This window comes from Leptodactylus fuscus, chromosome 6 (genome assembly GCF_031893055.1).
Source record: "Leptodactylus fuscus isolate aLepFus1 chromosome 6, aLepFus1.hap2, whole genome shotgun sequence".
Taxonomy (NCBI): domain Eukaryota; kingdom Metazoa; phylum Chordata; class Amphibia; order Anura; family Leptodactylidae; genus Leptodactylus; species Leptodactylus fuscus.
Window position 1 is genome coordinate 70420539 of NC_134270.1, and position 144179 is coordinate 70564717.

At 41.3% G+C, this 144179-nt stretch overlaps 2 protein-coding genes across 5 annotated transcripts in view; one reads left to right on the forward strand and one right to left on the reverse strand.

The window, feature by feature from the left end:
- Positions 1-21366: 21366 nt before the first annotated feature.
- On the reverse strand, positions 21367-98498 carry TEAD2 (TEA domain transcription factor 2). 4 transcript variants are annotated; one of them, XM_075280202.1, is made up of 12 exons: positions 98286-98379; positions 74942-75210; positions 53600-53664; positions 52001-52063; positions 46927-47061; positions 45928-45986; positions 45420-45484; positions 43076-43203; positions 42741-42914; positions 42051-42191; positions 40856-41008; positions 21367-24545 (listed from the first exon to the last, which is right to left on the reverse strand). In XM_075280202.1, the coding sequence occupies exons 2-12, from the start codon at positions 75141-75143 to the stop codon at positions 24432-24434; spliced, it is 1299 nt and encodes a 432-aa protein (XP_075136303.1). In that variant the 5' UTR covers positions 75144-75210; positions 98286-98379; the 3' UTR covers positions 21367-24431. The 4 variants fall into 4 exon arrangements, with proteins under 4 accessions (XP_075136303.1, XP_075136304.1, XP_075136305.1 ...); XM_075280203.1 differs by lacking the exon at positions 98286-98379 and adding an exon at positions 97807-97859; XM_075280204.1 differs by lacking the exon at positions 98286-98379 and adding an exon at positions 82308-82499.
- Positions 98499-135049: 36551 nt separating this feature from the next.
- LOC142209561 (dickkopf-related protein 3-like) overlaps positions 135050-144179 on the forward strand; it is a 25808-nt gene continuing 16678 nt past the window's right edge. The window contains exons 1-4 of the mRNA XM_075278571.1: positions 135050-135342; positions 138766-138834; positions 142310-142402; positions 143168-143312. Of these exons, the coding sequence (XP_075134672.1) occupies positions 135217-135342; positions 138766-138834; positions 142310-142402; positions 143168-143312 (433 nt within the window). The 5' untranslated portion in view covers positions 135050-135216. The remainder of the gene's footprint in view (positions 135343-138765; positions 138835-142309; positions 142403-143167; positions 143313-144179) is intronic.

Below are 144179 nucleotides of genomic sequence, written 5' to 3' on the forward strand. Positions count from 1 at the left end.
CAGTGGTTATATTAAGAGAGAGAGGCTTTCACCTGCATTTAAAAAAACTTATCGGACAATGAGCTGGGTGGTAAACTACGGCTAAGTTTGCATCTGTGTTGGAGTCTCTGTAGTAGACTCCATTGCAGATTCTGTCTAATATCAGTATAAAACTGGTGGAAACCCGTCAGACCCCATTAATTATAGGGTCTATGGGTAAAGGCTTAGATTTCTGACCATCTCTGCTATCTAACAGCAGTAGGCAGGCTGTGTTCTCTTCTCTTCACTATGATTGATGACCAATGGAGCCCTCTGTTAGGTCTTCAAAGTCTACTTAGTTGCTGAGCCATGATAAGAGACTGAACTGTGTGCTTCATTAGTGTTTCTGTTACATCTGTCTGTAAATTCAGATATATATAGATAACTGTCTGCAGATTAGAACAAGTCTTAAGAAGATGCTGCTGGCTTGAATTGTCCATCATATAGGCTAAGCACTCCTTCCAACTTGATACTGAAACTAGAAAGTAGAGGAGAGAGGAAAGAAGGTGAAACTCGTAGATGGGAAAAAAAAAACACTTTTTATGTCCCTTTGCCATCCTTTAATGGGATTCTATCATTAAAAAAAAACATGTCTTAAACTAAAAGCGCATAGAAATAGCCTTTATAAAAGCTATTCAACTCTTGAATGTCCACGCCGCTGTTTTTGAATTTTTCTTCATTCTTCTTTGTGCTCTGAGCACAACATTATAGTACGCAAAAGAGGCAAAGAATAATAAGGTAGTCTGTGGAAAAATACTAAAACACAAACCCAAAGAAAAGAAAACTACACATACAGTATAAGTGAATAAAACAATATAATTTATTGATATCCAAAATAAAATGGTAAGGATAACCAAAATGTATGAAAGACACAAAATATATGAACAAAAATTGTGGGACTACATGAGGGCATGGTACCAAGAATACCAAAGTGGTGTGGTAGGTAATAATGCAACACAGAAAATATATAGAAAGTGCAGTATATGTATAATATCATGCAGTGAAGAGAATAGCCTACACCAATACCACTAAAGAAACCACAGCCTAACATTATGTAAATCCATCAAAATATGGACCTACCAACACCATGAAGGGACCGCCCGACACCCATTTCACCCAGCGAGATGGGCTTCATCAAGGGAAAAAAAGCTGAAGGGCACCTAGGTATATATAGGGGGTAAACATGAGGACAAAAATACTGCAGGTGTGCAAAACCAAACAAACCGCTGCAATGACATCAGGATGGCCGCCACAACCTGTATTGCGCATGCGTGAGACTCAAAAATAATGCAACATCTCGCTGATGAATCACATAAAACATGGTCGAATTAGCATTCAATGCGCAGAATCAAAGAGGCGTCACAAGAGACCAAACAAACCGCACTCCCTCGATCTACAAAAACATGGCGCGCGTGCTCATAAATAATAAAGCCAAACAATACAGCGCAATGTGAGATAGCAGATGACAAATCAAAAGAAAAAACACACAATATATAAGCATATCGGGTGACAGTGTATATACATAGAACACACCAAAATATGAAGACAAGTTCATACAAGGTATATATCAATAAAAAGTGTAAAAAAGTGCAAGATTATGTAAAAACATTAATAAAGACCGCATGATAAAAACCACGATGAGTATATATTATATGATATACCACTAAAAGAGGGTGTAGTCAGCCACAAGCTAGAAACATTAAACAGATTGGTTGATTGTGTCTAAAAACAATTATGTAAATATTAAAAAAAATAACTTTTATTAATATACCCTAAAAGGCTGAGACTCAAGCCACACACAAACACGATAGTATGTAACTCATATAATAAACATGCCCAGAACAGATGACTCACATGTAACTGTTTACTTAAAGGCCACCTATTACAAAACTCACACTAAAGCAGCTAAAACTCTGATGATTTTTGGCCAGATGACTTCAATAAATTATTGGGTATTCCCTAGGCAAGCTTTTATGGTAAAATGATACCCCTAGGTTCCTTTCACACAATAACCCAAGTTCAGTGTCTGCGCTGAGCTCTTATGTCTTTACTATCTCAGCCCCAGCTTAAAGTGTGAGAAAAAATATGGTTACATGAAACTGAAGGTGAACAAACTACATAAATTCCCACTCCTATGATACAACAATAAAAATACAGTGCTAGGTACGGCCACACTAGTTAGCCAGTGACCTACTGCACAATGTGGGTAACTAGGCAGAACATGTGGTTGATTAGCTATGGTTACTGATGAATCTCACCGGCTACATCTACCCCTAAAGCCTGCACCACTTTGTGTTATACATCGTGTAGGGCTCAAGTGCAGATCTCTCCACAATAGTAGGTGGCATGATAACTATCCACTCCCCCTATCTCTCGGCATCGGACTATAGTCAAAGACCTTGCCACATCATCCGCACTAGAAACCCCCACATAGGGCATAGAAAAAGAAGATCCCGATACCGCCATGCAGACTATACTGGCTTAACAATCCACTATTATGATGGTATAAACAGCTCAACGCGTTTCACCTGCCTACAACAGGATCATCAGAAGCTAAGGTAAGGTCCATAATTAATCAATTGAATAGAAGACCGCTCTCCCTCCAGATTTTAATAAAATATAACTTTTAATTCATTATTTTAAAAATTACAAAAAGTAGTACAAAAGATTGTGAAAAAGTAGGAAAAGACAAAAAGGTGCCTAAAACCGCTAACACGTTTCAGGACAAGTATGTCCCTTAATCATAGCCATGGTAATATGCTCCAGTGTGCACAGGAAATACTGAGTATATACACTCACCGGCCACTTTATTAGGTACACCTGTCCAACTGCTCGTTAACACTTAATTTCTAATCAGCCAATCACATGGCGGCAACTCAGTGCATTTAGGCATGTAGACATGGTCAAGACAATCTCCTGCAGTTCAAACCGAGCATCAGTATGGGGAAGAAAGGTGATTTGAGTGCCTTTGAACGTGGCCTGGTTGTTGGTGCCAGAAGGGCTGGTCTTATTTCAGAAACTGCTGATCTACTGGGATTTTCACGCACAACCATCTCTAGGGTTTACAGAGAATGGTCCGAAAAAGAAAAAACATCCAGTGAGCGGCAGTTCTGTGGGCGGAAATGCGTTGTTGATGCCAGAGGTCAGAGGAGAATGGCCAGACTGGTTCGAGCTGATAGAAAGGCAACAGTGACTCAAATAGCCACCCGTTACAACCAAGGTAGCCAGAAGAGCATCTCTGAACGCACAGTACGTCGAACTTTGAGGCAGATGGGCTACAGCAGCAGAAGACCACACCGGGTGCCACTTCTTTCAGCTAAGAACAGGAAACTGAGGCTACAATTTGCACAAGCTCATCGAAATTGGACAATTGAAGATTGGAAAAACGTTGCCTGGTCTGATGAGTCTCGATTTCTGCTGCGACATTCGGATGGTAGGGTCAGAATTTGGCGTCAACAACATGAAAGCATGGATCCATCCTGCCTTGTATCAACGGTTCAGGCTGGTGGTGGTGGTGTCATGGTGTGGGGAATATTTTCTTGGCACTCTTTGGGCCCCTTGGTACCAATTGAGCATCGTTGCAACACCAAAGCCTATCTGAGTATTGTTACTGACCATGTCCATCCCTTTATGACCACAATGTACCCAACATCTGATGGCTACTTTCAGCAGGATAATGCGCCATGTCATAAAGCTGGAATCATCTCAGACTGGTTTCTTGAACATGACAATGAGTTCACTGTACTCCAATGGCCTCCACAGTCACCAGATCTCAATCCAATAGAGCATCTTTGGGATGTGGTGGAACGGGAGATTCGCATCATGGATGTGCAGCCGACAAATCTGCGGCAACTGTGTGATGCCATCATGTCAATATGGACCAAAATCTCTGAGGAATGCTTCCAGCACCTTGTTGAATCTATGCCACGAAGAATTGAGGCAGTTCTGAAGGCAAAAGGGGGTCCAACCCGTTACTAGCATGGTGTACCTAATAAAGTGGCCGGTGAGTGTATATGCTACCTTTCTACCCTTCTACCTCATGTGTTCACGGTTCATTAATTACACATTGTTCCCACACCTACACTTTTTCTTGGTGGGTTTAAATAAACTTTATTGAAAAATCTGGTCTGATTTTTTCTGTCTAATGCTACAGTATTTTCCTTTTATATATTTCCATATGTACCTAAACCTTCTTCAAAATAGCAAGGGATATGTTCCTATATTATTCGGATCAATAGAAATCGATTCACATAATCATAGTTATATTATATCTGACAGAATATATCACACCTTTCATGAACTACCTGTGACTTAATCCACTACCCTAGTGTAGTTTGTCTAAAACAGTGAAGTGTCCTTTGGTTACATAACATTATATAGAGGACTACAACTTATTCTTTTACTTGCAGAAAAAAGAACTTCTTTCTCCTGACATGTTTATACCACCTAACCGGACATGATCAGTCCGATATAACTGCTCCTAGTATCATCGAGAATAATATGGTTCCGGAGTCTAAATATTTAATCAAGGTTCACATTCATACATATACCCTGGCTGATTATTGAATGCCAGTAAATAGGGAAGTGTTCCTGCCGAACCTGCACCACTCCACAAACCAAAGCACATACTGTGGCCCTACAGATCATATTCACGGACTACAACAGGTAAGTGCCGCCCTCATGATGTGAAATAAATGACCAAATCACATCCAACCAAACATGGTCGATCCACTGCTACTAAACATCGACCAATAATATATGGTCTAGTCTCATAGTTTAAGTATTTTAGCCAGGCTTCCATTCACAAATGTTTATTTAGTCACATGTCAGGTATCAACCAATAAAAGACCTCCAAGGCTCCCATTCATAAATGTTTCCTTGGTCATGTGTTAAACATCAACCAATAGGAGACCTCAAAGGTATGCAGTAGTATTCTCATAAAACTATCGCTGTAATCTGGACACCGTATCACGGAGGGTCATTTCCACATATTGTAACAGATATATGAACATCTTTGGGCTCTTTTACTACAGTGTATATGCATCAGTGTCTAGATTGTATTTAATTCAATAGATTAGTGCCAGGTCCGTGCGTATATTCATACCCTGCGGTTGGCAGGATCCAAACTTCATTATCCATAACGCTTCTCTTTTTAGGAGCATTTTTCTTTCATTACCACCCCTAAGAGATTTTTCGATTTTTTTCAAGATCCCAAAACCGCAAGGTGTGTACGGAGCCTTTGTGGATAGTCTAAAAGTGACTTGATACACCTGACATATTTTCACTACCCGTTTGTACATATTCTAGTTTTTAAGGCCCTTGAAGTGCACCCAATATAGTCTAATTGACACTCTAGACATTTTATACAGTAGATTACATTACTAGAATTACAATCTATTGGTTTATTTATTTTTACTTTGTACCCTGATGCCTAACTCTGAATTTCAGTCCTGTTTTCTGTAAACCTACACACTTTACACTTAATATTGTTGCATTTTAGGAAACCCATACATGTTTCATTCACGTTCTTATCTGTAGGTGTTAATTTTAGCATGCTTGGGGAAAGTAAATTCCCTAAAGTAGCTCCCCTTTTTGGTACAAACCGAATGCCATCATTCAAAATCTCATTAGTTATAGAGTCTGTCATTAGTATGGGTATATTTTTCTTAATAATTTGTTTGATCACATTGAATTCCAAACTGTAAGGTGTTGTGAATGTTAACATGGCTTTATTATCCTTCTTTTTAATCCTTCCTTCCAATAGTGTGTCACGATCCCTCCCCTCTACAGTTACTCTCGCTTTTTTCAACATTCACTCTGGATATTGTCTATCCTTGAGTCTTTTAAGAACCAACTTACTTTTTTCCTCATAATCTGCAATTTAACTGCATGTTCCCCCACAGGGATGCCCCTAATAGTTGATTTAGGGTAGCAGCTGTTAGCCTTAAGTATAGTATTCCCTGCACTCTCCTTCCTATAGAGCAGTCTTTCTCAAAGTGGGCGATAACGCCCCCTTGTGGGCGCTGGAGGCCTATAAGGGGGCAGTAAAGGGCACAGAGAAGATTGGGGGGCGTTGAAGCGGTCTAGGGGGGCGATGGCTAATTTAAAGGGGTGGTATCATAACAATGATCCTATCTATACTGCTTGTTAATGTGGATGTAAGACTTTTCCTAAATACACTGCTTCAGCAAAACTGCTTTGTTTGTCCACTATCTTACTTTATTCACTTCATTATGGACACTAGCACCTGGCCCCCTGCTCATTGCTGAGGGAGCCACATGACGTAGCTCCCTGCCGTGTGGGGGGAGAGAGGGGGGGCTGAGTGTACGGAGCCAGCCTGTGTCTGCACCACACATACACATCACATACACATCACCTAGCTCCCTGCTGTGAGATAGAGGGGGGGGGGGGTGTGGGATAAGTGCTGCTTTCTTATATAAAGCAGTCTAAATCCTACTGGGCTAAAGGACCTGGTCTCTCTGTTCACTAAGATAAAGCTTTATTATATAGAGCAGGCTGCTAGTGGGCAGAGGAGCCAGGTCCTTTAGGAAACTCCGTACAAGGTAAATCCAAGTCTACAGGACCTTTTGAGGACATCACAGGCCCTTCAGTCATCCCATAGGATCACGCTATGTGGTGGGCGGAGCTACACGATAATTTGGAGGCGGGGCTAATTGACGCAAGCAAACAGGAAGAAAGAAGATTTTTAGGCAGCTTAGAAGGCAGATCAAGCTTCATGAGGCTACCCCTTTAAAATTGTTTTTTTGCTTTTAACACAAACTTTGCAGATTTGCAAATTGGTTGCAGATTACCGAACGCGGTGACTTGCGGCTGTTTTTGAGTAAATTCGAGCCTGATATTAACAAACTTGTTAAAAATCATCAAATTCATCCTTCACATTAGATTAGTTTTAAAATTAAAATTGAAATGTTTGTTTTAATAACATGAATAAAAGTTTTCCTAATATTACAAAATGGTGTTTTACATTACCCTCATCAGAAAGTCTTATTTTCACATGTCACACATAATTTAATTATTAACATAATGACTGCGATTGTGATTCTTAAGATGTAGTAAAGTAAAAAAAATTGGGGGGGGGGGGCGCTAGAAAATAATTAATTCTCAAAGTGGGCAGTAGACAAAATAAGTTTGAGAACCTCTGCTATAGAGTGATGTAATACTCTACCTTCCTCCAAAGATCCCTGTAAAGTAATATCCAAAAAAATAATTTTAAATAAATCATGCTGGTAAGTAAATTTCAATGCTATAGGGTTATTGTTTAAATAAAAAATAAATTCTGGTATGGGCGCTACATCTCTGGACCACATGATAAGTATGTCGTCGAAGTAGCGCCATACCAGAAATACCTTTCTGTTTTTTCCTACTTTTTCACAATCTTACTACTACTTTTTTGTAATTTTTAGCAAGATGAATTAAAAGTTATATTTAAGCAGTCTTCTATGCAATTGATTTGCTATATACGTATAGCCTTCTGAGTCCGAAGGCGAAAGATCGTGCACCCCGAAGACTCTGTGGAACAAGGTGAACCGTAAGTCAGGAGTTTTTTTCCTTATTTTTTGTTGTAAGGTCCATAATGTTTAAATGATATCCCCATATAGAGCACCGATAAAGATTGCGGTTAAAACCACATTTCCTAAAGCACTGGTGGTGTGCCCCAGTACTAGAGTATAGCCGGCGTCCAGCCCTACTACCCACACTTTATGCAGTTCCGTTCTCTCTTACACAAGACCACCAAAAAATAGCCGACGGACACGTGCCGTTGGCTGTTCCGTCAGCTGTTCCGTCGGCCATTTTGTGGTGGTCTCCTTTAAGAGGAGGAGGAAAATGGCTGATGAAGCAGAAGAAACAGCAGCGCGGACCTTCAAGATAAAGGTAAGAGATGAAGGCTTTATAAAGGATATTCCTACATGCTTTTAGTTTAAAACACGTTTTTTCATGATAGAATCCCTTTAAGGCTAAGGCCCCACGGGCTGTAATCGCAGCACTAAAGCGCTGAGGAAAGAACCGCTGCATGATCGCATTGCGGTTCTTTCCGCAGCGCTTTGAAGAGAAAGTTCACAGAGTTTTCCTCTGCGGAGTTTCTCTTCTCATTATATCTACCAGAAAGCTGCCGGCATTTCTGTAGATATAATTGACATGCTGTGAATTGCAAAGCCGCTATGGCTTTGCAAATCGCAGCGTGTCCGCACTGCGTTTTTTTCCGCAAAGTGGACATGGGATTCGCATGAATCCCATCCCCTTTGCTTGCACTGTAAAATGCTGCAATTTTTCCTGTAGCGTCTCCACTGCGGGCAAATCGCGGCGTTTACGTCCCGTGGGGCCCCGGCTAATGGTAGGGAAATTTGTTGCTTGACCCTGGTTTTCTAAGGTGTTTTCCACTCAAGATACTGAATGTATCAGACATAATGCAGGTGTTGAGCTTCCTAAAGCCCAAATACTGTAGAATTCCAAATGCCCATCCTACTTTTCCATGAGCATAATAGGGGATGCTGTGAATGATGATGCTACTGTTCACTATTCACTTTTACCTCTTGATAGAGTATCAGGGAGATATAGTAGTAACAGTTTCAAATAGGTTTGGTGTCATTTGTTGGTATTTCATGTTGCGGATTATGGGTAAATCCAAAATCAATAAAAACAGTTTGCTATTTCCCCAGTATTTCCATCCCATCAGCCAATTTACTTGGTGCTCCTTTAGCCCTATCCAAGCTTATCTACTTCTGCAGCTTTTCTTCTGTTCTTTCAGCAGGGCAAGGACACACATGGCACACTTTGATTTTGTCCTATTAGAGGGATTTTATGGGTTCACAATATCCATATGACGGGGAAGCTCACATTCAGAACCACCATTAACCAGTAGTTTGACAGGGAAACAACACTGGCAAACACTGTGGCAAATGATCTGCCGATTCCTTTTTGGCAGGACTCACTAGTATCTCTTGCAAGATAACTTTGGATTTTTTTGCTGCAAATTAGCTTTAATTCTATTTTTAAGAATCCTAATACAGGTCCAAAAGGCACCAAAAACGTGCATACAGTGACATAGACTGTCTTGCAAAAAAAACCATGCAGTATATTTTGTATTGAATTGCATTGAAAAGTGCTGATAGCGTTTCAATAAAGGTGTAATTGTGGAATCACGATAAGCCCTGGTTAAAAGAAAACATGTCAAGGAGGCCACATGATGGCTCAGTGGTTAGCACTGCAGGCTTGCAGCGCTGGAGTCCTGGTGTTCAAATCCCGCCAAAGGCAAAAAACAATCTGCAAGGAGTTTGCATTTTCTCCTTGTGTTTGCATGGATTTCTATCCCATATTCTAAAGACATACTGATAGGGAAAAATGTACATTGTGAGCCTTATTTGGACTCACAATCTACATGAAAAAAAAAAAAAGAAAACATGTCAGTATTTGCACATTAGTGTGCACATAAGGAGTAGTGTGAAAATAGTATAGTCACTACCTTTCAGTATTTATTGCGTTAAGAACTGCATACTGTAAACTTACCAGTAGATGTCGCCACTTAACAACCCATAATACTTCCTTACACCCTAAGATCAATCCAAAATTCGGAGCCCTGCTTCTCTTGTGTGGTTTGTAATGGAGAATAGTAGAACGATGTGTTGTATTTCCCCCGTTTCAAAGCTTATAAACTGCACTGTTAATGTGGTCCTGGCAACAAAGACAGATTTACTGTTATGGCTAAGGCTTTATGCATACAACTGTGAAAACCACCCACATGATGGACGCTTTATTAGAAGCCATTGTCATACAGACATTTTTAAAACAATGACAATGAATGGGGATATTCACAGGTCTTTTTTGTTTAAAGGACAGAAAAAACAGTCTATTAAATAAAAGCCTGATATGTCTTATTTTTGTCTGTTTTGGTGGACACACAGATCAATGGGTCTGCCAGAAAACCATATTGATGTCTGAGTTACATCAATTAAAAATAAATCTGTTTTGATGAATGGGATCCAATGAGCATCAATCTGTACAAACCACAGAAGGAAAAAGGGTTTGTTTCTTTTGTGGCACACCTTGTATAATACGTTTGTGATAGCATAAGCTATGTAGCATTGTGTATGTATTAGAGCATTTACTGCAACCTTTAGTGGATGTTGTGTTTATGTTTGTGTTATCATTCTACCTCATTGGTTCGAGTGTATAAGTGAGTGTAAGTGGGAAGGGAGTCAGAGGGCAGATTGTTTTTCTCTAGCTGTGCACAACCAGATGATGTTTATTGTTTTAATGTTTTAAGACATTTTGGTTGGACATAGAGAGGAAGGGGGTGCCACTGGTCTGACCTTCAGAGCAGGCAGAGGCACATAGCTCTCCCAAGGTAAGGAAACGGATTCCTCTTTCCCGGATAAGGATAAGTTGTTCATCTCTCATCTCAGGGAGTAAGTGGAGGAGGGCACCCTGGCATGGAGGTGTGGCTAAACACAAGTTTAAGAGATTATGAAACCTTACTACTGATGTCACATGTGTGCAAGCCTGCTAAGGCCTGGTTCACGTCTGCATTCGGTATTCTGTTCGGGGAGTCTGCTTGGGGACCCCCCGAACGGAATACCAAACACATTAAAAAAGCAGTGAGCAATGAAAGCATGTGGACCGCATAGACTATAATGGGGTCCGTGTGTTTTCCGCACAGTATCCACACGAATCATGTGGAGAGGAAAGTAGTTCATGACTCCTGTTCATTTTAGTGGGAGTCAGCAGCAGATTTTGGGTTGCATGTGTCACCTCAGGTAATGTCGCTCTGCTGGTAAATTGACCTGACGTGATGCATGCTGAGGTCTCCTTGTCACTGCTCATGCAACGGATACGCCTCCCCCTAGGGTCTTCTATGGCACTCTTCACAAGTGTAGGAGTGGCAAGTGGTATGTTGCGGCCCCATATAATCCTTACTGTGTGTCATGGTGCTCTTATCTTGATACGGCTAGACCCCTGGGCTCTGGCTCTGATGCAATAAATAGGAAGGATAATTGAGGGATTGAGGAATAACTTTAGTCCAGACCTTGAGGTGAAGTTGAACAGCAGCTTTACTGAAATAAACAGTTTTCCAACAAATTCAGGTTTGGTCTTGGTTCCAGCAGGCTTTTAGAATCTAAGTGGCAGGCAAACTGCTTCATCCAAACTCAACCCTGCTGTGCTGGCAAGCTGACCATATATTTGTTCCTTTGGTAAGCTGTTTCTGTTTGTGTTCTGACTCTCAGTTGTGCCAGGGAACTTGACTTCTAGTAACTCCAAGATGGATTCTCAATCCACTACCACCAGAATTCAACTCTTCCAACTAACCAACTAACTGATGGTTCTATCTGCTCCCCAGTCTATCTACAGGGGACAGGATTACTCTACTATCCTCTAGTGGTGAAGTGAACCAGGCACATTACATGTAATACAACTTTAAATTGAATGCACATTGATGGAGGACCTGGGAAAAATACATAAGATGACATTGAGTTAGAAGATAAAGATAGCAACAGGACCCACTCTGGGGTGTTACACTCAGAAAGGATTTTAGCACTGCTGGCCTGGCTGCTGCCTTCTTGTTATATTAATGTAATAATGAAATAATGTTCTGAAAAGTATTTAGCCCCTATCCATAAGATAGAGGATAAATACCTGACTGATGGGGAGGGGGGAGGGGTGCTGTCTGCTGATACCCCCACTGGGAATTCACCCAGTAAATCTGAATATAGGTGTGTCGCTTGGGGGACACACAAACCCACTTTTCCATACTCAGCTATCTGTGATGTTCCTATTAAAGAGAATGAGAGCTTGCTTTTGTCTATTCACCAAGCGACATGCCTATATTCAGCCTAGTTGCAGTCAGAATTCACAATGGGAGAAAAATAACCCAATTCTCAGACTCAGTGGGGACTTGGAGAACCTCTTTGTTGTTAAGTTTGTCTTGCTGACAGCTATTGATTTGAATTACCAAGGTGGACTCTGTGTTCGTTTGCATGTCAGGAGCTGCTCGACAAATCTTATGTGTTAAAAAAAAAAAGACTTAGGGCACCCTTTTAAGAATTTTGCTTGTGGTCACAACATGATCAGTAGAGAACCAGCTCTGCTTTCAACGCCTCAACATTACACAGAGTTAAGTTGCAGATAAAGTTTAGATTTCAGGATGGCTGAGGTGTGACAAAGCAGATTGTACTGTATGCTGTATGTCTGTGGGCTCAGACAAAAAGTCACATATTTTATGGATTTATCATTAATAAAAATTGTTAAAATTATTCTTAAGGAGCCTCTACCTACCATTTATTCTGTTATTGGTACCCACATGGACCATGACAGCTTCCCTATCCCCTCCCAACAATTTATCCACCTGTTCCAACACATGCCAAACCCTGAGAGATAGCAAACCATTATTCTATCTGTTTTACCCTCCTGGCTATTAGGGAGAGCAATATCCGCTAGGGCTGCCATTTCTGACAAGGATATCCTCAAATCATCACCCATCCTGACAATTTTATTTGGCCGAACAAAAACAGGAGTAGCCTTCCTTTTCTTGAATCCCCTTCCACCCAATCTATCTTTATTCCCTCTGCTCCTTGCCTGGTCTTCCGGATGTCCCTCCAGCTCAAGATTCTGCTCTTCCAGATCTCTAATTTGAGCTTCCAGATGGATAACATGCTCACATCTGCCACAGCGGTATTCTCCCTGGAACTGTTGCTCCAGTAGTGCATACATTTAGTCAACAGCCACTAAGTGAATCAACACAATAACTATTCTGATATCAGTAGAAAAGCTATATAAACACACAGAAACAATACTGTGACATCATCATTTTACATGAAAGCTTTACCACACTGTGATATCATCATAGTCTCACATAAGGTTAAATGCAACGGTTGTGACATCACATACTGAATATAGTCGGAAAACGATTCTTGGATGAATTCACAATTCAATGTAGTCACCATCTATTGTGGCAACATCATAACAGAATACAGTTTTTGTCTTTATTCCTAAGCTATTATGTAAATCAGACAACATGTTACATGCAAGGCCTTGGGCAGGAAAAGTAACCAGGAATGAACATACTTAGGAGCACTAGTTCCTAATTATTGCCCGTTCATTAGATATACCATTCATCTCCACGCAGCTTAAATTTACTGGCATCACATTTCCCTGATGTACTGTCGGCACTCTATACCACCCAACATATTAGTGTTCGCTGTGGCACCTTTATAGATAAATTATCTGGAATGACCTTCCTAGAAATAGTAGTTCCAGAAAACTGACCTAATTCACCCAGGGCCGCTTTAACCATATGGCCAACGGTGCCCTATGGTTGTGGGGGGTCCCCTCAGACGCATTTCCGGTGCTGACAGCTGTTTCGGGATGCAGGCACTGATTTCAACTCTGTGTCATTTGGCTGATAATGTCTGCAGAAGGGAATTGCAATGAGCTACAGAGATCATTACAGCCAGAGCCTGCAGGTCCATGAGAACGAGGTTAGGCAAGTATTCTCTGGGGGGGGGGGGGGGGGGGGGGGGGGGGTTAAGGGGACAGGGGTCCTAATAAGGGGGCTGGTTATGGGGAAATTCAATTATGGGGGAGCCCACTTTAAAAAGTTTGAACAGGGCCCCCAATATATTAAAATGGCCCTGGATTCAATGCTGTGTAAAGGGGCCTTAAAGTGTAAAGATGGATGGCAGTTGGTTCATGTGCATGATTCAGAGCTGTAATACTAGACACGGTCTAAGGACAAGAGTAATGCTGTTATTAAAAACAAACCCTTTTTATTAACCCTTTTAAAGGTTTGTTTAATTTGACTCATTTGTCTAAAGGAGTTTCTATGTTCTACCTGTGGAGCCAGGAGCATTAGGGGGCTCATAAAGTGTATCTTCCCAATATATGGAGATCAGCACTGTAAATGTTACATTATATTTGAAGCACAGGAGCCATAGTGGCCATAATGGATAGAGTTCCTGGGAGACTGATGGGGTCATTGTGGAAGAGATGTTCTTTTTGTGGCCCATATATGCCTCTATATATGTATAATCTAAGCCAACAATTAAGAATATTTTAGCTTATATTTTTGAGCGTAGTTTATTATACATATCTCTATGTTGTTGTGTGAGGTACTGCCTTGCTGTGTTTGTGTGGCTTTCCTCCCACACTCCCAAATACTAGAAGAATTTCTGTCTTTCTGATGTCTGTTCTTTATGCACCACCAATCTGCACCAAACAGAAGCTCTCAGGTCCTTAACTCTTAATAGCCTCACTGACATACACCATTATCAAAGGACTGCACCACTCACTGTTGTTCTTTGTTGTCAGCCATTATCACTCATGTAAACCAATATTAGCCAACAGAAGCTTGCAGGTACTTCATTGATAATAGAATTACTGACATACATTGTCAGAAAATTGCAGCACTATAGCTACTGTTCTTTGCTATCAGAGGATTGTATCCACAGGAGATAAATACAGCATAGATTGTATCCACAGGAGATAAATACAGCATAGAGTTACTTCAGGTCATTACACCATGGGAATTGTAGCCATAATATTACTATAAATATGACCTGTATTATACCAGCAGAAAATCAAACTTCATCTGACGCAGTCTCCAGGAGTGACCAGTTTTTACTTTTTACCTATTTATTAGAGATGAGCGAACACTGTTCGGATCAGCCGATCCGAACAGCACGCTCCCATAGAAATGAATGGAAGCACCTGTGACGCCGGCCGGCTGCCGGCAAGGTCAGTGTCACAGGTGCTTCCATTCATTTCTATGGGAGCGTGCTGTTCGGATCAGCTGATCCGAACAGTGTTCGCTCATCTCTACTATTTATCTGTCAGTAGCAAGTTGTGTACTTTAATCCTACATGGGCAGCACCAGGTAGTTGCTCTAGTCTTGTATTAAAGGATATAAAAGGATATACAGTCATACTCACACATGATATTTCCCTGCAGGGGTTAATGTCTGTTAATATCTGGCACTCAGCCTGAATAACTGGATTAGAGTAAATGAAGCATTTACACAATCTGGGGCGGGAAAGGTTTTTTCCCCTCTGCCTTTGTGTTCAGTTATGGCCCATTATCTTGTTATCATCACTTCCAATGTGTGACACTTTAGAGGATTATCCAGAAATCAGAGAGGTCCCTGTTTACACCAGTAAGTGACTTTGTTGTGTCTGACTGTAGTCTTGGCAGATTAGCAGCTGCGTGTAGTTTCCACCATGCTAGAAGGTAGTAGACCAGTCACATCTGCCAAGACATTCACTAGCAAATTGAATAAATCACTTATTAATAAAAGCTTGTAAGCAATATAAAATTACTCTGTTAAATCCTAGGGCTCATGCACATGACAACTCCATATATACTGCAACATAATTGTGATATAATCATGTCCTGACTGTGTAATACAACAACAGTGCCTTCAGCATGACAGCATACTATTACAGCGCTGAGCGTTAATTATATTCTTATTATGATATAACAGTATGGTGCTGAGTAGGAAATGGTTACTGTCTATGACTAGAAATCTCATCTTTAACACAAGCATCTCTTACACAGTACACTCGTGTGAGCGGCCACTAGAAAATGGCCGCAGGCATGCGCAGTTGGCTCTGCGCATGCGTCCCATTTAAAGCCAGAAGAAGCCATCCAAAGAACACGTCGCAGAGAGGGCGTTCCAGAGAAAGAAGAGGCTGTCGCTGGAGAGTTTTCTCACTGGAGACCACCCCAAGTGCTGCGAGAAAACTCATTTGCATACCGATGAAAACTGGGATATCTGCAGAACAGTGGCGCAGAGAAAACATCTAGAGGTAGGAAAAGAATAACCTTTCTTAAGGCTATTCCTACGTGTTAAGCTGGTCTTACACGACCGATCGGCAACATAGACTCCACACATGTCCATGTCCTGCTGCACTCGCCCATAGTTTTATAGGCGAGTCCTTGCAGTGCCACAATTCACGGCCATTACGGATATGACCTATAAATTGCGGACCATGGTTGCAGCCCGGCCACACCAAAGATAAAATATCCGGTGGTGTAAGAAGCCACATTGAATATAATGTGTCTGCAAATGGTCCGCAATTGAAAACCCTTAATTGCGGACCATTTGCGGACTTACATTACGGCCGTGTAAGACCAGCCTTAGGGAGCAAAAATTCAGTTTTAATGATTGAATCCCTTTAAACTGTCACTAACTTTCCAACCATATTTGCATATATCAATAGTACAAGGGAGTATCAGAAACATTTTAATATACACTCACCGGCCACTTTATTAGGTACACCATGCTAGTAACGGGTTGGACCCCCTTTTGCCTTTAGAACTGCCTCAATTCTTCGTGGCATAGATTCAACAAGGTGCTGGAAGCATTCCTCAGAGATTTTGGTCCATATTGACATGATGGCATCACACAATTGCCGCAGATTTGTCGGCTGCACATCCATGATGCGAATCTCCCGTTCCACCACATCCCAAAGATGATCTATTGGATTGAGATCTGGTGACTGTGGAGGCCATTGGAGTACAGTGAACTCATTGTCATGTTCAAGAAACCAGTCTGAGATGATTCCAGCTTTATGACATGGCGCATTATCCTGCTGAAAGTAGCCATCAGATGTTGGGTACATTGTGGTCATAAAGGGATGGACATGGTCAGCAACAATACTCAGGTAGGCTTTGGCATTGCAACGATGCTCAATTGGTACCAAGGGGCCCAAAGAGTGCCAAGAAAATATTCCCCACACCATGACACCACCACCACCAGCCTGAACCGTTGATACAAGGCAGGATGGATCCATGCTTTCATGTTGTTGACGCCAAATTCTGACCCTACCATCCGAATGTCGCAGCAGAAATCGAGACTCATCAGACCAGGCAACGTTTTTCCAATCTTCAATTGTCCAATTTCGATGAGCTTGTGCAAATTGTAGCCTCAGTTTCCTGTTCTTAGCTGAAAGGAGTGGCACCCGGTGTGGTCTTCTGCTGCTGTAGCCCATCTGCCTCAAAGTTTGATGTACTGTGCGTTCAGAGATGCTCTTCTGGCTACCTTGGTTGTAACGGGTGGCTATTTGAGTCACTGTTGCCTTTCTATCAGCTCGAACCAGTCTGGCCATTCTCCTCTGACCTCTGGCATCAACAACGCATTTCCGCCCACAGAACTGCCGCTCACTGGATCTTTTTTCTTTTTCGGACCATTCTCTGTAAACCCTAGAGATGGTTGTGCGTGAAAATCCCAGTAGATCAGCAGTTTCTGAAATACTCAGACCAGCCCTTCTGGCACCAACAACCAGGCCACGTTCAAAGGCACTCAAATCACCTTTCTTCCCCATACTGATGCTCGGTTTGAACTGCAGGAGATTGTCTTGACCATGTCTACATGCCTAAATGCACTGAGTTGCTGCCATGTGATTGGCTGATTAGAAATTAAGTGTTAACGAGCAGTTGGACAGGTGTACCTAATAAAGTGGCCGGTGAGTGTATATTATCAGTTAAAAGTGCTTTTTTTCCTCCAATCACTCTCTTCCTAAATTAACCTTCAGGATGAATTGCAGCTTCCAAAGGTATCATATACAACTTTGCATAGAAGTCTATGGAGTAGGAAGAAATAATCCAAAGCTGAAGGAGATACATACAGAGACAGCATCATATGGGGCTAAATAGTACAGTATGTTTCTGTCTCACACCAAATGCTTTATTTACATTCACATGTATGTACCTGCTGATATTTCTGAATGAGAGTATGTTAGAGATCAGATTCTCCTCCTATTTTCTGTGTTGTGTCTGTGGGTGACATAGCAGCTAGTCTTCAACCACAAGCTCTGCGATTACTAAGAATCAGTGCTGAAGCCTGTAGAGAGTGAAACTACTACAAAGTGCACACAACTATATAATGAAATAGTATTATTTCTCTTGTACTATTCCTCTTCCTCTGTATTATTAATTAATGAGAACTTTCTTGAGAAGCTAAGCAAGCTGTAAATAACAGTGTCATGGGTAAGTGGTTGATAACTGTGAGCAGTAGAGGCAGACGTCTTCACCAGAACTTGCCACATGAAGAGATGGACTTGTGCTGGATCTGGAAATCTGAATTGTCATCAAACAGATAAATGTACTGCTGTGGGAACCAACACATAGTTCACTAAAACTTACAAAGAGACCAGAAAGGTCCTACCAGCAGGGTCAAAACACCAGGAGAGAACGTGATAAGTAGAAAAAAAAGCAATATCTGGGAAACAAACGAAGGAACACAAATCCAAATCAGAATCAGGAGGCAAAAAGGGAATCCAAGGAGCAAGCGAGAAGTCAGTAATCAATCAGGTATTCACAGTTGAGGAACCAAGCTAGTAAGCAAATTAAAATTAGTCAGCCCCTGTATCAGAAAGGAGGGGTCTTATATAGGCCGCCTTTGCTGCTATTTGGACCAAGTCAGGAAGCCTATGAAATTGCAAAGGCTTCCCAAGTTGGCATGGTAACGTTAAAGGTGCAGCAGCCACATATGGGGGGGAGGGGGGCAAAGCCTGTAGGCTAGGTAGATTGCTAGTCTCACCTACCTAGCCATTTAGAGGCCACTTTCCCTTTGTTGGGACCTGAAAAGAGAACAATAAGGGAAGTAGATTTCTTCCAGGAGGAAGTAGAGAATAAATATCAGATTAAGCAACGTCTTACGTCCAAACAGTGGTATTCCAATTGCTGCATTACTCAGATTAGCACAGAGGGAGGGGAGTACTATCTCCTGAGATCTATGAAATATTGAGGCTACTTTAGTCAAAAAAAGTTGGGTCTGGTTTAATTATTACTGTCATTTCTAATGACAGTAAGGGCTCGTTCACACGGAGTAAACGCGCCGCGCATTGTGGCGCGTTTACGGCGCGTGTACGCCACGTTTTTTTACGGTGTGCGATTACGCCACGTTAACGCCGCATAAACGCGGCGTAATTGCGCACCGTAAAAAAACGCGGCATACACGCGCCGTAAACGCGCCACAATGCGCGCCGCGTTTACTCCATGTGAACGAGCCCTAAAGGGTGTATTAACAAATAAAGCCTGTAATTCTCCTAATGCAAAGTGCCAAGGAAAAGGCCACGAAAAGAATGACTTTCAGGGATACATTTTTAATATGGATAGAATCCAGTGGTTCAAATGGAGGTTTAGTAGTTAAGGTAGACAGAACTAGATTCAAGTCACAGGAAGGAATTCTGGATATAAAAGGTTGACTTCTAGAGGCCGTCTTGATGAAGTTAATCACCCAGGGATCGTTAGCCAATTTAACATTTAGTAAAGCACTAAGGCCTGAAACCTGGACTCTTAAAGTGCTGGTAGAAAGCCCCTTTTCTAGCCTCTTCCAAAGGAACTCTAGAATCTGATTTCTAGGTATATCCTTAAGCTCCGCTTAGAAATTCAAAAAAAACGGAACCAAGTGATAGCATATATTTTATTAGTGACTGGTTTTCTGCTTTTTAGAAGAGTGGTAATGAGATTTTGAGAAAACCTTTTTGAGGCTAGTAATCTCCGCTCAAATTCTAGGCCATCAAATGTAAGTAGCTAGACTCTGGTTTGAGAATGGCACCCTGACATAGAAGGTCTTGGCTGACTGGTAGAATCCAAGGGTCCAAAATAGAAAGGATCCTTAGCCTGGTAAACCAGGCTCTCCTTGGCCAAAAGGGGACAATTTGAATGACGCTTGATCTATCCACCCTGATCTTCCTCAGAACTGCTGAAATGAGAAAGAAGGGAGAAAAATGTAAGCTGGATTGAAATCCCACTTATATGACAGTGTCCACCCCAAAGGAGAATTTCTCTGGGCTTAGGGAAAAAAAATATGTCCACTTTCTTGCTTGACTGACTAGCAAAGAGATCATACCCTGGTGATCTCTGAAAAGATGGACGGGTTCAATTCCCACCTGCTCTGACTGAGACTGTGACAGCTCAAGAAATTTGCTCTGAAATTATCTTAACCCCTGATATTGCACAAGAAAAGAACCAGAAGCTCTGACAGATGTAGAATCCGGGCCATTATTTTCATATGGGGAAGGGACCTCATCCCCCTTGCCTGTTTATATATAAAACTATAGTCATATTGTCGGACATGTTCCTGACATGGCAATTCCGAATATCCCAACCTACGGCTTTCAAGGTCTCCAGAACTGCCACTAGTTCCTACTGATTTGAGGTGGCCTGAGAAAGACTCCTTGACCAGCAACCCTGGAATACCTGATCTCCCATGTAGGCAGCCCACCCCCAAGGGCTGACATCCTCAAAATCTCCAAAGATAATGTTCTGCATAGAACAGGAGGGTCTAGAGTCCTCAATCCCCACAGTCGCTTGAATGGCTCTGAGCAACCCTTCTGTGTCGTCTACTGGAAAATATGACTGTGCCTAGAATACCAAGGAAGGCGGAGGTACTCCTTCTTGGGGTCTTCCTTTTGCCAGTAGCTGCTGAGACTGGGACTGTAGCTGTAGCTGCTGTTCTTCCATACTGTAGAGAAGTCTTCTCAATCCAGGGAGGGCCAGGAAACTGCTCAGTAGCAGCTCCACCATCCCCCAACTTGCATTATATGGGCATTCAGCCAGTAGGCCACGCCCTTTCCACCAGAAGCCACGCTCTCAATTGTCAAGTCACACCCCTCAAAGCCAGTACCTCCATGTGTACCCCTGCAGGCCCAGAACTCCTGGGGCCTAAAGCAGCGGCAATGCATTCCCTCTGCCTGGATATCAGAACCCTCATGCCTGGAACACCAGCAGCGCATAGCTGGGAGGACAGCACTGATTCCAGACAGCTAACAGCCACCTGTGGAAGAATAGAGGCAACCCCTACCAGGACCAACTCTTTCCTATGCCATTAGGTAAGCCTGCCCCACACCACACACATAGGTCTCCCTCCAGGGACAGGGAACAACTAAGGGGTAGGAGGGGTGCCACCTTTTTGTACCATAGGCTTCCTGTCCATGGAGGGGGGGCAGATCCTCTCTGTGGGTGCTGTCATGGCTCAACTAGTCAGAAATCCATGAGAGATAGTATTGTAGTGGCCATGAGGACCCTCAAATGTGCAGAGTAGCATGAATTTAAGTGGCTGGTGCAATTCCTTGAGTGGCATCTAAGTGGGGCAAGCTGTGATATGGAGTAGTCTCCCAGACAGCTATAGTGGCACCATTGGAGTATCCCACAGTACCTAACGTCAGTCAAGGACCAGTCAGAAAACACTATGCTAACAAGCTTCTTGAAGAAAGCAGTCTTATGAACCCACTTTAACATAGAAAATAATAAAACTAATTAATCTGCGGGGAAATAAAACAATCTGCAACCAATTTTTGTAAAATAATTTTATATACTAAGAAAGTTTTGTTCACAATACAAACATAGGCATACATTAGAGTCCACCGTATTCTTTTCTCCTGTGTACAATGGTTTTCCTTAAAAATGAGAGCAATAAGGATGATATTTGAAAATTCATCTGTACTTCAATGAAGGAAATAAAGAATCATGCTAAATGGGGTCACTAAACACTTTCTTCCTTTCATCCTGTTACCATTCATTATTTTCTGTCCATTAATAGGTTTACACTTATATAGGAACTTCAGTGACTACATTTCCACTATGGCAGTAAAACTGTGCTTAAAACTTTGTTCCCTCGAACATCTGTGATGAATGTAAAATTTATGGAATTGAAACTACCCACTGAAGACAAGCGCCTCATCAGTGCGGTGACCAAAGCTTCACCAAACCACCCATATCATAGACAATGTTTGACACACTAAGGGAAACCAGTAACAGCAATAACCATATATTTTGGTAAATAAGCTACAAATATGCATGTAAAGTAGTCCAGAACCAGTCAAAACTTAAGATACTTGAGGTAGGTTATGTTCCAATAGAAGACATTAGTTTTCTTGGCACACAAAACTTCATATTGGCAAAAATTAGGAAGCTCCATTGAAGAACTACTGAAAACCACAATAAGAAGTTCCCCCAATGTTTTTGAGCATCGCACTTGGCTAAATAACAGAGTGCAATGCAATTCAAATATCTTAAATTTAGACACAATACACAATTCATACACAGTATATATTGTAAAAACAGTATATAATAGTGAATGCCACATTAAAGTTATATTGCTGGATTCCCTTCATTGTTTAGGGGTAGAAAAAAAGAGACGCTTGGGTGCACATAGGTATAACATTTAGCTGAAATCTCTGTTTAGGAAGATACAGCTATGTAATACAACACATAGACCAATTAGGTTCTCAGATAACATATCTTTGCTTACTGCTAAGCATGGAGCTTGACTAATTTTGTGGTTAACCCTACCCAGTGTCTAGGATATCAAATACCCTTATAAATATCTTCTTCTGCGTACATGTCCAGATTCCCCATTAACCTTCTCACAAGTCACATATATTCCTTCCTGTAAACTTCCCACATGGTTTAAACACAATAAATACAAGGATTCTTAAGGAAGAACCATGACCTATTCTAGAAGAATCAATGACACAGGATGAAAAGTGATTCCATTTTTCAACTGTATGTCAGCGCACATCTCCGTACATGAAGTTCTTCAGCAATGCACTATCAATCTAAACTCAGGTGGCTTAGGTTTGGTTTCAACCAAACCTCACTGCTAAAAACATAAAATAGTGCCCACGAAATGTTAAAAATAAAAAACACAAAAAACAAGAACTGAACCCATGATCAGTAGATTCACATAGTATATCTTTGGTTTGACCAATTTGCTGCATGGGGTCTTCACATTGCCTTTTAGCTTACTCCCAACAGCGAAATAATTGAAGACCTAAAGCTGTTCACAATGTTTTTTCTTTCTTAAAAGGTTTGTTCAGTCCATGCAGTAGTGGCATACAAGAGCACATTCAATTACAATGACCATTTTGAGGTCTCTAAAGCTCCAATAAACAGTCTTGTGGACCATTAAATGCCCCAATTTTATTTTTGTTTATGTGGAAGGTTTCAAGCACTCAGATCTGCACACTCATCATTGTAGAATATACTAGAAATACCAATCCCGTCATCATTCCAATTCCATAAAATCCACTTACTGCTTTGGAAAGATAAGAATCACCCTTAAATACTCATTCACCTGACATTCTGGCCTTCTTCGGGAGTGCTGAGAAGAATACACTGGATGTAAGCTGTGATTTAAGTACAATTTGTCATTTACATGGCACAAATAAAATCCACTTAGGGAAAAAGTTGACTTTTCAATACAAAAAATATATATGTCTTTTTCATTTTTGTTTTAGGCACTGAATTTGTGACACCAGTGTGAGAGTCACTATACATTTCTTTCAATACTTTACAATAGTCCAACTGGTCAATATAAAACATCTTCAGTAAGTTGTCTTCATAGCAGGCAAGTCTCTCTTCAGATTGAGGTGGCAGAATGACACTTTTGGGAATCCACTATCTTCTGTATTTTACACTACTTGAAAATAAAAGCCGAACTTCAATTGGTCTTTCACATCTACTTAACTAGACATTACCAGGCCCAGATGGCAAAGCTTAATCATGTCTTGGCTACTTGTTGAAAAATATACATGTTCTTGGCAAGTAGAACTGCTTTAGAGTTATTAAGTCACATTATATACCACCTTCTGACTTCCATATAACTTCACAAGTCCATGATGGAGATTAAGTGCACACACTTAAGTTTGGATGGGGCACCAAACCTCCGACACAGTAGAATTTGCTTTCCGGTACTCCCTGATATGTTAAATATGACATTTTAGTCTTAGTAGCTGGCCACACAACACAAGGTTGAAAAGTGAACCAGATTAAAATACTGTGCAAGCCTACTATTAACAAAAAAAAAAAAAAATCTTTAGTGGGCTAAAAAAAATTGGTGGCTATAGCTACAAGGTTTCGACCACGGAAAGTGCAGAAGTTACATTTCAGTGGGGTCAAAGAAGCTGGATTAAAAAAAAAAAAAAAAAATAAGAGAGAGGAGGAGTGTTCATACAAGTCTCCGATCCCACTCAGTCTTCCACACCTTACTCATAAATTGGTGCCGTACCGTGAACTGATGCACTTGGCAGCAACACAATGTAAAAAATAAAAATAACATTAAAAATTAAACAAAAACACCTTATGACAGCTGCGGCTTCTACATGGTTTCCCCAGTATGGAAACTGTATCACACACAAACATATATTTATATTTATATATATAGATATTTATATATATTCCTTTTGGCTCAAAACATAACACAGAAGGTTCTGTTAGGGTGAGGTCTTTGTGGTTTTGTGGCCCTTCCCCCTCATGTCCATGCATCCACTTAAGGGTCCCATACCCATTTTCTAAGTCTCCTTTCCCAAGAAGATTGTGGAGAATACGAGATGCCATCAAAATTGCCTATAACAGCCAAGTCCTACACAATCAAGTCACGGGGAAGGGTTCTTTACATCTCAGTCTTTGACCAGCCTATAGATGTGATGCTGAGCTCCGTGTTCACTGGTAGACACTTCAAAAACATAAGCTATGCAGAGAAGTAGTTCTTGGGTGTCCCGATTTGTAACCACCTAAATAAGATAAAAGGCAATAAGAAAATTTAGATGTAAATCACAAAACTATCTACAATTATAGACTCTACACAAAATGAATGATAAGAGATTCATTTTTCATGAACCTACCCCCCCTCCCAAAAAAAAAAAAAATATATATATATATAGCATATATGGAACTACACAAGTATATCATTACATTTCACAATAGTTTCATTAAAACTATTTCATAACACAATGTATTATTTCTACTACTTCAGTACTGAAAAATGAAGGGGGTGTTCACACATAGGAATACGCATCAGAATCTGCTTAACCCCTTCCCGCTACAGGCATTTTTCGATTTACGTTTTTGACTCCCCCCCCCCCCTTCCAAACCTCATAACTTTTTTATTATTCTGCTTTCAAACCCATATGAGGTCTTAACGTTTACAGGACAAATTGTTCTTCGTGATTAGAGATGAGCGAACACTAAAATGTTCGAGGTTCGAAATTCGATTCGAACAGCCGCTCAATGTTCGTGTGTTCGAACGGGTTTCGAACCCCATTATAGTCTATGGGGAACAGATACTCGTTAAGGGGGAAACCCAAATCCGTGTCTGGAGGGTCACCAAGTCCACTATGACACCCCAGGAAATGATACCAACACCTCTGGAATGACACTGGGACAGCAGGGGAAGCATGTCTGGGGGCATCTAACACACCAAAGACCCTCTATTACCCCAACATCACAGCCTAACAACTACACACTTTACACACTCAATACCACCTCTCTGACAGTAGGAAAACACCTTGAAACATGTGTATTTGGCACTTGCAGTGAGGAGAGCTTGTCACCAGCAGTGAATTTGGCCCTTGTAGTAAGTTGAGGTTGGCACCAACATTTGTTTTGAAAATCAGGGTGGATTGAGCCTCTAACCAGCAGAGTTTGGGCAAATTCATGGTGGAGGGAGCCTCTAAACACCCCAGTTTGGGCAAATTCATGGTGGAGGGAGCCTCTAAAAACCCCAGTTTGGACCAATTCATGGTGGAGGGAGCCTCTAACCAGCCCAGTTTGGGCAAATTCATGGTGGAGGGAGCCTCTAACCAGCCCAGTTTGGACCAATTAATGGTGGAGGGAGCCTCTAACCAGCCCAGTTTGGACCAATTAATGGTGGAGGGAGCCTCTAACCAGCCCAGTTTGGACCAATTAATGGTGGAGGGAGCCTCTAACCAGCCCAGTTTGGACCAATTAATGGTGGAGGGAGCCTCTAACCACCCCAGTTTGGACCAATTCATGGTGGAGGGAGCCTCTAAACAGCCAAGTTTGGACCAATTCATGGTGGAGGGAGCCTCTAAAAACCCCAGTTTGGACCAATTCATGGTGGAGGGAGCCTCTAACCAGCCCAGTTTGGGCAAATTCATGGTGGAGGGAGCCTCTAAACAGCCCAGTTTGGGCAAATTCATGGTGGAGGGAGCCTCTAACCAGCCCAGTTTGGACCAATTAATGGTGGAGGGAGCCGCTAAACAGCCCAGTTTGGGCAAATTCATGGTGGAGGGAGCCTCTAAACAGCCCAGTTTGGACCAATTCATGGTGGAGGGAGCCTCTAAAAAAACCCAGTTTGGACCAATTCATGGTGGAAGGAGCCTCTAAACAGCCCAGTTTGGGCAAATTCATGGTGGAGGGAGCCTCTAAACAGCCCAGTTTGGGCAAATTCATGGTGGAGGGAGCCTCTAACCAGCCCAGTTTGGACCAATTAATGGTGGAGGGAGCCTCTAAACAGCCAAGTTTTGGGAAATTCATGGTGGAGGGAGCCTCTAACCAGCCCAGTTTGGACCAATTCATGGTGGAGGGAGCCTCTAAACAGCCCAGTTTGGGCAAATTCATGGTGGAGGGAGCCTCTAAAAAACCCAGTTTGGACCAATTCATGGTGGAGGGAGCCTCTAACCAGCCCAGTTTGGACCAATTAATGGTGGAGGGAGCCTCTAAACAGCCAAGTTTGGACCAATTCATGGTGGAGGGAGCCTCTAAAAACCCCAGTTTGGACCAATTCATGGTGGAGGGAGCCTCTAACCAGCCCAGTTTGGACCAATTAATGGTGGAGGGAGCCTCTAACCACCCCAGTTTGGACCAATTCATGGTGGAGGGAGCCTCTAAACAGCCAAGTTTGGACCAATTCATGGTGGAGGGAGCCTCTAAAAACCCCAGTTTGGACCAATTCATGGTGGAGGGAGCCTCTAACCAGCCCAGTTTGGGCAAATTCATGGTGGAGGGAGCCTCTAAACAGCCCAGTTTGGGCAAATTCATGGTGGAGGGAGCCTCTAACCAGCCCAGTTTGGACCAATTAATGGTGGAGGGAGCCGCTAAACAGCCCAGTTTGGGCAAATTCATGGTGGAGGGAGCCTCTAAACAGCCCAGTTTGGACCAATTCATGGTGGAGGGAGCCTCTAAAAAACCCAGTTTGGACCAATTCATGGTGGAGGGAGCCTCTAAACAGCCCAGTTTGGACCAATTCATGGTGGAGGGAGCCTCTAAAAACCCCAGTTTGGACCAATTCATGGTGGAGGGAGCCTCTAACCAGCCCAGTTTGGACCAATTAATGGTGGAGGGAGCCTCTAACCAGCCCAGTTTGGACCAATTAATGGTGGAGGGAGCCTCTAACCACCCCAGTTTGGACCAATTCATGGTGGAGGGAGCCTCTAAACAGCCAAGTTTGGACCAATTCATGGTGGAGGGAGCCTCTAAAAACCCCAGTTTGGACCAATTCATGGTGGAGGGAGCCTCTAACCAGCCCAGTTTGGGCAAATTCATGGTGGAGGGAGCCTCTAAACAGCCCAGTTTGGGCAAATTCATGGTGGAGGGAGCCTCTAACCAGCCCAGTTTGGACCAATTAATGGTGGAGGGAGCCGCTAAACAGCCCAGTTTGGGCAAATTCATGGTGGAGGGAGCCTCTAAACAGCCCAGTTTGGACCAATTCATGGTGGAGGGAGCCTCTAAAAAACCCAGTTTGGACCAATTCATGGTGGAGGGAGCCTCTAAACAGCCCAGTTTGGGCAAATTCATGGTGGAGGGAGCCTCTAACCAGCCCAGTTTGGACCAATTAATGGTGGAGGGAGCCTCTAAACAGCCAAGTTTTGGGAAATTCATGGTGGAGGGAGCCTCTAACCAGCCCAGTTTGGACCAATTAATGGTGGAGGGAGCCTCTAAACAGCCCAGTTTGGACCAATTCATGGTGGAGGGAGCCTCTAAACAGCCCAGTTTGGGCAAATTCATGGTGGAGGGAGCCTCTAAAAAACCCAGTTTGGACCAATTCATGGTGGAGGGAGCCTCTAACCAGCCCAGTTTGGGCAAATTCATGGTGGAGGGAGCCTCTAAACAGCCCAGTTTGGGCAAATTCATGGTGGAGGGAGCCTCTAACCAGCCCAGTTTGGACCAATTAATGGTGGAGGGAGCCGCTAAACAGCCCAGTTTGGGCAAATTCATGGTGGAGGGAGCCTCTAAACAGCCCAGTTTGGACCAATTCATGGTGGAGGGAGCCTCTAAAAAACCCAGTTTGGACCAATTCATGGTGGAGGGAGCCTCTAAACAGCCCAGTTTGGGCAAATTCATGGTGGAGGGAGCCTCTAACCAGCAGAGTTGTGGGAAAGCAGGGTGGAGGGAGCCTCTAACCAGCAGAGTTGGTGGAAATCAGGGTGGAGGGAGCCTCTAACCAGCAGAGTTGGGGGAAATCATGTTGGAGGGAGCCTAGTATTAGCAGAATTGTGCAATGCTTATGGTGGATGAGTATGAGGATGCGGAGGAATTGGAGAGGTTGAGTACAGACATGGAGTTTCATGTTGGGGTGCTTTACACAGGTGGGCACAAAAATGAAGGCTCTATCCAGTGGTGGTTCATTTTTATCAAAGTGAGCCGGTCGGCACTCTCAGCTGACAGACGGGTGCGCTTGTCAGTGATGATGCCACCGGCTGCACTGAACACCCTCTCAGATAGGACGCTGGCGGCAGGACAGGACAGCACCTCCAAGGCATATAGGGCAAGTTCAAGCCACAGGTCCAACTTCGACACCCAATACGTGTAGGGCGCAGAGGGGTCGGAGAGGACAGGGCTGTGGTCGGAAAGGTATTCCCGCAACATGCGCCTATACTTCTCACGCCTGGTGACACTAGGACCCTCCGTGGCGGCACTTTGGCGAGGGGGTGCCATCAAGGTGTCCCAGACCTTAGACAGTGTGCCCCTCGTTTGTGTGGACCGGTGAGAACTTGGTTGCCTACTGGAGGAACTGCCCTCCCTGCCGCCAACGTCACATGCTGGAAACATCTCCATCATATTCTGCACCAATTGCCTGTGGCAAGCATTGATGCGATTGGCCCTCCCCTCTACCGGAATAAAAGACGAGATGTTGTTTTTATACCGGGGGTCAAGGATAGCAAAGATCCAGTACTGGTTGTCCTCCATGATTTTGACAATACGCTTGTCGGTTGTAAAGCACCCCAACATGAACTCAGCCATGTCTGCCACAGTGTTAGTTGGCATGACTCCTCTGGCCCCACCGGAAAGTTCAATCTCCATTTCCTCCTCATCCTCCATGTCTACCCATCCGCACTGCAACAATGGGACGATTCGAAGTTGCCCGGAAGCCTCCTGTATCACCATCACATCATCGGACAACTCTTCTTCCTCCTCCTCCTCCTCCTCCTCCTCCTCCATTAAACACAGTGAAGCGGACAGATGTGTGGACCTACTCTCCAGCTGTGACGGATCGGATGCTATCCCTAACTCCTCTGTGTGATCTGAGTTATCCCTGATGTCAATCAGGGATTCTCTCAGAACACACAAGAGCGGGATTGTAAGGCTCACCATCGCATCCTCAGAGCTCACCCTCCTTGTGGACTCCTCAAAGACCCGTAGGATGTCACAAAGGTCTCTCATCCATGGCCACTCATGGATGTGAAACTGAGGCAGCTGACTTTGTGGCACCCTAGGGTTTTGTAGCTGGTATTCCATCAAAGGTCTCTGCTGCTCAACCACTCTATTCAACATCTGAAACGTTGAGTTCCAGCGTGTGGGGACGTCGCACAAAAGCCGGTGTTGTGGCACATGCAGGCGTTGCTGGAGAGATTTTAAGCTAGCAGCGGCTACTGTCGACTTGCGAAAGTGGGCGCACATGCGCCGCACTTTCACCAGTAGCTCTGGAACATTGGGGTAGCTCTTTAGGAAACGTTGCACCACTAGGTTGAAGACGTGGGCCAGGCATGGAACATGTTGGAGTCCGGCAAGCTCCAGAGCTGCTACCAGGTTCCGGCCGTTATCACAAACGACCATGCCTGGGCCCAGGTGCAGCGGCTCAAACCATATTGCCGTCTCATCGAGGAGGGCATCCCTCACCTCGGAGGCAGTGTGCTGTCTGTCCCCCAAGCTGATCAGCTTCAGCACAGCCTGCTGACGTCTACCAACGCCAGTGCTGCAACGTTTCCAACTCGTAGCTGGGGTCAATCTAACAGCGGAGGAGGAGGCGGTGGCGGAGGAGGAGGCGGTGGCGGAGGAGGAGGCGGTAGAGGAGGAGGAGGAGGGGGGTGTTCTTCTCGTGTCCCTGCCAGGAATGTTAGGCGGGGAGACGAGGTACACCGGGCCAGTTTGGGAAGCAGTCCCAGCCTCAACTACATTCACCCAGTGTGCCGTCAGTGAAATGTAGCGTCCCTGTCCGCATGCACTTGTCCACGCGTCGGTGGTCAAGTGGACCTTTGTGCAAAGCGCGGAACTAAGGGCCCGCCTGATGTTGAGTGACACGTGCTGGTGCAAGGCGGGGACGGCACACCGGGAGAAGTAGTGACGGCTAGGGACGGCATAGCGAGGTGCCGCAGTTGCCATCAGGTCCAGGAAGGCGGGAGTTTCAACAAGCCGGAACGCCAACATCTCCTGGGCCAGCAGTTTAGCGATGTTGGCGTTCAAGGCTTGCGCGTGTGGGTGGTTAGCAGTGTATTTCTGCCGCCGCTCCAATGTCTGAGAGATGGTGGGTTGTTGTAAAGAAACGCCTGATGGTGCCTTTGATGGTGCAGGAGAAGGAGATAAGACAGGACCAGGGGAGGATGAGGTAGAAGTCAACAAAGTGGCGGAGGCAGATGAAGTGGTGTCCTGGCTCGTCCTCTGGAGTGCATCGCCAGCACAGTCAGCAGTGGCAGTGGCAGAGGCAGAGGCAGTGGCAGTGGCGTGAACGGCAGGCGGCCTTTGTCCTGCCGTTGCTGCCTGCCACTGATTCCAGTGCTTGGATTCCAAATGACGGCGCATTGAAGTGGTGGACAGGTTGCTCTTCTCAGAGCCCCTAATCAATTTCGAGAGGCAAATTGTGCAGACAACACTATATCTGTCCTCGGCGCATTCCTTGAAAAAACTCCACACCTTCGAGAAACGTGCCCTCGAGGTGGGAGTTTTTCGGGGCTGGGTACGAACTGGAACATCTTGGGAGATTCCGGGTGTGGCCTGGCTTCGCCTAAGCTGCTGACCTCTGCCTCTGCCTCTAGCTACCCTTTTTGGTGCTGCACCTGCCTCAACATCCACACTACTTTCCCCGCTTGACATCCCCCCTGTCCAGGTCGGGTCAGTGTCCTCATCATCCACCACTTCCTCTTCCAACTCCTGTCTCATCTCCTCCTCCCGCACAATGCGCCGGTCAACTGGATGCCCTGACGGCAACTGCGTCACATCATCGTCGATGAGGGTGGGTTGCTGGTCATCCACCACCAAATCGAACGGAGATGGAGGAGACTCTAGTGTTTGAGCATCTGGACACAGATGCTCCTCTGTTAGGTTCGTGGAATCGTGACGTGGAGAGGCAGGTTGAGGGACAATGAAAGGAGCGGAGAACAGCTCTGGGGAGCAGGGACAGTTTGGGTTATTGTTCTGTAAAGCTTCGGAATTTTGGGAGGAAGGAAGACAAGACTGTTGGGTAATAGGAGGAGAGGAGGCAGAGTCTGACTGGCTGCTGGACAATGTGCTGTAAGCGTTCTCTGACAGCCATTGCAAGACCTGTTCCTGGTTCTCGGGCCTACTAAGGTTTGTACCCTGCAGTTTAGTTAATGTGGCAAGCAACCCTGGCACTGTGGAGTGGCGCAATGCTTGCTGCCCCACAGGAGTAGGCACGGGACGCCCTGTGGCTTCACTGCTACCTTGCTCCCCAGAACCATTCCCCCGACCTCGCCCACGGCCTCGTCCACGTCCCTTTCCGGGAGCCTTGCGCATTTTGAATTCCTAGTTAGAAATTGGCACTGTATACCAGTAGTAAAAATTGTGGGTGCACGTAACCCCAATATATTCTTTGAATTCCCAGTCAGAAACTGGCACTATATGGCAGTAGCAAGAAATGAGGGTATTTGTATTCCCAATATACTCTTTGAATTCCCAGTCAGACAATGGCACTGTATACCAGTAGTAAAAATTGTGGGTGCACGTAACCCCAATATATTCTTTGAATTCCCAGTCAGAAACTGGCACTATATGGCAGTAGCAAGAAATGAGGGTATTTGTATTCCCAATATACTCTTTGAATTCCCAGTCAGACAATGGCACTGTATACCAGTAGTAAAAATTGTGGGTGCACGTAACCCCAATATATTCTTTGAATTCCCAGTCAGAAACTGGCACTATATGGCAGTAGCAAGAAATGAGGGTATTTGTATTCCCAATATACTCTTTGAATTCCCAGTCAGACAATGGCACTGTATACCAGTAGTAAAAATTGTGGGTGCACGTAACCCCAATATATTCTTTGAATTCCCAGTCAGAAACTGGCACTATATGGCAGTAGCAAGAAATGAGGGTATTTGTATTCCCAATATACTCTTTGAATTCCCAGTCAGACAATGGCACTGTATACCAGTAGTAAAAATTGTGGGTGCACGTAACCCCAATATATTCTTTGAATTCCCAGTCAGAAACTGGCACTATATGGCAGTAGCAAGAAATGAGGGTATTTGTATTCCCAATATACTCTTTGAATTCCCAGTCAGACAATGGCACTGTATACCAGTAGTAAAAATTGTGGGTGCACGTAACCCCAATATATTCTTTGAATTCCCAGTCAGAAACTGGCACTATATGGCAGTAGCAAGAAATGAGGGTATTTGTATTCCCAATATACTCTTTGAATTCCCAGTCAGACAATGGCACTGTATACCAGTAGTAAAAATTGTGGGTGCACGTAACCCCAATATATTCTTTGAATTCCCAGTCAGAAACTGGCACTATATGGCAGTAGCAAGAAATGAGGGTATTTGTATTCCCAATATACTCTTTGAATTCCCAGTCAGACAATGGCACTGTATACCAGTAGTAAAAATTGTGGGTGCACGTAACCCCAATATATTCTTTGAATTCCCAGTCAGAAACTGGCACTATATGGCAGTAGCAAGAAATGAGGGTATTTGTATTCCCAATATAATCTTTGAATTCCCAGTCAGACAATGGCACTGTATACCAGTAGTAAAAATTGTGGGTGCACGTAACCCCAATATATTCTTTGAATTCCCAGTCAGAAACTGGCACTATATGGCAGTAGCAAGAAATGAGGGTATTTGTATTCCCAATATACTCTTTGAATTCCCAGTCAGACAATGGCACTGTATACCAGTAGTAAAAATTGTGGGTGCACGTAACCCCAATATATTCTTTGAATTCCCAGTCAGAAACTGGCACTATATGGCAGTAGCAAGAAATGAGGGTATTTGTATTCCCAATATACTCTTTGAATTCCCAGTCAGACAATGGCACTGTATACCAGTAGTAAAAATTGTGGGTGCACGTAACCCCAATATATTCTTTGAATTACCAGTCAGAAACTGGCACTATATGGCAGTAGCAAGAAATGAGGGTATTTATAACCCCAATATATTCTTTGAATTCCCAGTCAGACAATGGCACTGTATACCAGTAGTAAAAATTCTGGGTGCACGTAACCCCAATATATTCTTTGAATTCCCAGTCAGAAACTGGCACTATATGGCAGTAGCAAGAAATGAGGGTATTTGTATTCCCAATATACTCTTTGAATTCCCAGTCAGACAATGGCACTGTATACCAGTAGTAAAAATTGTGGGTGCACGTAACCCCAATATATTCTTTGAATTCCCAGTCAGAAACTGGCACTATATGGCAGTAGCAAGAAATGAGGGTATTTGTATTCCCAATATACTCTTTGAATTCCCAGTCAGACAATGGCACTGTATACCAGTAGTAAAAATTGTGGGTGCACGTAACCCCAATATATTCTTTGAATTCCCAGTCAGAAACTGGCACTATATGGCAGTAGCAAGAAATGAGGGTATTTGTATTCCCAATATACTCTTTGAATTCCCAGTCAGACAATGGCACTGTATACCAGTAGTAAAAATTGTGGGTGCACGTAACCCCAATATATTCTTTGAATTCCCAGTCAGAAACTGGCACTATATGGCAGTAGCAAGAAATGAGGGTATTTGTATTCCCAATATACTCTTTGAATTCCCAGTCAGACAATGGCACTGTATACCAGTAGTAAAAATTGTGGGTGCACGTAACCCCAATATATTCTTTGAATTCCCAGTCAGAAACTGGCACTATATGGCAGTAGCAAGAAATGAGGGTATTTGTATTCCCAATATACTCTTTGAATTCCCAGTCAGACAATGGCACTGTATACCAGTAGTAAAAATTGTGGGTGCACGTAACCCCAATATATTCTTTGAATTCCCAGTCAGAAACTGGCACTATATGGCAGTAGCAAGAAATGAGGGTATTTGTATTCCCAATATACTCTTTGAATTCCCAGTCAGACAATGGCACTGTATACCAGTAGTAAAAATTGTGGGTGCACGTAACCCCAATATATTCTTTGAATTCCCAGTCAGAAACTGGCACTATATGGCAGTAGCAAGAAATGAGGGTATTTGTATTCCCAATATACTCTTTGAATTCCCAGTCAGACAATGGCACTGTATACCAGTAGTAAAAATTGTGGGTGCACGTAACCCCAATATATTCTTTGAATTCCCAGTCAGAAACTGGCACTATATGGCAGTAGCAAGAAATGAGGGTATTTGTATTCCCAATATACTCTTTGAATTCCCAGTCAGACAATGGCACTGTATACCAGTAGTAAAAATTGTGGGTGCACGTAACCCCAATATATTCTTTGAATTCCCAGTCAGAAACTGGCACTATATGGCAGTAGCAAGAAATGAGGGTATTTGTATTCCCAATATACTCTTTGAATTCCCAGTCAGACAATGGCACTGTATACCAGTAGTAAAAATTGTGGGTGCACGTAACCCCAATATATTCTTTGAATTCCCAGTCAGAAACTGGCACTATATGGCAGTAGCAAGAAATGAGGGTATTTGTATTCCCAATATACTCTTTGAATTCCCAGTCAGACAATGGCACTGTATACCAGTAGTAAAAATTGTGGGTGCACGTAACCCCAATATATTCTTTGAATTCCCAGTCAGAAACTGGCACTATATGGCAGTAGCAAGAAATGAGGGTATTTGTATTCCCAATATACTCTTTGAATTCCCAGTCAGACAATGGCACTGTATACCAGTAGTAAAAATTGTGGGTGCACGTAACCCCAATATATTCTTTGAATTACCAGTCAGAAACTGGCACTATATGGCAGTAGCAAGAAATGAGGGTATTTATAACCCCAATATATTCTTTGAATTCCCAGTCAGACAATGGCACTGTATACCAGTAGTAAAAATTGTGGGTGCACGTAACCCCAATATATTCTTTGAATTACCAGTCAGAAACTGGCACTATATGGCAGTAGCAAGAAATGAGGGTATTTGTATTCCCAATATATTCTTTGAATTCCCAGTCAGACACTGGCACTATATGGCAGTAGCAAGAAATGAGGGTATTTGTATTCCCAATATATTCTTTGAATTCCCAGTCAGACAATGGCACTGTATACCAGTAGTAAAAATTGTGGGTGCACGTAACCCCAATATATTCTTTGAATTACCAGTCAGAAACTGGCACTATATGGCAGTAGGAAGAAATGAGGGTATTTATAACCCCAATATATTCTTTGAATTCCCAGTCAGACAATGGCACTGTATACCAGTAGTAAAAATTGTGGGTGCACGTAACCCCAATATATTCTTTGAATTCCCAGTCAGACACTGGCACTATATGGCAGTAGCAAGAAATGAGGGTATTTGTATTCCCAATATATTCTTTGAATTCCCAGTCAGACAATGGCACTGTATACCAGTAGTAAAAATTGTGGGTGCACGTAACCCCAATATATTCTTTGAATTACCAGTCAGACACTGGCACTATATGGCAGTAGCAAGAAATGAGGGTATTTGTATTCCCAATATATTCTTTGAATTCCCAGTCAGACAATGGCACTGTATACCAGTAGTAAAAATTGTGGGTGCACGTAACCCCAATATATTCTTTGAATTCCCAGTCAGACACTGGCACTATATGGCAGTAGCAAGAAATGAGGGTATTTGTATTCCCAATATATTCTTTGAATTCCCAGTCAGACAATGGCACTGTATACCAGTAGTAAAAATTGTGGGTGCACGTAACCCCAATATATTCTTTGAATTACCAGTCAGAAACTGGCACTATATGGCAGTAGCAAGAAATGAGGGTATTTATAACCCCAATATATTCTTTGAATTCCCAGTCAGACAATGGCACTGTATACCAGTAGTAAAAATTGTGGGTGCATGTAACCCCAATATATTCTTTGAATTCCCAGTCAGACACTGGCACTATATGGCAGTAGCAAGAAATGAGGGTATTTGTATTCCCAATATACTCTTTGAATTCCCAGTCAGACAATGGCACTGTATACCAGTAGTAAAAATTGTGGGTGCACGTAACCCCAATATATTCTTTGAATTACCAGTCAGAAACTGGCACTATATGGCAGTATCAAGAAATGAGGGTATTTATAACCCCAATATATTCTTTGAATTCCCAGTCAGACAATGGCACTGTATACCAGTAGTAAAAATTGTGGGTGCACGTAACCCCAATATATTCTTTGAATTACCAGTCAGAAACTGGCACTATATGGCAGTAGCAAGAAATGAGGGTATTTGTATTCCCAATATATTCTTTGAATTCCCAGTCAGACACTGGCACTATATGGCAGTAGCAAGAAATGAGGGTATTTGTATTCCCAATATATTCTTTGAATTCCCAGTCAGACAATGGCACTGTATACCAGTAGTAAAAATTGTGGGTGCACGTAACCCCAATATATTCTTTGAATTACCAGTCAGAAACTGGCACTATATGGCAGTAGCAAGAAATGAGGGTATTTATAACCCCAATATATTCTTTGAATTCCCAGTCAGACAATGGCACTGTATACCAGTAGTAAAAATTGTGGGTGCACGTAACCCCAATATATTCTTTGAATTCCCAGTCAGACACTGGCACTATATGGCAGTAGCAAGAAATGAGGGTATTTGTATTCCCAATATATTCTTTGAATTCCCAGTCAGACAATGGCACTGTATACCAGTAGTAAAAATTGTGGGTGCACGTAACCACAATATATTCTTTGAATTCCCAGTCAGACACTGGCACTATATGGCAGTAGCAAGAAATGAGGGTATTTGTATTCCCAATATATTCTTTGAATTCCCAGTCAGACAATGGCACTGTATACCAGTAGTAAAAATTGTGGGTGCACGTAACCCCAATATATTCTTTGAATTCCCAGTCAGAAACTGGCACTATATGGCAGTAGCAAGAAATGAGGGTATTTGTATTCCCAATATACTCTTTGAATTCCCAGTCAGACAATGGCACTGTATACCAGTAGTAAAAATTGTGGGTGCACGTAACCCCAATATATTCTTTGAATTCCCAGTCAGACACTGGCACTATATGGCAGTAGCAAGAAATGAGGGTATTTGTATTCCCAATATATTCTTTGAATTCCCAGTCAGACAATGGCACTGTATACCAGTAGTAAAAATTGTGGGTGCACGTAACCCCAATATATTCTTTGAATTCCCAGTCAGACACTGGCACTATATGGCAGTAGCAAGAAATGAGGGTATTTGTATTCCCAATATATTCTTTGAATTCCCAGTCAGACAATGGCACTGTATACCAGTAGTAAAAATTGTGGGTGCACGTAACCCCAATATATTCTTTGAATTACCAGTCAGACACTGGCACTATATGGCAGTAGCAAGAAATGAGGGTATTTGTATTCCCAATATATTCTTTGAATTCCCAGTCAGACAATGGCACTGTATACCAGTAGTAAAAATTGTGGGTGTATATAGCCCCAATTCTATTGCTAGGGGACTTGCAGGGTATTTCTGGGGTGAAGGTGGGGGGGCACACCGTTGGAACGGGTATCGGGGTATATATCGGGTATACGGGAATACACTGACAGTGTATTCCATTCAGGATCCTGGGAAAGCTGGGTTGCGGCGATTGAGCCCGTCAGTGCCACGTTACACTGACAAGCTTCTTCCTGGAATTTAGCTCTTACAAGAGCTGTTGGTTGTCTTCTCCTTCCTATCCTAGCCTGTCCCTGCCTACCCAGAATCTAAGCCCTAGCTAGCTGGACGGAAACCTCCGTCCTCAGTGAATTGCAAGCTCAGAATGACGCGAACCTGGGCGGCGCTGTTCTTTTAAATTAGAGGTCACATGTTTTCGGCAGCCAATGGGTTTTGCCTACTTTTCTCAACGTCACCGGTGTCGTAGTTCCTGTCCCACCTACCCTGCGCTGTTATTGGAGCAAAAAAGGCGCCAGGGAAGGTGGGAGGGGAATCGAGTAATGGCGCACTTTACCACGCGGTGTTCGATTCGATTCGAACATGCCGAACAGCCTAATATCCGATCGAACATGAGTTCGATAGAACACTGTTCGCTCATCTCTATTCGTGATGCTACCGTTAATAATTCTGTACAATGCACTGGGAAGCTGGAAAAAAATTCAGAATGGGGTGGATTTGAAGAAAAAATGTTTTTGTGTGATTTTCTTACAGGATTCGTTCTTACAGCATTTACTCTGCAGCCAAAATGACATGTCACCTGTATTCTATGTTTCGGTACTATTCTGGAGATACCAAATTTATATGGTTTATTTACATTTTAACCCCTTAACAAAAATCCAAAACTATGCCCCAATTTTGTTTTCTAGAAGTCGCCATATTCTGACACCTGTAACTTTTTTATACTTCTGTCTACGGGGATGCATACGGTGTCTTTCTTGCGGGACCAGGTGTACTTTTTAGTTCCACCATTTTGGGGAATTACTATTGCTTTGAGTAAGGGCTAGTCCACGTGGGCTATTTGGGCCGGATTTTGACACGGAATCCGCATAAAAAAACCCCGCCTCCCGTTGAATTCAGTGGGAGCCAGTCATTTCCTTTTTCCACGAGCAGTATTTTACCGCTCACGGAAAAAAGAAGCAACCATCGCAGCGTCCACATCAAGACAATCCCTCCAGACTAGGCCCCTTCATTTGTGCCTAATCTGGAGCGGGAAGCCGCGACTGTCGGAAGCCGCAACAATTGCGGCTAGCCGCGGCAAGTGCATTTTGGTCTGGATTCTGACGCGACCTCCCGCGTCAAAATCCAGACCAAAAAACTACGTGTGAAATAGCCCTAAAAAATGCTCCAGCATTTTCATCGGTATAAATGACATACTGCAATTTTCAAAAATGTTAGCGTCTTTGAAAACGCAGAATTTCCAGATTTGCAGATTTTTTTCTGCAATGTGCGGATGGGATTAGCCAAAATCCCATCCGCTTTGCATCTAATGTAAACATAGCATTTTTGGGGGGGGGATTTGCTGCGGCGTTTTCACCATAGCCCAAACTCTGCATTTTCAGACCATATGGCTCCAGCTGAAAACAGACAATCTCTTTGATTATTTATTTGTGAATATTTAGGGGTGGTTCACTCATCGGATTTTGATGCTTATATTTGTCAAATGAAAAATTAAGATTTTAGGAATTTGAAATAGATTTTTTTTCTGGTTGACAAAAACCGATTCAGCTTTTCTTGCAGAATTCACAGGCGGAATGCACCTAAAGAACGAGCAGGACGCTTATTTTTTCCACTAGCTGAACAGGTCAGCTACTGCCTCCCATTAAAATCAATGGGAGGCTGATTTGAACCCCTTCTCGACATCCTCCGTACTTGTATGGTGGATGTCGGTGTTTAAACATGGCAGCTGTTTGGGAGCTGGGCGGCCGCCATAGCCGCCAAGTGTCTTCTGTCTTGTGCACCGTTCGTAGGCAAAAAATAAAAAGCAATCAAAGCAATAGCAATTTCCCAAACTGATACAAAGATACCCTAAACATCCCCGTACAAGGAAGTGTAAAAAAGTTACAGGTCAGAATATGGCAACTTTTAGAAAAAAACATTTTGCACAGTTTTGGATTTTTGTTAAGGGGTTAAAATGTAAATAAAACCATATAAATTTGGTATTCTCAGAATGGTACCGAAACATAGAATACAGGTGACATGTCAATTTGGCTGCACAATGAATGCCGTAAAAACGAAGCCCGTAAGAAAGGTCCACAAATGCATTTTTTCTTCAAATCCACCCCATTCTGAATTTTTTTCCAGCTTCCCAGTACATTGTACAGAATAATTAATGGTAGCATCATGAAGAAAAAATTGTCGCACAAGCATTAAGACCTCATATGGCTCTGAGAGCGTAGAAATGAAAAGGTTATGGGGTTGGAGGAAGGGGGGACTCAAAAACGAAAATCGAAAAATTCCTCCAGCGAGGAGGAGTTAGAAAGGGACATTTTTCACAGCGGTCTCGCACCCGAGGCACATTCATTTTAAAGGATCCCCCATATATTTGAGTGTATGAAAGGATCCTTGAAAATGAACAAAAATAAAGCATGACCTATATTTTGACAGTGCGGTACAACGGACCATCAAAAAAGGGTTGTGTGTATAGTTCCCATTCGCTGGCATTGACGTTAATGCTGCCATGTGACATTCATTAAAAAAAAACGGATGTCACATAGTGCCTGTGAATATAGCTTTACAAAAAGCAATTTTGCACACAGGAGGATCCAGTATTTTTGTACAATACAAAGACAGCCAATACAGTTCAGTGGGGACTGTGTAAAACCTTTGCTTTTGGCTTTTCCACATATCACAACTTGTGGTTTTGGGTTCCTGCAGTGAAAGGAACCTGTAAATTAATTAGGATTGGAGAACCCTTGTAATAAAAATGGATGGTCTTAAGAAAACAACCACTTTGTTTGAGCCACTGAATCTTTTTTTTTCATTTTATATGATCATCAATTCATTCCATATGTAATATATTGAGATGTTCCATGCCTTATTCCCTATATTACCTGTAGAATAGTGAAGTTTTCTAACACACTATTCATCATGTATTTTTCAGGAAGCTGCTTCAATTTGTGGATGAAGTTAATGAGATATTCACACATAGGTGAACGATGGATGCGATAAAGGAAACGTCCATTTTCAAACCTGGCATACTCTGTCTGCAGACCAAAGAAATATAACGGAAATTAGGAAAGGTGGTAGACATTGTTATCAATACTTAACAAGTGATCATAAAAGCACCATATTACTAATAAGACCTAAGTTATATTATTGTAGAGTAATAGAAGTCTAACAGGCTCTTTTAATGGGCTTATTTAAAGGGGTTTTCCAGGCAAAAAAATTCTTTTTTTTTTTTTTAATAAAAAAAAGGTTGTTAATGCTATTAATGGATTAACAAGTGCACCCAAATACCTTTAGCAGTGTTTTGAGTTATTTCTGGGTTTCTCTGGGAGTTCCTGGTATTCTCTGCATTTTCTTACATGGCGTAGTTTCCTGATGTCTTAGCTAATACATCATGGTAGATGTAGGCTTACTCACACTACCTCCTTCTCACCCCCTCCTTGTCTCCCTAGCTATCCCTCCCACTAGTAGCCCTTCCCAACTAACTAACTCAGCCCACCTCCCCACCCCATCATACTTACATGTCTTCCTGTCCGGACTTCCTTTATGCGGGGACGGCTCCTCTTCTTCTTTGACTTTGCCGATGCATGTGCAGGACGGAGGCGCCTCCAACACCTGAGCACTAGAGATGGAGTGCCCGGCTACAGCGCAAGACCAGGACTATGCATGAGTCAAAGAAGAGGAGGAGCCATCCCCACAGAGGGGAAGTCTGGACAGGAAGATAGGCAAGTATGGTGGGGGAAGTAGGGGGGGGGGTGTATTGGTGATGTTCTGTTTCTGGAAACAGGGAAAAGGAACATCACCAGAAAATCAGAAAATGTGCCGGGAACCTCCACAGGAATATGGGTAAATATACGTTTTTTCTAACGTATGCAATTTAGAAAGTAGGCGAGTGGAGGGTGTTTAGATTAGTATAGAAATTCTATTTTATCTCGGACAACCCCTTAAAGTAGATGTTGAACTACTCTTAGCCCTGCATTATTTTTTATTTTTTTAAATTCTACATACAATTAACCACATAAATGCAGCAACCATTTGCTATTAATGCAGAGACTGTGGGCAAGAATTACCAGTACTCACCTCTACTTTCTCCACTACTTGTTTCCCAAAGGAGCACACTTTGGAGGAACAGGTGATGGTCATATTCTCTGGGCTCTCATACTGGCTGCTGACACCATAGAAGACACCTGGTTCATCCTGAATGCTAGTATTGAGATCAGCCTGTCCAAACATCATAGAAAAAGTCAGTAGGAGAAAAAAACTTTGTTTTCTGTCGAACAATTTGATACCAGTACATAACTGCCTCACAAAAGTCTATGACATCTGAGTTTTTAAAATTCAAAAAATATTGTATTACATTTCATTAGGGTCCATGCAAGTAGAACTGTAAGTATACACTCAGCTCAGCAGTACAGAAAGTCTATATAGTATTTCGGTGCGATATGAATTCTATATGAATTCTGCAGTATGGTACCACTTCAGTTACCTTAACAACATTTCATCTAGGGGGGGGGAAATACCTCTGTGAGTCAGACAGACACACAAAACAACAGCATGGTCTCCCGGATTTTCCCTTTTTGTACAACATGGTCTGTAATATGTCCACGTGTACACAAGCCCTACTTCACACAGTTCCCACTTTCAATCAACCAACACCAAACCAATTATCAACATCACAAAATAAGTTTTAGAATAAAAAAAAAAGTTTACCCAAAATATAAAAATATCCCATGTTCTAACAATTGGCTATACATCAATTGATAATCGTACCCAAAATTTGACCAAAAAGAAGGCGTTTGGTGGACCCTTCTCATAAAGTTCTTTAAGTCCTCCCTTCTTCTCTGGAAACTTGTCGTAGATTTGGCGTACATCCACAGACTCCAATAATGCATCGCTATAGGAGGGGTTTGACTGGCTGATATGTACATACAGGTGCTTGTTGTACTGTTCAGAGAGTTCAAGGATACAAAAAAGTAGTTAGTACAAGTTACAATTTTAACACTGGTACAGAGATTATAACTTTTGTAGGTTGGCTAATTTTCTAAGTATACATTGTAATATAGATACTCTATCTACTATTAACTCTCCTTCTAATTTCTACTTACGGCGTCAGGTTCTCCTTGTTGTTCCATAAAAGCCATGAATTCAACAAGGCGCAGCTTCGGTGTTCCAATAGAACGGCCTTGCCACGCAGGCCCCGTTGGAGAGAGACTGGCAGGACTTGCATTATAACCTAAAATAATAATGAAAGTATGTTAAAAAAAAAAAAAACACTATATGCTATGCACCTAAATGTGTACATAAGGCCTCGTACACATCTGCGTCGGTAATCCATTCGGGGGATTCCACATGGGGACCCCCCAAATGGACTACCAAACACATTTACAAGTGGTGTGCAGTGAAAGCACATGGATCCCCATAGACTATAATGGGGATGTACTTTACAATCTACTTTCCTGTCTGCATGATTTGTGCGGGCAGTGCACGGCAAGCACACAGTCCCCATTATAGTCTATGGGGTCTGTGTACTTTCACTGCACACCGCTTGCAAATGCATTCGGAAGTCCATTCGGGGGTTCCCATACAGACAAATTACCAAATGCAGATGTGAACCAGGGGTAAGTCTATAACACTATAGGTTGGGCTTATGACTATATTTTCACAAGCCAAAGATAGATATTAAATCACCACCTAAAATTCTAAGTCTAAGGCCTCATGTTTGCAGAAAAGCTGCTTTTTTGCTGCATATTTTGTTTTTTTTTTGTTTTTTTTTGTTTTTGTTTTTTTAGCCAAAGCCAGGCGTGTCTACAAAACAAATTGTAAATATAAAATGGAGCTCTTATACTTCTCCCTTCTGCTCAATCCATATCAGGCTTTGGCTCAGAAAACCGCTGCAAAATCTGCAACAAAAAAGCAGCTTTTTTGCAATCTAATACATTGCATCCTTTAATGGCTACCACTTCACTGGATCTCCCTGTCTATCTGTTTCAGCCCAAGACCTGGCAGTTTTAGCATCCAATATGGTGATTAGCATTTATAACTTTATAACAGCCCATAGTCTGCTGACATATTTTGGCAACAATATCATTAGCAGGATAACTCAAGTAGAACATACATTTTGCGGCTGAGGTTGCAAATTTTGCTTACTTTTCGAGCCAAAGCCAAGAGTGGCTTCAAAAGGAATAGAAATATAAAGTAAGCTCTTAACTTTTTCCTTCTGTTAAATTCATTCTTGGTTTTGGCTCAAAAAAGCAGCAAATCCTGCAACATAAAGCACAGCTGTTCCAGAACATGTGTCCTCGGCCTCAGACTATTGTCTATATATGATCCATTCCTTTTGTAGCCACTACTAGATTTGGCTCAAAATAAACAGCAGCAAAATTTGCAAGGGAAAAAGCAATTTTACCACAACTTGGGACCTTAGCCCAAGGGTACATTTGCATGCAGGGACACCCTGCATTTTCTAGACAGATTTGCAGGAGGAATAAAAGTGTATGGAATCCATGTGGAAATTAACATGAGGTCTGGGTTTTAGGGATTGACTTGATGTTAACATGCGCCAAATATGAATATGAGTCACAAATTTTGCAGGGGCGTAACTTGGGGGGAGGGTGCAGAGAGTGCAGTATCACCGGGACTCAGGAAGCTTAGGGGCTCATAAGCACTGGCATTATTATTGAGATTGCAGCTTCCATCTGGTCCATAAGCCAAGGAAACCCTCAGATTTCCCTAACCACACTAAGGTGGATTAAACTCCTTAGCTCCCGTAACCATCACTATAAAGAATTCACTGTAGGGATGAGATAGGGGGCCCCAGACATAAGATTGCAATGGGGCCCATAAAACTTTAGTTATGCCACTGCTCTTTAGCATTTCTATGGTACAGTAAGTCACAAAATACAAGACCCATTGTCTTCTATAATAGAAGATAAAGTCGAAGCTGACTTGTATCCAGCACCGTTGTGCAACAGCCAGGCTTTATAAGGACCCATGCACACAGGGCATTCAGGACTGAAAAATCTGAGCAGTACATCACTTGGATTTTCCAGCCCGAACCCGAGCAGGAGAGATGGGACTGCTTGCATCATAGTGCCTGCCCATGGCTTCACTGTCCTGTACTGTATATAGTAGGCAGGCAAGAATTCCCAGCATCATAGATTACTACGATGCAAGGAGTCAAGTCTCCTGACTGGGCTTGGCTTGGCAAATCCAACCAATGTATGCATCCCATATTCAAGTCTGGATTGCATTGAGTGCATGGGGCATAACACTTGTAGGAAACACATTACTTGACACATATGACTTGAGATTATGAGAGAGACAATGGATAAATATTGTGATACCATAATTGACATGTATCCAGGCCTGAGGATTTATATATAAAATAATAAGATAACAGAAAGTAATACATATAAAATATAAGAATGAACTTATGAAACGCATTTATACCTGGTACAGGAGGAGGGGGGGCAGCAGGCTGCAGGGGATATGGAGGCTGGGAAAACGGCTTAACACTAAAGAAAATAATACAAATGATGAAATAAACATGAGTGTATGAAGGAGGTGGAAACCAATTCACCTTTGACTTCTTTCTCCATGAAGCAGTTTATGTGAAAGAAAGAAAGAGATAGTAAACACACCATTGTAGAAGGGGTAGCCTAGCTACATAGCAGCGTATAACCGGCAAGTCAAGTGACATATGGTGATGATAAGCTATACAACAACGCTATAAATGTTAGTAGATGTGGCTATAAAAAGGCTCCAAGGACACATTACTACACCAACTCAGGAAAAGCGTAATGGTGGAGGGGACTGCAAAGGAAAAGCCAACAAATTGCTTTCCAGCTTGACTTGACCTTGATGTACCAACAATGTCCTTGAGTGAGAGAAGTAAAGACAAAGCAAGGAATTTTACAAAGAGAGTGATAGCAGAACAGCGAAAAATCAGATCACTTACTCCTGTGTAGGCCGGGGCTGACCTGCTCCACCAGGCCAGAACTGGAAGAAGTCTGGAGACTAAAACATATAAGCAATATACAGTAGTTTAGAATCTATATCGTATGGTCATCTGATACAGATTCATTTCTGTCCACAGACTTTCCACATTTGCATTGGATTTACATGTTCTCCATGTATCATATATGCCACAGGGAATTAATGAAAGTGTGGATATATAGTATTTAAAAGGGTTTTCCAACTGCTCAGACCCTCACTTATCAGGGGAATGGAGGACTTCGGACCCCTGATCTGAATGGAATGGTGTTCAGGCAGTGCATGGTGGAGATAGCCAGTAGCTTGTTATCTTTGGAGTATCCACTGAAATGAGTGGAGCAGTGACTGACCAACTTTCCTTTCAGAATGGTGGACAAGTTCCATGTTCTCCTAATCAGTAGGGGGTCTGTGTAGTCGAACCCCCATTGATCTGCAAGCTATCCATATAGTATAATTTGCTTTAGTGAAAACCCCTTTCACAGGGTTAGATATCTTGTATAACACAACAAATATGGCTGATGATCCTGGGTTTCTTCCAGTAAGGAAAGAGCTATATACCAGATAAAGAAATTGCATGGACTGTTTTCCTCCAGAAACATCTCAACTGTCCTTGGGCTGTGTCTGCTATTGCAGCTCAACATTAAACTGAATGGATTGAGGCTGAGCTGTAGTACAACCCAACTCATGGACAAGTATGGTTCTGTTTTTCCAAGAAAGCCATGTATGGACACTAGTGTGCACAAATGGTAGAGGCAGTGCCTATAGTAACTAATTTAGTTTTTTTTTTTTTTTTTATCTAACCTGCATTATTAAATGAAGGGCTGGTTGTTATTAGCAACAACTTCAGTTTTGTTTAGTCTAAACTGAGAATATTCTCCTTCAAATTTAATTTTTTTAACCCCTCCAGAAACAAAAGAAAATCTCTTGTAAGACCTGCTGAAAGCAAATAGCATATAATACTTACCCCTGTAGTGGGTGGGAATGGGGTCTGTGATATACTGGGTACCCCCAGTTTATTTTGAATGGCCGTCGCAGATATAAGTTGTGCTGAAGACATTGCTGCCATACTCTGCAGAGCTTTGTCTTTTGCTACCTGATCCTGCAACATGAGAACAAAAACAATATAAACTATACAATAACAAACTCTCTATATCCTATACATACCAAATATATTTATAAAGATTAAATCTAGAGTCCTTAAAGAAGACATTACATAAAAACATCCTACAGGTAGTTCAGTCGTCCACACTGCCTAATAATATTTTAGATGGGCGACATATATGTATTTACCACCATTAATTTTCCAGGATTTGGTTTATTTGTATGGTTATCATAGCTCCAGAGGAACTTATCGAAAATGTTCTCACTTCCCCTTTCAGTATATTCACTCAACCACAAGACTGTGGGTTTCATGTGTCTGGCTCTTTATACAGTACAATACCTTTAAGCCAACTTTTAGTCTTCAAGACATTCTAATAGTCTAAAATGACTTGTTTGACTAGTTTTTCTTTTTATCGGTATTGTGTATTTGTTCTGCTGGCATGACCACAATTTAGCAATAAGAGAGGTGAAGAAGTTCTCTGCTTTAGGAAGTCCAGACAAGAAGCTGATCATAGTGTGTGGGACCACTGAGACCCCCTCTGTTGCTGTAATTTGTAGGCAAAGTGTTCAACCTCTGTACAGTAAGACCAGAGGAGTAATAAAGCATTGCATAGTCCCCATTCAAATGATGTGTAACATATTGATGTGCCATGTCCTACAATGCAAAGGTGGTCTTTATATGACTATACAGAACAAGGTGCCCACTCTATTAACTCAAAATTCCCCGTACGAAAGCTTTACTGGTCACCAGGAAATATTATTATTTCTACACCATTTGCAGTTATCTATCATTGATTAAAATGTGTGTAAAACGTGTGAGTAGTAAAAAAAGAAAAAGTGTAAAATCACTAGAAGCACATATTTCATATACTACACATTCTGTATGACATTCAGTAGGCAGAAGTCTCCTTCAGGCAGAGGCTTGGATTAATATTTTTCACGTTCACAAGGAAGTAGAACAGAAAAAAAAAAACACAAACCATTGTAATGCCATTTTAAACCACAACCCTTTAATGCAATATATTTTGCTGTCTGAGACCAACGTAAGAACTAAGAATTTACTATTTAACGTCAATGCAAAATATACACTTATTTTGCATTGTAAGCATATAACACACAAGTGCAATAGAAATAAACCACAGAATATGTAAAAATAACATGCAACTTCCTGAAACAGCACCAAAACCATTCACACAGAGAAAGCATTAGAAACGTAGTCAAATATAGGAACAAAGCCCATAATCTAAAGAGAGAGAATTCAAAGTTATATAATGATGGTTCTCTAGAACATAATATAGTATAGTATAACTAGTATCATACACTATATACGGTATGATGGCTTCACCAGTGTACAGATTGTTGTGGGTCCTTAATGGATGTAGCAGCCTTATTTTATGCACAACTATCCCCTCCGGCACTCTGACATCTTGACCTTGTAAAGCAATTTGAACCACAGCCAAATTGTGCCATTGGGCAGAGTTTTACCAGGGCTGAGCACTGATATCGTCTGAGTTTACCCATAGGTGTAATGTGAACTATAGAAACCATCTTTTCTCCATTTGTAATAAAAATTTTACTTTTGTTTTTAGGATGTGAATGATATAGAGTTCTTTATACAGACTCTTCCAATGTTAGTGCTTTGCATTAGAATGTATCAATCCATCAACCCAAGACAAACTCCCAATAATGTATATGCACAGGGAGAAATATAACATATCAGAAGCGAGAATAGTTATAGAGAGAGACTATCAACACGAGTTATTGTATTTGGTCATATCACACATTGTCTGTTTATCACTGTCAGGGTCAGCTACTATATACATTGCATCTATCAGATATCCCAAGTAGTTTAAGCCTTAAAGGGTATGCATCACCATTTTTTTTTTTCAAATTAAAACCAGATAGTGAAATATTTAACTTTGTTCTATTTTTTTTTATTTTCTGACTATAGATTTTCTGATCATGAGACTTGCCATCTTGCTTGAGTTCTTTCATTCCTCTATTGGTCTACCACAACATCTAGTGATATGCTTTACAAAATAATTATGGCCATAGGCAGAAACAGACTAGAGACAACTCACTGAGACCTAAGTTTCTAGACATGATCGGTGCAGAAAGGGGGAATAGATATGCACCTATTATAAGTTGTGGGTGCACCGATGGCTCAGGGGTCTTATCTACAAGGATGTTCTTTTTTGTAATTCTGTAAAAATAGCAAAATTTTGTACTTAAAAAAATCGTAATAATTCTGCATAGTTACATGGGAAAAAATCACACATTATGAAAAAATTAATTGAATGTAAAAAATGAACTGAAAATTTAGATCATTTTCTGGTGACACATTCTGTTTAATCGATTGCTTACTGTCAAATCCAAAACTTGTCACTTGTGTTCTACTAGTGTTCACGGCAATGGTAGTCAAGATGTAAAGGTAGGATGTAAAGTGAAGATCTCCAAAGGAGCTCCTAGACTTACATAGGTGGTAGTGGCCTTCATTCAATGGTCAGTTTCAACAAAATGTACCATATTAGGACTGTTGGTAGATCCCCATACAGGAGATAAAAAGTGAGTCCGTAAACTAAGCAAAAGACAATGTCTATGGTAACTTTAAGAAAGATCAATACATTGCTTTCCAGTCCACCGTTTCCAAGACACCTGTATTACAAGGGTGAGGAATGAGAAATAAGTGGATCAGGTTTTGTGCTTCCCCAAATATGAAAAGTCTTAGTGTTTTACACATGATGGGAAAAGGCGAAGGCTTTGTATTCAACCCAGTCCTATAGGATTCCCTCGTCTATTCAGACAGCTAGTTAAGGCCTACACTTTTTCCCATATGACCAATACACATAAACTAAATGTTCTAAACACCGACCAAAGAAATGGGAAGAGGTTATTATATTAGATCTTAAAACACCAACTTACCATGTTCATAGCCTGGACACAAAGACATTGTCATCCAGAGCGGAGAACAGGAAAGTTGAAATCCACAAGGAGGGATGAGGGGGGAAGTGGCATGGAATGGAGAAGGGTAGGGGGCAAGGGGAAGGGTATACAAAGAAAGAGAAACAATAGGAAGAGGGAGGAAAGGTGAATCAAACAATAATACATGTGATTCAATGAACAACTGGATGGATTACAATTGTTGAGAAAGCATTATCATGTAGGGAGACAACAGGCCAACAGGCAGCTACAAGGTGGTTAGGGATGGAAAGAAATGGCTGTATTTACAGGACTTCACTTATTGAAAAGGGAATGGAAATGCAGATGGAGTAATGTGTTATGGATGGATCACAATACTGGACATATAAACAGGCAAAATACAGTGTTAATACATGAGGGTGATGCCACATTATAATGTAAGACTAATGTAGGACAATGCCAAGCAAAGCAAGACAGGGAACTCAGATCAGCGCCCTTAATGTAGCACAGACAAGCTTGTAAGACATTTCATAGCAGGGCAAGATAAGGGGAACATCTTCTGCAGAGAAGATAACTTGCTGCTTTGACGGTCATCTCAAATCGTTCATTCTCAGTTCATATTTCTCGAAACCATGTCTTCATATCTTCAGAATCATGTTTTCATAGTCATTCCCAAGATTTTCCAACATGGTTGTGTTGGAATCAACAAAGAGTTCCCCAGTACATAGCCCTAGCCATGGCCTAGCTATAGGGGGTGAGGATGTAGCAATTGCTACTGGGCTCGAGAGCCTGATCGATCCCAAATTCCTCTGTACAAGATTAGAAGAAACCAGTGTTATGGACTGCACGTGGTAAGTGGAAACCCCATTACAATTTTTTACACTGGGGCACAGGAGCTTCAAGTTACGCCTCTGCCTACACATCTTAGCATGAATAACATTCATTTGTGAATGTTTGCCCTTTGTGTGATCTTATTTGGCTATATAGCTGTCTAGATTAGAGCCAACCATCCTCTCCCAGCATGTCACCTTGGAAATGCTTTGAGATGGAGAGCAGGAGGAGATGATCAGATTGACATATAATATTGTAGGAAAGATTCAGTATAAATTGGTAATTTATTGATCTAAATTCCTGTTATTTCTCTGTTTAGGGGTCCCGGAGGTGGCCTGAATCAGAAGAAGCTGTCAGTAGGACCACCCACTGGACTCTTAAGACCAAAATGATCGGGGATTGAAATGAACAAATTAAAACTGATAGACTCTTTTCTAACAAAATGATACATCAGTCTGTTCAGTCTGTGGCCATGCTAGTCATTCACCAGCCTTAGTACACATGACATATCGGATAACCGACTGTTATATCTATAATGGTCATCATTAAATTTCCACTATTTTACCAGATTTCAAAGTTTAGGTGAAATAAAGAGATGAGACTCCTTCATTGAATTTTGTGTTGATTTTACACAATGTTTTACTATTTTCATGTGGATATTAAGGTTGAAAATCGAGGCATATAGCTGGGTGCTCTATAAAAAAAACATTAAAAGGAAAGTACACTATATTAAGACATAAGTGTAAATTATTACCAAAGGACGATAGTTTTCCATAGGTGGTACTACACATTCAAGGTGATGCAAAAATCAACATGTCGCATTCAATAATTTGGGGGCTTTGTCTTCCATAGGGTAGTCCAATACATTCTACACACCTTTATATGATGACATTTCATTGGTTTAACCAACTACATCAAACTATAGTTACATATGTAATTGAAGAGTCATATTGTGCACGCATTTATCAAGCATCTCAGTACAATCCAATGTATATGCAACGTCTGTCAAAGGACCCCTCGATCCATTCCTGCCAACTGGCTATAGCAAACATGCATGTTTCCTGCCTAGTGCATAAGCCAACTCATGTATAATGCAGGCAAGTCAGGGAGCCAGCCTGGGTGCCATTAAGCAGGTGGAAGCAGAGATGCCAAAGCCAGCAGATATGAGGAGCAGGTGTCTTACTTACCTTCAGCTTGGACTGAATCTCTCGTGACTTCCGTCGTGCTAGGACTTGTATGTGACTAGACACCTAAAAAATTTTTAAAAAAATCCATTAATTTAAGGATACTGTAACCTCCAACCATAATAAGTAAGTAACTTCACCATAAGGAACAGTAAATTCAACTATAGAAAAATATTTTAATCATATGCTGACATAATGAGCCTGTTTACTTGTTTTACCATCAGGTGGGCAGATTACATTAAAGAGCAAAAAATCTCAAATGTAAGAATTAACACAATTTATACTCAAGTGATACATCTTAAGGTAGGGTTCACACTAAAAAACGGCAATGGTTGTAAATATAGACACAATCGGACACAAACAAACACTAAAGGACACAAGATAAAATCCCATTGAAATGAATGGAAATTGCAAACAGACCAGCTAGTGTCCATTGCTAAAATCTTGTACAGACAATAGCCACGGACACTGCTGAGCGGACACTAACGGTAGTGTGAACGCCCCCTTATAAACAGCATTTTGGAAAGTGCAAATCCACTTCTGTCCACTAGGTGGCACATTAAGAACAGGTTTAACAATAACAGTAGTGGCGAGTTTCAATCATGTTATTGCTTGGGTTGTAGACATATTGTATGATACTTCTAGAGATGTATTGTGTTTAATTTTAGTTCCATCATATACAGGTTGTTCTTGTTATAGTCTGAAAAAAGAGTGGCTGGGTATTATATCTGAAGATTACACTGCTATCCGTTATTCACAATCCTGCCATTCATTGTACGTGGGCTACAGAGCATTGAATTAGATGACGCTCAGTTGTGTTTTGTCACCATGTATATGAATTTAGGGTGCTTTAAGTTCTTTCATAGGGTTAATGTAAAAATATATTCTATGACGTCAATGTTGATGTATATTAGTCAGAGATGAACACCTGCAATGATTCAGACCTATGAATCAGAAGGACACTGTACAGGGCAGTAGCACAGTCAGAATGACATACCATCCTATCAATGACAGACACTAGATGGGTTTCAGGAGTATGTCGATCAGCATTACTGTGCTGACTGGAAACCATTGGAACAAAATGTTGTACAATTCCATAGATCATGAAATCCCTGAATAATACTGATCCCTAGAAATCATGTAGACAATCTGTAGTCAATCTCTGGAGATCCTAACATACTACTTGTAAGTAGGTAAACAACTGACAGGTCATATTATACAATAACTACAAACTTAGCTCCCAACACCAACGATAGACCATAGAACATATGTAGTAGATATGACCATTGTCAGTGGGACATAGAGTCATTGATGTATTTATTACAAGTCTTCAAGTCCTTTTTACAAAGAAGCTGAATGCCAAAGCTTTGTTTACCAAATTCCAAAGAGAACCATGGCCGTCACCAAGGAAAGTTCTGGTACTGGATATCAAATTTAAGCTGAAAGGCCAAGTCTTCCCTTGGGAGATCCAATCTTAATTATGAGGGATCCCACTATGTAATAGTCCTAATAAGGTGTATTGGGAGTTGTCTTATAGATGGTAACTCTTCAGAGCCTATAGCCAACTGTACAGGTTGTACTTTTCTAAGCCTCTCTCCTCACCTGTTTTCTTGTGCGCGTCTTTCCTGTTCGGAGTTTGATATATCTGGCTATTAATTCATTTCGGCCTGTAAATAGAGAAGGGGACACAAAAAACAACTATTAGTGGAAAATTGATGTAAACTATATACAGCCACTATCGGAAGAAAGACTGCCACTAAGATAGGAGATATAGAACATAAATAAATATATTGAATAAAAATCTAATTATACAATGTGCAGAGGAATAATAAAACATGTCGATATAATGAAACATGAACATTGCCTTCATATAGATACAGGAAAAAGAAGGCCAAATGATTTAGGTTTAGAAATATATATTCTATAAACCTGGACTATATCGTGTTCATTATTCGTGTGGTTGACTGTAGATTCTTTTTTGACATCCATATAGTTGTTTTTCGATTTTTTTTTATTGAAAGTAATAACAAAAATAAGGTACCAGGTCACACAAAAAGTGTACAGTGCTGCAGTCTCTAATGTTGGAACAAGGAACCTCATGGAAGCTTAGGTAGACCGATCTGTGTATAAGGGCCTACCTAGGCGGCCACTAGGTATTCCCAAGGGCAGGTCAGGTTTCTGATAGCTTGTCTACCTTCACAGTGCAAGATAAGTGATCCATAGATGCATGGCGTTTACCCAAATACAGTTATTGTGTGGTGGACTACGATAAATCAAAAAGTTCTCCATTAAATCATAGTAAAGTACTCTAAAGCTTGCAGGTCATTTCTTCCATCAAAAAATCCTCAAACAAGTCATAGAGCTATTCCTTCTTTTTATGAGTTTGGGCAGATGCATACAAAATATTCACTTATTTTCCCACAAGCATCCAAAACATCAAAACAGCTGTTTCAGTGTTAGTCCTTATCAATGCAAGGCATCGAAACCTGCGCTTTATGGAAAACACAATGATGTTGGTATGGTATCCCATATATATATATATATATATATATATATATATATATATATATATATATATATATATATATATATATATACTATGCCAATTTCAAAAATGCAGAAATAAAAAAGTTGCCAGAAAAAACTACATTTTCCCATGTCGCATCGTGTACGGTTAGAATGAAAGAATTATCCTGGACAAATTTTTTATGTCATGGGAGAAAAAGATTAAGTGGGAAACCAGATCTTAAGATGAAATAGCTGAGAGATCATGAAAATTGCAGGAGAGTGTTTCATCAAGCAAAAATCTATTTTTCTCCATGTGTTAAATTAATGTAGCAGCCACTTACTGCCCTATGGATACATTCAATTGTTGGGTCAGAAGATGGCGTGTTTTGTATACACCTTCCCTCCCAAGCCTTCGGGGAAGATAAGGGTCCCTAGGTCTTCATTATCTTTTGTTAGGTGACAGGGAGGAGACCTCATGCTCATGGCTCTAGGCAATGTGGGTGGAGGCGGCTGCACCTGGGGTGCCTTAGTGAAGGTAACATGATGGGAGCTTTGACAGAAGTTAATTGTACAAACTGGTTAAAAAAAGATCTTCAGTGTTCGGTTACAAACAGGTAAAAACGAGTCCATGAAAACAGTCGCTATAGAGGTCACAATGGTATATCGTTAATATTTTTGTAGGATCAAACTCAATGATACAAAGGTGATGCACATTATGATGGTGTACACATCATACATATGTTAGCCATAGGTCAGTGTAGGCGGTTGATAACCCAGCTAGATTCTCTTTGGATCCTATGTCCAGTCATGAAGAGCTACTGGACAACTACAACATACAATTCAGAAAATAAAATAGCTGGCCAGTATGGTGTCACAAGTCAATTATTTTACAGGAAGCCAAATTTCCCATAAGTATTTTTTTTTTTTTTTGGCGTGATGAAGGAAACCCATGCAAATATGAAGAAGATCATAGAAACTCCATGCAGATATTGCTCTTGGTGAGATTCAAACCCAGGATCTTACCGGTCATCAGTATTAACCACTGAGCCACCATGCTGCCCCCTACTTCACAAAACTACATACGATTTGAGCCAGACAAACAAATATTCGTCAAAATTAATCTTGTGAGCATCCCAAATCTCTAAGTGCGGTATAATTTTTTTTTTTGGTCATCATATGTCATAGTTTGCCGACACAGTAGCATACTTCATATAATACCCCTAGCCTATAGCTTTAATGGGAATAAAAGACAAGACGTGAACAGAACCCACATGGAACAATAGATAATATATAACAAGGGACATATAGATATTCATTTTAGGAAAAATAAGTTAGGCTCATATAACTTAGATTAAAGTCAGCCAAAGTTACAGATTTGGGAGTGAAAGAAATTTTCTGAGAGAAGTCCTCAGTAGCTGATACCTTTTTTAATGGCTAACTCAAAAAGTTTTTTGATGACATATTTCGAGCTTTCGGGACTACTATAAAGGTCCCTTCATCAGGATGGTACCATCCTGATGAAGGGACCTTTATAGTAGTCCCGAAAGCTCGAAATATGTCATCAAAAAACTTTTTGAGTTAGCCATTAAAAAAGGTATCAACTACCTGATGAAGGGACCTTTATAGTAGTCCCGAAAGCTCGAAATATGTCATCAAAAAACTTTTTGAGTTAGCCATTAAAAAAGGTATCAACTACTGAGGACTTCTCTCAGAAAATTTCTTTCATTTCATATCCACTGGCTAACACGGTACAAGGATATATATTTTTTCTTTTACAGATTTGGGAGTATCTGTCAATTAGTATTGTGGTGTCCCAGGCATGATCCAGCATGCCCAATTCTTTGTTCCAAAGGTAAGCTGCTGACCGAAGAGTCTGGCAGGAGCTTATTCTCATCTCCTCATTGAAAACACATGTATACTTAGCTGACCCCAGCATGCATTTGTATAGGGGTAGGTGAAATGAATAGTTGTTGACTATGTTCTATACAGTATAATGTGTATGAGTAGTTAAAGCATTCCAACCATTAGGAGAGTGATAAACTACATATTCAAAAATTAGCTAGGTACGCAAGGAACCCCTTAAGGTCAGGTTCACACGGAGTATTTTAGCTCGTGATTTGGTACGTAGACGCCGCGGGAGCCTTTGCGGGCCGTATATGCTCCCATTGTTTTCAATGGGAGCCGGTACCGTACACGCAGCCGCAAAATAGCACCGCGTATATGGTACCGGCTTCCATTGAAAACAATGGGAGCGTATACGGCCCACAAAAGCTCCCACGCTGTCTACGTACCACATTACCTGCCATAATACTCCGTGTGAACCCGGCCTAAGAAGACAACAGTACTATAAAAAATCATGTGATATTTCGTGTCCAGATTCACTGAGGACCATCCATCATGGACCAAAGGTGCATTGTTTTGCCTAGGTCCATATTTGCATACCATATTAAACATACTGGATTCAGTGGGACAGTCCCATATTCTGGATCCTGTCCCGCTGTCACAGACGGCAGGAGGTATGTCCCAGTTTCAAATCATCAACTTCTGGAGGGCACGGATGAGTTTAATACAGTGATGAAGCAGGAGCCATCTGCAGACAGCTCCTGTCTCACCACTCCATGTGTAGTACTCCTGTGTGCTCCAACCCCAGGAGCTGTAGGCGCAATGTGATGACGTCACTCACATTGCGCCTGCAGATCCCTGAACGCTCCGGGTGAAGAGACTGCTGACTGAGCAGCAGCGTAGCAAGCAGAGGTGAGTATTAGCATTTTTATTATGTTAAATTAGGGGCAAATGGAGGGGAAACATTGAACTGGGACATTAAAGTGGGGCAGATGGAAAGGGGGAATTAAACTGGTGCAGCTGGAGGGGGACATTAAACTGGGGGCATCTGTAGGAAGACATTAATCTGGGGGGGTAGCTGGTAGGGGACATGTCTAACTCTAGTTGCCCCCAGTTAACTGTCATCCTCTCTATCTGCCCCAGGCTACCCCCATGGTTTAATATCCCATTCCAATTACCCCCATAGTTTAATGTCACCCTCCAGCTGCCCCAGTTTAATATCCCTCAAGTTTCCCCCAGTTTAAACTGGAGTACCATGACAGGAACTTCATACTGTGGTGCAGTTGGAGTTGAACATTATAATGTGGAGGCATATAATCTTGGGGTAACTGTAGACACATTATTCTGTGTGGGGGCACAAAGAAAAATGGAAGAGAATGGGTGGAGTCAGTGTAGAACTGGGTGGAACTAAATCTGCCACGGCGCTGCACATTCTGTCCTTCTTTCTGTCCTTTGAAAGTTGGGAGGGATGCATTTGGGATTGAATACTGATTATAAATGACTGGAAAATATTTAAAGGGGCAATGTGACATTAGAAATGTCAGATAGCCCTTCTTGTCTATGGACTCGATAAATATTCAGATGACATGCGATTAATTCCAATACCAAATGAAACATCTGGATCAGAGAAGAACTGTTTATAGGTAAAAAAAGAACCTAAGATGACCATAGTGTATAAATATATTTTACTAGATTAAGAGAAACAAGACACACACTACACCACCACTTTGACAAAGGCATCTGGTCACACAGAGTAAAATTATAATGTAAAGTAGGTCACTTGGAGCATTCAGCAGCAGATTACAAAAGTAATCTCCGATTTGTTTAGAAATCCTGGTTCAAGACCAAAAACTTCTTTTCACTTTTCTTCTGGGGTTAAATCTGGTTTATTAGGCAGACAGAGAACCATGACACATTATAACTGCAGATTTTAACAGTAGCCACTAGGATACATTCAAGGGCAGATTAGTGAGATAACAGGAGCTTATTGTGCTTATTTTATAGATTTGTGCATGTAACAGGTTGGAAAGTTTACAGCCAATATTGTCACAGCTGCCCATTGCCACATAAAGCCACCATTTGGTCATCTCCTAACACATCTGCTTCACACACCCACCCTGTCTCGTGCTGCAGCACAGCCGTGGGGTTAGCACATCGCCTGAATGAAACAAGTCACAGCACATCAGTGACCAAATATAGCCATCATAAGACTTCAAGAAACACAAAGCCAAATCCCAAGAAACTGTACAGAAACTCTGGGCTTTGGACAAAATAGCAACTGAGAACCCAATACAACTGACTTATTAACTCCCTCCATGAGTCATTCACTACTGAGAGTCTTGGAAGCAAACCCAGTGTAACAAAATGTGCTCAGTTTGATCGGCCACTTGTCGGGATTTCCTGCTCTTATTTCTAATTACCTCTGCAAATGCACAGTCAGCAAAGCTGGAAAATTTATGCAGCCTATTGTGTAGCTCTGTTGCCATCTGCGTGTTTCTTAGGTAACTTTTTGTAACTCTTTTGCTTTAAATTGTCCATACACATGAGACATTTATCTGCAGATCATTGGTAGATCCAGCTTATTTTAGTAACTTCTGCTATTAATCTTATCTATAATCTTATGTCAAATTCTCAGCAGATTTCACTGAATTTAGTTGCAGACAATATCATATGTCTTTGGCCAGCTTTATTCGTCCATGAAACTGGACTCAATAACAAGTATCCTACAAATATTATAAATGTGAAAGTTTGTATGTTTGGATGTTTGTTCTGCAATCACGCCAAAACGGCCAAACGGATTTGCCTGAAATTTGCCACATACATAGATTGACACCCGGATTGAAACATAGTCTATTTACTATCCCATACATCACCGCATTTCTCGACCACTAATGACGAATTGCAGTTCAGCCTAGACTAAAGGACCCAAGATTACGTCATCCCAGGTCTTAGAGCCGTTTCCCGAATGGATGGCGCTACTGTGTTGGCGGAGCTATCAGCCAGACTGCAAGCGGAAGAACATGGCGTGTCTTGCACGCTCGGGAGAGGACCGAACATGCAGCCTTGGTTTACGGGCTCGCGAGCAGTGTATCGGCTGTACCGTTTCGGAGCAAAATAGAAAGTCAGGACCAGACCGAACAGGCAGCATGTGTGTGGAGATGCGAAGGGTATCGCCTGTGCAGTGTCTGTGAGTATGAAGGGAGAATATGCTGTTCAACCTCTGCTTTGGCCACGCGGGGTGGGGACGCAGGCCAGGGGGGGGCGCCCAGGGGGGCTGCCAATTGCAGAGATGTAGTAGAGCCGAGGCGCGGCCCAACCGCAATTGCATGCATATACGCAGGTCACTGCCAACAACCACACGCAGACGAAGTCGCGGGTAAATGCTAGTATACCATAATGCTAAAGCCCCTTGCAACCAACTGCCGTGTGGGTCACCATACACGCTACCCACATTTCTACGAGCCGACCATCAGAGGACAGTCTCGGGACTCGATCAGGCTTTAGTCCCATCCCTACTTACTCCCATTTCAGCGGTACCTGCGACTAGGACTTTAAGAGGGCATTTCTACCTGTACTTACTGTCGCTCCAGGATTGTTTGCTACCTTACAGACCTTGTGATCTTCTGTTGAGTCTGTGGAAGGCTCCATAGGAGCCGAAAACGTTCACATGTACACCATCTTGTATGACTACCAGAATGGTCTAAAATAAATTCTAATTGCATCCAAGTTCCAGTGGGATCTTCTTTTGCCGTGTGGGTCAGTGTTCTATCCAAATTTTCCCTGCAAGCACACTGACCATTTATCTCTGTTGGTTTTCTGGCTAGAGGGTGATATTATGGCACACATTTGGTGCAAAGCCCTTTCTTGTACCAAATGTGACAAACATATTCATTAACTCAGTTTCTGGCATGAGTTACAATGGAAGTATACGCCAGTTCTTAACTGATGTAAATTTCTATTCTGTCTTGGCCATGTGGCTGATTTATGAAGAGGCTAAAGCTTGCCTCTGGCGGGGCTTTTATCAAGACCTGGTTCACATCTGCGTTTGGTATTCCATTTGGGAAGTCAGCTTGGGGCCCACCGAACAGAATACCAAATGCATTGACAAGCAGAGAGCTTATGAAAGCACACGGACGCCATAGACTATAATGGGGTCCGTGTGTTTTCCGCACGGTGTCCGCACAAAATATGCGGAGAGAAAAGTACTTCATGAACTACTTTCCTCTCCGCATGACTAGTGCAAACACTGGGTGGAAAACACACGGACCCCATTATAGTCTATGGAGTCCGTGTGCGTTCATAAGCTCACCGCATGTCAATGTGTTGGGTAATCAGTAAGCGGAGACCCTGAACGAAATACGAATACTAATACTAATATGAAATATCAATCTTAGTAAATCTGCCCCGTTATGCATTTTTGGAGTAAAATATTGCTTTTTTTTTTTTTTTTTTTTTTAAATATCGACCTTGATCAGACTTAAGCCTTTTTTTATATATAAGACCCTAAATATATTTTCAGGATCTTCACCCTAATGTATTAGGGGGCATTCAAACGGGGCAAAAAGGCTTGGGTTTTGGCGCGACTCCGCACGGAATTCACGCGGTGTCCGCGCGAATTCCGTGCGGGATTGCTGCCAGAATCCACGCAGTTAAAAAGCCTCTCAATAGAGTTCTATGGTGAGGCTTTTTAACCACATGGATTCTGGCGGCAATCTCGCACGGAATTCGCGCGGACACCAATTGAATTCCACGCGGAGTCGCGCCAGAATCCGAGCTATTTTTTCCCGTGTGAATGCCCCCTTAAACAACTTTAGTGGCTGGGATAGAGAAAAATGATAAAAATTTTAAACAAATCATGAAAAATTAGACTAAATTGAAAAGAACTAAATAATTTACATGTAACACACATTCACATTGATACTAAATGTAACTATTTACGGCTTTTTAATGATACTCGGCTTAAACATAATTCAGCTTTTCAAGTTCAGACTTGCAAAGGGTTAATTCTGAGAAGAGTTAATAGACCATGGACATATAGCTGTTGTGTTACTCATAGGGTAGAACAGGTTTTGGTGAAGAGACTGCCTTCTTTCTCTTTCAATAGGTTTACTGTGCCTGAAGCAAATGTCAGCGAACGGCTTCTCAAGGACTGATGTGCAATGTCCGTCAAAATGGAGACAGGTGGCACTGGCAGGCAAAGACACCTGTTTAGTATTTTTACAGACAGGCAAACAAGAGAGTTTATCCGGTTGGGCCACTAAGAGAAAGAACAGATTTTTTTTTTCTGTTAAGCACATTATAAGTTATAAATCCATGCAGAGTGGCACAGTTGAGTATTACAGTTATCCGGGCGTGTTTTCACACGCACACACACATCAGGTCTGACTAGGTACCCCACTCCTCCCCCCTGAGTATTAAAACAATCATATGCATGATTCATGGCTCCCTCTATAATTGTGAGCAATGTTCTTTTAACTCGTTCTATGGCAAGACACATCGCAGCTCTAATTACTCACAATATGTACAAAGGGAAGACCAAAGCCAAGACAGAAGCCAAAGAGTCTTCCCTGTCAGAGTGTTTTCTTACAGGGATTTCCAAGGTAACAGGCAGTTTTTCCCAGTTCATGAGATGTCTGGTTTTGCCGGAATGTCCTATCAACTTCAGTGGAGCTGAGGTGCAATAAGAGACATAGCCAATGAGACATAGGCATTGTTTCTGGGGGAAAAAAAAAACTGCCATTTTCTAGTCCTGACAATTGTTTTTAAGTCCTGGGGTCCCACGTAGCGTAAATGCTGTGGTCTGGATGCAGCACCGCAGTGTTGTAGTCACTGTCTGTATCCCATCCATACTTTGCAGAAAAATATACGCAGCAGAAACCCTGCGATTTCCAAAACCATCAGAATTTTGGAAATCACAGAATGTCAATTATACCTACGGAAACGCAGGCAGTTTCCCTATAGGTATAATGGTAGCAGAAAATCCACAGAGGAAGCCTCTGCGGGCTTAAGGTGCATTCACACGGAGTAACGCGGCGCTGATTTTGGCACAATAATTTGTGTAAAAATCAGCGCACGTAAAATTAAACCCATTGAAATCAATGGGAGTCTTTTTCAGCGCTGATTTTTACGCGAGTTATTGTGCCAGAATCAGTGCCGCATTACTCCGTGTGAATGCCCCCTTAGTCCGGGGCCCCATGGGATGTAAACGCCACGATTTGCCTGGTGTTTTACAGTGCAAGCAAAGGGGATGGGATTCATGCAAATCCCATGCCCACTTTGCGGAAGAAATCGCAGCGCACACACGCTGCGATTTGCAAAGCCATTGCAAATTGCAGCATGTTAATTGCTGGCGGGTTTCCCGTAGATATAATGTTAAGAGAAAGTCCGTAGAGGAAAACTCTATGAACTTTCTCTTCAAAGCGCTACGGAAAGAACCGCAATGCGTTCACGCAGCGGTTCTTTCCGCAGCGCTTTAGCGCTGCGATTACGCCCCATGGGGCCTTAGCCTAACAGTGAGAAGTGCTGTAGGAAAATGCAATGGAACACAATGCGATACCGTTGCGGTTTTTCCCACTGTGCTTTTTAACTGCAGGCCAGTACATGGGGCCTTAGCCTAAGACCACAATACTGTATAAATGTTAGACAATGCTAACTACACAGTCAGTTTTTGAAAAGTTTTGGATTTTTGTTAAGGTGTTACTTAAATAAAACTATGGAAATAATGGAAATAAAACTATAGAAATTTGGTATCCCTGGAATGGTACTGAAACATAGAATACAGGTGACATGTTATGTTGGCTGCACAACGAAATCCGTAGGAAAGTCAAACACATGCACTTTTTTCACCAATTCCACCCCATTCAGAATTTTTTTCCAGCCTGTCAGTACATTTTTCAGGATAACAAATGGTACCAATGTGAAGAACAATTTGCCCTGTAAACATTAAGCCCCCATATGGCTCCATGAGCAGAAAAATAAAAAAGGTATGGGGATTTGAAGGTAGAAAGTAAAAAAAAAAATCGAAAATATCCCTCCAATGGGAAGGGGTTAAACTCACCCAGGCTTCATGCAAACAAACAAGTGTGCCATCCAAGCGCCTAACTTTAACACTGATTTTAATGGGTGGCTCGCTTCCATGAAAAAGGATCTGAATAGGACATGCTGTATCAATATCGGAATGGACAATCATAAGACACTTGGATTGCATACTCATGTGCTTGAAGCCATACTGTCGATTTCTCAACCACAAGCGCTGGAAGTTTGCTCCAAGCCTCAACTCCTCTTTCATTGAGATAATATTTCCTGACACTGCTTCTAATCTTCCCCCTATCGTGCCCCCTTGTTATTATTTGTAGTGTTTTAGATAGGAGGAATTGAAGGATACACTGTATTCTATGTCATTGAAAGTCAGCTGGTCAAACCATTTACCTATAAATAGGGTACATCCTGCACAGGTACATCCATACCAAAGTCGTAAATAAGAAAGACACCTCCATATTGCTATATCCCCTATGCCAGTACGGACATACCTGTACATAATGTCATAATGTATTCTAAGTAGACCAGTCGGCTCACCTTAGGTTGTATGGGTGGAAGCAACCTATAATTATTATAAGTTAGAGAACATAGGAGTGTATGTAGGTCACAACACTCAGCCCATGTTCTCTATAGCAAAATTTCTTCATGAACAAGCTTCCTGTTGCATAAGACACTTGACATTCCAATACATTAAAGTGCTATATATTGCATAGCACAGCCCTAAGAGGAGACAGCCTTGAACCTGACCTTTATAGTTTACAGGTCAACCTGCAATACCTGCCTAGATTATATGGATGAGACTCTGACCATACTATGGTAGAAAAATCTGCAAAATTAAAATTCTTTCAATCCAGAGATCGGTTTAAGCAACTGCTGAATCATCCGTAGCAGAAAAAGTTTATGGAAGAAGTTCATGTGCTGCGAGACCCAGTTGGGAGAAAAGAGACAGTTGTTGGAAGGAGGGGGAGGATATGGGGGTGGGGGGAGAAAGTAGCACAAGAGAAAGACTGAAATTCAAGGAAATAGGCATGCCTTGGTGTTAAAAGAAAACTACAGCAAGGCATGACAGCTGCTTTGGGGGTCAAAGGCCATTACTTGTGCATTCATGGGCTTAACAGTTAGAAGGCAGCACCTGCCAGCTTCAGGGTGTGTCTGGAATATTCACTGTTGACATGTGACCAGGAGCGAGGAGAGGGGAAGGAAAAAAAGGGGGATTAAATAGATAATGAAAACAAAACACTAACTAGCATAGAGAGGTAAGGGTGCGACCGGCCTGAAGTTTATTTAACTGGCACGCAGAAACATTAGTAAGGTAGAAGGAAGAAGAATGGAGGCACTGAGGGTAAAAAATAACTAGAGTGACACAAAGGCCCATGGGGTAAGCACCAGAAAACGAAGGAGTTACTTTTTGCTACAGGTTTGTTTTCTTTGTAGAAGTTACCTAATCCTAGTTGGCATTGTGGACCGGACAACATAGTGCCATATTATTAACCCCTTCAGACTATTCATATTAGGTTTGACTGCACTTTAGTTTCAGAAATCACTACCAATGCATATGTTGTCTGTTACAGTGTGTATGCCTTTAGGCTAAGGGCCCCTTCACACGGAGTATATTCTGGCTGATTCGGAACGTGTAAACGTTCCGAATCAGCAGCGTTTAAAGCAGGTCCCATTGCTTTCTATGGGAGCCGGCATACGCGCGCTCCCCATAGTAATGAATGGGAAAAAGCAGCCCATTCATTTCTATGGGGAGCGCACGTACAGTCCTATGAAAAAGTTTGGGCACCCCTATTAATCTTAATCATTTTTAGTTCTAAATATTTTGGTATTTGCAGCAGCCATTTCAGTTTGATATATATAATAACTGATGGACACAGTAATATTTCAGGATTGAAATGAGGTTTATTGTACTAACAGAAAATGTGCAATATGCATTAAACCAAAATTTGACCGGTGCAAAAGTATGGGCACCTCAACAGAAAAGTGACATTAATATTTAGTAGATCCTCCTTTTGCAAAGATAACAGCCTCTAGTCGCTTCCTGTAGCTTTTAATCAGTTCCTGGATCCTGGATAAAGGTATTTTGGACAAACAATTCAAGTTCAGTTAAGTTAGATGGTCGCCGAGCATGGACAGCCCGCTTCAAATCATCCCACAGATGTTCAATGATATTCAGGTCTGGGGACTGGGATGGCCATTCCAGAACATTGGAATTGTTCCTCTGCATAAATGCCTGAGGATTTGGAGCGGTGTTTTGGATCATTGTCTTGCTGAAATATCCATCCCCGGCGTAACTTCAACTTCATCACTGATTCTTGAACATTATTCTCAAGAATCTGCTGATACTGAGTGGAATCCATGCGACCCTCAACTTTAACAAGATTCCCGATGCCGGCATTGGCCACACAGCCCCAAAGCATGATGGAACCTCCACCAAATTTTACAGTGGGTAGCATGTGTTTTTCTTGGAATGCTGTTTCTTTTTGGACGCCGTGCATAACGCCTTTTTTTATAACCAAACAACTCAATTTTTGTTTCCAAAATGAAGCTGCCTTGTCCAAATGTGCTTTTTCATACCTCAGGCGACTCTGTTTGTGGCGTGCTTGCAGAAACGGCTTCTTTCTCATCACTCTCCCATACAGCTTCTTTTTGTGCAAAGTGCGCTGTATAGTTGACCGATGCACAGTGACACCATCTGCAGCAAGATGATGCTGCAGCTCTTTGGAGGTGGTCTGTGGATTGTCCTTGACTGTTCTCACCATTCTTCTTCTCTGCCTTTCTGATATTTTTCTTGGCCTGCCACTTCTGGGCTTAACAAGAACTGTCCCTGTGGTCTTCCATTTCCTTACTATGTTCCTCACAGTGGAAACTGACAGGTTAAATCTCTGAGACAACTTTTTGTATCCTTCCCCTGAACAACTATGTTGAACAATCTTTGTTTTCAGATCATTTGAGAGCGGGCTGTCCATGTTCGGCGACCATCAAACTTAACTGAACTTGAATTGTTTTGTAGAAAGAAATGGTCCAAAATACCTTTATCCAGGATCCAGGAACTGATTAAAAGCTACAGGAAGCGACTAGAGGCTGTTATCTTTGCAAAAGGAGGATGTACTAAATATTAATGTCACTTTTCTGTTGAGGTGCCCATATTTTTGCACCGGTCAAATTTTGGTTTAATGCATATTGCGCATTTTCTGTTAGTACAATAAACCTCATTTCAATCCTGAAATATTACTGTGTCCATCAGTTATTAGATATATCAAACTGAAATGGCTGTTGCAAACACCAAAATATTTAGAACTAAAAATGATTAAGATTAATAGGGGTGCCCAAACTTTTTCATAGGACTGTATGCCGGCTCCCATAGAAAGCAATGGGACCTGCTTTAAACGCTGCTGATTCGGAACGTTTACATGTTCCGAATCAGCCAGAATATACTCCGTGTGAAGGGGCCCTAAGGCCCCACATAGTGAGCCGCAGCCATAAAGCAATGTGGAAAAACTGCGGCCAAATCACCTCATGTTTTTTACCGTGGCACTTTTACAGAAAGTCTGCACAGTTTTCTTCCACTGACTTTCTGTCCCTATCATACCTACACAGAAAATGCCAGTGTTTCTGTAGGTATAATTGACATGCTGCGATTTGCAAAAACGCATCAGTTTGTGAAATAACAGCATTTCCGCTGCAGATATTTTAATGCAGTGTGTGGATGGGATTAGCCAGAATTACAACCACTTTGCAGGTACTGTATGAAGCCATGTTTTTATTTTTGTCGCAGCATTTTCGCAATGTGGGGCCCCGGCCTTTATGTGCTTCCTTCCATTTCTACCATGTGGCTTCAAAAACATATCAGAAACCTATGAAATTAACCATAGGCCAATTGCAGATGGGCAGGGTACAAGCATAACACCAGGAACCTCCATTTAAGGCTATATGGAGATCGCAGTTTGATTTATTTGAACTATGGGTCTAGGGGGAATGGAAATACAGTCAGGACGAAAATGTCCTTAGTGTACATATGTATCTGAGTGTAAGCAAGTATGCGTGAGAGATATTTAACTGTAAAATTGGTGCAAAGACAAATAAATTCCTGTTTCCACATGGTGACGACCACAGTCGTCATGGGTCATATACATGTAGCACTGAATTAACGGTATCATATACAAAATCATACTGTGTAAGGCTTTGTTCACTTTGCAGATTCTATCACATATGATCAAGAAAAACAGCCCTGTATGCATAAACATCTTGAAAGAACCCAGAATACTCCATTATGAGTCAAGAGCATGCTCAAGAATCAATGGTATCTTCTGTGTGACAGATTTGTGGCAACTTGAATTGTTTTTGCGCTCCAATAAATGAGCAGAAAAACAAAAAAATAAATATGTAAATCTCTGTCAAATCCCACCCTAACAAATGCAATTTGTACATTACAAGCCAGCAGCGTCATTTACATTCACTATGACAAATAAGAGCCAACATATAGCTTTTCGGAGTCGCTGGTCTTTTGTTTCTATCTTGGTAAAATAATTTGTGGGGTCATTAATAGGCTCACATCCCTATCAGGACAGCAATTCATTCCTTTGGACTTCCATAACAGATATATTCATGCAGGAATCCTGTTGCATAGTATCTTCATAGACATCCCTATATGATGTTTTTTGAGGATCTACCGCTACTTTCTTTTTTTCATGCATTTTTTGCCATAAAAAAGGTCTTTAAAAGGTCTTGAAAATCCATGTACCAGACCAAAGTTCTTTGCTTACAGTCTCCCCCTGTCCCCATCAATCTTCTTGTATTCCACATGTAAATTCTCAGAGCAGTCCCATCTGGAAGACACATGTGCCTCACTCCAAAGCAATTCTGCAAATCTGAGCAATTGTGGCTGAGGACGCTGGAATTCCTGGCACGTAAGCCAGTTGTGGAAGGGTATTGTAGAAGAATAATCAGTCTAGAGATGGATAAGAGATCCCATCTTGGTCACATGTCTTAATCCAATCTTGTGACTCCAAGCAGGAAGTGAAATGGCAATAGGAGGTTCCCCATAGGCAGTCTTTAATAATTTGCAGTATCATTAATTCTTCATTTCTCAGGTTCTTCTCATGGCAATATTGGAACATGCCCACTCATGGAATCTTGTTTGTACTTTATTCCTTTAATGTCTTAAGTGGTATAGCAATATCACCATAACAGAACAGATCTATACCTGGACTTCCTGTCATGCGACCGCTAATTGCAATAATATTTTGTTTTCTTAGTGAAGGTCACCTGACAGGAAGTTCCTGCACATAATTTTACATAGATTCTTTTATGGCAACCCTGGCACAATGAAAAGATTTACATATTTGTAAGAGGTCAGACATCAGGAAAAGGAAAGAAAAACATGTATGACTTTTTATTATTAAAAAAGAAAAATTTTCAGTATAATATCTACTGAGCTATATTTCATATACCACTTAAAGTTTGCATACTATATATCCCTACATGATACATGATAGCAATAATTGTATAAGAAATATGCTATCTGATATGATATCAGGGTCTGTACAGAAGTTCATAGCTATCCCAAACATACTGCTGGCCATATCTAAATGAATAAAATAGGCAGATTTAGGCTATGACCACATATGTTGGTCCCGCAGCAGAATATCCTGCATCTGGCTTTTGCCACAAGCTTAACCCCTGAAGCAACTTTTTTTTTTAACCTTTGCATTGCAAAGATTAAAAACCGCAGCAGAGTCTGCAGCAATAACTGACTAATGCCCCGTTCACATTAGCGTTCAGCTTCCGTCCAGAAGGAGTCCGCATGAGGACCCCCCTGAACGGAATACCAACGCAAACGCTGTGCAGTTAAAGCATACGGACCCCATACATTATAATGGGATCCGTGTGCTTGCCGCACACTGCCTGCACGAGATTCAGGTCCCTTAGGGTTCATTCATACAGAGTTTTTTTGGCGCTGATTTTGATGCTGAATCCACATGGAAAAAATGCCACCCCATAGAGTTCTATGGGTTCCCTCACTTTATTTTTCCACTCACGGAATTTTTATGCTAGCGGAAAAAAAGCTTCCTTGAGGTGGATTCCGCCTGCAAAAACCAACGCAATCAATGGGAGGCAGAAAATCCACGCCGCAGATTTGTGCGTGGATTTGGCAAAAACCGCACAGTAAAAACGCTAGTGGTTTTTTTCAAGGTCCATACACTGTGCTGGAGGGAAAAAAACAAAAACTAAAAAAAGCCTCAAAAAACGCTCCAAAACCGCTTCAAAAAACCATTTCCTAATTCCTGAAGCTGATTTTTTCCTCGCCAAAATCCTTGCCAAAAAACTCAGTGAGAATGGACCCTTAAGGTCCATTCACATGGAGGAAAATGGTGAGGAATTTGGTGTGGAATTTCAGTGCTGAAATTCCACTCCAAATTCCTCACCATTTTCCTCTGTGAATGGACCCTTACCATGAGCCAGGTTTGACCCAAATATCCAAAATTGTTCAGTTTTTAACCCCTACCCATTGGTGGGATTTTTCAATTTTTGCTTTCAGAGAGCTATATGAGAGCTTAATGTTTGCAGGACAAACTGTTCTTCACAATGGTACCATTTACTATTCTGTACAATGTACTGGGAAGCTGGAAAAATATTCAAAATGGAGTGGAATGGGAGAAAATGACATATCACCTGTATTCTATGCTGTGATGTATCATTCCAGGGATACCAAATGTATATAGTTTTATTTACATTTTGACCCCTTAAAAAAAATCCAAAACTTTGTAAAAAGCAGTGGAGAACTGGTAGCTATGGCAATAGCTATCTTTAAAGACCCAGCACCTGGCGAATGTCGAGAAGGAGTTAAAGAAACCAAACAATTTGGGATACATCTCGGACAAACTAAAATGACCTCTGCAACATATATTGTGGTAAATTCTTACACTCTGGGGACTCTTCAGACCCCATTGGTGAAATAGGTGGAGGACCAGTGGAGGTGTAAGAAAAAAAAGAAATTATACTCATCTTCCATCGCTTCTTTTGGGCCATTTTGCGGCATCCGACACTCCCCTGGTGATGACATAATACTTGGTGTGCCCATGTCACCACTGAGGCCCAATCACAGGTCTCAATGGTGAACTCAGGTACATGGCGTCACAGAGGAGACCGAGAGAGAGCAAAGGATGCTGTGGAGGCCCAATAGAGGTGAGGGAAGGTGAATATAAATATTTTTTATTTATTACAAATCCCCTGGTCCTTCACCCATTATACTCTGGGGTCTGAAGGAGATACCAGGGTATAATAATTTCACTCCCAGTTTTTACAAAGCTTGTTCGACTCAAAATCAGATATCCAAGGTACCAGAACCAAAAACTAAGGGATTCTTGGGAGGTTCGCCCATCGCTATCCTGAATTCTCCAAGTTATGACACTATAGAGATCACATAGAAGCATCTGTTGCACTTAGTATAAAAATTGCATAAATGTCTTGCTAGTGATGATTTACAAAAGAAACTGTGTTATCTACAAGTCTTGCAATACAACAGAAGTAACATACTGTTGACAGGACCAGGCCAGCTAAGAGTTAATAGTGCAAAGTAAACCTTCATTACAGGGCTGTCTTGTAATAGATTAGGTCTGTATGTGCTACTCCCCCTCCAACCCCTCCAAACACACTAGAGCTTGTCCTGCCAGGCAGAGACCTGGCTCAGATTTCAGCTACCACCTCCTCCCTCTTCTCCTAACAGCCTGACTCCCCTCCCCCTCCCCACCCGCTGGTGTCTTCTTTCCATGTGACCTTGCAAAGGCCTGATTTACTGGAATCACAGACCCCCTAGAAAGGCAGGGAGAGGAAGAGTGGGAGGAGAGACATAGGGTATTACACAACAAAAGCTAACTCTAGGTCTCTCCCAGCCAGACACTAATAAACAGCAGCTCAGTGCGGGTACACCTATGCCAGGTGCTTGGCAGACAGCACACACACTGTGGGCAGCAATCCTGTCCAATGTAAACCAACGCTCACACACCGATAAAGCCTGAATCTGGAAACTGAACCAGGATAATAGGTGGTGAACTCAGATATGGGCCTGTGTAGGTAGAGGGCAGATAAAGCTTACAGAGATCTCCAATTGTTATAAAACCCATAATGATATACCTGCACAACCATCATGAGCTTTGTGATAACTGCTGTAGGTATTGACACATGAAAATCAGGAGTTATGGTGGAAACAAAGATATAGCATATGTATCTGCAGGCTTTCCAAACCAGGGTTCCCCAGTAGCACCTCTACTTTTATCTTCAGTCCATTTACTAGGCAAATGTTAAGCTTGCCAGGAATAAAGATGTCTATCCGAAGATTAAATGGTAATGCTATAAGGGCAGACTAGATGGATCTATTGGTCTTTTTCTGCTGTCAATCTTCTATGTTTCTATTCTGCCACATAAAGAGGTGTTTTAGTTCTTTTTTTACACCATGGGAAGGCTCAAAATATCCTATATATATTATATACACACACTCCATTTGGCTGGGGATCCAGGGGAGCGCTCCTGTTCGTGTCCCCGGTCTTTTCTTACCTTCTGTCTACATATGAGCACTTCAGCCAGTTAGTGACGGAGCACTTATGCTCCATTTGAAGAGAACATCACTTCTCCGCCAGTGAAGCTGATGCACTCCTGTCCAGGCCAAAGGTCAGGAACACTGAGGACCCAGATGGAGACTTTCTGCTGGAGACCCGGCCAAACAGATAACTGAGTGTATACTATTAGTTATTTTTAGGCTTTATTATATGGCGCCTTAAATATTTCATTGCACTCAGTTGCACGGTCCATGTAAAAATAGGTGCAAAACACATTGTAATAAATTTGGCTCAATCGTATACAGCAGTATAGGAGGGGCTATGGGGTGTCTATATGCATGTTGTGCATGCAGTGGATATGTTGTCCGTGCAGTGCATAATAGCTGGGTACTTCATAATGGCAAAATATAATGGAGTACCCATTGAAAGAAAAAAGATCACCCTTGATAAGTGGCCGCTTTATGAGGGTTGTATGTAGAATTTTTTAGATACAGAGGAGGATCAGAGCACAGCTCAAGGGAGAGAAGAAACATTCTCTAAGAACTTCCTAACATCCCCTATGGAATACCGCGATGTAAAAGGGGCAGCTTTATACCATTGCATCAATCTCCATCGCGGTTCCACATATACACATGTCCTTCCTTACCTTTTCTTTTGGTTTGAGATATCACTAGATGAGCAGCACAAAATGACTAGATTTTAAAAGTCTTTCCTTTTCAACGTTCTTTTTTATCACATTGCTCATCTTGGAATGTCTCAATACAAGTAGGTAAGTACTGACATATGTATAAATGCTGTTGTTTTTCTCATGGCCAAGAACAACTGGTTTCCATTATGCCTGCAGTTGCATTACAACACTACTGTACATACCCTATACATGTGAATGATTGTCAGCAGTGAGTCTTTGTATGTGTATGAAGATCTTTATTCTAAGAATTAAGATTCAAGCCCCTTTCAAGTGATTTATTTCCTGGGAACAGACTATTGTGTGAGTCATCCGATGACACATAGAACACTACACAGTCTTCTCTCGTGTTCCTGGAACATGTACACAAATGAACGCAGGTTCATTTGACTACTCCTCATTTGTTGGACAAAAACAATCCTACTCAAGAAGCTTTTATGACCACTCAGCTGGTAGACTTGGGAGAAAAGAGTGTAAAGAATTTCACTGAAGACTCCATTTCACATTGACTGTGGAGACATAGATCAGCTGCATAGTAACAACCTTGTGGTAGAGGAGACAGAGCATGGCATGGCCAAATATTGTAGGCAACTAATGTCCATGCAATCCACAGCTTCTATAAAGTGCTAGTGTAGTTGTCCAGTATCTGGACAAAGCTGCCTCTTAGCTATTCAGGAAGGAGGCATTAATATTATACACGTGAACTGACTCTAAGCAATGTAATGACTTCTACATGTCCGATGATCCTTACATTTAGTATGCCCTTAGTATGACTTTAATACCTTACTACATATAGAGAGAGAGATAACCCTTTGGTAAGGTATAAAAAGTGATGTCTACAACAATGAGAACACCTATAACCATATACTTTGTCTTCCTTATTCACAAGCTCACTATTCACAAATCAACACTGTTATCTTAAATGCCAATGTACAAACTCAGAATCTCAGACCAGAAAGAGCCACATCTGTCCATCTCTTATCAGTCAACCATACAACTGTATGAAGATTACATTCATAAACCCATGTAAGTCAACTGTGGCCACCAATAAGTTTAATTTGCCAGTATGGCCGGCATTGTGAAATACAGTGTTTTGAGGCCAGTTCCCTAATATTAATGCACATTAGAGGTAAGCAAATAAGAAATCTTGTAAAACTCCCATCATGCCTTCTGAGAAGATAAGGGGCAGTCAATGGAAAAATGAAGAAACAGCAACACTGCTTTACAATCCTCCAAAACGGCCACAAAACCATCCTCAACACCATGGAGTAGTTGTTGACCACCATTTATTTAACATTATTAACATAAATTCTGTATTTCAGTGCATGCGACCCCTTCCTTAAAGAGGACCTTTCACCATATCTGGGCACATGCAGTGTTATATACTGCCGGAAAGCTGACAGTGCGCTGAATTCAGCGCACTGTCGGCTTTCCCGATCTGTGCCCGGTGTAAAGCGCTATCGGTCCCGGTACCGTAGCGCTTTACAGTCAGAAGGGCGTTTCTGACCATCAGCCAGGAACGTCCTTCTGCCTCGCGGCGCCTATCGCGCTGTGCTGTGGAGCGGGGAGGAACGCCCCCTCCCTCTCCTGATAATGCTCGTCTACGGACAAGCTGTGTGAGCAGAGGGAGGGGGCGTTCCTCCCCGCTCCACAGCACAGCGCGATAGGCGCCGCGAGGCAGAAGGACGTCTCTGGCTAATGGTCAGAAACGCCCTTCTGACCATAGAAGAGCTACGGTACCGGGCCGTAAGCTCTTCACACTGGGCACAGATCGGGAAAGCCTACAGTGCGCGCTGAATTCAGCGCACTGTCAGCTTTCCAGCAGTATATAACACTGCATGTGCCCGGATATGGTGAAAGGTCCTCTTTAATTGCCAGGAGAATTTTGGGTAAACGTGGCCATAACTGCACCTGCGCAAGATTTGTGCTGCGCCTTTCCTAACATGGGAAAACTTGTCAATCACATCTCATAGGCGGCATGTAGCAATGAAGTAACCGCAAAGTGATTGTGACTAGGAAGCGGAAGTGCCTATCATGTTCAGGTACATTCTGCATATACAGAAATGTTTTATAAAAGTTTATAACGTTGGGTTTTGTCATCAGAAATTAACTAAGGGACATCATTTATAGTGTAAAAATTGATGCTAGTGAAAAATGGCTGCTGGTGTTTGTTTAGGGGCAAAAAATTACCTGATAGGTTCCCTTTAAGTACATTGAACCTGCAAAATGGTATGGTAATATCAAACCACATGAAGTGATGTAATGGTAGCATTTGGTTATTAAATACAAGGTCAATACAGAAATATAACTTACCATACATCTTGCCTTCATCAGATAAGATAATCTTGCGCCTCCCGCATGGTGGGTATATAGCCAGTGCCTCCTGGAAGCTCTGTTCTATGTCTGGACTCCATACACCTTCTGCATCATTGTCTAGACTCTTCTCCATGGAATCTCCCAAATCCCCTGTGCTCTCAGCTGGGCTGCCCGCTTCACTCCACCCATTGGGGTCCATGTTTTAAATAGGAGGGAAAAGAGAGGCTCCTCCAAGCCTCACCTTGCTAAAAAGGACTCAGCAAATTCTGCAAAACAAAAAGATAGTTATATTAATATTAGTCCCCATAACCACTGATAAGGTCCATATGGTGACTCCACTAAGAAGTTCTAATTCCATGTAAACAAATTTGTTTTTCTCAATACGAACATCTCATGATGGTCAGAATGGAATAAAAAAATGGAGGAAGCAATACTATCCTCACCAATCCCCCACTTCCATTCTAATGCAACCCAAGTCCACTTCCTGGATTCTCTGGACACACAGGAAATGACCTCAGTGACTGCCATTTTAAGAGAGACCAAGAAGTATAGACTAGTGGTTAACCTGGGAAGCATTGGTCATTAAAGGTTTATGTGCTAAACTGCCAGACTTCGGCATGTTCAGTCTACTATTTAATGGGTATGGGGGTCTCTAGACTCTCCCATGTTTTAAACGCAAAGTGGGCATGGGATTCGCACGAATCTCATCCACTTTGCCTGTACTGTATAATGCCGCAATTCCAGCCCATGGGGCCCCGGCCTAAGAGCCTCTGGTTTCTCAGATGCAGAAGTCACTATAATGTAATGCTGTGTCTTTTTGACCATCTCAAAGGGTATTAAATATTGTAATATTTTTCATCAGTTTATGTAGTATAGGTATTAAAGTCACATTATAGTCATAATAGTTATAAGTAGACCCTTCTAAACGCCCTACATTGTCTTCTATAAAAACTTCTTCGTTGACTATGAAGCAATAACCAAGAGGACAGTTGCAACTTGGAGCTGTCTACAAGTTCATTTACAACAGACTAATCTGGACAAGAACTAACATTGTGATGTTAATTTTTAACCTGGATTTAATGAGAAGCTTGGGCTGTCTGACAACTTTAGTTAAGAGAGTTTATTTAGTTTAACTGCTTTGAAACCAGTCCTGAATATTGCATTGTGCTCCTCCTTTGATAAAGTCCTTTGACATTTCACATTGTAATAAATTGGGTATACGGTTAATGTTTTCTTTTAATAGTTGTTTGGTTTTAATCCGATGTAGAATTTTCTTTTAATAATACAACCCACTGGAGATTTGGCAAACTGCAAAGTTGACAGAAATATACCATGCAACACACATGGAAAAATATTCATGTGACTGCAAGTACAGTGGGTCAATGGTTAAAACTACAGCCTTGCAGCGCTGGAGTCCTGGGTTTTAATCCTGCTAAGGACAACATCTGCAAGGAGTTTGGATGTTCTCCCCGTGTCTACATGGGTTTCCTCCCACACTCCAAAGACATACTGATAGGGAATGTATTGTGAGCCCTATATGGAACAGTGACTGAGAATGTCTATGAAGCTCTGTGGAATATAAGATAAGATAATCCTTTAATAGTCCCACAGTGGGGAAATTTCAGCATGTTACAGCAGCATAGTAATACAGATACAGGATAATACACAGTAATATATTACAGACGTAGACACATATATGCTGAGAAGAGAAGATGTACTCGGAGTCCATAGCAGTCCATAGTCAAGTCTATTTCTGTCCCTGGTTGATATACTGCTCCCCCAGCAGGCCATACCGAAAAAGATGGCTGAAGCAACCACAGCGTTGAAAAAGGCCCTAAGAAGTGACCCCTGGACTCCGAAGGCCCTCAGCCTCCTGAACAGGTAGAGTCTGCTGTGACCTTTTCAGTGCAGCGCATCCAGGTGATCAGGCCAGTCTAGTTTATTATTGAGGAGCACACCCAGATACTTATAGATCTTAACTATCTCAATACATGTCCCTTGGATCTCCACTGGGGTCGGAGCACTTCTCCGTTTACTAAAGCTATTATATGATAGCGCTATACAGGTAAGAAAATAAATAAACAATAATAGTATACCAAACAAACTCCATAATGTTTTTCCATTCACAATGTCATATGAGTGTTTAATGTTTGTGGAACAAATTGTTCTTAATGGCATTTTTTTTTACTAGTCTATTAGCCCCTCTAGGGGGCTTGAATCTGAAACTGCAGTCTATGGGAAGTTCGCTACATTACTATCTAGACTGGTCATATACCAGCCTCAATAGTAATACTCCTATAACAAGCCTGAGAGCCTTCATAAGACTCCAGGCTGAAATAGGAATAGGTCAGCTCCGACAATCCCGCTGTGAAGGAGCTGGCCTGCAACGACAGAGGTATGGGCCAGTGGGGGACCAGCCCCAGTGGTAATTTTTAAATTTTGGAGGATGGCTCACAGGTAGTAATGCCCACGGATCAGAGTGGACTCTGAGTGATCATCAGCTCCGGGTCTCTGGTGTACATTACATCGAAGACTCAGTAGCTATGCCAGTCATTCTACAAGAGAGCACTGCCATCTTTGAAGAACTGGCATCTGCCATGATAGTACAGTGGGTGTTGGGAAGGGGATAATATCTAAATACTAATTGCTTAAGACTATGTGTATACTGCAGCATGCAAGAAAAAGTTACAGATCTCTACTAAAAAGCTGTCCATACACAATAGATATATATTGAATAAACATCTGATGTTTATGAGGGAATTTTGAATCTCTCCTCCGATGGCAAAAGCAGGAAGAAAAAGGGTCAGCCATGATTTCAAACTGCCCAATCCTGTTGTTCTTTCTTTTCCCCATTGAGACAAATGCATACTCTGCTGAACCAAATCTGTATGGTGGGGCTGAGAAATTCAAGAGATATCTGAGGACCAAACAAGCATTGAGTCACTATATAATGTATATGACCTGTGTAAGAAGCCAATATGATGGTACCATATTAGCAATAGGAAATACATAAGTCTGTCCTAGTCAAAATACATAGGTCAGTAAGATAAAGGGTAACAATTTTGCCATGTAGTCCTACAAAGACTAGTAAAGCTGGTTGAGAAGCCCAAAAGCCCAAGAAAATATGGCTTCATTACAAAAAAAATCTAAATTAGGACCCCTAAAATAAAGGTTTTATTGTAAAACAGGCAAAATGACAAAAAGTCAATGGTACAATTTGGTATGAAAGGGTTATATAGCTAGTAAAAACATGCCATGAAAGTATCTAGAATCCATTGATATTGTATGTAGCTTTATTATCTAACTGAGGGCAAGGTAATACTATATGGGATTTTCAAGTGTTTGGATAGTCCAGACCCCTGGCGAGTAAATTAAAAAAGTCACAAGTGGGATGGTCCTACCAATGACAGCAGGGCTACTGCGCAAATAGGTGTCTAGATTCAACCAGTCAACATGTGCCGTTAGTATAATACAGTTGTTTTGCAGTTTACAGTCCTTCTATGACTACCTTATTGCCTTATTAGTGCTGACATTTACGCACTCAGATAAATCTAAGGAGAATATTATAAGCATACAGGTGAGACATTCTACGCACACATGAAGAATTTCGTCTGTTCAGAAGGATGAGCGCTCACTGATCTATTCTGGAACCACTCTTCATGATATTTGATCTTGTTGGGGCATATATATATATATATATATATATATATATATATATATATATATATATATATATACTCCTTGAGGATCACTTACCACCCCCTACATAAAAATCTATTCTTGGGATATCTTAAGTGATTGCATTCTAATACTAATCTAACTAAACAGAGGATATCAAGATTTCGCAGACACATAGACAGTAATAAACAAATACATAAAATGTTTAAAATGCATTTCAATGTATCTATGAAATATATGAAAGCAACATCAAAGAGCGACCTGTAGCAACCCCATTACAGAGGTTACATATCTAGCACAGCTGGAAGCAGTGACCCCACTGTTACTTTCGCTATGGGCAATTGTTTTTAGAACTTTATTGATTACACCGTAACAACCAATTCAGGTGAATATTAGAAACACTGAACATTTTCCATTGTCGCAGTCAATATCACTTCACTCCAGTTTTTTGCTGTACTGTGGCAGAATTGAGGCAAACAAGAAAAAGCCAAATGCATGCCCTATACTCTCAATCCCACAGGAGAAGCAGTCTTCTTCCTGTTGGTGGGCAGTTCTTGGAATACAAGGACAGGTTGACCTCGGCCACATTGAGTGGGTCTGTCAGGCTGCCAGACTGCAGCAGGTGTGAAATGAGCCCATGTCATTGGAGCCGCTGGCAGGGACGGGCACAGCAACCCATCTAACAGAGCACAGATACAGTTTTAAGAGCTGTTAAAAGTGCTACTGATACCAAGGAGAGGAGTAAATTCATTTCATATATTGAAAAATACCCTTTTGAAATCTGACTGCTGTCCACTTGGCCCACAATGAAAGCATTTTTATTTAGTTCTGACATTCAGATTTAAGAGAGAGGCAAAGTTCACATCATGGGCATTGGATCAACTATTGGACCCTTGGAAGCCGAATATTTTTTTTTAAACAGTGTAATAAGTGGCCATGACACAAAATGGAGGCAACAAAAGGTTGATGTCTAGGAACTACTAGTCAGCTGCTAAGATTGTTCCCAAGCAGACCGGTTTCCAAATTCTGGACTCCCAGTGAGATCCCAACTCCAAACCTAACAACAATGTTATTTATAGACAGTAAAAATTAATTTAAAAAATACCAAAAGATTTAATATTCGATAAGGCACTGTGAAGGGGATAAGCACACTTATAACATATGTGACGGTGGAAAGTTATGTACAGTCCATAAGACTCTTTATTTACATCCTGACTGAGACATCGCTCTGACAAGTGACATGCCATATAGAAGCATCTATCACACATAGGAATAAAACATATATGTGTGACCTACAGTGGCCACATGAAGAACCAAAAGACACTCTTTTGTCCTCTGTCCAGGTAATGTAACCCTAGGGATATGTCTAGTATGTACATGGTGAGCCTTCCCAGCATACAATCTAAACACTAAACACAACAGCATATGAATCCAGTCTAATTTATTTACTATGAATGAAAGGCTGAAAAAAGAGAAAAAAAGGACCACACAGTGTAAAGAAAGAATATTACCAAACAAGGGTCCTAACTGCAAACCCATCTGCATGCTGCCTATTAAGGCTGAAGCCCCACGTTGGGAAAACACAGTACCTGAAAAGTGGATGGGCTTCTGGCTTTTTCCATCCACATATTGCAGAAAAAATAATCTGCAGTGGCAAAGCTGCATTTTTAAAATTGCTTGCGTCTTTGAAATTTGCGGTGTGTCACTTACACCTGCGGAAACGCTGGCGTTCTCCAGAAAAGTATAATATGGGCAGACAGTCTGCAGAGGGAAACTATGAAAAAATGCAATGAAAAACGCTCCCCCCCCCCCCCCCAATTTTTTTTTTTTTTTTTTTTTTTTTACTAAACTTCACTATTGGGAGCCTTAGTGCAATCTGCCTTCAGAATAAATGGGATTACTGCACTCAACCTCAGTATTGCTATATTAGAGGAAAAGGGTAAATTGTCTCAATGGCCAGAAGCCTGACAATGTAGCAAAAATCTGTGGTTCTCCAGCAGTTGCAAAACTACAACTCCCAGCATACCCTGCTAATGAAAGGTTGGGAGTTGCAGCTACACAACTATCACAACAATAGACTAAAGCTTCACTGCGGCCACTAAGTATCAGACATAATCATGACTGTGGGAAATAAGCCAACCATTTTCCCGACTAACTGAAAGAGAAAGCATTCAAAAGAGGTATGCAGAATAAATAGCTGGAATTCTGCAGGGGACAGGTAACTCGCACTGTTAGAACATCATGACGCCACCATCCTGCAGGTTACCATACACTTATTTACCAAAATAAATCCCTGAACTTCAGCCAAACCTCTAGGAACAAGGACAACGTCCAGGGTTTGTTTTCACACATCTGAACCTAAAGCATTCCTGGTGTTCACAGTGAGTGTACTCAGGCATTATGTAGTGTGAACAAGTATTTATAAGAATACTGTGACAGGCTTCAGTTTAGTTTCTGTTACATATCTGTTTCTAGGAAAGATGGGTGATTGCCAATATAACAACTAATACGACCAGCAGAAGTACTGATATTTCTAGATCACCTCAGAAATCTCTGTTTATGCATTATTCCACTTTCCTGTTTGCTAAAGAATGAGAGCACTTTACTTTTCAGGACTCTTGAGAAACAAAGTAAAGACCCCTTTTGGTAATTTCATAATTGCCCAAATTGTCTGGGAATGATCCAAACGTTCACAGTCAATACTGACAAATTTGACTTGTCTCAGGCCTGGTTCACGTCCGCATTCGGTATTCAAGTCACCGACATTACAAAGCGGTACATTATAGGTGGTGGTAAACTGTGAGAGATTCTACATTGGCCTCAGAAACTTCAAGTAACACTTCTGAACATAATATATGTGAAGATTGGGCCACACAGTGGCTCAGTGGTTAGCACTGCAGCCTTACAGTGCTGGAGTCTTTGGTTTGAATCCCACCAAGGCCAAAAACCCATCTGCAAGTAGTTTGTATGTTTTCCCTGTGTTTGCATGGATTTTCATCCCATACTCCAAAAAAACATACTGATAGGGAAAAATGTACATTGTGATCCCTATGTGGGGTTCACAATCTACATTAAAAAAATAATAATATATGTGAAGATACTTAAAGTAACATGGTGTAAATCGCAACATATAGTAGTTATTGTGAAAATCATATCTTTAAGCGAATGACTGAAAACAGAATACAATTATCGGAGACAGTAAAATAAATGCAAGTAGAACAGGGAAAACAGAATGGTTTGGTTTTTGCCACACCTATGATTCCCCACAGATTTCCATCCCCCACTTCCACCCACACCATGGGCAGCCTGTCAAACAGCACTGACACGCCAGACCTCCTGCTCTCCAATCTTAGCTGCAGAACAGGTGGACTTGCCCAGGGCAGCTGCTCCCACACAGGATCTGGAGATACAGGACAGAGATTACAGGGGATAGGGTGCACCAAGGGCGAAAGGGAGGACATTAAAATCTCTAAAGGGGGAAACAAAGTTTAGCAAATACTCTCCATTTAACCTTCACTATTAAAATTCCCATATTATTTTAGTTTAAAAAGTGTGGGATAATGGGTAATAAAAATAATCCATAAGCTTGCACTTGAATCATGCAAAGTACAAATGTGTGGAAAGATAAGATTCAGATCCCTGCTAGATTTACGTCATTCCCACAACTCACAAGCTAAATTTCTACCTGGCAAGGCTCCACGTGGTCATAGACATGTTAATTCCTTGATTGGGTTGATGAAGACTGGCATCATAGCATGTAAAGTATGGCAGGCACCCAGTTCTGTCCTGTTAGATCACTTCTGATGCACCTGGATTGGAATGTGTCCATTCACTCAGCGGCACATGCTACTATATCTGTCTCATCTTTAGCATAAATATGAAGAGTTCCCACCGATGAGACAGTATTTATATTTTTTTTTTTTTTACACATTTTGCTACAACCAGTGAGCTTTCACTTGGTAGTCATTACAACACATAAAAATTATAATAAAAATGGAGCAAAAAAACAAAAATAATCTAACAATTTAGCAATATTGCAAAATGGTCATGTGACGGAGCCTATAACCAATATTATACAAGCAAAAAATAAAAATAAAAAAATCAAGGAACTAAATACCAATATTTTTTAAATTCTTCAGATTTTATTATATCTATACATCTATTTTTGTATTACATGAACACGGAAGCAGCTCACTATCTACTTGCCTAATGTTTCTGGTTCTTTGGTCCCTCGTCTGCTCTTTCCTGCCAATTCTTTGTTTTATTCTCCCATTTAAACACCCCGGCCTTCACTCTCCTTTGTGCAAAGAACTGTTAAATATTCTAAACAATAAAGTTTCCATACCAAATATATACAGAGTTCAGATGATCTCAACGTAGTTCCCTGCAATTGTGGGACTTGAAAACATCACCGGATAACATGTGACATTTGTCGTATTATAGGGCCCTGGGCGTCCATTCACTTCACCAAACACAAATGGTTCATTTACAATGTGCTACCTTGTAGACTCTTGGTAGTGGGAATGTGCTCTTTAAACAAAATTGTGAGGCACGTAGTGCAAACATACTAGAATGGAGTCTCCTGCATGTTGTAAATGTAGACAAAATAAATAAAAGCAATATGGCAGCTCTGTCTGAGAAAGTCCGAATAACATGAAAAAGGTCAAAAATGATCATAAAATATACAATAAATGACTATCTGATTCAAAGGGTTTCTTCTATACTCTTATATCTTGTTTTTCTTTTCTTATTACAATCGTTATAGTTTTACTTCAAATACTTGTATTCCAAAATTCAGAATCTTAAAATTAATATCTGAAAATATCTGATACATTTTTCTTATTTATTCAAATAATTTACAGTTTACATGTAAAAAAAGAAATAAGATCTGGAAAATGAGAATTTACATGTGAGATATACATAGCGAAAATCCATACAGTGTTTACATAGAATAACATAAAGGTAAGGGGCAAAGTCTGAGACTTTAACCAGGCGCAAAGATCATTTTTACTATACGTTGGGAAAGGTATAAAGGATGCCATAAATAGGGCAATGAATATAAAACAACTAGTTCTAACGTCAATCTAAAGGCTTCATAAAATCAATATGAAGTTAAAGATGCAGATAGTCACTTTATTAAAAATCAAAAAGGAAATAATTCTTTAAACATATAAACAAGGACCACAGAACGTTATCCTCAATGCAGATTGTGGGGCCCGAGGTGTAAACTACAATGTTTAACTAGTCAGACAAGCAGATTTTCTGGCAGCATAGTAACTTGTACACAAAGAAGCAGCGAGAACAAATCACAGACCAGGAAGAGTAGTAGGGCTGTGGAAAGATCTAGAAGCTCGAGCCAGACCTTCCCTCTGTTTGGAACTTTTTTTTTTTCTCCTTGCTCTCTTTCAGTACTGGAGAGTTTGAAGAGGCAGGAAGTGGTTACAGATAGAAATCTCGGCTTCGTTCACAGCGAGGCAGAAACATTGCTTTACTTGATCCACTAGAAGAAGACTGTACAAAACAATAATGTTTCCTGTTCTAATGCAATGGATTGATTGACACGAGAGACAAGACGAGAAGATTTTGTAGTATTGAATATTCCCACATCATACACATGCTGGGTTATTAATGGCTATTGCTGGTTGAGCCATGCTAAATAAAGTACAGTGTAATAATTTAATAATGGTCGCCACGTGGATCCCATTCTGGATGCTGGACCTGTCTCCATTTGCTCTCATATTACCAAAGTTTTGATGTCCTCCAGGTCTCACGCACGCGCAATCGTATTGTGGATTAGTAATAGTATAGCCATGCTTTGACCAGTACTGTACTTTTATGCACATCATACTGAGGCACACTGGTTAGATTTCGCAGTCATTAGTTTTGGCGACCGATATCACTGCACTGTCAGAGGGGCCAGCCTCACAGGTCACCGGCATCGCTGGACACTGAGGATACCCCCCCAAGACATTACTGTGAAGGTTTTGTGTCATTGTTTGTAGAAAAAAAAATACAATTTTTTATTTTTTTTTATTTTTTTTAACAGCTACAATATGGATAACCAATCTGCGGAAAAAAAAAGTCTTCTGGTCAATCCATAGATTTCTGTTCATTAGTAATATGCAAAATATATCATATTAAAAACAGTAGAACATCTAAATTATATCTATACTGGTTGAAAGTTACAGTCTAATACTTTGGTTGGCAAAAAACATTTCAGAGATTTTTGTTTTAATTTTTTTTCACAAAAAAACAAAAAGACAAGACAAGATTGAAATCAACCTACTATATGAGAATAAACAGCATAAACCTACTATATTCAGTACAATACTTATACAGTACTTAGTATGATACTAAGTATAATTTCAGGACATTCTGGGAGTTGTAGTTACATAACAGCGGAAAATTACAGGTTGTAAACCATGAATTTAGATTGTCGATGAGAGTAAGGCTAAAAACAGTTCACAGTACTGCATGTAAAACCTAACATGGCACAAATAACAAGAGCAAAACATTTAGGTGACTAAAGACATGTTAAGTCACCCAGGTTTCCTAGTTTTCCCAGGCTCCTTCATCTATGCAGTGTCCAGCAGGCTAAAGCCCCACGTTACAGAAACACAGTGCTTTTTGTTATATGTTTTTCTGTACTTTTTTGAACCAAAGTCAGGAGTGGCTTGAAAGGGAATGGACAATATAAAGGAAGCTTTTTAACCTGTTTAATTCTTTAATCTGTCCGATTCTGCTCAATCCACTCCTGACATTGGCATAGGCCCGGTTCACATCTGCGTTTGGGCCGTTCCGTTCTTGTATCCGAATGAAGTATGTGGACAGAAAAGTCCTGCAAGCAGCACTTTTCTCTCCCAATTTTTTGTACAGAAACCGAGCGCAAACCACAAGGACCCCATTATAGTCTATGGGGTCTGTGGATTTCCTTAGGTAACTGCTTTTTAATTCGGATAGGTTTCCATTCAGGGGGTCCGCAAGTGGACTCCCTAAACGGAAACCCAAACGTAGATGTGAACTGGGTCTTACTTGACTGACCACTCATCACTACTGCACGGTGACATCAGCTCAGTGCAGAGCGTAGAAGGGCCGATGCGCAGTCCTTAAGGTCTCTACCATATACAAAACTGTGGGTTCAAGCCCTACAAAATAGGATTGGTAAATATAGGGGGCTCACCTTTGTAATTTTTAAAACTCATATACATACTGTATATATCGGAAGGTACTAGAACATAGTAATATAACTTATTAAATGACTTTAGCAGCGCTAAAGCCATTACAAACCAAAAATATATTTACGTCAATTGCTAAATAAATAGAATAGGTGCTATGGTTTGTTTTATTTAACCCGTGACAAGCTAGGTCTGATATTATTGTATGGGGTCCTTTTATAAAGACCATGCCTCTTGAAAAACTTTACCTACTTTTACCACAATTTGCCATTCACGAATCACCCTGCAAAGGTCTCTCTTAGGTGGACGTCTTTGCCTGGGCCTATGTAACTAAGGAACCCTTCTGGCCAACATTGTGTCTGTGCAAAAAATAAAATAAGTATCATGGCAACAGAGGTTAGTAAAGGGTCCCTGACCTTTGGTGTTCTAAGGAAGCAAATCACTCTGACTACACACACAGGAAAGTGAAGTTATTGGCCATGAGCTGACTACTTCACAGTTCCTGGATTTTATATAACAAGGCATCAGAGGGCTACAATGTTTCAAAGAAATATGCTCCTAAGTCTGGGAAATTCCTCTCATTCGTGAGGTTGTCATAGAGCAGAAAATATAAACCCATAGTAAGAAACACATTGAAGTTACAGAAAGGATGAAGTGTAGCCTGGAAACATATTGTGTCACTTCCTAAGTGACTCAGTCATGGTGGGAGAACAATGAGAGGATGTGAGGAGATGTGTACAGTGCACATGATCTGGAAATCAGGACTTCAGATTAAATCCTGGATTCATCTGCTCAAGCAAAGTCGGCTAATTCACCCCAAATCATGGAATAAGAATGATGGTCTTCTATATTCCAACCAGGAGCGTATCTTGAAGGGGTGCAGAGAGTACAGTCGTATCAGGGCCCAGGAGCTTTAGGGGGCCCATAAGCACTGACATTAGTATTGAGCTAACAGCTTGCATCTGGCCCATAAACCAAGGAGACCCACAGATTACCCTAACCACGCTAAAGGGGGATTAAACTCCTTAGCTCTCATAACCATCATCATCAGCAATTCACTGTAGGGATGAGGTAGGGGCCCTGGACAAAAGATTACGCCGGGGCCCACAAGATTTTAGTTACACCACCAATTCCAACACATGCTGTATCTTTGTATAGCTTTTGATGAGAATATATAGGAATAGATTAGAGAACTGCTGAGATAGCAGTTACCTCCAGTAGTGTCTCAGTAAGATCTCTCTCGTTCAAGAGGTCTTGCAACAAAGTACAAGCCAATCCTTGACAGTATGTAGTAAGGAGTCCACTGACTGACCTCAGGGTGTTAGAAACAATGTACTATAAACTGCTGATACCATAAAACTCAAGCTGCTCACGACAATTCTCTGACTCGACTATTATGGGAATACAAGTATTTTGACTCCTACGTAGTGCTTTTCTTTATCTGGGCTAATAGAATTACTGTATAATCAGCTATTCCTCTTCTTCATCTATCTTAAAGAAAGCTATTATATTCCCTAGGCATGATATCATACAGTTCTTTAGTGACCACCATATTTATACAAATGTTTAGCAATATGGAAGCTGGAAATATATTGGTGCATTTGAAGTTCCTATACACATAGAAGCAATGTGAGCGCAACACTCTCTTTTTGAATGGATTGACTATTATGTTTATGGGCATTCCAACTCTGAATTTCAACATACCCATTCTTTTATATTTTCACTGGGACACAACATCTCTATGGATGTCTGCCAGCACTAACAAGGCATACACAATTGGCTAAACCAAGTGAATGTGTATGAGGGTATAGCAACATTCAAACAATAGCTATTAAAGATGTATGGTCGCTTCGTGGGGATCTTTGCTGATCAGGATTTTGTGAATTGTGTGCAGCCAACTTGATGTAAACCTGTAGAAATATATATTGGTTGAAAATAAATGATCTTTACAACTCAGCATATAAACACTTGCTGAGCCTAAAGTCAGGACAGAATGTGATTGTTATCTTACAGAATGACAGAAACCTAAACACCCCATACCTTCTGGGAGGGGTCCGGCTACACATCTGGACTTGCCCAGTCTTCCTGACCCCTGGAGGGTGAATAGATGGGGGATGGAAAGAGATGTTATCAGACTTGTGAAAAGATCCCCTTGGGACAGCAGGAGTATGATAAGACAGGCCAGGGTTTAACAAGGCCGGTCTGGAAGCTTTGATGTTACCAGAAAACAAGAAAGTTTATTAAAAAGAAAAAAAAAAATCAATGTCACATTGTTCTGAAGATTATAGGTCTGACTTACAGTGTAGCCATGTATTGGTGCAGAAGTAACCAGGCAACAATGGCACGTCCTGAAATAAGTTAACTGTGAATGCAAAGTCCTAGCAAAAGATTTACATGACTAAAGAAGAGGTCAGGTACCAGTATGGGGAAATATTGTATCTGTGCAACCAGAGGTAGTATGTAAGGAAAATAGAGAATAAATAACCCTTAATGGGATGGGTTCACTGACCCAAAGATTATTCATAATGGAGAAAACCTTTATATTCATTTCAATTTGCATGTAGCCTTATAGGAATGTAAGTGCTGTAGCCACAATTTAGAGCCCAAGGGGGCCCAATGGCAGTAATGCTATAAATGAAACGTAGTCATAATTGTTGGGGGTTGCATTCAAGTCTAGGAACTTATTTATTTTACTTACATAGCATCAGCATATTCTGCAGCACTTCACAGATCATCACTCACTATCCCAACCTAAACTCCTTATCAGTAAGTCTTTGGAGTGTAGGAGGAAACCCACACAAACACAGGAGAACATGCAAACTCCATCCATAAACTCAATCCACCCTGCACTAGTCGCACTCCCAGACTAGGTCATGAGATTTAGAAGAAAAACCTATTAAAGAAATTATTAACAAAACAAGTAAATAATATAATAGAAACCAGGAAATATGTAACATGTTATCCTGCGTATTCATGTGCTAATCACAGCAAGAGGAATGGGTTAAAAATAGCAGGACATGAAAACGTGTATCTAGAACTGTTTTGCACAGCTCAAGCTTCTGAATTTTCCGCCTTTTTTCTGGAATGCTAAACATTTGGAATGTAACCAATTTCCTAAACAAGAAAGGATCCTCTGCCACAGAAAGCCAGCATTATGTCATATACTCACAGACTAAAAAGGTCACTTAAAGAATGTAGCCATGAAAAGGCCAGAATTGCAGAATGAAATGAAAAATTAAATCTATGCTCTATGACCGAACGATGACAGCAGACTCTGCATTTTGTCAATTGAAGTCACTTTCAGCATGCCAGTGATGGGGCTCATGTAAATGCACCCACATGAACGATACAGCACAGATTACTATACAAACCCAATGACATTCACATGCAGAGGTCTGATGGGCCATCTCAAATACAGAGTTTACCTTACACACCAACCCCCTTTATTACAACCATAGACCACACAAATTCTTTATACCACTCACGAACTACAATAAATCTCAAAAAGTTGTGCCACTTGTTTGGGCCATTCCGATCACCTCTTTACTTTGAAGTAATTGACTGCCATGATTATTATGCTTTAGAGAGCCATAAACACCATTTTGATGAAATGGGGGGAGATTTATTCTGTCTTATGCACTTTGTTCCATAGTGACTATAGGATCAGCTAAGTAACTTATCCCACTGACCTTCTATTAGCTTCCTATTGCACATTTTCCAGATAAGCAGTAGGGAATGAAATTTCCCCAAAACACTAGGATACGCGCTTTCCTTAGGAATACAAGACTCTATAAACTTGTGGAGCTTGATAAGACGTGAAATGTTATTTATACGGATAATGCATTTTGGGGTTTTATTACACACTAAGAGACATATATATGTGTATATATATATATATATATATATATATATATATATATATATATATATAGTATAAAATATAACAGGTGATAATGATACACGTGAAAACGTAAAAAATGCACATATAAGAGACAAAATTATTGCTACAAAATGACGAAGCCCATTGGTTCAACCTTAAGGCCATCTTGGATTTTGATTTCCTCACATCAATTACACATTTTGACATTTATGAGAAAGGGGGTGCCACCTTCACATTCTGTACACATTCAATTTTTCACTTTTTTTATACATTTTTTCATATTTTATGTTTTTTAAATTTTCTATAAACATCAACAAACAGAGAAAATACACATAGGAAATATTATAATGCAGAAGACTAAAGCTAGTGAGATCAAAGGCATCTCCACAGAACACCCTGAAGACATGGTGTCTTGCCTTAGGCGCCTCTATAGTACCTGCCTATCACAACCTTGTAGATTAGCACGCTCACCCCCACTCCACCCACACAGGTTACAGACAACATGTCACCAGGGGGAAAGGTTTTTGTTTAATTAAACAGATCCCTGGGACCTTTGCTGAAAAAGCAGAACATTAAGTTTTTAATTAGACTCTGCTTGGAGTTTCTGGTGGGAAAAAGGGAGTCCCCTGACCTTATCCATGAAAAATGGGTGTTGAATGGTAATGCTCATGCCCTCATATGTATTAAACAGATTAACAGGTTATCATAAAATGATCAGTCATTTACAAGGGGCTGTAGTACTATTATTGTATTTAAATCAAGGGCACTAGAAGAAGCCAGCGATATCTTATTCTTCAGGCCATCCATCTGCACACAGGGAGAACATACTATGATCTGGAAAACTTTCATAGTTAAATTAATTAGTAAAAGATTTCAGGAGATCAAGTTTTATCTGATCATAATTTGCTCATTTACACATTATATCTATGGGAGATTTTATGTTGTATAATGTTATGTGTTCTGTATCTTTAAGAGATGTGTGTTACATTGTAATGGGAAATGTTGCCAATTTATGTGCCAGAAAAGGTGTTATGTTAATACTGCACTTGCAGCAACGCCAGTACCGGGATGATTGAAGCTCCAGGCTGCGTATAGAGCCGCCAAGTTCTCGCCTAGGGCGCTGTTAAATAAACGGCTCAAAGGTTTTATTTTGTTTAATTATTTCTATGCGCAAAGTAACTGTGATAATGAATAAAGTAAATTATTTGTCCCGATGTTTACTCAAATATGGCTTCAACAATCAGGTTGCAAAATAAACTTTTTGGTCCTTGACCCATGAACTATTATAGCAGATACATTAGTATTAAGCCGGTCACAGGGTCTTGCTAGCCAACGGCTGCAATTGAATGGCATGGCCAGTGCATGGGTGGCATACAGATATCATTTTAGTGCCACCCATGCACCGGCCATGTTTCCGTGGCCCCATTCATTCAAAGATTAGGAGCTGCGGAAACACAGCCACAAAACCAGACAGGAATAGGACCTGTCCTGAGTTTTGTGGCCCAGACTTTTGGCCCACAGACAGATCCATGAAATTCATTGTCACGTGCGGAGGCCAGCAGAAATTAATGGGTCAGTATGCTCTCCGGGAAAAACTCAGAAATCACACTGAACCACGCCACGATCATCTGCAAGGGGCAGATACACTGTGGCTACACTGTGGCTACATAGAGATTTTAGCAGCAACCCTGCTGGGCAACAAGAGGTCACTGTACTACCCTGCGACATCTCACATAATATAAGTGAATGGGAATGCATTGAGCCCCAGAAGTCACTGCAGCCAGGGGTGTATCTATAGGCAGTAAAGTGGTAGCAAATACCTGAGGGTTCCCAAAATTCTCAACCATAAAAGAAGACTCCTGTTTAATGGATAGTCCATATGCAAATTTTGTACTGGGACCAGGAGCTTCAAGTTACAGCGTTTTTCATTGCATTTCCACAATTTTTTGCTGTGCAGACTTTCTGCCCCATTATACCTATACGGAAAATGGCAGTGCTTCGCAGGTATAACTGAAATGCTGCAATTTTCAACAACTTTGCAGGTACTGTGCAACACAATGTTTTTAGCCTTGCCATTTTCGTCAAAGTGCTTTGTTTTCACAACATGTGGTCCCCAGCCTAAATGTGTCAGAAGTAAGAGGTCCAGTAAAAAAAAAAGGACAAAGATATCCAATGCACTAAGAATATTAGATAACTGACCAGTGATTCACCAGTGACCAATACATTACATACATAAGAAACCTAAAATGCTGCCAGTGAGTTAAGGGATCTTGTATTGGTGGCAATATGCAAGCTATATAGAGAATCTTTTCTGAAATGTGCACATTGCTGTTGCTAGCACGAAAGGGGTTAAGCCAGCTAATCCCCGCTCATTGTGTTGGACACAGGTTTAGGCAACAAAGTGTATTTATGTAATGGGGTTAGCTCTCTCAAAGAAAAGGCTTTTATTCCCTATAGATGGGATATATTTGCACCATCTGCATAGAATAGAACACACTGAGGTTGCAGTGTGACAAGGCTCACCAGGAGTCAGTCCTGTCATTGTTATGGCTGAACTTTTTTAATGTGCTTCCAATGCCATAACAAGAATTCATAAGAACATTCAACTTTTAATAAAAAGTGCACAGGCATAGGGGATAACTTTAAAACTTGGGGAAACTACGATATGCTGGTTATACATATTAAAGCGATGTTGACCAAACCCGCAATTTTGATGGGACAGGCAGGCCATCTAATGTCTATGAGTGCTTTTTAAAAGTTCCCCCAATGCCAGAAGTTGGGGGAGATTAGGATTCAGTAGTTACTGACAGAATGTTTGTGAGCACCTCCTCTTCTCTCTGCAAGAGTATGGGGTGTCCGGGAAATAATTGTTGACTGGACAAGCATTGGCAAAGAGAGGTTTAAAGTGACTCCAACCATTGACTCCCCAGCAGTTTTGAAGATGCTACTTCCAGTCTATGGCTTGGAGCTGCAGAACAGCTGGAGAGCCGCAGGTGGGGAACCACCAGTTTAAAGCTCTGCTACATTATTTGTAACACACAAACTCTAAGCATTTTACCAACAGAATTAAGAGGAAAAAAATCAAGAACATTCCAAATGTATTCAAAAATTATCTAAAGTTGACTCTCGTTTTCCATTTTATATATCACAAATGATTTGGTGTTTAGCCATTGCTATGCAGAAAGAATAATCACCAAAAATCATCAATAATCTATGTATGCTGAAAGCACAATATATGAAATTTAAACTTAACTTCTCCAAAAGATTCACTGTACATACTTGAAGATTTGACCCCAAGAATGGTGTCCCGCCTCCCATCAGAAAATGTAGATGTGAACTGAGTTGATAAGTTTCAAAACAGAAACCAGTTTTACAACCTGTACACATGTGCAAACAAATGGAGGCGCCCAATGGACGTGACTCAAGCAGGTTGAGACTGACCACAGTCTTGGACTGAAAAGTAATAGAAAACCTGGAGAATTTGTTTCTAGAAAGGTTGAGGATCATAGAAGGAACTTGTTAAGCCGTCATAATGGAACATGTGGATGTTCTCCCGCAAGAGTAAAATCAATGGACAGTAACTTTGAACCATTGTGGACACCTCAGCCATGAAAGCTTTTTGTTCTGGTTGTCACCAAGTAAAGCTTGCCATAGGTATAGGATAACTGTTGACCACTCATCCTCCTCGATTAACTTGTCACTTAAGTAGAGCAGAAGATAAGCAGTTATAAGGCACAGCTGGTGTTGCGTAACACAAAAACATCCATCCTGTTAAGAGTTCTGTTTACACCGACAGCAGCCCTTGGCCAACAGATTGCTATAGTTTCATGTTAAAAATCAGTAAAAGGTTAGCAGAAGCTAAAGCTTATGGAACGATTCCTATCTTGGCAAATCATCTACGCCATTTCCATAAATCCAATAGAAATGAATGTGAGCTACAGAAACAGCATAGAACATTTAGCTTTAACAGTAAACAGTGTGGAGCAGCGATGTTCATCTGTCTCTGTAGTTCCCACTTTGATGGGTTCATAAATTTAATCATTTATACAGTGACAACATTTAGCTATGATAGCACAGACAGTGGCATCAGTGTTACAGAAAAAGAAAAAATACATTATATAACTTTTACAAGAATAGGCTAGAGAACCACTACATGTATCTTCCAATAAAATGTATACATACTGTATAAGCTTTTATATAACTATTTAAGGTAAACTTCAGGTATGGAATTACAGTTTTCTACACTTCTTAGAACACTATTTGTTGATAGTTCATTGATGTATAAACAACACAATGTTCCCCTCACCCACCAATCCCCTCCCCCGAGGGTACAGGGTCGGCCAGTGCAATGGTCATCGCAATGTTACATTATGACCTTTAGATTCTGCAATGACTTTACACGTATGCATGATGACCACTTTTCTGCAAGGTAAAGTCTACAAAAAGGGCCATTGGCTGTACAACTCTTGTCATAGTATTGCAACATAAATGGATTTATATAGACTGTTATGCCAACAAATATATACAGAAGACACAGTTAAAGTAAAAACAACATTTAGACTTCACAAGACCTCTCCATGCTTAACTGACTGTAGTAGTTGAGCTATGTGAGTTGTGCAATGTGACATAACATGTTGTTCAGCTAAAAACTGATAAAACTAGACACAAAATGGCAAGGAATGGGATAAGCATAAAAAATGCCAAAAATGCCAGTTGACAGCCTAGACAAGAGTGAAAGAATAAGCAGCAAACAAATGCCACATCTTTGGAGAAAACAATACGAACCAATAGGATAAGATTCAACCTACGTTTGCCACAACACTAGACATACAAAAGCCCAGATTTACTAATAGTTCAACAATGTAAACTTAGACAGTCTGAAAATTCGCCAGATTTATTAGTGACTGATACTGGATAATAAATCTGGAGTATCTTTTCACTGTCTAGTCTAAATTTATACCACCTTCTTGTTGACTTACTTTGAGCCAGAAATTCATGACACAATTTTGGCACATCGTGATGCATTTAAGCCACGCTACCTTTTCTGAGAATCCACTCCAGCACATCTTAGAAAGTTGACACATTTTAGCGCACCAAACACCATCAACATTTACACCAGTATCAAGTCATAACCACAATACATACATTAGATTTTTGGTGACTTTAACCATAAAACCAAGGTATGCCCTGTCATAGAATATGTATTTATCTTGGTGACAGTCCGCAACCATTTAAAAAATATATTCGAAAAATTCTCTGGAAAGCCTTCAAGGGCTGAGAGATTTCCTAAAAATATTTCCCCCTATTTTTTCTACAACACTATTACTTTCAATAGGTCATCTGTTGTTATTAACACAACAGAAAGGCATAAAATATAATGCAAAATAACTGGCAGAACAGGAAGTCATTTTACTACATTAGGCCATAAAAAGATATGTGAAATGACTTTACAGGACACTAGCACATTGCGTCCACCAGATGAAAATGCAGGCATGCTGAGAGGATTATGGGACTTTACTCATATAACCATCTATATTCACTGAAGACCATTTCGTGGGAACTACTTTTAAATCTCCCAAGTGTCCCAAAGTCCCTATGTTCCTCTTTGCTCCTTAAATGTCCCTCTTTTTGATATTGCATTAGATGTGCATTAAGAAACTTCCAGAAACTATCTGGCGCTGTATATTAGACATCAACGTATATCCTAATTTGGTGCATTTTAGCTCTTAATATGTCAATATTCTGATATTATTTGTGTTAATATTATGATAAAAACCCTATTTAAGCCTATAGAAATGCAAACAATTTGAGACCTTCACACAGTGAACTAGAAATGTCCGACTTTGACAGTCCAAAAAGTTGAGAGGCGTGCTTTCATTTACTATACAAAATTGAGACTTTGCAGATCCCAACCATTCACTGAACATTGATATTAATGTATAGAAAGTAGTGGTCATCTTAGGATATTAGAAAAAAGTAAGTGAGAGGTCGAATAATGTCCAGACCTTTCAGACACATGAGAAAGCCTTAGCAAAAGACATGTATAGAAACTGGAATAAACTGAAAGTGAAGTTTTTGCCCAAAAATCCAGGTTTGAGGTTTCAAGAAAGATTGGAAAGAAGAACTAGCAGCCCAATGTCACTGCAGTGGGCACTAGGCCTGCTGAAATATACATAGCACAGTTTTAAAATGGCCGCCTCTAGTCAATAAACTACAGTTAACACTTCAGATCACAGAGCAATGAACTTTAATTTTGTGTAACGTCCAAGACCACCATATGGGCAACCCTAGGCTTGGGGTATTATGGAGCAAGAGCTGGTCCTATTAATGTGACAGTCTGTTTCTAAAACTGTATCTTAAAAAAAATATATATATTTCTGAAATACCTGCTATATTTTCAGATAAACAGAACAGTAATCAGTTTTTTCCCCAAAAAAATTTCACAGACTGACATTACATCAGCAAAAAAGAAAAAAAAATCTTAAACAATAATGCAAAAAAAAATAAAATCTGAGAAAATAAAAGTTTGCATTTCCCTCTTCTGCCAAGTTGTAAATAATTGTATACAACCCTTTCTTACTAATGTCTATTTTTGGGAACTCTAATGGTTGCCACGTTGGTTATCACCTAGCTTTTCTAGAGCCCTGAACGAAAAACATGCCTTGTCATGAGGATGTATCATCTATAACTAGACAGCACTGAAAAATTTGTGGTGATGATCATGATGGCATTTCCTAGCTCTTACTAAGAAAGAGATGATTGGAATTTATAAAATTTGACAGGTCTAGATTTTTTTTACTTTTAAAAAAATTTGGGATTCTTTAGGACATTTTATGACATATAGAAATGCAAAAAAAGTTCTTAAAACTTGTTGATGTTGATGATAATTACATATACACCGAACTATTCTTATGTGAACTGAATTAGATAAAAATATCTTTACCCACAAGAAATTGAGAAAAGAATTTGATCAAATTGACTAAATTTCAACATAATAATTTCAGTGAATTAAGTTTGGAAATATACAATGTAAAAATAGTCAAGAATAATTGTATATTTTCTCAAAAATATATATAGTTTTTTTGATCCAGTGGGGGCAAATAGCAGTGTTTTAAGTCAGCTTCAGCAACTGTGTAGTTAAACTAGTAGCAGCGATTGTGATCACTATTCTTTGTGCAGTGATTTCATCTCCACCTCCCCCCCCCCCCTCCACAGTTACACCATAAAGGACTTGTTTGCTGCTGTCCACATAGTAAAAAGAGAGGGGAAAAGTGTTTCCTGCTTTTATTTACACACTGGATACTACAAAACAAATACAGGACAAGAGACTCCAGCCAGCATGGCAGATCTGCAGTACCCAAGCAGCTGAACAAAGAGAGCAAACTTTGAAAGGCAGCTCTGTTCCCTCCTTATCTGCCCTTCTCCCTCCTTTTTCTAACCTTCCCCCCTCCTTCCTCCAGCGTTTTCCATGTCGGCTCCCATTTCCTACAAGCTGCTCAGCAACAGTTGGGCAATATTCAGCCAGCAATATGGCAAATACAAGATCCAAATCCCCTCCACCCCCTTCCTTCCCTTAGTTATACTCCAAGACAAAGAGCTTTCATCCCTGGGGCCTAAAGGGTTAATACATAAGTTGCTGGCTCCTGGTCTTTGTGTAAGGACTGTAAACAGTAATATAAGACTTAAGGAGAGAATTGCTTTAAGAAAGCGGGACGACTCCTTCACACTTTCATTCATATGAAAAGGGGTTTACGTAATGGAGCAAGTTTTAATAGTTCTAAAAAGTTACTAAAATAGGTATAAAGGGTTAATTTAAGAGATTACATCTCTACAATGTCAAAGTAAAAGTTTTTGGTAGATCGGGGTGTCAGGTCGTGTCTAGCGTGAAAGACAAAGGGGAAAACTAAACTTGTAAGCAGTTGAGGAAGACTGAGCTACACGCTTTGCCCTGCGCGGAGGATTTGTGCTTAGATCAGCAGAAAGATGTAAAAACAAAGGATCAGGACATAAATGGCTAGAGAACCGATGCAGATCACAGTCCGGAGGGGGGTGGGAGGCCCACAGAGAACAGCCACTAAAACAAAGAAGTTTTAAAAAGAATCCTACAATTCACAATAAGTTGTACTTACAGATCACAGTAACTCTGAGAATAATGGAAGTAGGTCTGACCAGCAAGGGATGAGAAAAGGAGGGGGGTCTTTACTTTTAAAGTTTGCATATATCCCGGCAAGTTGTATAAATATCCCTGAGCTGATCAGTAGTCCGATCCCAGGCGCTGGGACAGCGAACAACCTATGTAATGCCAGATCCATTATCCAACTTCAATAGCCAAATCACACGAGCAGCTAAAAAGCAAAGAAAAAAAGGCAAATGGACCCCCCCGCCCATGTTCTTGGAAAGGACAAAACGAAAAAGCCTCTCAGTTATCCTCCTCTCCAGCCTGATCCAGGCTCAAAGTGATCAGGAAGAGAGAAAGGAACCCAAAAAATGCCAAACATGCGAAAAACTACAAGGATTTCAAGCTCCCAATCCTGTGATAGACAGACCGGGAAAGAGAGAGAGGGAGAGAGAGGGAAAAATACACAGATCTGGAACTTTTTCTGCTTACCTCGCCAGCAGAGGGAAGGTGCGGGGCTTTTACTGTGGAACTTGGTGGCAACTAGGCAGCTATTGTGGGGTATCTGGAAGCCAGCAGAAAGGACTGAATGGGGACAGAGAAAGGCAATCCTGGTCAGCACTTTGTAGGGGAAAGACTTGTATTTTTTTTTTCCTTTTGGGCAGCACTGAGAGGGATTGTCTCTGCCCCCTCCTCTGTGTGTGTGTGATGAAGGTCAGGTGAGGATGAGGAGGGCTCTCTGGCTAGCCCAGCCGCTGCTGTTGTTGTTGGTGCTGGTGCTGGTGGCTGGAAAGCAGGCTTGGTATTTTGGAAAGGTGACAGCTTTTCAGAGGAATCTCTGGAATGAAAGAGAGGAATGAAATTAGCTCAATGAGTCAGTTGCAGTTCAAAGGAGGGGCTTATAGAGGGATGGGTGGTAGTCATCCAGATCTCCGCCTCCGTGACACTCATGTAACACTGCGGTGCAAGGCAGCTGCATGCAGAACTAGTGTTACAACTTTATAAGGCTCAAGTTAGCTATTCACTTGTCTAGCGTGCTGTTCAGAAGCCTTCCTGTTACAAGTATGAAGTCTAGCTAGATCATGGAATTCAGAATACAGGAGAACATGGTTGTGTTTAATGGGTTAATCTGGCAGCTTAATGTTAGCAAAGTCCTCTTCTCACAGAGACGCATGACTTCTGCAGTATAGATAGGCACTACAAGCACGTGCTTGTACATCTACGCTTACAATAAATGAGGCAAACAGTACCTTAAATGTCACTCACTGCCATAGTACTGTCACTGGCCAGACCGATAGGCACAGGCAATATACCCAGTGCTCTCCCTACTGGTTGAGGGACCCCGAAAATCAGTTACAAAGCACCCCTTGGCAATAAATTGCCCAGAGAGTCAATAACCACAGGGAATACATTGCTAGCTACAGTTCCTTTAGTCAGTCACAGTGTTTATGCCAAGCACAGTGCCTTAGGTGAACCACAATGTCCTCAGTGTTATCGCCCTCAGTTAGCTAAGGGCTTGTTCACATCTGCGCCCGTACTCCGTTCTGCAGGTTTCCGTTTCCTTGAATAGGCTTGAAAAGTCTCCGGCCGTGTGCGCCGGTGAACGTGTTATGCTCTCCGCGGCGAAACCAGTTTTTTTTAACCTGACACAGAGTCGGACATGCAGTACTCTGTGTCCGGTTTAAAAAAAACGGTTTCACCGCGGAGCGCATAAAACACTCACCGGCGCTCACAGCCGGACTTGGCATGACAGGTTTTCATCTTCTGCATGCTGAAGACGAAAACCTGATAACAGAGTTCAGGCTCTGGTGTGAACCCAGCGTCAGCAGAGTATCCCCAGTCAGACATAGTGCCAATGCCTGCCCTTATCTTCACATGGAGTGTACCTGGTTGTGTCTGGGATACATTTTTTTCAGACCAGCCTGTAATTGCTGGTAACCTTGGACTGTTCTACTGAATCTAGGACATGTGTCTCCTGTTTGGGCAACTTTTGCTACCTGTGCCATTCCCCGCGGAGCTGAGAACTTTTTTTTTTTTTTTTTGGTATGTTGGGTGTTGTGTAGAACTTTCTAAACAGTTAAACTTTCCAACATGTGAAAAGGAAGGAACATTGTGACATTGTGTGATTATGTCCCTCTCCAAGATCAACACATGCCCAAAATTTGGTGCACTGGAATTTGCCATGCCATAATAACTATACCAGTTGATGGAATAATTCCAATTCAGCGCCATTATTCTTTTTATGGAGAGGGAGCACATCACTGGACTCCATTACTGAGTACCTTTGGTATGAGCTAATGGATAAGCAGCTGTAATACACTATAATTTGTACCGCTTATCATCAATGAAATAAAGAATCAGATATATTGAAATCCAAATAGTGGAATGTTTGTTTACTCTGATGGCAGATACCAAGGGTTATCTGTCAGCATCCATAAACATTGGAAGATCCTGCAAAAATGATTCCCCAAGCTGATTTCTATGATCGCTGACTTGATAGATATCAAGAAGGCAGAAATTGGCACACTCCACAAGGAGGGTAAACCACAAAAAGTCATTGCTAAAGAAGCTGGCTGTTCACAGAGTGCTGTATCAAAGCATATTAATGGAAAGTTGAGTCTTGATAGGATTGTTACCAAAAGGCCATTCAAAAATGTTGGGGAGATTCACAAGGAGTGGACTGCTGCAGGAGTCAGTGCTTCAAGAGCCACCACACACGGACATATCCAGGACTTGGGCTACAAGTGTCGCATTCCATGTTTCAAGCCACTTATGACCCATAGACAACGCCAGAAGTGTCTTACCTGGGCCAAGGAGAGAAAGAACTGGAGTGTTGCTCAGGGGTCAAAGGTGTTTTCAGATGAAAGTAAATTTTGCATTTCATTTGTACATTGCGGTCCCAGAGTCTGGAGGAAGAGTGGAGAGGCCGCTGTGCACAATCCAAGCTGCTCAAGGTCTAGTGTGAAGTTTCCACAATCACTGATGGTTTGGGGAGCCATGTCATCTGCCGGTGTAGGTCCACTGTGTTTTAGCAAGACCAAAGTCAATGCAGCCATCTACCAGGAAATTCTAGAGCATTTCAGGCTTCCCTCTGCCGACAAGCTTTTTGGAGATGTAGTTTTCATTTTCCAACAGGACTTGGCACCTATCCACACTGCCAAAAGTACCAATATCTGGTTTAATAACCACAGTATCACTGTGCTTGATTGGCCAGCAAACTCACCTGACCTTAACCCCATAGAGAATCTATGGGGTATTGTCAAGGGGAAGATGAGAAACCCCAGACCCAACAATGCAGATGAGCTGAAGGCTGCTATCATACAACCTGGGATTCCATCACACCTCTGCAGTGCTACAGGATCACCTTCATGCCACATTGCCGCATAGATGCAGTCATTCATGCAAAAATAGCTCGGACTAAATATTGAGGGCATTTACTGAACAGACTTTTCATTTGGCCAACATTTCTGTGTTAAATAATATTTTTACAGTTGGTCTTATATAATATTGTAATTTTCTGAGATAATAACTTTTGGGTTTTCCTTGGCTGTAAGCCATAATCATCAACATTAACAGAAATAAACACTTGAAAAAGTTCACACTGTTTGCAATGACTCAATATAATATATGGGCTTCACTTTCTCAATTGAATTACAAGAACAAAAAAAAAAAGAACAAAAAACTTTTTGCTGATATTCTAATTTATTGAGATGCACTAGTATGTATAGATTTTATCTGATACATACAGTGTAAGTATAGTAATGACCACATAGTAATGATGCCCGGACATGATGTATCACATACTTATTTGACCTCACACAACTGTGTCCCAAAACTGTAGCATATTTTTTCCGCACACAGTTAGGAATGGTGCCCACACATTAGCACCCACATAGAATTTTCTCTCAGTCCAGTCATGCCCTTACAGCAAGTCAGAGCCATAGTTTGAAGGTCTTGGGCACTAGTGGAAAATCTGTAACTGGGCCCTCACTAACAGTGTCATATATAATGCTGATTTCTCACATGCTAGAGGAGGCCTACCTGTAACAGCAACCTCATTTTCCAGATATACGCCTCTGTCAACAGTGCTCCTCACAGAGCTGCAACAATATCACCATCAAAACAATGCCCACACAGCAGTGGTAAGGTCACAGCAGTGAAGAACCTCACCTACTTCACACAGTATCATCTGCGCTTTGGTGTTCAAGAAGATGACCCTTTGACTTAATTTCCATGTATTATAATTTAGTTTAGTTGTACCTGGAAGCCAATTGACTCTAAAGTGTCTCTATAATGATGTATGAATATATTCTCATTTATAGGGTAACTACAATACATAGCAGTCCACGTACACATTATTTTGAGACACTAATGCGGCCCATATGTTGTTATGTTAAACATGTCTGGCTCTATTCACGTGTCAGCTTCTGCTGACCTAAGGCAATCCACCTTATCTCCCTGCTTTTCTGGGACCAACATTTAGTTGTAAATTTTGGGAGTGGGGGATGGTAGACTACCATAGGTTTATATATATGCTTACAATATGGTGTCTATTGTAAATAATGTGAAGCCATGAAGAAATGCTACAGATATAACACCAGTACATCTCAATTTGGATGTCCGTTCTTTTGTTACGTTATAGGAACAGAGAAATGGAAATCCCAACAAGGTTGGATGTATCAGTTGACAAATACAAATGGATCCCAAAGCATCCCATTGACTATAATGTATGCATTAACTTCATGCATGATTATTTTTTTTAACTAATGGAATTTCTTGGAACATTTCCAGTTTTTCAATTAATAATTTATCTTAAGGTCAAGGTATATAGTATGGTGAGTAACAGGATTACAACAAAGTATAACATCATATTCAGATCTATCAATAGTCGCCAAAATATTGCAAATTGTACCAAATATCTCAAAATGGCCCATATGCTATAAAATATACTGTTTGACAAAAATAAATAAATAAATAACATACCCAGATGGAATTGTCAGATTAGGCATTGGGGTATATCAGAAGGGGGAGTAAAAGTTCTTCCTTTGCTGCCCTATAAAAAGGCTCTCAGAGGCGACTTTCAGGTATTTTACTCTTGGTCAGTACACTCAAACACATTTTGTCCAGTTAACCAACTTTGAGAAGGGGTGCACCATTCGACAGAGAAGTTGGTTGGTCATTTCAACAGAATGCCCATCATCTGCGTTGTTTTGTGTTTGGTTTTGAAAGCAGTGGATATGTGAGGGCATGCACAAAAAGCCAACATGCTCCAGACAGTCCATACAAATCACCAGTCACAGATGGCTCCTTTATTACTCAACTGTCTCTGTTTAGACCATTTTCAGGCACTCAACAGAAAGAAATTTGGTGTTGCTACATCCATGACATGCCCTGCCAATGCCATGCAGCCACTGTCATGAATGAGAAACATGAACGGCTATGGACTGGAATAAACAAATCCAGGTTCTGTTTGAGATCCGACAACAGTTGGGTTTGAATAAGGAGGTCTCATGGTGAGCAGTTCAATCCTGCCTGTACTGTGGAAATACACATTAGGGCGGGTTTACACCTGCCCCAGTCTTTTGGATTTCCGTCTTCTGCCGAGAGAAACTGGACAGGAGACGGAAACCCGGCGGTCAGTTTTCAAACCCTTTCACTTGAATGGGTTTGCAAAGGGACCGCCTGTGAGTGTCTTCTGCCTCTCCGTGGCGAAACCCAGCTTTTTAACGAGACACAAAGTCCTGCATATCCCACTTTGTGTCCGGTTAAAAAAAAAGATTTTGCCGTGTAGAGGCAGAAGACACTCACTGGCGGTCACTTTGCAAACCCATTCAAATGAATGGGCCTAAACAGGAGCGTGTCTCAAGCTGTTGATGCCGCAGCTTGCCGTGGAATCCGCGGCAAGATAGGTCATGTCACTTCTTTTTTCTGCTACTAGCTAGCAGGGAAAAAAAAAAACAACCGGCTCCCATTGAAGTCAATGGGAGCCATTTTTTGGAGGCGGATTCCACGTCAAAATTCGACAGTAAAAAACTCTGTGTGAACATACCCTAAGTCCTGCCAAAAATGGAACAAACCAGCAAGAGAGCATGCAAAAAAACTCTGCAGACAGACAAACCCTGGATGGAATTTCATTTCATCATTCATTAGGTTTAGTGTTCCTGAAAGTGGAAACACAGTCAAAAGGATCTTCTGATATGTCATGGTGACATGTAAGAAGATCACATTGGTGAAGTCACTGACCACCACTGATTTCCAGAATGAAGTGACCCTATAGAATGCTCAGACCCACTTCAGTGATTGGACAAAGAGGAAATGTATAATCACAAATGGCCTATTTTTTGTTTTTGTGTTAAAATATTTTGTGATGACTTTATTTTTCACTTTTTCAAGCCATTGCTTATATATATATATATATATATATATATATATATATATATATACTTTAATCATTTTATCTAGCCTAATAATAGACTGACAATTGCCAATTTTGAATTTCATTGTCGGAATCACCTCATTTACATCACAGAAAAGACATCCCCATTATAATAGGGGATCACAGCTCTAAAGATAACAGCACATAACACTCATCATTACATCCACTATTGACAATAGAGGATGTCACAGCTTATCTGTTCCCCTCCCTGCACAGAACATGCTTAGAAAATCCACAGCTTGGCTTGACTATTGCTGCCATTGCTACACTGTAAAGCATATCACTAAGGGCTAGTTCACACGGGGGCAAAGAGGCTGATTTTGACAGCGGATTTCGCTTCAAAATCAGTCCCTTTACAATAGTGGTCTATGTAGAATGCTAGCTTTTTTTTCTGCTAGCAGAAAAAAAGAAGTGACATGACCTTTCTTCAGGCTTTTTCCGCCTGAAGAAAGCAATAGAAGTGAATGGGAGGCAAAAAACGCTTTTTTTTTTTTTTTTTGCAAAAAAAGCGACCGAAACAGCAAGGCTTTTTTTTTGGGCCCATTCACTTTACGGGAGGGGAAAACAGCCTGGCCTTTTTGAAGCTGTTTTTTAAAGCTCCTAAAAGCTTTAAAAAAGCTCCTAAAAGCGCGGCAACGTCCAAAAAAAGCTTCCTAATTAGGAAGCTTTTTTTCAGAACCAAAATAAGCCACACGTAATTTACATGTGAACTAGCCCTAATAATGATGTTAAAAGAGCAGAGGAGAAACTAAGTCAAGATAGCAGCCACCATAATCTTATACAGAAAGTATTTTACAAAAAATCTACAATCAGAAAGTAAAAACTGAAAAAAAATTATACATTTCACTATGTGGTTCTAATAAATTCCTGAAAGAAAACGATGATATAGTCATTCATATAGGCGTTATTATTAGTCCTTTTCTATCATAGGAACTGATCTCTATAATGAGGACCACCAACAGATCCCGAGGGACTCCATTAAATATAGTGGGGGCCATCAGCTATCCCCAATATTCTCAGTGATTTCACTGGATAAAAAAGTGGTGTATGCAGAATTTTTCATTCATCATTTTAGACTGAGCTGGAATGCTGAGGTAGGTATCAGCAGTGGGGTAACTAAAGTCTTGTGGCCCCGATGCAATCTTTTGTCCGGGGCCCCCTACCTCATCCCTACAGTGAATTCTTGATACTGTTGGTCATGGGTGCTAAGGAGTTTGTATCAACCTTAGTGTGGTTAGTGTAATCTGTGGTTCTCCTTGGTTTATGGGCCAGATGCAACATTGAGGAACATTTATTAAACCCAGCATGCCCGTGTGCATCTTTTTAGGAGACCCGATGCTCGCTACTAGAGATGAGCGAACACTAAAATGTTCGAGGTTCGAAATTCGATTCGAACAGCCGCTCACTGTTCGAGTGTTCGAATGGGTTTCGAACCCCATTATAGTCTATGGGGAACATAAACTCGTTAAGGGGGAAACCCAAATTCGTGTCTGGAGGGTCACCAAGTCCACTATGACACCCCAGGAAATGATACCAACACCCTGGAATGACACTGGGACAGCAGGGGAAGCATGTCTGGGGGCATAAAAGTCACTTTATTTCATGGAAATCCCTGTCAGTTTGCGATTTTCGCAAGCTAACTTTTCCCCATAGAAATGCATTGGCCAGTGCTGATTGGCCAGAGTACGGAACTCGACCAATCAGCGCTGGCTCTGCTGGAGGAGGCGGAGTCTAAGATCGCTCCACACCAGTCTCCATTCAGGTCCGACCTTAGACTCCGCCTCCTCCGGCAGAGCCAGCGCTGATTGGCCGAAGGCTGGCCAATGCATTCCTATGCGAATGCAGACTTAGCAGTGCTGAGTCAGTTTTGCTCAACTACACATCTGATGCACACTCGGCACTGCTACATCAGATGTAGCAATCTGATGTAGCAGAGCCGAGGGTGCACTAGAACCCCTGTGCAAACTCAGTTCACGCTAATAGAATGCATTGGCCAGCGCTGATTGGCCAATGCATTCTATTAGCCCGATGAAGTAGAGCTGAATGTGTGTGCTAAGCACACACATTCAGCACTGCTTCATCACGCCAATACAATGCATTAGCCAGTGCTGATTGGCCAGAGTACGGAATTCGGCCAATCAGCGCTGGCTCTGCTGGAGGAGGCGGAGTCTAAGGTCGGACCTGAATGGAGACTGGTGTGGAGCGATCTTAGACTCCGCCTCCTCCAGCAGAGCCAGCGCTGATTGGCCGAATTCCGTACTCTGGCCAATCAGCACTGGCTAATGCATTGTATTGGCGTGATGAAGCAGTGCTGAATGTGTGTGCTTAGCACACACATTCAGCTCTACTTCATCGGGCTAATAGAATGCATTGGCCAGCGCTGATTGGCCGAATTCCGTACTCTGGCCAATCAGCACTGGCTAATGCATTGTATTGGCGTGATGAAGCAGTGCTGAATGTGTGTGCTTAGCACACACATTCAGCTCTACTTCATCGGGCTAATAGAATGCATTGGCCAGCGCTGATTGGCCGAATTCCGTACTCTGGCCAATCAGTGCTGGCCAATGCATTCTATTAGCTTGATGAAGCAGAGTGTGCACAAGGGTTCAAGCGCACCCTCGGCTCTGATGTAGCAGAGCCGAGGGTGCACAAGGGTTCAAGTGCACCCTCGGCTCTCCTACATCAGAGCCGAGGGTGCGCTTGAACCCTTGTGCAGCCTCGGCTCTGCTACATCAGAGCCGAGGGTGCGCTTGAACCCTTGTGCACACTCTGCTTCATCAAGCTAATAGAATGCATTGGCCAGCGCTGATTGGCCAATGTATTCTATTAGCCTGATGAAGTAGAGCTGAATGTGTGTGCTAAGCACACACATTCAGCTCTACTTCATCGGGCTAATAGAATGCATTGGCCAGCGCTGATTGGCCAGAGTAAGGAACTCGACCAATCAGCGCTGGCTCTGCTGGAGGAGGCGGAGTCTAAGATCGCTCCACACCAGTCTCCATTCAGGTCCGACCTTAGACTCCGCCTCCTCCAGCAGAGCCAGCGCTGATTGGCCGAATTCCGTACTCTGGCCAATCAGCACTGGCTAATGCATTGTATTGGCGTGATGAAGCAGTGCTGAATGTGTGTGCTTAGCACACACATTCAGCTCTACTTCATCGGGCTAATAGAATGCATTGGCCAATCAGCGCTGGCCAATGCATTCTATTAGCGTGAACTGAGTTTGCACAGGGGTTCTAGTGCACCCTCGGCTCTGCTACATCAGATTGCTACATCTGATGTAGCAGTGCCGAGTGTGCATCAGATGTGTAGTTGAGCAAAACTGACTCAGCACTGCTAAGTCTGCATTCGCATAGGAATGCATTGGCCAGCCTTCGGCCAATCAGCGCTGGCTCTGCCGGAGGAGGCGGAGTCTAAGGTCGGACCTGAATGGAGACTGGTGTGGAGCGATCTTAGACTCCGCCTCCTCCAGCAGAGCCAGCGCTGATTGGTCGAGTTCCGTACTCTGGCCAATCAGCGCTGGCCAATGCATTCTATTAGCCCGATGAAGTAGAGCTGAATGTGTGTGCTTAGCACACACATTCAGCTCTACTTCATCAGGCTAATAGAATACATTGGCCAATCAGCGCTGGCCAATGCATTCTATTAGCTTGATGAAGCAGAGTGTGCACAAGGGTTCAAGCGCACCCTCGGCTCTGATGTAGCAGAGCCGAGGCTGCACAAGGGTTCAAGCGCACCCTCGGCTCTGATGTAGGAGAGCCGAGGGTGCACTTGAACCCTTGTGCACCCTCGGCTCTGCTACATCAGAACCGAGGGTGCGCTTGAACCCTTGTGCACACTCTGCTTCATCAAGCTAATAGAATGCATTGGCCAGCACTGATTGGCCAGAGTACGGAATTCGGCCAATCAGCGCTGGCCAATGCATCCCTATGGGAAAAAGTTTATCTCACAAAAATCACAATTACACACCCGATAGAGCCCCAAAAAGTTATTTTTAATAACATTCCCCCCTAAATAAAGGTTATCCCTAGCTATCCCTGCCTGTACAGCTATCCCTGTCTCATAGTCACAAAGTTCACATTCTCATATGACCCGGATTTGAAATCCACTATTCGTCTAAAATGGAGGTCACCTGATTTCGGCAGCCAATGACTTTTTCCAATTTTTTTCAATGCCCCCCGTGTCGTAGTTCCTGTCCCACCTCCCCTGCGCTGTTATTGGTGCAAAAAAGGCGCCAGGGAAGGTGGGAGGGGAATCGAATTTTGGCGCACTTTACCACGTGGTGTTCGATTCGATTCGAACATAGCGAACACCCTGATATCCGATCGAACATGTGTTCGATAGAACACTGTTCGCTCATCTCTACTCGCTACTTTTTTATACAACTGGCTGGAAAGGTTTGCAAGGCCTAGATAACTGAAATCTAAGATCCACAATTTTAAGATACATGCATCTTTCGATAACTGTGGCATATCAGGCATCAATAAACCACATATTAAAATTAGTAGACAAAACCACGGTCGGAATAAATGTCTCATTATATTTCCTGACAGTCAGTTTATGGACTTTCTATGTCCAAAAAACCTCTCTACAACTAGAAGTGGAAGCCCCTTGGACTAAACAGCTCTATTGTCCTTTCTCAGTCTTATTGGTTGTCTTATCTACACTCATTACACTAGCCTTTCTTTACAGTACTCTCATCTTTTATATAAAGGTGACGGAGACAAGCAGATGAGGTCTAAAATCATATGTGAGTAGGACATGTGAAGTCATACTTGGCAGAGATTCTCCATATCATAAATAGGACATCTCCCCATCAGAATTAATAGGCTGGCTGGACCTGTTTGGTTCTACATCTAGATGACTATGACACAATCATGTAGGTGGATTTTTTAAGGACACACTAAGCAAACATAATTAAATATAGATTTTGTCTTCGAGTTTCAGCCATGTTTAATGGTTCTTTTTTTAAATCTTTCCACAACATAGATTATCAACCTGTTTAATAAGGTTCACACCCACTGGCACGCTACTTACCTTTGTAACACAATGAAAGTAAAGTACAAGCACAAGTATTATACTGTATAGACAAAACTTAAACATTTTGCAGTTTTATGTGAATAAAGCTTAAAGGGACGTTCACTTCTTATGAAGTGATGGCATATCACTAAGATACAGCATTAATTTATGATCAACTAGCTTCTGCCCGTGAATTCGTCTGCGGGTTGTTGTTGGCGATAAGCCGCTTATAATTAGCCAAATGTGGTTGGCGGTGATCCACCTGCGTCCGCGTGTTGGCTCTGCTACATCTGTGCATATGTGCAGCTGCCCCAGCTGTATGCACATCCGTATGGAGAGCAGAGCAAGCTGTGGTACCACGCTGCCTCAGCTCGGCTACATTGGGCAATTTGGATCAAAGGGTTTGTGTTGTCTAAGTGTCCTAGCAGCGCCTGTGTTAACAGTGTATACAGTAGTATATAGTGGTATATAGAGTATGTTGGGGGGCTTGAGCCCCACATACAGGGTATACAGTAGTATACAGTGGTATATAGATTACATATGGTGTATACAGCAGTATATAGTGATATATTGAGTACATACAGTGTATACAGGAGTATATAGTGGTATATAGAGTACATACAGTGTATACAGCAGTATATAGTGGTATATAGAGTACATACAGTGTATACAGCAGTATATAGTGGTATATAGCGTACATACAGTGTATACAGCAGTATATAGTGGTATATAGAGTACATACAGTGTATACAGCAGTATATAGTGGTATATAGAATACATACAGTGTATACAGCAGTCAGGGGTGAACCTACCCCTTTTGCCACCTGAGGCGAACTACAGAAAGCCGCCCGGGAGGAGGGGGCGGAGCGAAGGGGCATGGCGGAGCGAAAGGGGCGGGGCTTAGCGCCGTTCGCAGGCAGAGAGCAGGCACGGAGATGACCTGCTCTCTGCCTGAGCGTGAGGGGAGGCTGCTGGAGCAGCGCTGCTCCAGTGGCCTCCCCAAACCACCGCTCGGTGCTAAGCCAGTCCAGGACAGCTTGTCCTGACATAGCGCCGCCTGAAGCGCTCGCTTCAGGTCGCCTCATGGGAGGTGCGGCGCTGACAGCAGTATATAGTGGTATATAGAGTACATACAGTGTATACAGTACTATATAGTGGTATATAGGGTACATACAGTGTATATAGTAGTATATAGAGTGCATACAGTGTATACAGTAGTATATAGTGGTATATAGAGTACATACAGTGTATGCTTTCACACTGTCCGACGACCTCCTGTTTAGCTCCTCCCCCAAATTAGTATGTAGCTCTGCCCACCACATAGCGTGATCCTATGGGCCTGTGATGTCATCAAAGGTCCTCAAACGTAGTGTGTGTGTAAATTTGTAGATATAGCCCTTTGATTTATTTCAGGCAAAACTTGCTTCTAAAAGTACTATTATTATACTCCTTGGTCTCCTCAGACCCCAAAGTATATTAAGTGTAGGCCTATGGGAGGTGAGTAAAAAAATAAACAGTTATAATATGTATGTAATTTAATGTTGCCAGTATGTAATATTGTCGTGTGACCAATGACTACTCTAAGCACAGCATTTGGTGCCTACTAAATACAGAAATGTTATACAGTGTTGGCCAAAAGTATTGGCACCCCTGCAATTCAGTCAGATAATAATCTTTTTCTTCCAGAAAATGATTGCAATCACACATTCTTTGGTATTATTATCTTCATTTAATTTGTCTTCAATGGAAAACCACAAAAAGAATTGTCAAAAAGCCAAATTGGATATAATTTCACACCAAAAAGGGAGTGGACAAAAGTATTGGCACTGTTTGACAAATCATGTGATGCTTCTCTAATTTGTGTAATTAACAGCACCTGTTACTTACCTAAGGCAACTAACAGGTGGTGGCAATAACGAAATCACACTTGCAGCCTGTTGAAATGGATTAAAGTTGACTCAATCTCTGTCCTGTGTCCTTGTGTGTATCACATTGAGCATGGAGAAAAGAAAGAAGACCAAAGAACTGTCTGAGGACTTGAGAAGCAAAATTGTGAGGAAGCATGAGCAATCTCAAGGCTACAAGTCCATCTCCAAATACCTGAATGTTCCTGTGTCTACTGTGCGCAGTGTCATCAAGAAGTTTAAAGCCCATGGCACTGTGGCTAACCTCCCTAGATGTGGACGGAAAAGAAAAATTGACAAGAGATTTCAGCGCAAGATTGTGTGGATGGTGGATAAAGAACCTCGACTAACATCCAAACAAGTTCAAGCTGCCTTGCAGTCCGAGGGTACAACAGTGTCAACCCGTACTATCCGTCGGCATCTGAATGAAAAGGGACTGTATGGTAGGATACCCAGGAAGACCCCACTTCTTACCCAGAGACATAAAAAAGCCAGGCTGGAGTTTGCCAAAACTTACCTGAGAAAGCCAAAAACGTTTTGGAAGAATGTTCTCTGGTCAGATGAGACAAAAGTAGAGCTTTTTGGGAAACGGCATCAACCATAGAGTTTACAGGAAAAAAAAAGAGGCCTTCAAAGAAAAGAACACGGTCCCTACAGTGAAACATGGCGGAGGTTTCCTGATGTTTTGGGGTTGCTTTGCAGCCTCTGGCACTGGACTGCTTGACCGTGTGCATGGCATTATGAAGTCTGAAGACTACCAACAAATTTTGCAGCATAATGTAGGGCCCAGTGTGAGAAAGCTGGGTCTCCCTCAGAGGTCATGGGTCTTCCAGCAGGACAATGACCCAAAACACACTTCAAAAAGCACTACAAAATGGTTGGTTTGAGAGAAAGCACTGGAGACTTCTAAAGTGGCCAGCAATGAGTCCAGACCTGAATCCCATAGAACACCTGTGGGGGAGAGATCTCCTGATGGCAGTTTGGAGAAGGCATCCTTCACATCTCAGGGACCTGGAGCAGTTTGCCAAAGAAGAATGGTCTAAAACTCTAGCAGAGCATTGTAAGAAACTCATTGATGGTTACCGGAAGTGGTTGTTCGCAGTTATTTTGTCTAAAGGTTGTGCTACCAAGTATTAGGCTGAGGGTGCCAATACTTTTGTCCGGCTCATTTTTGGAGTTTTGTGTGAAATGATCAATGATTTGACTTTTTTTTCCATTCTCTTTTGTGTTTTTTAATTGCAAGCAAAATAAATTAAGATATTAATACCAAAGAGTTTGTGCTTGCAATCATTTTCTGGAAGAACACGAGTATTATCTGACAGAATTGCAGGGGTGCTAATACTTTTGGCCAACACTGCATGTATGCCACCCTGTCTAATTTTTTATGCTGCTGTCTGTCTTGTCTTGTCCGCTGTAGCACCTTCCCTAGCCTGGGCTAAAATTCACAGAGGGTGGCTCAGGTTAAAGTGTGTGTGTGGGGGGGGTGCTATTTTTGGTGTGTGTCTTCTATGTCACTCTTATGCAACTTTTCCCTGTTATTTTTCCCCCTTCACAGTCCAAACTTGGTTCAGCCCTGGCTAATCACAGGCGGCTGGGCAAGGTTCTAGAAAGACTATAGTCTCCCTGGTGACCTTTGAAGGTGAGTCTAGTGAGAGTAGTCAACCTACACAGTTCATGCTGTGCTGTGCAGGAGGAAAACTACAGTCATGGCCAAAAGTTTTGAGAATGACACAAATCTTATATTTTCACATGATCTGCTGCCCTCTGGTTTTTGTATGTGTTCGTCAGATGTTTTTATCACATACAGAAATATAATTGCAATCATATTATGAGTAACAAAAGCTTATATTGACAGTTAGAATGAGTCAATATTTGCAGTGTTGACCCTTCTTCTTCAGGACCTCTGCAATTCTCCCTGGCATGCTCTCAATTAACTTCTGGACCAAATCCTGACTGATAGCAGTCCATTCTTGCACAATCAATGCTTGCATTTTGTCAGAATTTGTAGGTTTTTGTTTGTCCCCCGTCTCTTGATGATTGACCACAAGTTCTCAATGGGATTAAGATCTGGGGAGTTTCCAGGCCATGGACCCAAAATCTCTATGTTTTTTTCCCTGAGCCATTTAGTTATCACCTTTGCTTTATGGCAAGGTGCTCCATCATGCTGGAAAAGGCATTGTTGATCACCAAACGGTTGGGAGAAGTTGATCTTGGAGGACATTCTGGTACCATTCTTTATTCATGGCTGTGTTTTTAGGTAAGACTGTGAGAGAGCCTTGGCTGAGAAGCAACCCCACACATGAATGGTTTCTGGATGCTTTACAGTTGGCATGAGACAAGACGGGTGGTAGCGCTCACCTCATCTTCTCCGAATAAGCTGTTTTCCAGATGTCCCAAACAATCGAAAAGGGGATTCATCAGAGAAAATGACTTTACCCCAGTCCTCAGCAGTCCACTCCCTGTACCTTTTGCAGAATATCAGTCTGTCCCTGATGTTTTTTTCTGGAGAGAAGTGGCTTCTTTGCTGCCCTCCTTGAGACCAGGCTTGCTCCAAGAGTCTCCGCCTAACAGTGCGTGCAGATGTACTCACACCTGCCTGCTGCCTTTCCTGAGCAAGCTCTGCACTGCTAGTAGCCCGATCCCGCAGCTAAAACACTTTTAAGAGACGGTCCTGGCGCTTGCTGGTCTTTCTTGGGCGCCCTGGAGCCTTTTTGCCAACAATGGAACCTCTCTCCTTGAAGTTCTTGATGATGCGATAGATAGTAGACTGAGGTACAATCTTTCTAGCTGCGATACTCTTCCCTGTTAGGCCATTTTTGTGCAGTGCAATGATGACTGCACGTGTTTCTTTAGAGATAACCATGGTTAACAGAAGAGAAACAATGATGCCAAGCACCAGCCTCCTTTTAAAGTGTCCAGTGGTGTCATTCTTACTTAATCATGACAGATTGATCTCCAGCCCTGTCCTCATCAACACCCACACCTGTGTTAATGAAGCAATCACTGAAACGATGTTAGCTGGTCCTTTTAAGGCAGGGCTGCAATGATGTTGAAATGTGTTTTGGAGGATAAAGTTCATTTTCTAGGCAAATATTGAATTTGCAAGTAATTGCTGTTAAGCTGATCACTCTTTATAACATTCTAGAGTATATGCAAATTGCCATTAGGAAAACTGAAGCAGTAGACTTTGTAAAAATTTATATTTGTATCATTCTCAAAACTTTTGGCCATGACTGTAGGACTGGAGCTCAACGGCCACCAGTACAGCCTCTAGGAAGAAAATGTATGCCCCAGGCTCATCCAGAGATCCTGAACCAGGGAATAATCTTGTGCATCTCTGAGAGAAAATTTTCCAGCAATGCCAGGAGGAGCAACGGAGGATCCTGACAGGAGAAACTAATTTGGGCCTAGTCTCCAGCTAATCAGATCCCTATCAGGGCTCCTTGCTCCACTATTACCCCCAACGTCCCAGGTGGGGAGTGGCATGAGAGGAGGAGGAGTTGAGGACTAATATCACTGAGCCTGTAACATCTCTGAGCATCCTCCTATGACCAAGGTAGGGGGATTGGACTTTGTACTACTACCCCCATCTTCTAGCTGCTGGTCTGCTGTTCATCTGAATTAATAAACAGTTACCTGGTTTTCACTGCAGACCTGGACTCCTGAGTCATGCCTGCTTCACATTCAGGGCCCTTCTGAACACCACCACACCGGCTCAGAGAGGAGAGGTCCTCTATTCAATTAGAAGTGCCCTGGGGGAATACTACTGCCACCACCATCCAGTAGAGCTGCAGGACCCCCCTTGACTAGGTCCTGCCCTGGAGTGGGATTTAGGGTGCATGTGGAGTGTGCTCAGCCTAGCAGGTGGAACAGCATCCACCACGATAACTCCCATCCTCCGGTCTCTTCCACTGGGTTGCGGCACGCATAATGGCCCCTGCAAACAGTATTATGCCCCATTGTGGCACCTGCACCAACTATTATGTTCCATAGTGGCCCCTGCACAAAGTATTATGCCCCATAGTGACCCGTGTACACAGAATTATGCCCCATTGACCACCCACGAACAATTATTATACTCTGGGGTGTTTTCAGACCCCAGAGTATAATGATCAGAGACCCAAGGGAGGATTCAAAATAAAAAAAACACTGTTACTTGCCCATCCTAGGCTCTGGCGCACATCACCTGAGTTGGGTTTGCGTCACGACTCATAAGGACGCAAGCACGGCCCACTTCATGTCTGGGATGTCACCAAGTAGCTTCTGGAGCACAGGAGAGGTAAGTAACAATGGTTTTTTTATGTTCCTTCACCTCTCCTAGCCGCCGATTATTGTACTCGGGGGTCTTTTCAGACCCCCGTGTATAATTGTAGCAGTGATTGTGGGGTTTTTTGGGCCCGTGGTCTTACTTACCGATCCCGACTCTTGCTCATAGCCACCTCCGCAGAAGGGGAAGCGGCCAGTGGCTTTGAGCAGGAACCAAGATCGGTAAGTGAATTACTCCAGCAGGTAATGGCCTATTAAAAAAAAAAAACATCAAGGTCCCACCAGGCCCCCTAATGTCCCGGGCCCTGAGGCAGCCACTAACACGGTGGTTACGCCCTTGGTCAAGCATAAAAAAGCTAAATATTCGTAAAGTTACTTGACTATTATGTTGTTGTAAATCCAGAAATGTTATTAAAAACGATTACATTTTAATGTGACTCCTAGACAAGTGATACTAAAGCCTGAAATTAATATTTTTATCTTTAGAGTCAAGACTCAGACTCAGACTCAGAGCAATAAAAATGGAATTGTGTTACAAGGTTATAAAAAAGTGTGACAAGAGGAACTGTAGCCTGGACGGGTAAACACAACTGTTATGTCATAACCGGCAATACTATTTGTTATGGATGACCTTCTGAAATGGCAGGAACTTCACTGAACAAAGATTCTGCTGCTGCCAAAATACAACAACAACAGGTCGATTACACCTAAAAATAGGACTTACACTTCTTAGTGATACATGCTGCTACAATACATGCAGGTTAGAATTGGATACATAATGGAAATAGGTAAATATACTATAATAGTATACTATAATACTATAATAGTATAATAGTATACTTGGGGCATATATTCTATAAAGGAAATTCTAAGGTAAATGGGGGTGCAGTGAAAGCACTTAGGCTACCTGCTATTAGAAATGTAGGTAGAGGACATGTTACAGATTTGACATTGGAACATACAAACCTCAAGTAACTCCTCTGGTGGGGCTCATGATGAAAAGTGGACACCTGCACTGATCAACCTAATACCTCTTCCTTATGGACAGAGTGAATCTACACAGAATTTCAAAATACTGTACAACCCCTCTTAGGGTCCAGTCATAGGGGTGTAAACGCGCGCTCATTTTGGCAAAATACATGTGTAAAACATACATGTGTAAAAATAAGACTCCCATTGAATTCAATGACATTTTTTTACATGTTTAAAAAAACATGTCAAAATACACATCAAAATACACGTGTAAAATGTCATTGAAGTCAATGGGAGTCTTAATAATAATACACGTGTATTCTTTACACGTGTATTTTGCCAAAATGAGCGCGCGTATATTCTGTGTGAATGGACCCTTATGTAGGCATTTCAATCCCAGACTATTAATTATTCTGTATTACTGAATGCCATACTTAAAGATTTCCTACCATACTAAAAATCTGGAATTCTAAAAATGTTCATTGTGGAGCAAATTGTACTGTGTAGGGGCCACTGTGGACCATATGGTACTGTGTGAGGATCCTTCGCTATTTTTATCAAATGGGCTCTGTTTTATAGCAGACAAGTGATATTAGTACAGACTGTAATAACATTGCATGGTCACTATAAAACAGATCCCGCGCTATGTAAATAGTGAACATTAATTGTTCAAAAGTACCAAATGCAGTACAAAGTTGTTTTGTATCATTGAAAGCTCTGTAATACCTCATTCTCACAACCATATTTTGCAGGTCCGTAATTGTCCGCAATTGTGGATCTTCATAGTATTACGTTCCAATACTGGCACTTTGTGATAATTTAGTGGGTTTTGGGTTGTAGTTTGACTCAAGCTCTAAAACGTTCGCCATCACTGACCTAGGGCAACTATACATTAAAAGTTTACAGCTGTATAAGTGAGGGAGGCATCCCAAAAGGTATGTTTTTGCCTTTCAGGAAACTGGGCAAGCTGGGTGTCATCATACTGGACATTTAGAGCTGTTGCTACTGTAGATTGTAGGCAGATTTTGCTTAAAACAATGAGCTCTGTATTGCCCACTGTCACCCATATTTGTCACTCAGAAGTCAGAGAAAGCTGAATAATCTATCTATCTATCTATCTATCTATCTACACACACACATACCTCCCAACCGTCCCGATTTCCGCGGGACAGTCCCGATTTGGGTGACATGTCCCGCGGTCCCGGTTGGAGGGAGATATGTCCCGGTTTCAACTCAGATCTGCGTCCAGAGGACGCAGATCTGAGTTGAACACACATGCGGCTGAAGGAAGGAGCTGACACAGGTACCTTCTCCTCCGCTCCCTCGCCGCCTCTCTCGCTGACACATGCGGCTGAAGGAAGGAGCTGACACAGGTCAGCTCCTCGCTTCGCCGCTGCCCGCCTCTCTCCCTGACACATGCGGCTGAAGCTGCTCGCGTGCTCGCTTCGCCGCTGCGTCTCTCTCTCTCGCTGACACATGCGGCTGAAGCGAGGAGCTGACCTGTGTCAGCTCCTCGCTTCGCTGCTGCCGCCGGCTCCTGGCTTGTAGACACGATGTACAAGCCAGGAGCCGGCGGCAGCAGCGAAGCGAGGAGCTGACACAGGTCAGCTCCTCGCTTCAGCCACATGTGTCAGCGAGAGAGAGACGCAGCGGCGAAGCGAGCACGCGAGCAGCTTCAGCCGCATGTGTCAGGGAGAGAGGCGGGCAGCGGCGAAGCGAGGAGCTGACCTGTGTCAGCTCCTTCCTTCAGCCGCATGTGTCAGCGAGAGAGGCGGCGAGGGAGCGGAGGAGAAGGTAAGTTTAATGTGGAGGTGGAACGTGAATCTGGGGGCAGATGAAAGAGAGGACGGCATGACATTGGGGCAGAGATGGGGGACATGAATCTGGGGGCAGAGATGGAGAGGACATGAATCTGAGGGCAGATGGGGGACATGAATCTGGGGGCAGAGATGGGGGACATGAATCTGGGGGCAGAGATGGGGGACATGAATCTGGGGGCAGAGATGGAGAGGACATGAATCTGAGGGCAGAGATGGGGGACATGAATTTGGGGGCAGAGATGGAGGGACAGGAATCTGGGTCAGAGATGGAGGGACAGGAATCTGGGGGCAGAGATGTGGGACATGAATCTGGGGGAAGAGATGGAGAGGACATGAATCTGGGGGCAGAGATGGAGGGACATGAATCTGGGGGCAGAGATGTGGGGACATGAATCTGGGGGCAGAGATGGAGAGGACATGAATCTGGGGGCAGAGATGGAGGGACATGAATCTGGGGGCAGAGATGTGGGACATGAATCTGGGGGCAGAGATGGAAGAGGGACATGAAACTGGGGGCAGATGAAGGGTGTATATGAAACTGGGGGAGAGATAGAGGGGGGACATATAATTTACGGGTGACTGTAGGAGGATTATACTGTGTGCGGGCACATGAAAAATTAACGAGTGGGCGGAGTCAACACAAAAGTGGGTGGGGCTAAATTTGCCGCGGCGCACTACGCGCGCCGCACATTTTGTCCCTCTTTCGGTTCTTCAAAAGTTGGGAGGTATGCACACACACACACACACACACACACACGTAGCATAGTTAGCCCAAACATCTGCAATTGCTTAAACTGATGCAGCATAATCTCTTAACACAGATAAAAACTTAACTCATTGAAAAATCTCTTTGGTCTGAAGGGCAAACAACCTCTAGACCCCCTTATCTGGGAACAAAGAGGGCTGAAGGGTTATCTATGCCAATAGGAGAGACAGATTTTCGTGAATTACAGGAAATCCCATATCTTGAATGTATTATAAAACTGTCATGAGGAAATATATTATTGAAACTTTTCTAACACTAAAATTCTACATTAAGTAATTTTTTTAAAATAATGTGATACACAAGAAATTTTTATTACTATTGCTGTTTTTTTTTTTTGTTTGTTTGTTTTTTTTGTTTTTAGCTTAGGGAAATTCAGAAAATACAGCTCAACTGAAACTTTGTGTAGAGTGTTACTAGATTCAATGACAAATTACCTTCTAGTATGAAACTTTGTTCACCTACTGCTGAAACTCAGGGATATGAGCAACCATAATTGTGATACGTCAGTGGTGATGATACTAAAATTATAATTATATATGTGCCCCCGCCCATAGATGTTATCATCTTGCCTCATGCTGTGACCTTCCCTATCCCCGTAGCTAATGCTCACTGGTGCTTCAAGTTTGACTGGCTCAGCCTGTCTTTAACATCCTACAACCACAAAGACTCTAGATGTGTGTGTAAACCCCACAAGAAACCTAACACTTAATCCTGTATGTTAGGTGACATTAACATATTTACCACACAAACTCCAGTCCTGATGATTTCAGCTCAGCTTCTTGTAGATTAATCTATATATAGTGATTATGTAGATGAATATTCATCAGGCAGAATGTGGAAACACAAGGGCACAGCTGGTAAGGGCAGCTGGAGCAGGCAGATGTGTCGCCCACACAAACGGTCAGTTGGATAACATCTGTCCATCCTTGGACCCTGAGCACTGAACTTGAGCTTTCCCTTTCCAGAAATTAGCAAATGATTTAATCTGTCCCTCAAGGTCTTGGTAGGATTGATATCGCTAAGACTTGTATGGTAAATTTAAGGAAGATGGTGAGAATCAATATTTTTTGTTCCTTTTTAGTAAAGTAATGGTATGATGATTGATTTGTTGAGATTAATTATAATATTTTTCTGGTAAATACTATGACGATTGGATTTGTTAAGATTATGTTTTGTTTTATGTGTAATTATATTTTTCTAATAAAATAACCTTCCACTTTGTGGAGTAAGTGATACACACTCAAGGTCTTGGTAGGGTCTGATCCTAAACCTGACTGTGATACTGGAAGAATTCAGAATTTTATACATAATTACACATCACATAAATCTCAGGAAAGAATGCATTGAAAGTAATATTGATATTAGGATCTTTTGGAAATTGGCCATGCATGAGGCAAGTCCTTGATCTGACCAGCGTTTAATATTGGTATATTGGTATTAGTAATGTTAGTAATATTGGTGGGTGTTAGGAATGTAAAGGTTGGAAATCCTTGAATCAAGTTTTAGGGTAAGTTCACACATAGTTTTTTGGTTAGGATTTTGAGGTCATATCCACCTCAAAAATCTGACCAAAAAGACGGCTCACACTGAAATGAATGTACGGCGCTCAGATCTCAGAAGCGAGATGCTCATTCTTCGGGCCGAGTCGCCTCGCGATTCGGCCTGAAGACACACCCTCCTCCGGACTAGGCCCATTCATTGGGCCTAATCCGGAGCAGAGTGTGCGGCTGGATGCCGGTGCCGTTTTTGGATCAGAGGCCGCCTCAGGTTCCGATCCAAAAAACCCTGTGTGAACTTACCCTTATTGGTAAAACATTAGAACCAATTGTTTAATTAGCATAGACATAAAGATAATCGTGTTTCATCCAGCAGTTATACAGTATACAACTCCCAGCAATATTTTTTAATTTGTTCTCCTGACAAAAAATATCAACTATTCCCCTTAATGGAAAATGCCAGTTACCATGATTTACATACCATTAACATACAGATACTTTAACTTACTATGTAGGGCCCATGAAGTTTTTAGCATGATAGCAGGGCTGTTTAACATATTGGTGAGTCCAGTGCAAAAGGATTCATAAGTGGGCCCACCCCCTCATCACCAACATAACCTGCTACATAACTGACCCACAGTTTGTATTGCCCCCTCAGTGGACCTCACACAGCATAATGTCCCTGCAGTAGACCCATATAATATAATGGCCCATCACATGTTAACCTATTCCCCCAGTGGCACCTCAGACATTATATATATTGTCCAACTCCAATTGCGCGCACAAGTTAAAGTCCTCCTCTAGTAGTCCCCACAATTTCAGGTATCTTCTGCTGTCCACAGTACAAAAGTTCAAATGTACAAAGGAAAAAAATATATAATAATACTCACCTTTCTCCATTCCCCAGTTATTTTCAGTCTCTTCTCTTGGGGTGCTTTAGGGAGGAACAGGTGTACTGTAAGTAATGTCACCACATCGTGCCTACTACTCCAAAGACACCAGGAGCAAGAGCCAGGAGTCAAATAGTGAGACAGGGAGTGGATGGCTCCCTTCTTCACCAGTGTACAGTACACAACTCATCTACATCCAGACGACACAGATGAGTAGGAGTGTACACATACTGGGGAGGACTGGGACAGCAATCTAAATGCAGAACTGTGCCGCTGTCCCAAGGGGGACCCAGTACCATAAGGCCCTATGGTTAAAATGGCCCTGCATGACAGAGCAGGAAGAGATGGTCCCGCAGCATATAGAGTCCTGCCCATGTATGTTGCTCTATTTTATAGATATTCTCTCCTATAAGCATCACCACCTTCCCACTTATAAAGTACTGCATCTTGCTTCGCTTAGTATGGAAACAAACAGAAAAAAAAACATCTGTTTGGAATTCAGCAGCTATGGCCCCATAGAAGACTAAGGGTGCTCTATTACAGTTCATAAAAACTACAAGGTTGTCAGGAGATGTAATACAACAATGCACATAAGGTCTATTGCTCACCTCCTATCGTAACAGAAATCCATAATTTTAATCTGCATCACAAAGATAATGTCTTCTTTTTAACCATACACTATGTGATCAAAAATATCCAGACTCCCCCCAAAACATATGTTTTTCATATTAGGTGCATTGTGCTACCACCTACTGCCAGGTACTCCATATCAGCGACCTCAGTAGACATTAGACATCGTGAGAGAGCAGAATGGGGTGCTCCGCGGAACTCACAGACTTCGAATGTGGTCAGGTGATTGGGTGCCACACATCACACAGGTCAATGCCAAACGACGTCTCGCTTGGTGTAAGAAGCATAAATATTGAATGATTGAACAGTGGAAAAACGTTGTGTGGAGTGACAAATCACGGTACACAATGTGGCGATCCGATGGCAGGGTGTGGGTATGGCGAATGCCCGGTGAACGTCATCTGCCAGCGTGTGTAGTGCCAACAGTAAAATTCAGAGGCGGTGGTGTTATGGTGTGGTCGTGTTTTTCATGGAGGGGGCTTGCACCCCTTGTTGTTTTGTGTAGCACTATCACAGCACAGGCCTGCATTGATGTTTTAAACACCTTCTTGCTTCCCACTGTTGAAGAGCAATTCGATCGAGCACCTGTTCATACTACACGGCCTGTGGCGGAGTGGTTACACGACAATAACATCTCTGTAATGGACTGGCCTGCACAGAATCCTGACTTGAATCCTATAGAACACCTTTGGGATGTTTTGGAACACCAACTTTGTGCCAGGTCTCACCGACCTACATCGATACCTCTCCTCAGTGTAGCACTCCGTGAAGAATGGGCTGCCATTCCCCAAGAAACCTACCAGCACTTGTATATAACAGCTGTACATGCCAAACCTGGGAAAGGATTTTGTAAAAGGAGGTGGTTACAACCAACTTACATGCTGTGGGGAGTTAGCTCGGTAGAAGCAGTGATGTGGACCCAAACAGTCAAGACAGGGACACAAAATGTGCAGCAAACTGGTTGATTTAAGAAAAAAAATGGAAAATAAATATACCTTGATTTCAAGCACAAAATGAGTAAAACAAAATACAGCTTTAACTTCAGTCAAAAACAAAATAAAAACCTGCTTGTCCGAGAAACTAACTAAACAGAACGGATAACCTAACTATACTTGTGGCTTACTACCAGCCATACGAACAAAACAGGCACAATATAGTCTCACTGGACTCGGGGTTACAGGACAGAACCATACACCTCCTTTAACTCCATGGAGCTGCCCTAAATGCAAAAGCTGCAGCCTTCTGTAGCCCAGTAATGAGCCCAGGATCAACACCTGTGCTGAGGCCTCCTCTAGATCCATCCTGGACCACACATATGTCAGAAACCTGGGGCTGATATATCTGAACTCCAGCACTCTGCCTGTCACCTTCTCACAATGCCCATGGGCCATCTCCAGGAAACAGGATAGGAGTGGCTATTTTAGGATCAGCAACTATGAATTAAACTTCTAGCTTTTTTTATAGCTATGATGTCGATAATGACATGGAAAATTTTAAAAAATCACTAAAAATAACATAAAAACTTGATTTCATGACTGCATTTTCCTCAACACATGTCCTTTAATGCAGAACTTCTCTTAACAATGCTTTTGAGCAAATACTTTATTTTACAGTTTTTGTGCAGATATTGCATTTTCCATTCATGGATGTAACACAGTCAGTGTAAACCCACTCCTAAGGCTGTTGTTTAAGTGGTTCCCTAGTTTTCATTCTTTAACCCCTGTACAGGGATCTGGTCTTTGCAGCAGGGAAACTACCAGGTCACTGGCTCCTGGAGTAGTAGTCTCTATTCAGTAACTGCTTACCTGGAAAGATCTATAGAGACTGAGGTATGGCACCAAAGGGACAGGTGAAAGGTCAGTTCCAAGTCAAGTATCCAGTATGTCAGAACAGACGGCAAAAGTTCAGCCAAGCACCAAGACACTGATCAAGACTGGCGGCATGGCTTCAGAGTCATACATCCACGCACAGGTTAGGAAAGACAGCATGTACTCAGAGCAGATAAGCTCAGTCAGATATCCAGGCAATAAACAGGACTGGTGGTACAGATTCAGAGTCAGTTATCCAGGTAATGGACAAGAATTGTGGCACATATTCAAAGTCAAATATCCAACCATAGGTCAGGACAGTTGGTACAGGTTCAGGTGATATCCACAGGTAGAGAGATACAGGTAAAACAAACACAGATGCCTTAACAGGACAACATGTAATGCTCAGGCTCTCTTCCATAGAAGAATGCCTAAAATAACCTGTTGACTGTTACAATTGGCTGGAGGCAGATTGACCAGGCCCACCCTGGTCTTAAAAAGCCATGGAGAATAAGTGAGTGCACACCTTGTTGAAGCACGTCAGCTGAGGAAAGGGACTGGGATAACACAAGAGAGCTGGAAGGAGCATAACAGGTAGGGTGAGTGTTCTAGCAGCCACAATCATCCAGAGAGCAGCGGTGCCCGTGGTCTTGGACCATAGGCAATACAATACATATAGCCACCTTCAAAATTAAGCTGGTCGTCTCTGGAAATAGCGGATTACTTCCACAAGGGATATTACAGATTAAACCACTCACATTAGATAAAAAGTTATGTGAAATGGCCAACTTTAACAATTCAGCAGATCTTCATTACCATAATTTCATTAGCAATGTCTACTGGAAAGTTATTTAATTATGTTGGATTTGTTTTTGTCTTTTGTTTTGTTGGATGTCGGCTGAAACTACTTTTAGGGTGCCCATACATATAAGAGCACAGTTGGTCAACCCCGCAAGTTTAGTTGGAACTAGTGACTGTCTTATGTATATGGGTTCAGGCAACTACCCCTGATGGCAGACATTAGGGTGCATTCACACGGAGGAAAATGGTGCTGAAGTTGGTGTGGAATCCGGGTACTTGGGGACACAATAATGTGTTAGAGTAACGATTACTATGTTACACATAAAGGAGTATTATTCCTGTGTAGGGGAACAAGAGGTCTGGGTGGGAATGCACATCCCTAGGGTAATCTAGTTGATATGTTATGAATGTAGTGGCCAAACTCTGTGTGTCTGGTAGTTTCATTCAATACACATTTTGTAAAGTGAACTAATTAAGTATCTTGAGGTCCACCAGTAAGGACCCTCTCATTTAGGAGCTGTTCACATTACTATAAATCCTCTGTTTAACAGACCTCTTTTACAGCTGTAATAAATGAATTCTAAAACAGAAGATAAGATGCAAACAGATGGCCATCCATTTATATACAGTCATTGGTTAAAAAAAACTTCTGTATCATTCCAAAAAAAAAACCCCAAAACCAAAAAACATCCATTTATATTTACAGGCAGTATCAAACTGTACCAAACTGTACTTTGTAGGGTGACTTCTACACTTTCCAAAGATGCCTTCTTATTCCACATTGCAGCTATGTTTTCACAGAAATCAGGATTTTATTTTCATGCAAATAATTAGATCATATAATACTGTGGGGGGTGCCAGTGTGGAGCATATAATACTGTGTAGGGGACCTGTGTAGAGCATATAATACTGTGGGGGAGCCACTGTGGAGCATATAATACTGTGTGAGGGCCATCCACACATTATGGAAAAATACACGCAACGGACACGTTAGGATCTCCAAAACCGCTGTGGTTTTGCAAATCACAACATGTCAAATATACCTATAGAGAAATCTCCAGCATTTCAATAGGTATAATGGAAGCAGGAAGTCCCTAGCGGAAACCTCTGCGGACCTCCTGTGAAAAGTATCACAGGAAAAACCACAATGCGTTACTGCTGCAGTTTTTCTGCAGCGCTTTTTTGCTGAGGCCCATAAAGCCCAAGTGGCACCGTAATGAAATTAATTACCCCCAAATCGATTATTTTTAAGCTGCAGTGTGCATGAGTTACTCCAATAGGGGCCCACTGGGGCTGTGTCACCCATGGGCCCACATAAATCTGAAGCAGGCCTGCGATTACACATATACACTAAAGATGTTGGGAAGTTACATATCTATGTAGGAACCAAACACTTCAGACAAGCACACCTACCGAGACATCCTGGGGATCCTGGCTCCTCCCCGACTGATCATTTGGTCATGACATCAACAAAAGAATATCAGTTACCCCTCAGGATGCTAGGTAAGCACCCAGACATTTCAAGTCTTGAAGCACACATGGCAGACTTGTCAGGAAAACTTTCCTGAAAGGCACCACTACAAAACACTAGGAGTCAGGTGATTTTTTTTTTCAGGGGGTATGCCCTGCAGCCTCTAGGGGGTACATGCAGCAGTTGCAAATCACTACTCTGGAAATTGGTGAGTGCTCAGGATCTGAGGCTCCCGAGGGGCTTGGACCACCCAAACCACCCACTATCTTCTTAGACTGGGGCTCAGTGGTTGCCAAACAGAGGCAGACATTGAGGCAGAGGCCAAACAGAGGCAGACATTGAGTCAGGACTAAGGAGACGGGTCTCCTCTACACCTGCAGGTAACCTGTGCTAAATAGATAGCTGGTAATCTAGATGTACAGATCTGCAGCTATGACAGTGACAGTACCCGGCAATCAGATGGTCGGTGTCTTGATATCCACCATCTTGTCTTTTATAATACCTCCTCAGTCAAAATGTCTAACTCAGCTGTCTGTCAGCTGGAATAGTGGACTGTATAGGCAGTGGTAAGCATAAGATTGTTGAAATTGTTGCTATATGTTGCTGTGGTCTATTAAGATTTCTTGAGTATTTTTCAAGTGTGTTAGTTTAAAAAGATCAAGAGAAAAACATTATTGCTACAAAAACTGTCCTTCTTAGGAAGAGGGGGTCCAATTTTGACTTTCTACGGGACCCCATGATTTCTATGTATACCCTTGAAACCACAGTCTAATTTCAAACAACAAAACACTAGAATAAATTATACAGGAAGAGAATAAACAATAGTATGTTGCTTCAGTATGTAAGTACAACAAGAAACTGGAGAACCCAGAATTACCCAGAACTGGGAGAAGGCATACAAACTCCATACAGGTGACCTGCTTGGTTGATGAATTTAGGGCTCCTATGCAGCAGTATTACAGGGGTTGGCCACTTTCAGACCAATATTGACAAACAAATGTACAATAAAAAGATATACAATTCTCCAATATACTTTCTGTATCAATTCCTCACGGTTTTCTAGATCTCTGCTTGCTGTCATTCATTCTGTTACTTCTAGTGGATAAAACTCTGACCCTGGTCATGTGATTTACGGTCCATGGTCATGTGATGTACACAGGTGTCGTTAGTTACAGTCACAGCACAGTAATCAGACATTTGCCTGGTAACGAGCTGTGCACCTGTGTACATCACATGACCATGGAATGTAAATCACATGACCACGGTCAGAGTTTTATCCACTAGAAGTAACAGAATGAATGACAGCAAGCAGAGATCTAGAAAACCGTGAGGAATTGATACAGAAAGTATATTGGAAAATTATATATCTTTCTATTGTACATTTGTTTGTCAATATTGGTGTGAAGGTGGCCAACCCCTATAAGTTCTAAGCTTTCCCTGCTACCTTGATGCAGTCAGTCCACATCCTTAGGCCAGCACCAGCTAACTATTTGCATAAGGGCTGGAAATATTTGATCAGCTACTAGTATTCATGCATATTGGAAATATCCATCCTCACATCACCACCCACTTCTACTTGTGTCTTTAGAAAATAACTTTATAAATAAAGTTATAAACTTCAAATAATTTTTTTTACGTGAACTATATTTTTTTAGATTTTTTTTTAATTTTAGGGTACACATAATGTTCTGATTAGCTTTTATTAACGTTTTTGGGGGTCCATGTGAAAAATACAAAATTGTTCACTTTTGTCTGGTGGGTCATTATAATTACAGCGATACCATATTTATACATATTTATATTCTTTTTATTAGCTTTTACTGCATTTACAAATAAAACTTAATTTTTTGAAAATATATTTTTCTGGGTCACCATATTCTGACACTATTTTACTGTCTTGTTTACAGATACATAAGGGCTCTTTATTTGCAGAGCAAGTTGTACTTTTATGGTACAAATTTTGGCATGTATGATCACATTTTTGATCACTTTTTATTGCTATTTATGGTGAAAGCAAGGTGATGAAAAATACATTATTTTGCACATTGTGGCATTTTTTATTTTTTTTATAGCTTTCACCGTACAGGAAAAATGACACCGCTTTGGGATACTGTGGACTTATACGCACATGGAGATACCGAACATGTTTGTTTATTTTTGTCTATGTTATGTTTTTCAAATGTAGATTTGCAAATCTTTTCACTGTTTATTTTTTATACTTTGTTTTAAAGTTTTAAAAGTTATAAGATCCCCCATATGTAACAGGGAACGGCAGTCAAGAGGCCATTGCTCAGCCTCCTGGTTGCCATGGCAACCCCTTGGACCCCACGTGAAACAGCTGAGTGCCAGGAATAATGCCACAGGCACAGCTCCTGTGCCCACGGCATTACAGCGCCATACTATTATCACGCTGTGCGTTATTATACAGTCAGCGCAATGTAATGAGCGGGATGCGGTAAAGACTTCTAAAAATCTTGCAATTCTAACTTTTGTCACTAAGCCTAAAATAGTCTCAGTTCCTGTTTCCTGGAGATGGATTATGGGCCTTAGACACAATGGTCTGGAGCAGACCCTATTGACTTATATGGGAGAGTTTTCTAGTCATGCTCTGTGACCTATGTAGAGGTCATTGTGCAGAGAGGGTGAGAAGATAAGCTATGAAATCTCCTATTGTGTCTGATAGATTCTCTGTCATATCTACATATGGATGATAGCTGTGATCATCAGTGTGCTGATAAGTGAGTGGGGCCACTGCAAAGAAATCTACAGAAACTGTAGGATTTTTAGGATTTAACATCTATAAAAAAAATCTTTAAAATAAAAGTTTAACATAATACTTGATTTTAGAAAATAGGTTATTTTCTGGTGAAAACTTCCCTTTAAGACCAGGGCCCTATGTGGTGCAAACGCCACAGAAAAAAATGGGGCGTGGTACAGTCACTGCAAGGTGGATGGGATTTGCCAGATTCTGGCAAATCTGATCCACATAGTGCGAAAAAATACGGGGAGTTTCCCTATAGGTATAATTGAAGCAAAAAGTTCGCAAAGGTTTCTTCTGTGGACTTTCTGTTAAAAGAGCTGTGGGAAAAACTGTGATGTGTTACCGCCATGTTTTTTTCCGCAGCGCCTTTCTGGTGCAGCCCGCTACGTATAGCCTTAGCCTAAGAGTAGAGAAAACACCAAGTCCATAGAGACCCTTGATGCTTGCCCTAATTCTCCTGCTTTTGTATGCACACATTGCATGTAGTAAGGGTTAAGAAGTCAGAGTGACATGCGTGGTATAGTACATGGGGTAGCAAGTCAAAATAGTATGGACATAGTTGGTTTCATACAGAATTGCAGCGTGTAAACTAAGCCACTTTAGCACACATGTAGCAAAGACGAATAGGTCAGAGTGACACGCTTGGTAGGGTATAGGGTATCAACAAGCCAATTTAGGATGAGCATGATTGTTGTGTAATACAACTGCAGAGTGTAAACCTAACCATTGTGCACTGTGTATGAAACAGATCAGACGAATGACATGTAGAGTCAGAAGCACTGCTCACATATCAAGAGGTCATATCTTTAGTGTAGCCTTCACAAAAATAACTAACTTTTCTAGCCCAGCTTCCTTGAACCTGCATTGCATAATTACTCCTTCAATCTTATGTAACATGGTATATGTGATACCACAGTGCACAGTCCATGATAATAGTCCTGTGTAGAAACCAGCTGTAAATTTTGGTCATCTGGCTAATGTCTTGTGGATATAGCCACACATATATCCAAGACAAGAGAAAAGGTAAGACACTCCTCTGTAAACCAGGCTTTAGACAAAGTGGATTATAACAGGCATCACTGGTACCATGAAAACAGTGACGGGCTGCTTCGCGCAAATAATGCTTCTACTGGCCATACATGTTCATATGTGTGTCTCGTTCCTTCACATATAAACACGTATAGATATAAAAGTAAAAAAAAAAATAGTTAACATGTAACTTAACCACTTCCGCACCACCCATAGACTATATACATCTGAAAGGTGGTTGCTGTGTTCTGACAGGACGTACCGGTACGTCCAATTAGAACACAGCAGCTATGCGAGATCGTGCAGCTGCTGAAACTGGGAGCTGGCTGTAACTTCAGCTGAAGCTCCCAGAGAGAAGGCAGGGAAGGTTTATTACCCTCCCTGCCTTCTCGATTGCTGTGTATACAGCGCGCAATGAGTGCTGTATACATAGCTATTGGCGCCACCATGATGTGGCTGCCCTCTGACCCGGCGGTCACGTGATCTGCTGTGATCAGCATCTAACAAGAGCTGCTGGGTCCTACAGGACCCAAATCAGCTCTAGTAAGGTGTATAGTAGAGTGCAACTGGGGCTAAATATACCCACCCCAGTTGCAGGAGAAATCAGTCTCTAACACAAAAAAAAAGTGATCAGATGTCCCCAAAGGTCTCTTATGACTTTATAGGGACACAATCTTAAAAAAATAAATACATACATAAATAAATAAATAGAAAAAAAAAATGTAAAGAAAATAATAAAAAAAAAAAATAGTACCCCAATAAAATGCCATTATTAAAGGTTAAAGCCCCACCCCCGATGACACCATACAAAATATAAATTACCATAATGGAGAGGAAAAATTATTTTATAAAGTTTTTCAGTAACACTTTGTGTTATTAAATAAAACAATAAAAGATTAAAGTGAAAACCAGACATGATTTCCCTCCTATTTTGTTCATATTTTCCCAGATATAAAAAAAAATTCAAACACATGCAAAAATAAAAACAACAGAAAAATAAAGCCCTATGTGTCCCCGGAAAAAGACGCAAAAATTAGTTGAATGAGACATATGAGAAAAACGTTACAACCCTCAAAACTGCACCTACAGAAAAAACCTAAAATGTGTCTGGTCCTGGACCAGAAATTGGCCCGGTACTGAAATGGTTAATAATATGTTAACACAATATTGTTTTTTAAACCTAGTAAAATTAAGTAACTATGCATTATAGGTTAATTTCTCCACATCAGAGCTGCCCTCTACTGGTACAATGTCTCAATACATATGTTTTTTGGTAACTTTTCTCAAGGTAAAATTTGTAAGTTAAAAAGTTGTGGTATAGGAAAAACTAAAATAAAAACATTGATGGCTGTTTAAGATTTGGCAAAGTTCTCATACACAGCAATGTTATTAGGTCGGGAAGCATTTTTGGACCTGTCCTTGGGAAATTTTCACTAATTTATTTTTTATGGATTACATTTTTTTCTGATTTTTGGATGAACTTGCCTAATTTAGAGTAATCTTCTTTGGACATTGTCAACTGTTTGGCCTGCTTATAAGACCCAATAGAGGGGGGGCTCCAAAGTCCATTCTTTGTTCAGATGTCTTATTATTATTGGGTAGAATATATATTATTGAAATGAAATGCCACAAGAAATATTTCTTTCAAGAAATGAAAATAGTTTACATTTCAGATTCTTAGTTCACATTTTGACCAAATTGTGAGAGTCCCCCAACAAGGCTGGCTACACTATAGAATGTACCTGTACAAAGAGAAGTAAGAATCTTCATTTATGGATGGGCTCCTTTAAGATCCATTTAGGTCACATTGCCACACATGTAGTAATACTCCTTTCATAGATTATTCTTTATTGCCTCTTGGTTCCTTTGTGACTAAGTTTTGTTAAGTAGACATAGATAGATGTCAATATAAAACTCAGCAGATAGTTTGTGTTATAGAAGAGATAAGACCCAACACAGGTGAATTACAAAATCTAAGACCATCCTTTATCAGGAATCCCCCCCGGCACAGCTGTAGTACACTTTAATGATCAAATGTGTTGTTCTCACACACCCTTGCCCTAAAGCTAGGGTTGGTTCATTTGTTTTGAGCCACTTTCTTTCCTTCTTTGAGATTTAAATTGTCCTGGGCCTAGCCCAGGGCTCCTGTCTAATGTAAGACGCATATAAATTTGTATATTTTACAACTATTCTTTTTATTTTTCAGTTTAAAGAAGTATAGAAAATGATTTACTTGCTATATATATATATATATATATATATATATATATATACGGGGTGGGCCATAAGTCCCGCACCACCCCTATAAAATGAGAATCGCGTGAAATTTAGAAACCAAATGTCATGATATATGGTTTGGCAGTGGGGGAAAAACTTTTAGGCTATTGACCATAAAATATGGCACAGATGTCAATTTCTAAGTTACTAGGATGACTGTCGGCAGTGGTAATTGCAATATAATGGTTGTTGTTTATGGGATGAGAGTATTTAAGAAAATTAATATATAGAATTAATTGACATTTCTAAGTAAGAAAATTAACAAAAGTGATGGAAGCAATTTTTAAAGTTTTTGGATTATGACAAGTCAAATTTTCTAAAGAAGTGGATCCGTTAAAACTAGGTCAGTTTTGATCTGGCTAAACTGAAATGGGAAGTCTAAGGAACCTCCCCATTTAACGCCCCCAAACTCATAGGCCTCAGAGTATTCACCATTTGGGAGAAGCGTAGTAAGTAAATGAAAGTAAGTAAACAAAATGAAGGTCATCACCAGGTAAGTGGTTAGAATGCGGCTAGACAGAGGATAAGGCAAGAAGAGATCCGAAAGGGGGCTAGTGGTTAGAACCAAAAGATCAAAAAATGAGGACCATGTGACAAACCCCAAGAAATTTGACTCTTTTTGGTAACAAGACTAAGTTCAAGGTCAGTGTCAAGTTAGAGTTAAAATGCAAATAAAGTAGCTGAGACAAATAGTACCTCAAAACACAGGAAACAAACATCATGCTGGACTCCCCTGTACATAGTCCACCAGCCTGTTATCACTGGGAGCTTCTTGCTATTATAATTCAATGCTGGTGGCTGAGAGTAGGAGCTGAGACTGCAGTATGGCTGAAATAACAGGAGCCAAGAGGAGAGATTCAGGTTGCCTTGTTAAAGCAACCTGACGCACCAAGGGAAAAGTCAAGGCCTACAACAAGGATGAGCTAGTGAAGCAAGACAAGGTGGGTAATATGAAACATGCTGTATATTGAGGATGTTCTTCAAAGTAGAACTCCTGCAAAAATTGCTATTCTCAGTTCTATTACAAAAGGCACATGCTGTAAATCGTAAGTAAATAAATCATCCTAATGGTGACTGTATTTGTGAGTTTGCTCTTTTCTGGGCCACGGCTATGTCATGTGACCAGGAATCAGACTCGCCAAATGATGCAGCTTCTTATGCATGGACAGGAAGTCTGCTTCTTCATTTATTCCTCTAAGAAATATACATCGAGGTTCTCATAGGAATAAATGGAAAAACAGATGTCCTGTCCACACCCGAGAACTGAGTTAGTTGGAGATACTGATGGCAGCTGTGGACCAGACAAGAGTGGATAACTCACAAATAGTCACCTCCACTGGACCAGAGAATATACATTTTTGCAGGAGTTCTGCTTTAATTAACCTACTTTGCAATCCTATTAAATAAAAAATGCCTGTTCATGAAAACAGGCTGTGCCACATCCAGTCCTCTTGAACTCTATTATTTAGCAGTGTGCATACTAGAAGATGATACAGGCTCACAGTTGTGTTATAAAGATGCTGCTCAACATCCTATGCCAAATGGAGTGCACAAGACATTTTGTCAACTGAAAGATTTAATGAACATAGAGTAAGTCGTCCAGCGGCTCCTTCTGATGCAGGGTTCTGTCGACCAGCAAGCATTCTTTTGTTCAGCTATCAGCAGCACTGTAAGTAAGGGGACATTCACTCTACTGATGGATGTCCACAAAATTTTTTTTAAAAAAATACGGCCTATCGGACGTTAGCTGGATCACTTAAAAAATATGGACACATTAACATCATTAAGTGCCTGTTGTTATACTGTCCAATTTTTTGCTTATTTTTTGGTTCTGCTTTCTGGACATGCGCAGGGAAAAAAAAAAGTAATAACAGACAGTATAACGGATGACCATCCATTACCATCCATTAGCCGTAGACTAATGTAGTAATGTCTATAATGGATGCTTAACATCCGTCATAAATTATTTTGCACAGACAAAAGTTCTGCACCCCACGTTAATATGTCCGCTAAAATTACCGACGTGATGGATTTGATGAAAAAGGATACTAACGGACAACAGATTAAATCCCTACGAAAGCCGCAGTGTTTTACAGTCACTGGAAGGTGGATGGGATTCGCTAGAATCCCATTTACACCTTGTGAACAAATACATGGAGCAGATATGCTGCAATATCAAAATCATTGCAGCTTTGTAAATTGCAGCATGTCAATTATACCTACAGAAATGTTAGCGATTTCTCCTGCAGTCCTTTTGGCGGCCCACTATGTGTGGTCTTAGCCTAAAGTAGTATTTCTAATGTGGTCACCTGACCTCCCCATGCCTATAGAAGTGTTCAGTTTTTACATTATAATATTCCAGAGTATTTGATATTCCAGCACATATTAGGTCCCACTGATTTTATATTAAGTTTATTGTATTAAACTGTGTAAGAACATTTCACATAGCAATATAAATTCCTACTTGACACATATGCTGATGCAAAACATAGCAGAAAGACGTGATTTTGGTGCAAATTTTGCCTTTTTTTTTTTTTTAATAAAAAGGAGAACTTAGCAGAAAGGAGTAGTAAAAGCACTTCCTTTATATTTTCCAGTTCTCTTGCAGTCACTCTTGGCTTTGTCTTCAAAATCTGCAGCAAAATTGTAACAAAAAGTTTTTCTACAATGTATGCCTTAGCCATCTAAATGGTTTTCTAACGCTGCCATGGTTAGTCTTTTTTGAGGTCCAGATAATTTATTCATAGAGTGGATGTCAATAACATGTAGTAATTATATTGCTGTTTGATATTATATTTATTAGCTAGCATTTGCTTGTGGTAAGTGAAATAAAAGAGCATGCGTCCTGACTCCTGGTACCCAGCAGGGGGGGCTCTGCCAAGGAAACATCTCATTCATGCACCATCTATTGAAGAGAAGTGCTTGCGCAGCTGCAGAATAGCTGTGCACATCACAAACACAGAAATCCCCCATAGGTTCAGCTACAAGCTTATTTACCCTATGTTTCCCCGGTTTATCTGCACATACATGGCTTACAATTAAGCATCAACTTGTCATCTTGCTGCTTGGTGAGGGAAATGCCTTTACTGCTGCCTGCCTTCTCCCTCATTATTCTGACCACTGCATTTAGCACATCCTTCCCATCTCCTGCAGACCATAGCCAGTATGATGGGGACAGAAATGCAAAGGAACAGATGGAAAAGGTAGGTGTCACAGCAAACACCAAAGCCCGATGCAGAGGGATGGTAATTTCAGCTATATTTGTATTTGTATTCCACGATGAATGAAATATTAACCTCATTAGCTAACCTGATTACTTAAAAAAATAATATGTAATAGACAATAATTCAACAGTGACGGAGCTATTGAGATAATATGTGATTGTACAGAACTCCCAACATTAAAATTTAACTCCTATTTTATTTTTATTTTTTTGCGCTATTGTGTCAGGAGGTGTTTGGTGAACATTTTTTGTAATATGCATAATTAAACTTATTACAAAATAGGCTGAAAAGTTCCTACAAGTGAGGACCAGGGAGCACTCCTCTTAACCTGTACTTAATGCATTATGTAGAGCTGTAACATATGACAAAGGGGAGATTATTACTTCAAATGGCGATCTCCAATTTTATACAACCTATATAACAAGAATGCTCCCCAAACAACCCACAATGCAATAGCAAATAAATAAATAAAATGGGTGTTACAGCATTAAAGTACCAGATAGTATAGAAAGTTGATCCTGTTTATCCTGGAACAGGATTTATCCAGTTTGTCATATACCTCAAATAACACCTCAAATAATATTTATTTTATTGTAAGGATACAATACACACATACACCCAGTATATGGAGAAAAATTTGTTATCATTTCCTGGAGGCAAGAGACAGCACAAAAATGGGTTAATTAGAAGAACAGGTTAATAAGCAGTAATTAAGATTAATTAACCACGAACTGTCTATATAAGGTTATAAAAACCACACCATAGTGTAGTAATGAAAATATATTTAAGAGCAAGTTGTTCGGTTACCTGTTTCTAGGAAAAGAAAATTTCCATAACTAAATTTTCCCCTTCCTGTTCATCTTATGGCAGCACACAAATGGCATCTATTAGTGGAACTACTGCCGTAGTATCTGTAGCAGCTGCTATGGGACCTACAACTTTCATGAGTCCTAAAGTCACTATGGAAGGCACTGGCTGGGGCCAATAAGGAGCATTATACTGTGTGGGGGCCATTTACTTTCTATAGGCAAGTAAACTAGTAAACTATATGGGTGCCACTAAGACAATAGCTCCCTTATTCTAGGAAATGAACCAAGAGATGATCAGAGGATCTTTAATCCTCAGTATGTTGGAGATAAGAAAGTATACATCTTCGTACATGTAAATTACGGGAGACCTCTTCATTACTGGAAAATGGCTTCTGGTAAAAGGAAGGTAGGGAAAATTCTTGTTGACAATGAAATTTAAACACTACCTTAGGTAAAGATGAGAGGTAGTTCTTCAGAATAATTGTGTCACCCAAGACACTGTATGTGTCATGGTTACGGTCAGCAGTAAAAGCAGTCTTGAGGGTGAGATGTCTTAGAGAGATCTCAGATAAAATCTCAAAGGTAGGGCCTGCGAGGACCAACAAAACCAGATTTAGGTTCCAGGAAGACTCAGCAAAGAAGAATCAGGCAGAGAAGAAGAATCAGCAAAAGACAGGAGGTGTTCTAGGTTCTTAGATACATTTTTGAGGTGATAGGTTTTGTACAATGAAGAAGGGTAGCAATGACACTTATCAGAGAAACCTTTTCATCTTAGAAGGTCCTGGTCTCACTCCGGCTGCAAATTGAGCATTAATTTCATCCCGACACTGTCCATGCATCCCAAATACAAGCTGCGACCACCTATTGGATTCAGGATCAATAGGAATCCCAGACACACACTACTGCTCTCAGCAGTCAGGTGTAAACACACTTCAAAAAGGTACTGGGTTCCTTGGCACTGGGTAGAGTAAATATAAAGTATCCTTAAATTTAACAATTTATGCCCAAAGGATATATTAAAAGAAAAGACAATAAAACAAATAACACACAAGCAAACAGACTTAAAAGGAGAAAACTATAATTATAAGAATCATGTACTGAAAGTTCTTTATCTCTAGGAAGCTTGGAGGAGAAATATGGCCGCCAGGCCAGTTTGTATGCTGACTTCCACAGATGCAATATAAGGGGAAAAAAAGAAGCAAACAGTCTTTTGTGGCTTGTGCTTAGCCATACCTCTCTGTCAGGACCCCCCCCCCACACTCCTTGAAGTGGGGGATGAAGAACTCATCTTCAGAAAAGTTTTGCTGTGTAGACCTGTGTCGCTGAGGTTGACTCTGGTCACATTTTCCCCTCTCCCTCTGCATGCCTGACCAGTTTGGTTAACTAATACTAGACATAAAATAATAAAATCCTCTTCCTTGGGCATCTGTTTTGGAGATTCAGGAAGTTAATGGTCTTAACACTGACCCCCCCATTCCGACTTTTCTTGTATACACACATACCAATGTAGTATACTGATAAGACATGCATAAACAATAAATTCACTAAGCACACAAATATATGAATAATATGATTCAGTAGTAATAAATGCACAAATGGGCTTCTGTCATCACAATGGAACGCATATATCTTTGGATGGAGGACTGTGCCCTAGGGAAGAAGGATCTGGCAGCTGAGGCAGGGACCAGAAAACTTCTTTTGAAAACCTGAGGAGAAGAGGGAACCAGGCTCTCTTGGGACACAATTAAGTGATCATGATCACTAAGAGTCTGGTCTGGTTTTGCTAAAGTCCTTGGGATCAGTTGGAAGGGTGGGGAGGCATAAAGGAGATCTGGGACCAAGGAGGTCTCACGGCATCCACCACTAAAGCGCTGTCCATTCCTGATATGGAGCAGAAATCTGGAACTTGATGGTTTACCTTTGAAGCAAAAAGGTCCAGGCATGGACAGCCCTATCTGTCTATGAGGGCTTGAAAGATGCTGGCATTTCCCCTTCTTCAAAGTTATTTTGTGTTCTCGCACCCCCTGAGATGAACTGCAGATAGGTGAGCCAGGTTTTACTTTGCCCAGAAGAAAATCTCTTCTGCAACCTTTACCAGGGATGGACTAGTTTTATCCAAGTTGCCAGTTTACTGCACTAGCCGGCCTAGGCAATCTAGGGAATAGGGGAGGCTAGGTGAGACTGCATCAGTACCTGCACCGGCAGGATTATTTCTGAATGCACCAGGGACAAGGAAACCACTGAAGCCTGGATGAAGGAAGGACCCTTTAAAGTGCTGGCTTGCTGTTGTTTCCTGTCCATGGGGGTGTGAGTATTCTGTCAGTGCCACTGTGAAGGTGTGGGGGGAAGCAGCATTCCTTGCCAAAATTGCAGCAAGGTGTCATGTATTACTTTACCAAATGGCATTAATCAGTCTTTCTATTACCACCTACAGACCTATAAATGCCTCTGAATCAAACCAGTCACCCATCTTCTCATCAGTAAGGAGTACGGTTGTAGTTGGTTGTGGTTGAGATGTTATAGGTACCAATGAATGTACATGTACATTGTTTGTTAAACAATAGATCAGCTTTCAACTTTTTATTTTTCACAGATGAATAATGGTACCATCTCAATGATAGATACTGTACAGCATAAAAGAACTGAGAACCAACAAGCAAAGGTGAGACAGGACTGTGAACGGTGTGTGTGACTGGTATTATTTACTGTTTGTGAAAAACTGGTGCCTATTAATACCAACCCCTTTCAACATTTCTATCATCACTTGATCCTCATCCCAACCCCCCCATGTGTAACCTGAATCTGCTAAACAATTGCCCCACCCATACCCCCATAACATCAGAAAAGGTAAGCTGAATTTTTGGAGTTGTGTAATGTTAACACTAATAAAACAGGTTTCATCAAGACAGATCAAAAGATGAGGAACATATGATTTAGCACTTAGCTGCAAGGCCATAGCCCCAAGCTTCAGGGGGGACCCACTCAACTGTTGGGTGCTGAATGCATCACTGTGTCACCTCCCCATTTTCTCCTATTGAGTCTTACTTTACAGCTGAAGGTGTCTGCGCAGGCTGACACAGCTCCCTCTTCCTTCAGGAGTCTTGTACTACAGGGGATAACAGGCATATCGATTACATTGGACAGTGTAATCAATCCCTGACTCGGCTCCAGGTATATGTTTTGTTTTGTGTGTGTGGGTATACATGTGTTTTGTATGTGTGTGCACATTCTATCTTCTGTGTGTGTGTGTGTGTGTGTGTGTGTGTATACATGTTCTATCTTCTGTTTGTGCGTATATATATATATATATATATATATATATATATATACAGGCTTCAAAGGCACTGTATATATATATAGCTATATAAAATATATACATACCTTCCAACTTTCAGAGCACAGAAAGAGGGACAGAATTTGTGGTGTCATAGCCCACCACAGAAAAATTTAGCTCACCACACTTCCACGTTGACTCCTTTCCCATCCACTATGCACCCACATATAATGATTTCCTTTATTTGTGGAAAGGTTACCATGTGGAAGGGAATGGCTTCCACCTTTTTATATAATAAGGATGGATTCACACTACAATTGTTAACGTCCATTGGTGTCAGGATGACAGCAATGGACATTAAATGACAGATGCAGATGGAGCCCCTCTTTCTGATGTCTGTCTGCATTCACCCCAATGTAAAAAACATGATGGAAGGTTTCTTCTGTTGTTGCATGCCAGAATTTTTCTTCCACTACAAAATTAAATAAACATGACAAAAGCGTCTTTCACATTGTTTACATTAGTGTCAATGGAAACCGACACAGGAGGAGGGGGCACCGTCTGTGTACATTACTTTACTACAGTTAATGTCCGTTGCTATCATCTGACAGGTGACAACAATGGACATTAACAATGGTAGTCTGACCCCCTCCTAATATTAATAAGCAGAGTGTAGATAGAATAGTCTTTACACAATTAAAACACCAAAGCATCATGACAAAGAAGCACAAAGGGTTCACAATAAAACACATCTTTGCTTACAATTATGCAACCTCTAGACCTAGTAACATTTTGTTGCCCCTGAATTGATTCAAATGGTATTTCTTACAACAGACTGCCTTTGTAAGGTCACATACTGATATACAGTTGCTTTACATATTCACAATGTACAGTAAGTCAACATGCTCATATCATTTTGCCCATCATTTAAAATTATACTATGCAAGCATAGCAGTGACTATTAGTAACTATACGAGAGTGAGTGACATATCAGTTTTGGCTACAGCTGTATATTGTATATTCCCAAATGTCTCTGAAGAATGACACATTTGTCACTCTTTGTGTCTTGTTCTTCTCTATGCTCCACATAGAAATGTAAATTCAGTAGCCTATAAGAAGCCACCTTCTTGTAGATATCACTTGCTGCATCATTCTCTAGAGTCAGAGATTAGAACATTCCAGACAGGTTTTGGCAATCAGGACTGTCTCACTGAAGCCTAGAGAATTGTCTGTCATGGGGTTCGGGTCAGGGGCCCAGCTCTTTCTAATGAGATTGCCAAAAGCCACACAAGACTTGCATGCCACATGTCTCCTAACCACATCGTGGCCAGTTCTTGATATATATACAAAACTATATTAAAACAAAATTGGTGCTTAGCAATACCTATGCAAATTATATACACAGAGATTACCTGACCTGCAATTAGAATTCTTACCAAGAAGGTAAATATTTTGATATTACTGTTACAAAGTGTCGTTGTCCAAGTCATTCATGAGTCATGATAACTTTATAATTGCTGTCGAGCATACCATATCATTATGTAAATGGCGTTTAGTCATTTTTTTGTTTAACAGTTGTCAGGTGGCAAAAATAATAGTGGTCATGTGACCCCTCCAGCGGCCTCCTGAAAGGAACTAGCAGAGCTTGTTCAGCAAGTGTAATGATGAATCAGAAGGTTATTGTCACTATATATATCCTATTGTCCTCACTTAAAACATGTGTATGGAAAAAGATATGAAATTATTGGAATTCATAATGCATTTTAGTATAGTTTGAGAAGTTAGGAATGTGTCTAAAAGAATAGCTCCAAATGTTCAGTCTCTTTAAATATGTTGAATGTAGCGATTGGTATTCTCAATATTTAAAAAAGAAACTCATTCACCAAGACGTACAGTATAACCTGCATATGTAGGTAAGATATTGCATCCAACCCTCAGAATCCCCACAGTCAACAAGCCTAAGAGGCAGAGCTATTGCACTAACTACCACCCCTCATACCCCCTTCATAGTATATTTGGGCAGAGCACAGAACATATTTATGTGGCCTGTATGTACTACAACTCAGCCCATTATGATAAGTGGGGTTCTGGTCCATTCTCCTACAATAATACATTAATAAGTTATCCTAAGTATATAATCATATTATGAAATTGCTAGTTATAAATTATCTCATAAGATTTAGAAAGTTCTTATCGCTTCAATCGTCCCTGTGACTTAAGATCTCTAGCTTCTCACAATGAATATCTAGCACACTACTGATAAGATGCTCTAGAGGGTACATGTACCATACCAGCATGTAGGACTTCACTTTCATGTTCAATGAATGACATAGTGTCCCCTGGTAAGTATAGGTGTATGCCTGTATAACCCTAATTCTTTATAACCCCAAAAAATATGTTGGCATTACATAAATTATTTTTATTATAATTTCTAATTATTCCGGATATCCAATAATCCAATATCTTGCCAAATTATGTATTTTTTTAGTTTTATTTTACTGTATCTAACTGTTTAAGGCTCATGTATTTAGCCGCAGCAAAAAAGAACTGCTGTGGAAAAGACTGCAACACATCATGTTTTTTTTCGACAACGTTTTTCACAGAAAATCCGCAGAATTTTCCTCTGCTGAATTTTTGCACCTACTATTCCAATACTGCCACCACTACTGAAGGTATAACTGACGTTACAATTGTCGCAGCTTTTCCGTGTGCAGATTTTACTCTGCAATATGTAGATTAGCCTGAATTCCATCCGCTTTGCAGGTACTGTAAAACGCAGCCCTTCCTAGCAGGGCAATAGATATGTGCAATGACCATAGAATACCGTCAAGTATTGCCTTTTTCTTGGTATCTTATGCCATAGGAGTGTAATGATTCACGTGACTGCCTGGAGAACCAGTATTGCCATCGTTCATCTGATACTGCAGAGTGCCAAGATTGCAAAACAAAGGAAATGGTGAGCAATGAATTTTGCTATACTCTATTAAACTTTACTTGCTATCCATACTTACCAACAATTCTGAAAATATCCAGAAGACTCCCACAAAATGGGGAGTGGGTAAATCCTCTAGCCCAGCAGAATGCTCGAACATCCGCCGAGCTCTCAATTATACTATAGGTGACACAGGCATGTCACAAAAAAGGGGGTAACAGGCACACTCTTTATCCATGTCTCAAAAGTGGGTAGGTCTTTGGAAAAAGGGGCATAGACACCCAAAATCTTTCACGTAGCTTTTTGTCTGCTAGGTCTCCTGCATGCATTTCAGCAAAAGTTAAGTATGTTATCTACCATTTTTTACTTGGAAAGGTTACTTTTAGTGGATTTATAAGGCTGGCATTCATGATTTTTACCATGGGGAGAGGGAGATAAGTCACTGCCACATACTTGAAATGTAAAAAATGTTCAAATTCACAATGAACTTTCCATATTTTCCTTCGAAGCAGATGTTGGGTAACAATATTAGCAATTTATTGTGGACCCCTCGCTCTGTCATGTAGGGGCGACATCTATTGTCACCACAATCTTACTGTCAGTTGGTGAGATATACTAGATATGAGATATGATGAATGTTAGTATATTAGTAATAATAATATTTTGTCAAGATGACATGTCACCTGTTTTTGCTATGTTGGAATGTCACCCTGCCAGTAAATATTCTGCCTCTGAGCTTTTTAGATAATAAATAAACCATATAACATTGTTCTTTTATCTGTGTATCAGCTTTGTCAGCAAGATGAAGAGTGTTGTCGTGGGTGGGTCTGCGCCCTGAGCAAATGTACTGAACGTTTCAGCTCCAAAAGTGGCGGAGCAAGGTGTGATCTTACAGATCAGTGTGCTCCTGGATTCTGTTGCTACAGACCTGAACGTAAGTTAACACATATCCTATCAGAAGTATTGTAACATGTAAAGGAGATGGTATTTGGATACCCATGGCCTACTATAAAACGTCAGTGGGACCATGGCTGTCCTTGATCATTACTAAACACCTATTACCTATAATCTTTGAGGTATACTTTGAGGTATACTAAATTCATGTAGTTTTAATTATGTTTTATCTCCTTTAAAAAAAAAATCAAATTTTTATTAAAAATTAAAAAAAAAACTGGGATACCTAATGTGTCTTTGTTTCACTTTATTAGATCCCCTAGGGGTCTTGAACCCCAATGGATTAGATCACTAATGCAGTTCATTGCAGTGCATTGCAAAATGACAACAATTGATGCATAGAGCAGCTTGTAATACAAATAAATGCCAGACGAGACTCAAAACCTTCAATAGGTTCCTGGCTGTCATAGTAACGGATTGCCGGTTCTAGATCTTGTACAAGGGGCCAGCAACTCTCCCTAAAATGGTAGCGCCCATGCGCAGCCGAGAAAATGGTGCCTTAGCCTTAATGCCTGCCAAATTTAAATACCTAACATCCATCATACTATTACAGCTGATATTGCAAAGGGGTTAAGGTAACGTTTAAACCAATAACCAGGCTCTCCAAAAGATCCTCTGGTATTCTGATGGGCCAGTACAATCACACACTCTGTATCAGTGTCATTTTGTCTAAAGTTTACTATTGACATAGGCAGGGCCGGCTCCAGGTTTTTATGGGCCCTTGGGCGACAGAGCCTCAGTAGGCCCCCTTGTAAAGGAGGTGGGGGAGTCGAGACACTGTGCATCACAGATGAAGCGAGTGACGTCACGCAGGAGTGTGGTGTCACCAACGCCATATCTCCCAATT

What these genes read in the sequence shown, in the direction of transcription:
- TEAD2 (XM_075280202.1), bottom strand. Translation starts at nt 75,143, where the DNA reads ATGGACCCCAATGGGTGGAGTGAAGCGGGCAGCCCAGCTGAGAGCACA. An exon ending in AGATTCAGTCCAAGCTGAAG is followed by an intron (nt 47,062 to 52,000) that starts GTAAGTAAGACA and finishes CTCATGTTGCAG; the next exon opens with GATCAGGTAGCAAAAGACAA. An exon ending in TCTTTTTGGTCAAATTTTGG is followed by an intron (nt 42,192 to 42,740) that starts GTACGATTATCA and finishes ATGTTTGGACAG; the next exon opens with GCTGATCTCAATACTAGCAT.